Source organism: Hyperolius riggenbachi, chromosome 7 (assembly GCF_040937935.1).
Source record: "Hyperolius riggenbachi isolate aHypRig1 chromosome 7, aHypRig1.pri, whole genome shotgun sequence".
Classification (NCBI taxonomy): domain Eukaryota; kingdom Metazoa; phylum Chordata; class Amphibia; order Anura; family Hyperoliidae; genus Hyperolius; species Hyperolius riggenbachi.
Genome location: NC_090652.1, coordinates 95,011,185 through 95,133,080, shown reverse-complemented (window position 1 = coordinate 95,133,080; position 121,896 = coordinate 95,011,185). Strand labels below are relative to the sequence as shown.

The 121,896-nt window shown below is 44.3% G+C and overlaps 1 protein-coding gene across 3 annotated transcripts; it reads left to right on the top strand.

The window, feature by feature from the left end:
• Positions 1-22,599: 22,599 nt before the first annotated feature.
• Positions 22,600-101,743, top strand: CRAMP1 (cramped chromatin regulator homolog 1). 3 transcript variants are annotated; one of them, XM_068244380.1, is made up of 21 exons: positions 22,600-22,837; positions 25,166-25,464; positions 55,831-56,021; positions 60,080-60,233; positions 60,964-61,047; positions 62,215-62,263; positions 63,726-63,820; positions 64,405-64,528; positions 66,414-66,495; positions 69,808-70,803; positions 71,880-72,057; positions 74,519-74,700; positions 77,100-77,168; positions 82,045-82,126; positions 87,940-88,047; positions 90,838-91,022; positions 91,159-91,215; positions 91,901-92,129; positions 96,958-97,116; positions 99,357-99,502; positions 100,371-101,743. In XM_068244380.1, exons 2-21 carry the CDS (start codon positions 25,167-25,169, stop codon positions 100,536-100,538), a joined length of 3,636 nt encoding a protein of 1,211 aa, XP_068100481.1. In that variant the 5' UTR covers positions 22,600-22,837; position 25,166; the 3' UTR covers positions 100,539-101,743. The 3 variants fall into 3 exon arrangements, with proteins under 3 accessions (XP_068100481.1, XP_068100482.1, XP_068100480.1); XM_068244381.1 differs by lacking the exon at positions 22,600-22,837 and adding an exon at positions 24,323-24,377; XM_068244379.1 differs by lacking the exon at positions 22,600-22,837 and adding an exon at positions 24,577-24,660.
• Positions 101,744-121,896: the final 20,153 nt, after the last annotated feature.

Here is a 121,896-nt window from a genome sequence, read left to right as displayed (position 1 = left end):
CACACTATGAGAAGCTGGAGTACACACTTTGAAAAAGTTTGAAAATGAGAACATCCGTACAGGTAAACAGCTCTGACAGCTCTCTGTGCCGTAGCTTGTATTTGGGCAGCTCAAAATTACAGCAACTGCGCATGTGTGCCAAGTCCATGTAATATATTACGTGATTTCTAGCAACTTTCGGGGATTGTGATACTGTTAATGCGCTGCAGCGATTGGACACAGCAATGGCGCAAGATGCTGCTACTACCCCTCTTCTCACTGTTATGTGGTTGTGCAGTCCTTATCAGCTCGTTCCCCTTCTCTTTATCAATAAATACAAATGAAATCTGTAAATAATATATGCATGCTTCAAATATACAGGAACAACTCTGCCTCCAATACCAAGCTATCGGGAAAAAAATACGTTTCTCTCTCCCTCTTTTTTCCCTCCCTCATACAGGGTTTCCAAGGGCATACTTATAAACCATGGTTCGCTGGTCTCAACCATCCCTAAAAAAGTACAGAGTGGCATGAAACAGGAAAATTGAATACTCACCTTCTGGTAATTTTCCTTTCCTGGAACAGAAGATGGCAGCATACATCTAGGTTAGGCTTCACCCCCTGACCCCGATAGGACAGCTTGCTTATAAATTTAAAACCCGACCCCAGCCATTCTCGTGAAAATAAGTCCTCGAATGGACAGGAGGGTGGGATTCGTATGCTGCCATGCCATCTTCTGTTCCAGGAAAAGAAATTTACCGGAAGGTGAGTATTCAATTTTCCCGTTTCCTGGACAGCGATGGTGGCATACATCTGGGATATAAAAAAAAAAAAAATCACACTACGAGGGAGGGAAATGCAAAACACAAGACAATTTATTTTCCAACTGCAGACAAAACAGCTCTTCCAAAACTTAGCGTAGTCAGAGGCAGGATTAACATGGTAATGTGATAAGAAAGTATGTGGTGATGACCAACTAGAGGCCTTACAAATAGTATCAACTGAAACCCTCGTAAAGGATGTCCAAGAAGCAGCCATCCCCTAGTTGAATGTGCATGAACTTCTTCAGGAACTTCTAGCCCTTTCAATCTGTAACTTTGCTGAATTAACTTGACCGGTCAATTAGCAATTGTTCTAGCCGTCCCTTTTCTAGGACCCTGAATATTCACAAACAGATGATCCGTTGACCTAAAAGAGGCTGTATTATACAAGTAAGCTCTTATGCTTCTACCCACATATACAGGGTGACATTCATGGTCCACTGGAAATGTTGGTAAAGTCAATTCTTGTGAAAAGGGGTAGCGCGACCTTTGGGACATGATGAATCACTGGTCTGATTACCACTCTGTCCGGGTAAAACTGAAGCAAGTTTTGCGAGCATCCCAGGGCTTGCAGGTCTGAAACCCTCTTTGCTGAAGCTATGGTCACCAGGAAGATAGTTTTCAAAGTTATATTCCATAGGGATGCTGATTCAACAGGATGAAATGGAGGCTCTGATAGAACCTGTATTACCACACACAAGTCCCACTGGGGAAAAAAAGGCTTTCTGGGAGGTTTAATTTTTGGAACTCCTTGTATGAACTGTAGTACCAGAGGATTAAAGGCCCATCTTTCATTCGTTAAAGCAGATAAGGCAGATACCTGAACCTTAATTGCCGATAGACTCAACTGCTTGTCAACTGCGGTTTGAAGAAAGTTAAGGATGTGATGAACATTAGGTATAAGCATAGTGAAGCCTTCTGTGATAACGAATGTTGCAAATCTCTCCCATACTCTATGGTATGTTGAATTTGTAGATCTTTTTCTTGCCTTTAACAGAGTAGAAATGACTTCCTCAGATCATCCTAGGGCTCTATATTTTTCCCTTTCAACTTCCATGCCGTCAAACTGAGACTGTTGACATTTGGATACAGTAGGTTCCCCTGAGAGAGCAGATCTGGAATCATTGGAAGATTCCATGGCTCCTCGACACTCAGTTCCAACAGTAGTGTGAACCATGGTCTCCTCGGCCTGTAGGGTAAAATAGCAATGATCATGCATGACTCTGCAGGAACTTCATAATTATTGGAATAGGTACCCGAGATTGAAAGTCCATGGGTGTGACAGGTAGTCTGTCCCTAAGGCTTCTGGATGATGAAGGTGTGAATAGAATCTGGTCACTTTCGAGTTCTTGGCTGATGCAAATAAATCCACCTGTGGGAATCCCCACTTCAGAACAATTTCTTGAAATACCTTCTGGTTCAGTGACCACTCGTGAACACTGGAAAAGTGCCTGCTGAGCTGATCTGCTAGGATGTTCTGTTGCCCAGGCAGATATACTGCTGTCAAATCCAACAAGTTCTTCTGTGCCCATTCCATGATGTGGGTGGTTTCCTGCAAGAGAGACTGACTCCTTGTTCCACATTGGCTCCTGATATAGGAGACAGTTGTCATGTTGTCTGTCTGGAGAAGTACTGATTCCCCTAATATCAAATGACGGAAGTCCCTTAGTGCTAAAAAGGCTGCCCTCAGCTCCAAAAGATTTGAAGGAACTTGTACTTGAGGGACTCTCCATTTCTCCTGGACACAAAATCCCTTGCAGTGGGCTCCCCATCCTTGCAGACTTGCGTCTGTTGTTATCACTATAGGAATCTGCTGTTGAATTTGGTGACATGACTTCAGATGGACTCTGATAGCCCGCCACCACAGTGATTTTCTCACCTTCAGGGGTAGTACGAATTTCTGTAACAAGTTCATCTTGTTCCAGGACCTCAAGAAGAAGATTTGAAACACCCTCTTGTGCCAATGCGCTCATCTCACCATTGATATTGCAGATGAAAAGGTCCCCAGAAGACTCAAACACTGTTTTGCTGATATGGCATGTTGTGCCAGCAATGACTTGACCTTCTGCTGCATTGCAATCACCTTTTGATCTGGGAGGCATACCTTGTAAGATCATAGAAGATCATATCCTGGGACGGAATTAGTTGGCTCTTTCGAAAGTTCACTAACCAACCTAGTCTCTGTAACTCTTCCACCAGAATCTTTTGATGCTGTAGTAAGACTGATTGATCTTCATTGACTAGAAGGATGTCGTCCAGGTAGTGAAATACCCTCAGACCTCTGCATCTCAATGAGGCTATTGCTGGAAGAAGTACCTTTGAAAAAGTTCTTGGGGCAGTCGACAGGCCAAAAGGATGACTCTGGAACTGCCAATGTTGATCTTTGATCGAGAATCTGAGGAACTTCTGAAAACTGTCTTTTATGGGTATGTGTAGATAAGCATCCGATAGATCGACTGGTGTCATCCAATTGTTCACTCTCAGCAACTTTATTATAGTTTGTAGCGACTCCATCCTGAAGTGCCAAATCTTTATGTGCTTGTTTAGAAATGTTAGGTCTAATACTAGCCTCCGTCCTCCAGAAGCTTTCTGAACTACGAATAAGGGTGAGTACATTCCTGAAACCTTTTCTCTTAGGGGAACTGGGACTATTGCTCTTACTTGAACTAATGAGTCCACATAATCCATCAGAACTTGTCCTTTCAGTTTGTTCCTTGGCAACATTGTTTCCAAAAACTTTGACTTTGGTGGAGTCTTCTTGAACTTCCACGAGTTACCTTTTCTCAGTGTTTTGTGAACCCAAGTATCTTCTATTGATTCCACCCGGGACTTTCAGAAGTAGTGCAATCTTTCCCCCACCGGAAACCAACTGGGTGGACGCACCTTCAGAATGACTTCTGATTTTGTCCAGAACCGAGAGTTGACTCAGGCTTTCCTGACTTGAGAAAGGACAATTGTGACCCTTTCCAATTTCTATTGAACTGTTTACCTGGCTTATAGGACTTAGTTTGCTGAAAACCTGAATATTGTTTCTTAACTGTTTGTTGACGAAAGGGCCTAGTTTTTCTGTTTTGTGGCAACAATCCAGATTTTCCTCCAGTCACTTTCGCTATTGCCCCATCCATCTCAGGACCAAATAGATGTTTCCCATCGAATGGAATCTTGCACCAATTATTTCGGGAAGATTGGTCCGCTGACCATGGTTTAAACCAAAGCGTCCTTTTAGCAGTCACATTATGGAGCATTGCTCTGCTGATGATCTGATGGTGTCGATAGCTGCCTCTCCCATTAAATCACTGGTTAATTTCAGCTCATATAATGCTTTTATAATATCCCGTCTGTCAGTGTCAGAATTCAAAGCTGTTTCGATATTATCTATCCACACCTTCACCGCCTTTGCCCAAAAAGTTAATGCCACAGCTGGTCTACAGGCGGCTCCAGCTGCCAGAAAGGCCTTTTTTAAATCGGTATCAACATTTCTGTCTAGAGGGGTACTGAATGAAACCGCATTGTCCATAGGCAGAGTGACATGTCTAGCTAATCTCATTATCGATGCATCTATCACTGGTCACTCCATGACCTTTGCATCTTCTTCGCTTAAGGGATAAAGTTTAGCAAATCGGTTTGCTAGAGATGGCTTTTGCTCCACCTTATTCCATTCTTTATAAAATATATCTTTAATCACTTTCATAAAAGGGAATTTGTTTGGTTGCTTATCCAGGTGAGGATAGTATTTATCTGGTTCCTGTGATGTTCCCTTCTCTGGAATAAGGGCCAAGTCAAAACCCAATGGGGGTAATCCTGCAGAGGTGGAAGCTACCTCTAATTGGCCCTGCGGAATACCAGAAGGAGCCTGAGCAGCCGCCAACTTGTCAAATGATTCTTGCAACGCCTGCTGGATAAATGTCATCACTTGCTGACTGTCTGTTTCTTTTTCTCTCCCAAGTTCCATAAAGCAGGCCTCGCATACCATTTTATCTGCCATTGCCGGTTGACCACATGACCAGCAGCATGATCTTTCTGGCTGGGAATATCTTTGCTCTCTGCTTGGTCCAGGAGGAGATCTTTGTCTCTCATAAGGACTATCAGAACGTCTTCCCGATCTGTGTCTGCGAGGTCTGTATTCTGGAGAATAATTTCTACCAGGAGCTCTCCTGTCTCTAGAATGGTGCCTGTGCCTTGGAGACCTACTTCTACGTGAGCTATAATGTCTGCTTGAGTAATATCTCCTAGGAGATCTGCTCCTACTGGGAGAACGTCTCTTAGAATGGCGCCTTTGATGCTGTGTCTTAAGAACGAGTGATTTAATAATCACTCATTACCTCTCCTGTATACTTGAGGGTTGTATAGCCGAATCCTCCTTCTTTAAAGAGACTCTGTAACCTCAAAAAGATCCCCTGGGGGGGGTACTCACCTCGGGATCCTAATGAGGCTTCCCACGCCGTCCTCTGTCCCACGGGGGTCTCGCTGCAGCCCTCCGAACAGCCGGCGACAGGCCCGACTGTAAAATCAATATTCACCTTTGCTGGCTCCAGCGGGGGTGCTGTGGCTGCTTTCCGCTCCGAACTACACAGAAATACCCGATCTCAGTCGGGTCCGCTCTACTGCGCAGGCGCCGGAAACTTGCACCTGCGCAGTAGAGCAGACCCAACGGCGATCGGGTATTTCCGTGTAGTTCGGAGGCGACAGCCGTCAGAGCGCCTGCGCAGGAGCCGGGAAGGTAAATAATGACGTCATCTTGTACGGAGGGCTGCAGCGAGACCCCCGTGGGACAGAGGACGGCGTGGGAAGCCTCATTAGGATCCGGAGGCTTCCCCCACCCGAGGTGAGTACCCCCCAGGGGATCTCTTGATGTTACAGATCCTCTTTAAGGCAAATAAAACAAAGTACATCAGAAAAAGGCAAAAGGTTTAAAATATATTACCTGTCTTGAAGTACCTATCAAATACCTTGCTGTTTACAGAAACTCCTTATCCGAGCGATCCTCCTGCCGGGCAAATCCACCAAGCAGCCTGGGCATAGGAAACAGCGGTACCGCAGCAAGCCTACTGCACCCGCACTAGCGTCCTGCAGGCAACTCATCCGGGAATGACGTCCTTGCTCCACTCTAAATGGACGCCGAGATCTCCTGATGTCACACGACCAGACCCGGAAGGCAAAAGGAAGAGGAGAGCGGAAGACGGTAGCAACTAATGTCTGAATGGACGCCGGCAGTAACCGGCTCACAGCACAAAGGGAGTGGCAATAAGGGTACCCCCCTTCGCATATTTAAGCCCCATTTAGAGGCCGCAATGCCTGCCACTTAACGGGAGAGGCTGAAGCCGTCTAAACTGCCCAAGACAACATCCACACAAGAAGGAAAAAAACGGCAGATTTGGAAAATAAAACGGTTAAAAAAAAGCAATCATGTCCATACGAGGACAGAAAAAGGAGAAGGGGGGGGGGTTAAATTTATAAGCAAGCTGTTCTATCGGGATCAGGGGGCAGTGCCTAACCCAGATTTATGCCGCCATCTCTGTCCAGGAAAGAGAGGTGTAAGCAGAACAATAGCCCTGGCCTGCACTTCGACGAGATGCTTACTGAACGAATGCGCAGCCCTGCGATTACTGGCTTGACTGCAGGCCTGGGATTCCTAGACGGAATGGTAGCCCTAGAATGACTGGAGACGAGGCAGCTAATTTGGGCACCATGCCTGGTAATTTGGGTGCTGCCAACTACTGCAATTATTTATTATTATTATTATTATTATTTATTGTATTTATAAAGCGCCAACATATTACGCAGCGCTGGACACAATTGCAGATATAGCAGTGCCCAGCGTACAATTTGGATTTATATCCTCATATTTGACCTCATATTCTCTTGTCTCAGTTCTATCACTGATTTTACTAATGTTCCACCCCCTCCCTCTGATCATAACTTTCTAAATTTTTCTCTCTCCTCTTTTCCTACTACACTGGCACAAACAAACACACTCCCATATAAGCAGAAACTACCACAACCTAGACATGCAATCTGTCTCTGATGCCCTGGCACCTCTCCTCACATCATCCTCCACTGACCCATACACGGCAACTACACACTACCACTGCTCAATCACACAAGTCATGGATGCCGTCACACCTCTTACCAATGTCTGTCCTCATCGTGTCAGTCACTAACCCTGGCTGACCAAAGCTACCAAACAGTTGAAAAGGTTCTATAGAGCAGCTGAACGGCATTGGAGAAAATACAACACAAATGAGGACTTCATTTCATACTAAAAATGCTCTCTCATCCGCAAAAGTCATATTTTTCTTCTTCCATATCCTTCCAATCCCATAATCCATAGCGCTTGTTCAGCAGTTCAGCACTTTTAACTTTCTTCTCTGCCCCCCCCCCCCCCCCCCCCCCCCCTTCTCCTCCTTCTTCATGCTTATCAGCTGAAGAAATTGCAGCATGCTTCACTGATAAAATTGACAAAATCCAATCCATAGTGGTTTTTCCATACAGCCATCTAATTCCATTCACACCTCACTTCTTGCTCTCTATCCACTGTCTCTCCACTCTGAACATTCTCTTTCCTCTCTAATCTCTAAATCTCATTTTACCAGGTGTTCTTTGTATCATATTCCCTCCCATCTCATTCCGCAACTATCCTCATCCTTCATACCTGTACTAACTGTGCTATTCAACCTATCACTCTCTACTGGCATCCTTCCATCCTCCAGACAACCCTGGGATGGCCAGTCCTACTATGACTGAGACAACCCTGGGATGGCCAGTCCTACTATGACTGGAGGAACAGACAACCCTGGGATGACTGGAAGGATGGCCAGCCCTGACATAACTAAAGGGGGGGTGGCGGGGCAGACAGCGCTGGGATGGCCAGTCCTACTATGACTGGAGGAACAGACAACCCTGGGATGACTGGAGGGATGGCCAGCCCTGACATAACTAAGGGGGGGGGGGCAGACAACCCCGAGATGGTCAGTCCTGATATGACTGGAGGAACAGACAACCCTGGGATGACTGGAGGGATGGCCAGCCCTGACTTAACTAAGGGGGGGAAGGGGGGGGACAGACAACGCTGGGATGACTGGAGGGATGGCCAGCCCTGACTTAACTAAGGGGGGGGAAGGGGGGGGGGGACAGACAACGCTGGGATGACTGGAGGGATGACCAACCCTAGCATGACTGGGGGGTCTTCCTGATTAGTGATTGGGTGAGTTAACCCTCTGCTTGCTACTCTGCAAGGAGGGAGAGAGATTAAGAAAAAAGGAATACGGTCCGCAGCTGGTGGCCCAGGCTACTTAAACTTTGCCCAGTCCTGGACTATACTGTGAATTTTTTCTGCCCGCGCCGTATAATATACTGGGTGGTGCAGGCACCCAAATTTCAAAGTATAGCCCAATTTATAATGGCACCTATGGAGACACCCTAACATTATCATGATTGCTTTGAGTGGCAGTTATCATTTAAGGTTAGACATGGAGGGGTTGTTTTTAAGGATTAGGCGTGGGGGGGTGGTGGTTAAGATTAGGTGTGGGGGGGGGGGGGTTTAAGGGTTAGGCAAGGGGGGATAGGGGGCAGTTAAGGAAAGACATGGGGGGTTAAGGGTCATGAGTGGGTGTGGGGCGCTTAATTTTAAGCATCGGGAAGGGAGAAACCTGTGTGAGAATAATGTTAGGTTGAGTTGTAGTAAAATATCAGTATTATTTACTGATATTTTACTACGGTAATTTACACGTTTACAATGTAGAATATATGGAAATGTTACTGATATTATACTGGCCAAAATCGGAACCTCATGGCGCTTTTTCAGACACGCCAATTTTGTCCTGACCCACTTCACTTTTACTTTAAAATAACGAACTGTACTGGCATGGGAACAGAAGAGCAGCTCAACGCCTGTTTGGCGCTATTTAAGAGTAGGACTGTAGAAAATGTTTTATTGCATCAGTTTATTTTCACTTTAGTCTTGCCTTTACCTCACAGTACTAGACATGCCTCCCAACCGTCCCGGTTTTGCCGAGACTGCTGGGAGTGACTGTCCCGTGCCCAGCGGCATTCCCCTCCTGTCTCACAATCTGCAGAGTGGCAGCAAAAGGATGCAGAGCTAATAGCAGCAGAGTGATCACAGCTACATTCAGATACATGACAACCCGGGTGCTCTGCATTTGAACTGTACAGAAAAAATATTTTGAAAACGATAAACTGTCAGAGACCATCGTCGATGCAGGTGGCGCATCAGGCCTTTGAATGGAGGGATAGCGGTTTCTTGCCACTATAGGCTTCCATAGGAAACGTGTCCGTTTGTCCAGAAAAATCATGCAGGTCAGGACTTTGTGTACCACTGACCTCAACAGATCAAACAAATCCATCCTTTAGATTGTAAGCTCGCAAGTAAGCTTGATGTTGCAACTGTTGCTTCTTTGCTGTTTTTGTGTTGAGTGAGTGTGAATGAGCGTTCAGGGCACAGCTAGTGGTTAACAGGAGAACTACACTTGTTTTTTTTCTTCTGCAGACCATCCTAGGGAAATACTTCTGAGATCATACAGAGAAGAAGGCTGTGAGAAAATGCCAGATCAGTTGGCAAATTATAATTAAGGCCAGGTTTTACAGGATGTTTTCTTAAACACCAGGAGAAATACATACTTTGAAACAGGCATGAAGAAGCGTGCACTATCCAAGAGTAATCTACGGTTTTACTCCATTCACAAATGTGACAGTATAATCCACAGCACATAAAAGGTGCTTTGACTCCACTTAAATGGGGAGTGAGAGAGATGGGTGAGGGGGCACAGGTGCACCGTTGTTTGGCCACATGGAGTCCAGGCTTCGGAAAACAGGGCAGGGCAGTCTAAGTGCAAAAAGGGTCTGCCCCTCTGTCCACCTCCATTACCTTAGAAATCTAAACTATGAACAAGAAAGGAAAAATATGTAAATATACAGCAGGTCTCATAAAAGTCACTGTGAACGCTATGATAGCAGTCACAGTTACCTAAACAAATTGACTAGTATAACGACCCACTGAAATCTACACCCTCCACAGAGCCAAAGAATGCTTTGGGCCAATCCTAAATATGCTGACTTGAAGGGGGCGTGTCAAGAGCATGGATTACCCAAACATGTGGAGGAGGACCTAGGAGGAAGCAAAATAGAATGGAACAATATGGAGTGAGCAGGTGTGCACAACTTTAAAGCAGCAAGCAGAAAATTGAAAAATGTAGAACCTAAAATCAAGCTCGCAGAGCACCAATAACGTCTGATCTCATTAGGTCACACCTAGCTCACTCCATATTGTTCCATTGTATTTTGCTTCCTCCTCTGTCCTCTCTCATAACTGTTATGCTGGTGAGAAACGTTGACCTTCCACTGGGGTGTTGCCAAAGTGTGTCTAAGTGACTACGGGTCTTCACCAGAGTCTTACGCAAGGCATTATGACTACAAAAATTAAATCTTCACGCTGATGAGCTTTTGGTCCATAAGTATGCCATCCTGTAGCAGGCACTCCAGGAAGCAGGGGGACTGCAGTGAGATTCTAAAGGGTCCTTTGCAGGATCCCACAGCAGCCTTTGACTGTGGGTTTAATCATCTTTGCTAGTGCTACAAAACAAAGTCATAAGCCTTACCATTCCCTTCTTACAACAGAAGGTATTTACGATTATTCAGGTTGGAGTGAGCATATGAGGTGTCCCATAATGCATCACTGCTGAATATGCAAAATGTCCCTTTGTTGTTCATGAAAGCTAAACCTACCTCCAGAACCACTGGAATGCAATGAAGGAATCCACACCCAAAGACATCCTGGGTTTCCTTTGCCCCCTTTTCCATCTTCTTCTCTTAACCCCACCTTTCTTTTATCCTCACTATTTTTGTCCTCTACCCCCCACCCTGTCTCTTATGACCCCCATCTTGGGCCTCTAGCTGAATCCCTCCTTAATGGTGTTTATTATACCCAGGTCCACCTGTCTCCAGGTCTTGCTGGTGTCTTTTATATTAAATTTCAGAGCAATAGGTAAATATAATATTACAGTGATTACCCATCATTCACCTATGTTCACTAAAATCATGGTGTTCTCAGAAGTTAGGTTGGCAACCATAAATGGACTCAGAATCTCTACTGGTGTTTTTCTAGCAATTATTAGCATTATATATTAGACATCAGTGCAAAGGAGGGCATTTGGTTGCGTTTCCTCTACACATCATTTTACTGTGGCACAATTTAGCATGTTGTGGTTACTCTGACTCTCTAAATTGTTATGCCAAAAACACCTTTTTGGTATTCTACCATTTAACATAAATAAAGATTTCACATAAGAGTGTTTTTCTCGGGCATTAAAATGCAGAGTTTAAAGAGGAATTTAAATCAGAATTGAACTTCATCCCAATCAGTAGCCTATACCCCTTTTCATCAAGAAATCTTTACCTTTTGCTCAAATAGATCATCACATGGACTACTGTGTGGCTGATATTGTTGTGAAACCCTTCCCACAGTGTGATGTCATGCCCATGGCCCTGACAGATTCATGTCTGTGAACTTTGTTGCATTGTAGGTAATAACAGCTTTTTTTCAACTGCAAAGTGTAACGATTGTGGAACTTTCTCCGTGATCAGCGCACAACGCGTGCGCTGATACGGCGGAAATCCTCCACAAGCGTATATTTGCAGGCACCCAGCAAAAGGTGCTACGCACCTGTAGAGGGAAATTCCTGTCGGCAGATGGCGCTGGGGAGTGCAGAGGAACCAATCCTCTGTACCTCCACAAATGCCAGACAGGAATTGTACGAAGCGCAGAATGCAATCGAAAGAGAGGCGATTGCGAATGAGAACGAGCAAAGGGACAGGTTGTATGTGTGTGCGCCAATCCAGTCGCCACCCCGCGACCGCGCACACACAACAGCAGATATGAAATAGGAACGCAATCGCGAGAGGTGCGATCGCCAGACGTGACACAAGGCAGATCAGAATAGAATACGAGGGTAGCAAAGGCACAGCAAATAATACAATGAGAAGATGCGGAAAATAACAAATGCTAGCTAACCGCGAACACCGCACTCATTCGCAACAGTGCACGCGGTTATGCGCGGTCTCCAGCATGTGATAAGCACAATAGAGACAAGCACGCCTAACTAATCATCGATAGACAAACATGAAACAGAGGACGCGAACGCTTGCTTAACGGTTACCTCACCGAGCCTCCAGCAAGCGGTCGTAGCAGACAAGACAGACACACGAAAACAGGGACAAGCGAGAGATAGGATCCACAGCACTAGCGAGAAGCGAGGGCGATCCAGGTACAGAGTAGCAGAACAGAAGGATCCACAGCACTAGCGAAAAGTGGCTAGCGCGATCCCAGGAGACAGAACAGAAGGATCCACAGCGCTAGTGAAAAGTGGCTAGCGCGATCCCAGGAGACAGAACAGAAGGATCCACAGCGCTAGCGAAAAGTGGCTAGCGCGATCCCAGGAGACAGAACAGAAGGATCCACAGCGCTAGCGAAAAGTGGCTAGCACGATCCCAGGAGACAGAACAGAAGGATCCACAGCGCTAGCGAAAAGTGGCTAGCGCGATCCAAAGAGACAGAACAGAAGGATCCACAGCGCTAGCGAAAAGTGGCTAGCGCGATCCAAAGAGACAGAACAGAAGAGATAGCTGGTAGCAACCGCTGCACCAGCTATACTCTAAGAACAGAGATCAGAACCATTTCCTGTCGACCACCGTTGGGACAGGACAATGGCAACAGAACAAACAAACAGATAAACAATCCTAACTGCACTAGGGAAAACCTGCCTAGCGCAGATTCAGGAATTACTCTAAGCTGATCTTCAAACAGAGAGTAAGGCTGACACCCCACCAGGAGTGTTACATAGGACGAAATCCTTATGAACAGCAATGCATTGTGGGACACACGTAGTACTTATAGTACACACCTCCAATGAATGTGGCCAGGCAATTTGCATGACAACGTATGCAAATTCCTCAGCAAGCACAAGCTGCAAAACTGACAGAAGCTCTTCTTTCCAGAGTCCTGCAGCATGCAAACCTACACAATGGCCTCGATTCATAAAGCATTGCCGCATGCGGATATGCTGAAAACGGCTTACTTTACCGACCACACAGCAAAATCTGTATTCATAAAGGCTTTTTCCGCATGAAAAGCCGACATTCGCGAGCAGAGTGATAAATCACCGCCTTGAGCGGTGATTATCATAACAAAAGTAACAAGTAGTCAATTCATAAAGATTAGAGGTAGCGGTATGCGGACGGGTATTACCGCTACCTCTGATGTGGCGAGAAGCGTGCGGAATACATTGCAGTGAATGGGACAGACCTCCCAAGCAGCTGCAGAGAGAACACTGCACGGAGGGACTCCGCCTGCTTCTCCTGTTTCCGCATGTCTCCCGACAGCCTAACGCCTGCCTACAGCGGAATATCTCCGCACGCCTGTCACAACTAGCAACATTTTTATGAATTAACACCCTGAAGGCTGAAATACCGACAGCGGTGTTTCCCCGCTCGACGTTACCTTACCGACAGTACTTTTATGAATCGAGGCCAATGGTCAAAAGGCTGCCTGCCTGCACAGGCAGCTGAGCAAATCATCACACAAAGCAAGCAGCATCTCCCTCTGTGCAAATATATATATTTTCAAAAAGAAAAAAACAAAATCAACCTTTTAGCCAATCACATTGTTAGTGGGTGTCTTTATCAGGCATGGTCCGAAGAGCCCATTTCCGTTTCCGGGACAATTCTGCATACCGTCATACCGAAGTTCCGCATACCGGCACATTCCGGCGGTATTCCGTGGTATTCCGCATGTATTTTCCGTAATTTTTATCCAGACTTCCGTAATTTTTGAATGATTGTGTCTATGTTGTCTATTATCAATAAAGTTGTTGTATATTATGGAAACGTGATTGAAAAGTGTACTTTCGTAAATTTCAGCCTTTTTTTTACGGAAATGCTGTTTTTTTATATGCGCACTGTTTGGGGGGTGGCGCCCAGGCGGAATTTCGCGTCCATAAGCTTGTTGTCATGATTGGTCAACTCATTCTGCATCTCCTGATTGGTCAATTCATTCCGATTTTGCCGGAACTCCGCATTATTCCACATTGCGGTTTGACGTTTCCGGATTCCGCTGAACCATGCGGAAACCTCAATTCCGGCGGAATTTCGGTATTTTAGCTTCCGCGGAATTCGGAAGCTCATGCCTGGTCTTTATAGATAATGGCAGTTGCTGCCGTCTATTTTTTTCTTTTCTTGCATGCCAGCAGTAAAGATGATGACTCACAGACTTACTGTGGATCAAACAACATGAACGAATTGCATGGTGAATGTCAATCATTTCTTGATCTATCTTGTAACTTTTCACTTTTGCAATATATTGATTAAGTTGAGCACTTGAGAAAGGTCCAAGAGACCGAAACTTTGTGCTTTATACAGTGGCAGTCCTTGGATAAATTGGCCTTCTTTGGGCGACATCCAGGTGGAGACCCAGTCCCTTCTTTTGTTGAACTGATAATGCACATTTGGTGGATCAGTTAAGTTCCTGGTACTGCATAAATTAGGGTTACAACGCTGGGAAGCTCTTTGTTTATTGATTTATTTATTTCTTCCTACTATTATTTTTTGGTAAAGTTCCTATTTCAATGCTGGGCCTAACAAATCATTTTCCTAAATGATGTAAATATGGTATTTTACAGTATAATTGAGCTGTGATTTTACAGTCATATGGATTTACCTCAAACATAAGGCATCTGGAGTGGCTGCCTCCCAACTTTAATCCATTAATCAGCGTCCTTTTTTCGTCCTTCCTCCAGGAACATGCAAGCAATCCTTGGTGGTAATTTCCAGACCTGTCTGGCTAGTGAGTATTCTTTGTTCAAAAACTCTCGGGTGTTTCAGGTCAGTACAACTAATGAGCATCTTCTTTTGGTAGCATTGTGTCAGGTGAGAGCCTTGCTCGTTGTCAGGGTAACATGAAGCAAAGTGGCTTCATGCAGGACTTTGAAGCCTAACAGGGTTGAGGGAAGAAAGAAAAGGCTGCTGGATTAGATGATTGGTTGTGGGGATCAGAGGATTATCATTACTATCATCCTTTATATATACAGTATATTTATAAGGAACAACCATATCACATTTCTCCAACTTGTACAACAAATGGCGGGGGGGGGGGGGGGGGGGGGGTGGATCAGATGATAAACTTGCATACATGACAATTACAAACTAGGATATGGTGAGAAAAGGATACTGGCCATTTGTGCTTACAATCTAAGAAGTTGGGAAAAGATCAGTTTAATAATATTCAATAAAGGTCCCGGGGAAGCTGGTCAGAGTTGATGGGAAGATGGATGGAGCCAAATACAGGGCAATCTTGGAAGAAAACCTCTTGGAGTCTGCAAAAGACTTGAGACTGGAGCGGAGGTTCACCTTCCAGCAGGACAACAACCCTAAACATATAGCCAGGGCAACAATGGAATGGTTTAAAACAAAACATATCTATGTGTTAGAATGGCCCAGTCAAAGTCCAGATCTAAATCCAATCGAGAATCTGTGGCAAGATCTGAAAACTGCTGTTCACAAACACTGTCCATCTAATCTGACTGAGCTGGAGCTGTTTTGCAAAGAAGAATGGGCAAGGATTTCAGTCTCTAGAAGTGCAAAGCTGGTAGAGACATACCCTAAAAGACTGGCAGCTGTAATTGCAGCAAAAGGTGGTTCTACAAAGTATTGACTGAGGGGGGCGAATAATTACGCACACCCCACTTTGCAGTTATTGATTTGTAAAAAATGTTTAGAATCATGTACGATTTTCGTTCCACTTCTCACATGTACACCACTTTGTATTGGTCTTTCACGTGGAATTCCAATAAAATTGATTCATGTTTGTGGCAGTAATGTGACACAATGTGGAAAAGTTCAAGGGGGCCGAATACTTTTGCAACCCACTGTATATTGCCATCTTCTGCAATACTTTACAGAGTACATAGTCATGTCACTTACTGTCCTCTGAGGAGCTCATAGTCTAATCCTGCCACAGTCATAGTATAGTGTACTACTATATTTTTATTATGTATTTATATAGCACTGCCATCTTCTGCAGCACTTTACAGAGTACATAGTCATATCACTAACAGTCCTCTGAGGCGCTAACAGTCTAATTCTGCCATAGTATAATGTCCTACCATATTTTTATTATGTATTTATACAGCACTGTCGTCATCCTCTGCAGCACTTTACCGAGTATATAGACATGTCACTGACTATCCCCAGAGGAGCTTGCAATCGAATCCTACCATCAGTGGCATAGCTAGAGGTCATGGGGCCCCATAGCAAAACTTTCATGGGGTCCACAGATGTAGGCACTCTTAAGCAATGCCACCTGCCCCTATGAACTATATGGGCAATTTACATTATCATGCAATCAAAACTGCTCATAGTTCATGGGCATCGAGTCAAAGTTAGAGGGTGGAGAAACACAAAAAAATAAACGGTGAATACATTAAGTGCCCACTTGGGCCCCCTATGCTCCAGGGCCCCATAGCGGCTGCAATAGCTGCTATGGCTATTGCTACGCCCCTGCCTACCATAGTGATAGTCTAATGTCCCTACCATATTATTATTATGTACTGTATTTATATAGCACTGACAGCTTCTTCAGCACTTTACAGAGTACAAAGTCATGTTACGGACTGTCCTCAGAGGAGCTCACAGTCTAATACTTACCACAATTTTGTGGGAGAAAACGCTGGCTAATGAGTATTTATGGTGAGAACACTTCCTACTTACTTATTTGAGGGTCACTTTACTCATATTTGGGTAGGAAACCCTGGCCCACTCACTTCGGGTTGCACTTTTACTGGGAGATTTTCATTAGCCACGTCCACCACTTGTTGTGGCCACCTCCATTTTTGCAGTGGCCCACATCCAATGTCTTTGGGGGTGTCATAGGTCTGAAGTGCCTAGGGCAGCATAAACCCTAAATACAGGCCTGATCAGGGCATATTGTAGCTCTCAGCTATAGTAAATGCATTTTGAGTACCCAGTTAGTTCCTGGTAAGCCAGAACCACTAGGATTTTGTAAGGGACCAAAAAGAAAGCCCTGTTACTAAAAAGGTTATGGTAAATATAATTTTGCCTTCTTAAAACAGAAGGTATTTGCCATTATTCTGCTTAATGTGTGCAAGAAAGTTGTCCCATGATAAAAATAATGTACTAATCCTACTCCGTCAGCAAATGTGATGACATTTTCTCTAGAAGTTTCTCGTCTGTAGGATAACAGAGGCGTGTACTATCCTTAGCATACGCTGTAGAAAAAAAAAAAAAACATCTGCAGTTCCAAATAAATCCACTAGATGTGCCCGACATGTTCTCTCTTATCTGCCCAACACAGAAAGAGGGAAGAAAGAACAAAGATACTGTAATGGAATGGTTGCAAACATTGGAAATGGAGACAAAAATGACTTAGGAATAGGATGGTCAGAGGCACAGAGACAACCTGGTCACTGTAATAAAAGATGATCTGCTGTAGCAACAAGACACTTCCAGGCTTTCATATCCAGAGAATAACAATCAGCCAAGGTTTTCCGGAACTGCATGATTCAGTGTACGAGATGAAAGGGTGTAAAAGTTTTATTCATAACTGGGGCTTCCTCTAGCCCCCTCCCAGCAGATCGCTCCCTCGCTGTCCTCCCCCGCCTCCTGGATGCTCTGGTAAATGCCCCGTTGTCTTCGGCCAGTTGGGGCTAGTCGGCGGAGGTGCAGTCCGCCTGTGCGCGCTCCCTCGGCCAGACCCGGGACAAGGTCCTCCAGCACCCAAGGCTGAGACACCAAAGTGCGCCCCTCCATCCCAGCCGTCACACACTGATTTCTCTTAGACTAAGAAGCACCCCAGGGCCCACAACACCTTAATCTCTAGTTATCTGGCTTGTAGTCACTTCCATGTATCTTTTCTTATTTCTTTCTGCTTCAAACATAATTAGGAATGACAGCTGAATGAATTGTGCGCCCCCTCCTACACTGCGCCCTGCTCCAGCCTATGCCTCGGCCTGGCCCTGCCCTCGGCTGGGAGTGTTCTGTGCCTATGCAGTAGCATTGTGCAGGCGCAGAATGCTCCCAGCAACGGGAGCGCTATGGGGTCCCGCATGTGCAGTACACCCAACTGGCGAAGCTAACGGAGCATTTACCGGAGCATCCAGGAGGTGGAGGAGGACGGTAGCGAGGGAGGGAGCGATCTGCGTGGAGGGGGCTGGAGGAAGCCCCAGGTATGTGTAAAAAGTTTTATCCCTTTTGTCTCAGGTTTACTTTAAGGACAGTCAAATGCAACCATTTGCTGCTCGGGTACAATCATGAGATGTATGCTGTAGTTATGGTCTATAATCATTGGAAATAGTCTAGACACAAATAAAACCATAAATGGACATAGCAATGCATTGTGTAAAATAAATAATGTGTAAAGCCTCATACACACGCCTGACTAAAGTCAGCTGAGGCGAATGATAATAACCACCTCAGCCAATGGCCATGTGTACAGAGGTCACCAATTAGCGTCAGCTGCTCTGCAAGCAATACGTTCAGTGGATCAACTTGGGCGAGCGGTGGCCAAATTCTTTGAAGATGCCGCGAAGGGTGTATCTAGAGGGGAGCAGCCCTGAGATAGCAAGGGGGCCTAGAGCTGTAGGGAGCCTCCAGCTACTATCCTTCCCTTCCTCCGATACATGGGACTATATCACAGATCAGGCATTTTTGTGGCTATACTTGTTATGTGTGTGAAGATCCTGATGGTCACTTTTCTTTTATGGACCTTATAATATGAGCCAAAAGGCTGTGAAGGGCACCATGGGAAGGCAAGAGAAGAGGTGTGAAGATTGGGGGCGAGGGGGGGGGGGGCATCAAAGTTTCGCTAGGGGGACCCCATGAATTGTAGTTACACCACTGCACTACACCCCCCCACCCCAACATAGCAACAGAACATGTCAGCTACACAGCTGACATGCATCTGTTCAGGTCGGCCCAGCAATGTCACCCAAGGGGATGGTGTCCTGATCCCCAACGGGCAACAATAGTTGTTTGGTGTGTACAAACCTTAACACAGATGCATACTAAGAAACTTCTCATTCAAGGGCCCGAGGCAACACCACATCAAAGCCCGTACCTTCAGGTGCAGGGCAACTTATTTCCAGTACAAGCTGTCCACCGCCTCTTCCATTCCTCTAGTTCAGCTCATGTTTACTAAACAGGTTTTGTTTTTTTGGTTTCTGACTTTCAGTAACATTGGGAGATTAATCCTCTGGTTGCAATTTACCTCTCAACAGTACACAAAAGGCTGCGTCTGCATGACCATGAAAATTCAAGCTACTATTGAGTGACCAAAAGGCAGTCATTTTAAAAGCAACCTAAACTGAGAAGGATATGGACTTTTCCTTTAAAAAAAATACCAGCTGCCTGACTCTAATGCTGATCCCGTGTCTCTATTACTTTTAGCTACAGCCCCTCAACAAGCATGCAGATCAGGTGCTCTGACTGGATTAGCTGTATGCTTGTTTCAGATGTGTGATTCAGCCACTACTGCAGCCAAAGATCACCAAGACTGGTATTTAACATCTATACCCCTCTCAGTTTAGGTTCCCTTTAACTTACCTGGGGCTTCTTCCAGCCCCTGTAACCCTTTATCTCCCTCGCTCTACTCCTGGTACACTGCATCTGCATTCCGCGGCTGTGCCCCTCTGAAAGCTGTCTGACTGAGCCCTGTTATGGGATATTGCGCTTGCACGGCCCCAACCTTGATCGTGTTCTGCACAAGCACAGTTCATAAAACTTGCAACTGCACATGTGCAGAACGTTTCTGGCCATGGGAGCACGATCAAGGCCAGGGCTGCGCTAGCTGTGACCAAGCATTGTTGAGAGCGCAAAACGGATGTTAGCTGTTCGGTACCACCACCCCTAAACACCTACCTCCCTGGGCAGAACGTTGTTTTCTCCGCTGTTCACATCAACTTGACAACTGATGGAGTAAATGTAATTTTGGAGCAGGTTGGTGCTATCGTCTTATGCTTGCTGCAACTTCCCATCCAAGTTTAATTGGCCAATTTTACCACTACCATGTAATAGCTTACCTACCCAATCTTTTCATAGTATTCAAAATCTGTTGGCTGTCATACTACAGGGTGGTAAAATTGGCCAATCAAAATTGGATGTGTGTATGCAGCCATATGACTTCACAGTAGAAGTGATGCCGGAAACTGAGAAGGATTGAAGAGTTTAGACATGAATGTCAATCAAGAAAGTGCCACAGCTGATCTACTGCTTAACATCTAGAAAACTAAAGTCATGTCATAAACCATCTGCAAATAGATGGGGGAAAAGTAGTAACAGATCTCATCTTCCTGGGATCGAAGATCTCTGCAGATAATGACTGCAGCCATGAGATTAAGAGTGTGAAGAGATGGGGTATCTTGACACCCTAAAAAAATACAGGAGACAAAATGGGAGCCCAACAGTGCAATATGTTTGAAACTGAAGCTAGCTGTAAGAAAATGTTCTACTCACGAAGGCGGGTTGCAGAGGGGCAACCGACCACAGAAAGCAGGTGGCGAAATGAATTTGACTCCACTCGGGGTGGCCCAAACGGACCAGGATGCGGTCGCTATCCTTGGTAAAACTAACAAGTGTCCACTGTGGTCAAAACCACTTTTGGTCTGTCTGGACCCGTCTAACAGACACTGTTAGGGGGTATAAAAGCACAATTGAGGGAAAGAGGCGCCCTGGTGTTGATAAAACTATTTGAAAACAGATAAAAATTAAGAAAATGAGGTGGCATACCTCAGTAACGAGATCTTTGTGTAAACAAAGAGTTTTTATTAGAACAGGCAATGCGTTTCGCGGATCTGAGCCCGCTTTATTAGGCCAATAACAGTGACAAATGAAAAAAAAAAAAGCCGTCTCATAGGGAGGCTCCCTATGCTGCACGGCTATTTTCCATTTGGCACGGTTATTGGCCTGATGAAGCGGGCTCAGACCTGCGAAACTCGTTGCCTGTGCTAACAACTCTGTTTACACAAAGATCTCGTTACTGAGGTAAGCCACCTCATTTTCTTAATTTTATCTGTTTTGTAATAGATTTATCAACATCAGGGTGCCTCTTTCCCACAATTATGAGATTAAGAGATGCTTGTTAGGAAAGCTATTGCAAATTTGGACAAGATATTAAAAGATAGAGATGTCACTTTACTAATAGAGGTCAGGATAGTTAAAGCTATCGTCTTCTTGGTAGTAACATATGGGCGTGAAGGTTAGACTATAAATAAGGTCATGTGTAAAAAAATGTATGCTTTTGAACTGTGGGTTTGACAGCCACTGAGAGTTCCCTGGACTGCCACATCTAACCAATCAATGCTTAAAAAGAACCCGAGGCGGCATATTGAAATCCTAATAGGACCCAGAGGCATGTCATGTGCACAATGACATGCCTCTGTGTCATTCTATCGTCGCTGCCAGCCCTCCGCAACGTCCCTCGTTAACATGCTCCCTGCCTGCGCTCTGCTTCCCACCTTAAAAGATCACCAGGCTAGCGACAATCTGCTTGTCGCTAGCCTGCTTTATGTGAGGCTTTGTCAATCCGCCTCCTCGATAACAGGCTCCCCCCTCTGCTCTCCGCCAGCTTCCTCCAATAGGAAGCCAAGCTGCGACCTAGCAGATTGTCGCTAGCCTGGCGACCTTTAAGTGGGGAAACAGAGCGCAGGCGGGGGCTGGCAGCGGCGATAGAATGACAGAGGCATGTCATTGTACACATGGCATGCCTCTGGGTCCTATTAAGATTTCAATATGCCGCCTCAGGTTCTCTTTAAAGAAATAATGCCAGAAAGGTTGATACTACCATTAAAACTCAAAAACTTTTGTCACATATTGAGAACACTATCTGCACTGAGTTTGTATATTCTCCTTATGTCTATGTGGGTTACATCTGAGCACTCTATTTTCCTCCCACATCCCCAAATCCTAGATAAGTAAACAGAAGTTTGTGTGTGTGTGTACGTGCCACAATCACTCAAAACGCATTGACCAATTTCAACGAAACTTGGTATACAGACTCCTTATCACGTGTGAAGAAATGTTCTGGGAATCTCACACTCCCCCTGCACACCTGGCGGAACCACAACAGCCAATAAGATTTCACAATGCATGGGAAAAATACAAACTTCACATGGTTACGTTTTAACTCTTCCCTATGCTGCAATAAAGGTAATAATTGTTGCTTTTTCTTTCCCCAGTGAAGAGATTCACCTGCTTGCGATCAAGACAGGATGTCTTGACAGAGACAGCAATACAAAACAAACAAACAAGAAACTTTCCACAGTTGGGTATTTGCTTAATATTGGGGAGCTGGAAATCAGGCAGGAGGAGCTTTGACAGGAGTCTTTGTCTTGGATGACTCGCTGCCCTCGGAAGCCTATAGAAATGCCCTTGATGGCCAGCCCAGCACAGGATAATCATAAGCTTTCCTATAGCGATATGCCCATTGCCCAGTGAATGACAGATCGCTTCCGGCACGCCTATCCCCGTCAAACACACACCAAGCAGCCAGTAGGATCCGCACAGGGAACCAATGTCTCACCCCTGGCTGATTCGCCGCAGAGACGCTGCTTCTCACTGGTTACACTCAGCAGCCAATCCCCGCTCTCGTCCTGTGTCCTGTAACGTCACTATCCCCGCCCTGCGCGCCCATGACTCTCAGCGCTTCTCTGGCGTTGCGTACGTCCATTGGTTGCGTCGGCGTCAGCCACACCCCTCCCGGCATGCAGGCCAGTGGGCGCGTTTGTTTGGGTTGCGAAGGGCGTGGCCTGGTTTGGCAGGCTTGCTTGGCGCGGGTTGTTGTCTGATGCGGACGCGGGTCGGTTCCGGGCTGTAAGGAAGGATTGGGTCGGTGTCCGGAAGCTGTGAGCGGGCGGAATGTACCTTAGATGACTTCCGGAGGAGCTCGGGCAGTATCCGCGCAAGCCTGGGGGCTGTGGAGCTGCAGAGCAGAGGGCGAGCTTCAGGAGGCCGCCCATCAGGTGAGGAAGATTCACCATCCATCGTTCCCACACCTCTATTGCTGTCATTATATTATACAGTATCAGGTGAACTACAACTCCCAGCATGCATCCTTCCCCTCTGTGATGGTCTGCCCTGTGCTGAGACTGCTGCTGTCATAAATCAGGACCACTCTGGAAGTGTTTACCCAGCTGTCATGTCCTGATCACACCTGGCTAACCCTTATATGTCCCAGTGATCAGCTGATGCAAGTCACGTGATTTGTTGTGCAAGGCTTTTGCTGGTGCCCTGATATCTTGCCCACCCAATCATCACGCTTATGTCCTGCATGTTGCATCTCTATGTTGTCTGACCAAATGGCACCTGGCAGGCCATGAGAAGGGAGATGGAATGGGGCCCTAGGCAAGGTAGTAAGCATTGACTCCCTCTAAGGATCATTTAGATAATCTTAAATCAGAAAGAAAAAAAGTTACATCTGGGCCCTAGGCACCTGCTTAAAAGTCTTCTTTAGATCACCCCTTAAATCATTTTCACATAGTGGCAGAAAACAGAAGGCTTGACAACATTGAAAATACACAGTATAAACAGAGGAAACAGAATGGTTGTCAGCAGCTGGTTTCTGTTGTATGGATCTGATACATTGTTTTGAAGTTTATTAAAAACTTTGCATGTAAAGAATGTGGATTTTTTTTATATAAAGCTGTATTTTAAATGTCCTATTACTTATTATTGCTTATCAATATCTGCTATTGGAAAGGCTTTTGGCTTTACGTTTATTAATATTGTATTCTAATTCAATTAACATGACACTTTTTATATCATTTGTGCTATAAATGTATCTCCTAGTTTGCTACACGTTTCTTTATGGAATATTGGCAGCGTTTATATCTTGCTGGTGACTTGCATTGCTGCAGTTCATTGCCTTTGATGTTGGATTTGGATAATAATTATGTATAACTATTATGCATTTCTAGATATAGCTGTGACACGTTAATTCTACACCAATCCAAATGTATATTTATAGAATTGATTTATTTGTATCTGTGGTCTTTATTTGCTGCCTTTTTGGTTGTTCTGATTGGCTTACAATAGTGCAAGGGAGCAATTCTTATAAAGCATTGTTTACATTGTACATTGTGTCTTATTATAACTGGTTTTATTTCTAAACTGTATTGGAGCACTTTGATGTGATCTGTTGTTGATTGATTTCTCTATTTGTGTAATAGAACAACAGTTTTATTTGCTAGACGTCTTTATTATGGATTGGCTGCCTCCATGTTTGATGATTGGGGCGACAGATGCTATATGCTCCTTCTAAACTACGATCTGATTAATAGCAGATATCTGTGCTGTGACTTCCTAGGGTGCTGACATTACTGGGCTTGCAGTTGGTGGTCTCAGATCTTGGGGTGCCATGGAGGTGGGGGGGATCTGTTGACATTTGAAAAATTAATTTCAAATGCTGCAAAGGCTGATGACGTAGCAAGCAAAGTTTAGCTTTCAGACAAATCCCAACGCGCCGTGGGTGACCCTATTTTGGCAACCTCTTGTTAAAGATCTGTACGTTCCTCCGGCGAGATCGATGTGTCGTTGGAAAGCTGAGGGTCTTGGCTTTAGTTTGCGCCTGGTCCCGAGTGGCTGCGACGCTCCGATCCCGAGTTATGGGGTGTTGAGTGAGGGGTGTCCCCCTGCGCCTGGCTGCAGAGAGCGCGTTTAGTGGAATCGAGTCTCCAGCCCCGGCCAGTAAGACACGCAGAGGAGAGGGCGCAGAGCTGGCTGCTCCCTCCTTCGGTATAATGAGCGATCCCGGGCGCACCGAGGCTCGGAGTGACACCGATCCAGGGTGAGGAGGGAGAGGGGCTCTCGGGGGTGCCGGGGACACTAAAATGGGAAGCGATCGGGCGCCCCAAAGTACTTTTATAGCGAGTGAGCTGCGCGAGAGGCGGCTGCTGCTGATCATCATGTCGGGTTCTCTTGTGCTCAGCCAGAGAAACAACAAAACCAGCCCGATCTCCCTCTGCTGCCGCCTTCTCCACACCGCCCCTGAGCCTGGCATCCGCTCCCGGGACCCCTCTACTGCCCAGTCAGGCAGGGTACCTCGTCCCCCCGGCTCCCAGGGGCTCTCAGCCAGCCTTGTGCAGCCGGGACAGGGGAAGAGGATTTGTCACGAACAATGGCGGCCATGTTGTTCTGGAGCTCTTTCTCTGTCTCTCTCCAGAACTTTATTTTTCAGGCTGGAATTGAGGGTGTGAGGGCATTTTTGGGGTGCAGGAGGGCCAGCAGTCCATTCCACTGCTTCTGCTGTTCACTGGCTGCCCGCCTAACCTGTTATTTTGCTTCGTTTTTAGGATGACAGTGAAGCTAAAGACTGGGGAGGAAAGGTTGAAGAAGCCAAATAAGAGATCCCCAGAAGCTGAAGAGGAGGACGAGGCTGCAGGAGAACTGGAAGATCAGGACAAAAAAGGGGGTGACCCCCTCATCCCTGACACCCCCAACCAAGAGGCCAAGGAGGTCACCAGTCCTGAGCAGCCCTCCAAAACCCAGCAGGACCAGCATCATTTTCTGCGCTCCAGCGTCAGACCGCACAGCAAACGGCAGAGGAGAGATTCCTACAGCCATGGGAGAAGCACTACAGCCAAAAGCAAAGGTATACCCCTATCCACACTTTGCCCAAAGCAGTTTTTGGGGGGATTAAGAATTTATGCAGGCCCCCTTTTTACATTTTAAGGGATTTTTCATATGCTGTCTAGTTTTAGTTTTTTTTTTTGTTTTGTTTTTAGATGTGTTGATATGTTTGTGCCATGCTTCCATTTCTTCACTGAAAGTGTAGACTTCTGCTGTCTGTGCCAAATTCTCTCAGAGGTGCAGAATGATGGAGAAATAATCATAATAAATAATATTGCAAGTGTGAGTTTTGCCCTTCTTGGCCAAAATAAAGATTTATTTATTTTTAACTATATTGGACTAAATTTAGACTGTGCATGTGACTTTGCATTGGTTATATTAACACAAATGCTAGAATAGTAGTTTGCAACAATGACATTTGAAACAGAAGTGACATTTTTAACTGCAGAATTAAAATAGTAAAAAAAAAAAAAAAATAGTTCATGCAATGTACGATATTGCATCCAACATGCAATGATCATATTTCAGCATTAATAATAATTTTGCAAGTGTGATTTTGCCCTTTCTGGGTCCTATAATTTTTTTTTTTTTTTAACAAGATGTACTTTGGACTGAAATACATACGTACACTTTCCTGCTTTGTTCCCCTCTCTCCCTGTATATATGTACATTTTGGAATACAACATTTCTGAATAATAGTTTACAACTAAATTTGACATGGTGACATTTTCGCGTATCTAGAATTTACTCAGCTAATCACACATATATTTGTCTATAAAGTGTGTATGCACTGTAATGTAAATTATTTTTACGTTAAATTACAGTATATTAACATTTTTATTTCTTCGCGGTGCGTTTTATAGATTGCTTCAATAACTACGCCTCACTGATTTTCACAATGTAATTTCCCACCAGAGTGTAAAAATAACTGCAATACCTTTTATTATTTTTTTTTTGTGTTTACGAGGAAACCCATGCAAACATGGATGGGGTCAACATACTAACTCCATGCTCATGGTGGACTGAATGGAATCTGAAGCTTGGACACTAGGAGTACAAGCTTTGTAGTCTCTATGCAAAAATTGTATTCTTTGAGTAACAGTGGCTTATGGAAGACTGAAGTGAGAAGAATATGGAGGCTGCTCTATTTTTTTCCATGTAAACAATGCCAGTTACCTGGCAGTCCTGCTGATCTATTTGGCTGTAGTAGTGTCTGAATCACACAAGAAACAAGTGTGCACCTAATTTTGTCAGATCTGACAATATTGCCAGAAACGCCTGACGCATGCTTGTTCAGGGTCTATGGTTAAAAGCATTAGAGGCAGATGTTACGCAGGGCAGCCAGGTAACTGGTATTGTTTAAAAGGAAATAAATATACTCACCTCCATGTGCATTTCACTTTAGTTGTCCTTTAAAACAGGTTATTGGGAATGGTCAGCGAGATGCAAATAACTCTGGGTTGATGCTGAATTATGCAAATATTTGCAGCTTGAACATGGACCAATAGAATTACCACCTCAGTTTCATTTGCCTGGGACATATTCAAGCTGCTTACATTTGCATTCGAAGTTTGCATAATTCTGTATTAACTTGGACTTATTTGCATTTCATTTATCATCCCTACTGGTTATATGTGGCCAGACACGCATATTCTCCATCTGCTTTATTGTTGCTGAACATACATTTGCCAGCATGCTGGTCTTTTTTTTTTTTTTTTTTTTTTAATAGTACATCCGAATCCAGTAATTGTAACCTGTTCAGCACTGTTGCATTGTGTATCTACTCCCCTGTGGACTTCACTTCAGCACTAGGGTCGTAGATACATGTATCAGCTGGCTCCCGCGATTCCCCTCCCCCCACTGTGGCAGAGTACTGATCAGTGAATAGAAACATGTTCCTGTTCACCAGTCATAGTGGCAGTAGGGAATGGTGATTGGCATCAATGACATGCTGATCGTGATTCACAGCTCCTCACTACGTCCTGCGTACTGGTCAGTACACAGGATAGTGTGGGGACATCTAGTGGCCAGAAAGAAAAATACACCTACAAATGTTCAGAAATAAAACAAAATGCACAATTTTAACCCCTTATGTCCCCCTCCTATCGATATTAATTTAAAATAAAAGTATCAACAAAAGAAAAAAAGTTGGTACTTATCCGTTAGCCGGGCACATCTGGCAGGTGGCGCTAATTACTATTCCCCCTCCAGGCCGACATGGATAGTAGGGAAAGATGTAACTCTGGTGGAGTTTTGTCGCCACCTAGAGGATGCGCCCGGCTAACGGATAAGTACCAAAAAGTTACCATAGAGACTCAGCTTTTTTAATATGTATGTCATAAGGGTATATCAATACTACTTTTGCAAATTAGGGATTGTAATTATTGATCTAGTATAAAGAAACAGAAAAAATACACCTTTATTTCCAAATAATATTGTTGCGATACATTGTAGTAGGGATACAATTTAAACATTGTGATAACCAGGACAAATAGGCAAATAAAATGTCGGCACATTTTTATTTTAAAACTATAATGGCTGAAAATTGAGAAGAAATATTTTTTTTGGTACTTATCCGTTAGCCGGGCGCATCCGGCAGGTGGCGCTGTTGATGTTAATTCCAATCATAATTACTTCAGGTCAACCTGTGAATGTAAACCGCCGGATGCGCCCGGCTTAAACAGATCAAGCCGCCGGCTTGCTTCGTGTCTCGCTCTCCTCCCCCTCTTGCCCTCTCTCGTATGAGCCTTGGGGAGGGGACATGCGTGTCCCCCCAGAGTCGTTCGTCGCGGCATTGCGACGAACGACTCTGGGGGGACACGCATGTCCCCTCCCCAGTGTTCTATAGGAGAGAGGGCAAGAGGGGGAGAAGAGCGAGACACGAAGCAAGTCGGCGGCTTGATCTGTTTACGGTTTACATTCACAGGTTGACGTGAAGTAATTATGATTAGAATTAACATCAACAGCGCCACCTGCCGGATGCGCCCGGCTAACGGATAAGTACCTTTTTTTTTCTTATTACTCCCTTTAAAAGCTAAAATAAAATAATTCTTAGCAAAAAGTACCATCCAAAGAAAGCCTTATTTGTGGCGAAAAAACTACAACGATGTATAGATCCTTTCGGCGTCATAAGTGGCGATTATGTTATTGGCGAATTTAGAGGAGCATGAAATGTGAAAATTGCTCTGGTATTTACGAACCTGTGGTGGGGAAGTGGTTAATGCACTTACACACAGCTTTATTGTTGTTGCAGATGACATGTAGGGACATTAACAGCAAATGCACTGTGCTTGCACATTCATTACCAGTCAAAGATTGTTCCTTTCTCAGTGTAATGGCAGTGGATCCACTGTGCTGAAAATGCATGCACCAGTGTGTTGTGCATTGTATTGGCGACACATCTGGTCTGCAACTGATGCGCCACATGCACTGTAAACCGACCTTTAAAGGAGTTATCAGGCAAAGAAAAAAAAATGAGTTTCACTTACCTAGGGCTTCTACCAGCCCCATGCAGCCATCCTGTGCCCTCCTAGTCACTCACTGCTGCTCCAGTCCCCTGCTGCCAGCTAGTTTTGTTTTTGCCGAACTCGGGTCGGTGGGCCGCATTGCGTACATTTTTACACATTTCCGCTGATGCAGGAACAGTAACGCATAAATTTTTACGCGTTGGTGGTTCAGTACGTACATTTTTATGCATTGAACCACTAACGCGTAAAATGTATGTGTTACTGTTCCTGCATCAGCGGAAATGCATAAAAATGTACGCAATGCGGCCCACCGACCCGAGGTCGGCAAAAACAAAACTAGCTGGCGGCGGGGGACTGGAGCAGCAGTGAGTGACTAGGAGGGCACAGGATGGCTGCATGGGGCTGGTAGAAGTCCTAGGTAAGTGAAACCCTGCTGTGTGTGATTTCTTGATTGAAACAGGTGTGGCAGTAATCAGGCCTGGGGGTGACTACAGAAATTGAACTCAGGTGTGATAAACCACAGTTAAGTTATTTTTTAACAAGGGGGGAAATCACTTTTTCACACAGGGCCATGTAGGTTTTGAGTTTTTTTTTTTCTCATTAAATAATTAAAACCATCATAACTGCATTTTGTGTTCAATTATGTTATCTTTGACTAATAGTTAAATGTTTCTGCTCATCAAAAAATGTTAAGTGTGACAAACATGCAAAAGAATAAGAAATCAGGAAGGAGGGCAAATAGTTTTTCACATCACTGTAGCTCATTAGACTTTTCCACCAATTCCAAACTTTCTACAAGCAAAGGAAGTGATAAAGTACTGGTACTTTGTTCATGACTGATTATTGTTTCAGATGATAGAAAAAGTCATAAATGAGTACATTTATCCATTTTCTGTGAATAATGTACTGATATTTCAGGTGAGTTGGCAGCTCTCATGTAGGCAAAAAACAGGCAGCAGGGTATGGGAAATAAGTAACCATGGAACATACTGTGGTAATAGATAAATATTGGTTAACGATGCAGTCAAAGAAAAAAGTCCAGTGTATAGAAAAGTCATGGTAGTAACAATTCTTAATCTTTCTATCTGTTAAAATAATATCCATACAATTTTTATATGTTGTGAAGTTTAGAGGGGTCGCAGCCAGCACGCAGTACACAGACGTATAAAATAAAGTCCATTTATTGTGCAGTAGAAGAAAAACAGCTTCAGTTCAGCAGTAACAAGTGGAAAATAAACAGTCAGCTTACTTCAGCTTTGTAATAGAAAGTCCAGCAGGTTCAAACAAAGTTCAATTTTCATCAGGCCAATACCATACTAACAACAGACCAGGGTATGGTTTGGCTTCCATCAAGTGCTCCAATATTCCTTGTCAGGAGATGCCGTAGCAGACATGCTACTCCTCCAACACCTCTCCTCAGACTGCCTGTGAGGCTGCTTCTTATGCATACATTTGCATCTCATCAATACCATATTAGTGAGGCTCTCAGCCCCACTGACAACCAGGTGTGTACCTAGGTGGGATGGGAAGGCCCGCCCTTCCTTCCCTCCCATTCCAGGAGTCCGGCCCTGAAAAGAAAAAAAACCAAGCAGCAACTGCTTGCTGCCAAAATCCGGACTCCTTTCCTAGGACCACACAATTTTTTAAAGTGACCATAGTCCAAATACTGGGGAGGGAAATGTACCTCCCATCTACTACCCAGCCCCGATGGCCCCTACATATCCCCCCCCCCCCCCCCCCCCCCCCTCTGCCTCAACCCAGAGGAGGTGGAGGCACATAGACCTACTAAACAGTGGACTCTGGAAAGGGCATCAGCGTTCTGGTGCACTTTACCCGGCCTATGTTCCACCACATAGTTGAATTCCTGGAGAGAGAGAAACCACCGGGAGACTCTTGCATTTGTTCCTTTTCATCCAAGCTAGCGGGGCATGGTCAGAGATCAACCTGAACTTCCTACCCAATAAATAGTAGCGCAGGGAGTCCAGGGCCCATTTTATGGCCAAGCATTCCCTCTCCACTACCGCATAGTTTTTCTCAGCGGCCGTCAGTTTCTGACTGAGAAAAACTATGGGATGTTCTTCTCCATCAATCACCTGTGACAGAACCGCCCCCAACCCAACATCTGAGGCATCTGTCTGCACTACGAATTCTCGAGTGAAATCGGGGGCTACCAGGACAGGGTGACTACACAATGCAGATTTCAGCTCCAAAAACGCTTTTTCTGTCTCTGCCGTCCACTGTATCATCACTGACTTCCGGCCCTTGGTCAAGTCAGTTAAGGGAGCTGCTAGGGTAGAAAAATTGGGAATGAACCGTCTGTAGTAGCCCACTATCCCCAAGAAAGCTCGAACCTGTTTCTTACTGAGGGGGCGGGGCCATTCCTGGATTGCCTCAATTTTATTAATTTGGGGTTTTACCAACCCCCTTCCGACAATGTACCCCAAGTATTTTGCTTCCTCCATACCTAGGGCACATTTCTCAGGGTTCACTGTAAACCCTGCCTTCCTTAATGCATCCAGGACTGCTTGAACCTTTGGAAGGTGAGACTCCCAGTTTGAACTAAAAATTACGATGTCGTCTAATTAGACCGACGCATATCTTTGGTGTGGACGCAACAATCTGTCCATGACTCTTTGAAATGTGGCAGGGGCGGTCTGTAACCCAAACGGCATTCTCTTGTACTGAAAATAGCCCTCAGGTGTGGAAAATGCCGTTTTCTCTCTGGCTTCTTTGGCCAAGGGTATTTGCCAATATCCTTTGGTCAGGTCTAACGTGGTTATGTAGCGGGCTGGGCCTAACCTTTCTATCAGTTCATCCACACGTGGCATGGGATAGCCATCAAATTTGGAAATTTCATTTAATTTCTGGAAATCATTACAGAATCGCAAAGTTCCGTTTGGCTTGGGTACCAACACAATCGGGCTTGACCATTCACTCTGCGATTCTTCAATGACGTCCAATTCCAACATGCGTTTTACTTCCTCTGAAACAGCCTTTCTGCGGGCCTCCGGAATGCGATAGGGCCTGACAAACACTTTAGCCCTGGGCTCAGTAATAATGTTGTGTTCAACCATATTAGCGAGTCCAGGCAAATCAGAAAATATCCCCTTGTTTCTCTGGAGAAACTCTTTTACCTGTTGGACCTGTGATTTGGAAAGAGTGGGGGCTACTTTCACATCCTCAATGCTGATTTGGGGTACAACACTCACACCCACCATAACCGGCAGCGGTCTCTCTCTCTTTCCAGGGCTTTAACAGATTGACATGATAAAGTTGATAGGGTTTCCGTCTCCCTGGCTGATGTACCTTATAATTCACTTCCCCCACTTTTTCAATGATCTCGAAGGGACCGTGCCACCTGGCCAAGAATTTACTCTCCACGGTGGGGATCAATACTGCCACTCTATCCCCCACCTGAAACTGCCTGATTTTTGCGGAGCGGTTATATACCCGACTCTGCGCTTCTTGGGCTGCCAGTAAGTGTTTCTTGACAAGGGGCATCATCTTGGCAATGCGTTCTTGCAACTGGGAAACGTGTTCCACCACACTTTTGTGGGGACTGGACTCACTTTCCCATGTTTCTTTTACCAAGTCAAGCAACCCTCGAGGTCTGCGCCCATATACCAGTTCAAATGCTGAAAAACCTGTGGAGGCTTGAGGTACCTCCCGAACAGCAAACATCACCGCAGGCAATAAACAATCCCAATTTTTTCCGTCCCTTTGAACAACTCTTTTTTTAACATAATTTTTAAGGTCTTATTAAACCGTTCAACCAGCCCATCTGTCTGAGGGTGATAAACAGAGGTTCTCATCTGCTTGATCTGGAACAGTTTACACACATCAGCCATAACTTTAGACATAAACGGGGTTCCTTGGTCCGTAAGGATTTCCTTAGGAAAACCCGTCCGAGTGAACATATTAAATAATTCTCGGGCGATAGCTTTGGACGCAGGTTTTCTTAACGGAAAGGCTTCCGGGTAGCGAGTAGCATAGTCGAGTATGACAAGGATATATTGGTGCCCCCTGGCAGACTTTACCAATGGCCCCACTATATCCATGGCAATGCGCTCTAATGGCACCTCGATTATTGGCAAGGGCACCAAAGGGTTTCGAAAACGGTACACTGGCGCGGTTAACTGAGAGGTGGGGCAAGAAGCGCAGTAATTCTTTACTTCGGCCTTTAACCCAGGCCAGTAAAACCTGTCAGTTATCCGTGCCTCCGTTTTCTCGGCACCCAGGTGACCTCCCAATGCTTCATTGTGAGCCAAGTCTAGTACCATCCTCCGAAACTCTTGAGGCACTAGCAGCTGCTCAACAACCTCTTCTCTGACCTTTGCAACCCGATATAACATATCCCCATGAACTGCAAAATGAGGGAATCTCTCCTCTGTCCCAGGTTCCTGGGAAACTCCATTTACAACAGATACCTGCTCTCTAGCATGGGATAACGTTGGATCCCGCATCTGCGCAGTGATGAAAATCCCTTTTGACACATCCAGGTCAGGGAGCATAGATTGGGGGTAAGATTCCTCATCATCCTCGCCCAACATAACCTGTAATGGGGAATCATCCCCCCCCTCAGTAACCTGCTCAGGGTCCCGACAAGGATGGTCAGTCACATTTTCATCCATTTGCAACATTACATCATCCTTTTTCAACAATACATCATCATCTTGCAATAATACATTATCATTTTGCAATAAAGTTTCTGCAACATCTTTGTCCAGACTTGGTGCATCAAGTTCTCTGGTAGGGGGAGGAGGGGCTAAGTTATCAGAATCCTTAAATAACTTCCCTTTTACATTCTCCCATAGTTCCCAAAACAGTGGAAAGTCTTGACCCAATATTACTTGACACATTAGATTTCTTACCACTCCAACGGCGTGAGTAATTGTCCCACAGTCAGTTGAAATCGACACTGGCACCACAGGATAAGTCTTTGTGTCTCCATGAATACACACCACCTTAAGCGGCTTTAGCACAGTGTCAATTGTTCCAATCAGATCAGCTTGCACCATGGTTACCATACTGCCTGAGTCCAGCAAGGCTTTAGCAGGTACCTGGTTCACACTAACGGGGCACACAAAGTTCTCCTGGCACTCTGCCAGGCATACCTCCTGGGCAAAAAAGGACACCCTCCGTAGCACGTTACACTGCATGGGTTCCTCCTGCAGTGGACACTGGGCTCTGGTATGGCCCCAGGCAGAACATCTCCAACACTGGATCGCACCTCCCTTCCGAGGTGTAGCAATAGCAGGTGGCAACCCCTTAGCGGCTGTTGGTAATACTTCCCTATTGCTGGTGATGCTGGTTGCGGGGTTCCGTGAAGCACCCTTTCCAGAGTCAGGGAACCTTGCAACACGGGATAAGATGGGGCCCACCTGGCCCTTTGGAGAGAGTAGATCTTCCACTACGGTATATCTCTCCACCAGCTCCTCCGCTTTTTTGGGGTCTGCATGACTGACCCATTGCTGTAGTCCCACTGGCAGGGCACGCAGAAAACGATCCAGCATGAATCGCTCCACCATCTCAGGCCCGGTAAGTACCTCTGGTTGCAACCACTTTGTCGCCAGTTGGATGAGGTCATACATCTGCGATCTGGCTGGACGATCCATCAGGTATTGCCAGCTGTACACCCTCTGTACCCGGACCGCTGTGGTTACACCTAGTCGGGCCAGGATCTCTGCCTTTAGTCGATCATAGTTGAGGGCATCTGCAGGGTTAAGATCGTAGTAGGCCTTCTGGAGTTCTCCCGTCAGGAACGGTGCAAGGATACCAGCCCATTTGTCTTTCGGCCATCCTTCCCGCTCTGCTGTCCTTTTGAACGTTTTTTAGAAAGGCTTCCACATCATCTGTGAATGTCAGTTTCTGCAGGAAGTGACTGGCTCTCACCATCGCCTGGTTGCTAGGGGCAGCTCCTGCTGTCTCTCTCCCCTGGGCCAGCTTCTGCACCGCCTCAAGCAGTATTTTGGCTTGTGCTTCTGAGGCCTCTCGCAGGGCTTCCGTGGCTTGCTGTTGAGTCACCATACTCGCCTGCTGAGACACCATGCTCTGCAGCTGCACAGTTGCTAAGGCCATTTGTTTCACCAATTCCTCCATCATGCATACACGGAGACTGGCCCTTTAAATGTCACTTTTTAAACTGAACTTTTTCCTACAGTGCTGCGCTGCCCGCATCCGAGCACCAGTTGTGAAGTTTAGAGGGGTCGCAGCCAGCACGCAGTACACAGACGTATAAAATAAAGTCCATTTATTGTGCAGTAGAAGAAAAACAGCTTCAGTTCAGCAGTAACAAGTGGAAAATAAACAGTCAGCTTACTTCAGCTTTGTAACAGACCAGGATATGGTTTGGCTTCCATCAAGTGCTCCAATATTCCTTGTCAGGAGATTCCGTAGCAGACATGCTACTCCTCCAACACCTCTCCTCAGACTGCCTGTGAGGCTGCTTCTTATGCATACATTTGCATCTCATCAATACCATATTAGTGAGGCTCTCAACCCCACTGTCAACCAGGTGTGTACCTAGGTGGGATGGGAAGGCCCGCCCTTCCTTCCCTCCCATCCCAGGAGTCCGACCCTGAAAAGAAAAAAAACCAAGCAGCAACTGCTTGCTGCCAAAATCCGGACTCCTTTCCTAGGACCACACAAGGTTTTAAAGTGACCATAGTCCAAATACCGGGGAAATGTACCTCCCATCTACTGCCCAGCCCCGATGGCCCCTTATATATATATATATATATATATATATATACATATATATATATATATATATATATATATATATATATATATATATATATATATATATATATATATATATATATATATATATATATATATATATATATATATATATATATATATATATATATATATATATTTTGCTCACTTTTATTTACTCACTCTCAATAGGTGATAACCACCAGTTCATCTTACACTTTAAGAGACTCTGAAGCCTCCCTAAATCACTGTTTTTACTTCCCAATGCATTATTGCCCCCTCTGAAACGCTGCATCCCTGTGGCTGAAATCTCAGTTCCCTCCCAAAAATCCTGGGGCAAACATCCACTACTTTCCTGTTCGTGAATTTTGCTGCCCCCGGAGGCAGAGCTTTGCACTGTAGCTCTGCCTCTGCTAGATTCAATCTGTGCGCAAATCGCCGCCTCTCCCTGCCCCTCTTTGTGAAAGAAGCTTGAAAGGGGCGGGCGGAGATCCGCGCAGATTGACAGAGTTAGAGACAGAGCTACAGCCCAAAGCTCTGCATCTAGATTTCGGGGGGATTAATTGAGACTGCAGCTGTGGGGATGTGCGTTTTAGAGTGGCAATCATGCCTAACAGGATTGTGAAATAAAAACAGTGATTTAGGAAGGCTTCAGTCTCTCTTTAAATGTGACACTTAATATTCAGAAAGTTCTCTTTTAAACATTTATATGCCAGGTCTTCACTATACAAAGAATTCTGTGATTGATTTTTGTACAGTATCTTCTTTTCAGTTTGTCTGCAGCTGCTGCAGCAATCTTATTGGAAACCATGACAACCTTACACAGCTTGATGTAAAACTCTTCTGGTACTCTTGAACTCACTGTGTCATTGGTAGAGAAGTCTGCAGGAAGTACAAATTTTATGTGTGACTTCAAGTTTTACAGTAATGATACATTCATTACATGGGAGGAGCTGACCTTGTATATGCTGGTAATGTGTCCAAAGAGTAGAGATGCCAAACTCTCTGTGCCCAGGCACCCTAGATAGGGAATTAGCTTTTTTTTTTTTTCCTTTACAAAATAAAAATGATCTTCTTACCCCCTAGCAGCTGTTATGTCCCTGGCCGCAGCGCCGCTCTCAGCCGCTGGCTCCTGGTTCCGGACGGTGCAGAGGTCGACCTCGCCAGGTCGCACAGGCACAGTAGCGCTTGCACAGGCACAGTAGAGGACGACCTGGCGAGGTCGGCCTCTGCACCGTCAGGGACTGGGAGCCAGCGGCTGAGAGCGGAGCTGTAGCAAAGGACATAGCAGCTGCTAGGGGCTGGAACCTCGGGTAAGTAGATGTGTTTTATTTTTTTTATCAGCGCTGCGTAATATGTTGGCGCTTTATAAATACAATCAATAAATAAATAAAATAATCTCCAAGTCCCTCCCTCTATTCCATACTCAATCACACTTGGTAATCCATAAGGAGCTGGGAGATGGCACCACTTTTGACAGATAACTGACTCTGCCTTTCTCCTGCCTGCTGTTGCTGGAAGATTCCCTCTTTGTGGTCAGCACTGCAAGTTAAGTACTGTACCGCAGAGTGTCATTATCAATTCCTCTTTTCCACAGATTGCTGAACTGCTCGTTTGTCGAGCAATTCAGTCACCCGGCTGCCGACCACTGGCATCATTCGGCTGCATCCAAGCGCGGCAATATCCATGCGCAGATACAACTTTGTGAGGGGCGGCCTGTTCGCAGCCTTTGCCGAGCGCTAGCAAGCGATGTGCCAGCGGACGGGAGCAGCCGACAGGTGGTGAATTCACAGCTCCTCATAGAAAAGAGGCCTTTCGCAGTGGGAGAAGGTGGGATGGGTTATGTGATCTGCTCTGTGCTGTAGGGGAAACTGGTGATTAGTTCAGCTTCTTGCTATTTCTATGGGTCTGGAGGTCTAAAAATGTGGTTTTAGCTGTAATAACAGTATTTTTCAGCAAGCAGTATAAATAGGCCGGAGGGGTTTATAAGGTGGAGATGGGTCTTCAGCCAACCTCCTGGGAGAGTGTAATAGGCTGCAGGAGAAATGGGCTTACTGACACAGGGAACACCTGAACTGAAAATGATATGGGTGGTGCCATATTTATCTCCTTTAAACAATACTAGTTGCCTGGCAGGCTTGCTGGTCTCTTTGGCTGTTGTAGTATCTGGATCATTCACCTGAAACAAGCATGCTGCTAATCCAGTCACACATCTGATCTGCTGCATGCTTGTTCAGGCTCTATGGCTAAATGTATTAGAGGCAGAAGATCAGTTGAGCAGCTAGGCAACTGGTATTGTTTAAAACGAAATCTAAATATGGCAGCCTCCGCAAACCTCTTTGTACAAGAGAACCCGAGGTGGGATTTATGAATCCTATTAGGACACAGAGGCTGGTTCTACATATAATCACCAGCCTCTGTTACTATACTGTCTCCCCCCCAGGCCCCCCTGTGCTCTGCTGTCCCCCATAACTCAAACTGTCGTGCTAGCATCATGCAGCATGTCGCTAGCAGGCTATTTACAATGCAGACTGTCACTCTCCGCCGCTCCCCCGACTCCTCTATAGCACCGCTCCCCACCTGCGTCCCTTCCCTCCCACCTCTGTAAGCTGATTGGAGGGAAGGGACGCAGGCGGGGGGCGGAGATATAGTGGAGGCGGGGGACTGGCAGAGAGTTACAGTCTGCATGTAAACAGCCTGCTAGCGGCACGCTGCGTGTCGCTAGCACGGCGGTTTGATTTATGGGGGACAGCAGAGCACAGGGGGGGAACAGTATAGTAACAGAGGCTGGTGATTATGTGCAGAACCAGCCTCTGTGTGCTAATAGGATTCTTAAAGGAGTTATCAGGCAAACTAGCCCAAATTGACTTTACTCACCTGGGGCTTTCTCCAGCCCCTTGCAGCTGACTGTCCCACGCCGACCGCTCCGCTCCCCGCCGCTGTTCCGGTCTCGCCGCTTGTTATTCAGACCGACCGGTGGCCTTGCTGCGCGAAGCGCTGCTGTCAATCACTGCTATGTGGGCCGCGGCAAACTGCGCAGAGCTATTGCGCCTGTGCAGTTCGCAGCGGCACACGAGGTGATGATTGACAGCTGCATAACGAGCGGCGAGACCAGGAACGCGGCGGGGAGCGGAGCGGTCGGCGTGGGACAGTTGGCTGCAAGGGGCTGGAGAGAGCCCCAGGTGAGTAAAGCCCATTTGGGCTAGTTTGCCTGATAACTCCTTTAATACCCACCTCGGGTTCTCTTTCAGGTGTCCTTTAATACTGCAGGGCAGGGAGTTGGGTGAATAAACATTAAACAAATATTACCTTTTATAAGCTTAATGGTTTATGAAGAGATGGCTAATGTGGAAGATTAAACAGTTAATACAAGATGTAGAAGCTTTAACACAGGGGTGTCAATCTCAAATACAAAGTGGGCCAAAAATGAGCTCTGGGACCAAGTCGTGGGCCAACCTCCATGTCAAGTGGCCAATTCTTTTCCTTATAAAGTTCTCTGGTTTTTTAATAGCTCACCTCCATCCCCTAAACAGTTCCCTGGTGTCTAGTGACCCCCTCCCTTCCCTTTTCGGTTCCCTGGTGTTTAGTGGTTCTCCCTCCCTCCCCTATACAATTCCCTGATACTTAGTGGTCCACCCTCCTTCCCCTATATAGTTTCCTGGTGTCTAGTGGCCCCCTCCTTCCCCCATACCATACATGTCAAACTCCGGCCCACGGGCCAAATCTGGCCCTCAGAGCTATTAAATTTGGCCCCCAAGTGGTTTCCCCACTTTGCATTATGTTTTGCCCACTGTAGACCACCAGAGAAGCTATATTGGAGGTGAAGCCCTAGATCACCAGGAAACCCATATGGGGGAGTAGGGGAAAGCACTAAACACTAGGGAACTGTATAGGGGAGGGAGGGGGGTCCACTAGACAGCAGAGAACTGTATAGGAGGGAGGACCACTAGACACCAGGGAACTTTATAAGGTGGCCAGTAGACATTGAGGTTGGCCGCGACTTGGTCCCAGTGTTCAATTTTGGCCCACTTTGTATTTGACTTTGACACCCCTGCCCTATACAGTTTCCTAGTATCTAGTGCTTTCCCCCTCCCCATATGGGTTCTCTGGTGATCTAGGGCTTACCCTCCAATATAGCTTCTCTGGTGGTCCTAAGTGGGTCAAACATAATGCAGAGTAGGGAAACCACTTGAGGGCCAAATCTGATGGCTCAGAGGGCCAGATTAGGCCCACGGGCCGGAGTTTGGCATGTATGCTTTAACAGAACATATTTCAGGCCTAAGTCTAGTCTGCTTATTATTGTTTGTTTGTTTCTGTTTTGTTGTTCATTTTTGTCTGTGGGTAGCTTTGTGTTGCTTTTGTGTAGCAAAGATGAAGGATATGGCCAGTTTAGTCATCTGATAAATTTGTTAGGCAGTGATTCGCTGTGAATAATTCCTGCGTTTGCACATGATCATTCCTTGCTAATGAGAGCCTTAAAAATCTATCACATGATCAAACTGATCACACAGGAGCATAATTTCTTAAAGGACTTCCACCAAGGCCAACATTTAAAATCTATTTTTTACTCACATAGGGCTTCTTCCAGGCCCTCGCAGCTGTCTGAGTCCCTCACTGCAGCTCCGGTGGTCCCTGCTGGCTGCCCATGATGAAAGCGACCCCGCTGGCGGGTCGTGTCTTCTGCACCTGCCCGTGTATCCACGTCATCTGGCGCATACTGCACCTGTGCACAACTACTGCGCAGACACAGTATGCGTCAGATGACGTGGACGCGCAGTGCAGAAGAGCCAACCCGCCGGAGGGGTTGTGATCATCACTGGTGGCCAGCGGGACAGTGGGGACCACCGGAGCTGCAGCGAGGGGCTCAGACGGCTGTGAGAGGGGATGGAAGAAACCAGGGCTGTGGAGTCGGAGTCGTGGAGTCGGGCAATTTTGGGTGCCTGGAGTTGGAGTCGGGAAAAAAAGCACCGACTCCTAATGAATTTGTAACTGTAATTAAAATAGAAAATATGATAAAATGTTCTATTTCTCAGATAATAGTAATTAAAAATAATGTATATATACAGTAATAGCTGTGCTTAGTCCACAAAAATGAAATAAACCAATCAAAATTAGTTACTTGTGCTGCTTCAATAAAGCAGTCCCCGTATTTTTAAGGTCAGATATACATATCTGATTGTGACTGTATATATGATGTGTACACAGGAATCTCTTATATATACTAAATAACATCTATGCTGTAAGAATAAAGCCTGATGTGTAGCTGTGTCACTAATAGAGATGGTCAACGAGATGGAAATAATTCTGCATTGATGCTGATTTATGCAAATGTATGCACTCCCTTTGCTGATGAAATCAAATAATATGATATGTAATTAAAATTTGGTTTGGTGACTACAAATTAAAGGGTAACTGAGACGGATGAAAAGTAAAGTTTTTACATACCTGGGGCTTCCTCCAGCCCCCTTCAGGCCAATCAGTCCCTCGCTGTCATCCACCACCCGGATCTTCTGCTATGAGTCCTGGTAATTCAGCCAGTCAGCGCTGTCCGGCCGCATGCCGCTCCCACAGCCAGGAACATTCTGCACCTGCGCAATAGTGCTGCACAGGTGTAGTATGCTCCTGGCGGTGGAGTGTGTGCATGCGCACTACGCCCGACTGGCTCAAGTACCTGGACTCATAGCAGAAGATCCAGGTGGTGGAGGAGGACTGCGAGGGACTTATTATCCTGAAGGCGGCTGGAGGAAGCCCCAGGTATGTATAAAACTTTAATTTCATCTGTCTCAGGTTTACTTTGTTACACAGTAGTACTATACTCTACATATGCACTCCCCACAGAGCTGCAGGGAATCCACTGAGAATGCTGTGCACATTGAACACAGAGGTGTTGTCTGTTTACAATCTCCTCATTCCCCTGCAGAGTACCTGCACATCATTCTTACATGTACCCACACTTACATTGCCTAGGGCCTGATAGTTGTTCTTTGTTCCGGTTTGTACCTTTTACAAGTACTCTTACCAAGGACTAGTTTTAGTCTAAAGGGAATAAATATAGTGGTCTACATATCCTTCTCACTTCAGTTGTCTTGTAAAATTCCTAAGCGTTGGCAGTTAAGAGACGAATTTCATGTTACATACTTTTAATCAACAAAATTGTAATATGCAAATTAGAGGAGTCGGAGTCGGTGGAATCCTAAACTGAGGAGTCGGAGTCGGTGGATTTTTGGACCGACTCCACAGCCCTGGAAGAAACCCCAACTGAGTAAAAAATAGATTTTAATGTTGGCCTTGGAAGTCCTTTAAGAACGATGTTGTTTAACTGACTATATAAGGCTTTTTCTTTAAAGTGGACCTGAACTATTGCACAGGACAGAAGGAAAACCTATAACAATGCACCCTGTATGTATTTAGAGAGTTTAGCTTTTCTAATTCACCTTTTTGTAACTAAGCACAAGTTGTAATTTGATCCCTCAGCTTTATTAGCTACATGTCATTGCAGAGAGCTGATTGGTGAACACAGGATGTCAACAATATGTCTGCTTCCATGAAAACAGGAAGTAGACAAACTGAAGATTTATTGCAGGATTTGTATCAGCTGTAACAAAGAAATGTTTTTCTTTAAAGGGTATTATGCTGTTGTGTATCTTAGATTAGAGATGAAGTTCTAAGTTCAGGTCCGCTCCATGTTTGTACAAAAAAAATAAAAATCAATTTTCTAATCCACGCAGATGTGAGAGATTCTGTATAAATATTTTGTATGGCAAAATCTAGCAGGTGGATTCAATTCAAACTGAAAACTAAAATATCAGAATGGGTCTGTGAGGACTTCGAGATAACTATCAGATGGTTAATGTTGAAAGCAATTTAAAACTCTGACAAAATGTTCAACAAAAATGTGTTTTCTACTTTTTATAACCCATACAATTATCATATTTGCTTTGTGCACAAATATTAATATTCATTTAGATATTATAACTTCCCAAAGTTCAGTTCATTTACTTTGAAAGCTGCTGGTGCATTTTCTTTATAACTGTTGTCGTTCTGTTTTAAATGCTGCCAGCAGCTATTTCTGATCTGTTTTTCACTTCAGCACTCCTCATCTGAAGTCCAGCACAGCCAGAGAATGTTTACATAAATGTATCAAGTAAAGAATGTGTAAACAAGATAACATTATAAGCAGTTAGGATGCAGGTTCTCCCTGCAGAAGAGAGTCAGCCCTGTGATGTAACCCTTTGAATGCTGTTTTACTAAAAAAAAAAATTGTGTTAGTATATTATATGCTGTAAATAATCTTTTAGAGCAAAGAAGAAATTCTGGGTTATATTCCTTTGAAGTTGGAGACATTTTTGGGTACCTGAAGTCGAAGTCGGTGGTTTCATAAACTGAGTCATAGGATTTTTGTTCCGGCTCCACAGCTCTGTACACACCATACAATTTTCACTTCAGATCCTATTTCGAAATTGAGAAAATGTTCAGATAAAAAAGTATGCAGCCTACTGATTGCCAGCGACCACTCCCAGGTCAAAATTGATCTGTTTTCTTGACCGGAAGCCAATCAGAATCAAAAATATTGATCGAAATACTGGCGGCTGTTCTGTATGTATATCCTTTTCAATTCATTTTCAGTTCATATCCATTGAGAAATCTGATCAGAATTGGAAAAATGTAAGTGTAATAGCTTAGAGACACTGAAGCGAAAAAAAAAATGATGATATTATGATTTGTATGTGTAGCACAGCTAAGAAATAAAACATTAAGATCAGATACATCAGTGTAATTGTTTCCAGTACAGGAAGAGTTGAGAAACTCCAGTTGTTATCTCTATGCAAACAAGCCATTAAAGGGAAGGTTCGGGGAGGGCTGTAAAAAAATAAAAATCAAAATCCACTTACCTGGGGCTTCCTCCAGCCCGTGGCAGGCAGGAGGTGCCCCCGCCGCCGCTCCGCAGGCTCCCGGTGGCCTCCGGTACCCGACCTGGCCAGGCCGGCTGCCAGGTCGGGCTCTTCTGCGCTCCAAATGCCGGCACTTCTGCGTCCCACGCGGACGCGCTGACGTCATCGGACGTCCGCCGGGCTGTACTGCGCAGGCGCAGAACTACTGCGCCTGCGCAGTACAGCCCGGCGGACGTCCGATGACGTCAGCGCGTCCACGTGGGACGCAGAAGTGCCGGCATTTGGAGCGCAGAAGAGCCCGACCTGGCAGCCGGCCTGGCCAGGTCGGGTCGGCCACCGGAGGCCACCGGGAGCCTGCGGAGCGGCGGCGAGGGCACCTCCTGCCTGCCACGGGCTGGAGGAAGCCCCAGGTAAGTGGATTTTGATTTTTATTTTTTTACAGCCCTCCCCGAACCTTCCCTTTAAGCTCTCCGACTAAGTTAGTCGTGGAGAGGGCTGTTATCTGACTTTTTTATTATCTCAACTGTTCCTGGACTATTTACTTTTCCTCTGCTAGAGGAGAGGTCATTACTTCACAGACTGCTCTGAAAGAATCATTTTGAATGCTGAGTGTTGTGTAATCTGCACATATTATAGAATGATGCAATGTTAGAAAAAACACTATATACCTGAAAATAAAAGTATGAGAATATTTTCTTTGCTGCTAATCTTCTAGTAATTATTCATAGTACACAACCAATTCACTATATCATATTTTTTTTTCGCTTCAGTGTCTCTTTAAGTCTAGGTAAGGTATGATTATCGATCTGATCGCTTGCGTCAATCGCTTATGAAGAGAAAATTGAGGGGTGTGCACCCACCCACTATCAACGTTTAAGTACTGCCTCCAGATATGGATCTCTGCAGTGGCTGTTTATGTGGAAACCCATGAGCTAATGCTTACTGCTGGATAGTGTAATGATTAAAAGCTCTGCCTCTGACACAGGAGTCCTGGGATCGAATCTTGGCTCTGCCTGTTCAGTAAGCCAGCACCTATTCAGTAGGAGACCTTGTTCAGTAAGCCAGCACCTATTCAGTAGGAGACCTTGGGCAAGTCTCCCTAACACTGCTACTGCCTATAGAGCGTGTCCTAGTGGCTGCAGCTCTGGCGCTTTGAGTCCGCCAGGAGAAAAGCGTGATATAAATGTTCTGTGTCTGCTAACTGAATGAAATATTGACACCCATCTTTCAAACCGTTTTACCTGAAAGAATAAATAAAAAGGATAAAAAATAGTTTTTTCTACACAGGGATGGACAAATCCTGGGAGCCAGGGAGGGAAAGGCTCCTTAAAAATTCCAGCGATCACGAAATACTGTGAGACTGTATGTTTATGCTGCTCTTTTTTATTCTGCCTGCGTGCAGAGTGATTTGTTACCTGCATTTCTGCTTTTAATATGACCTGCTGTGTCTAAATAACTAATAAATTACAGTGAGTGCCTAAAGGTGCCCATGTATCTAGCGATATTGCAGCCCAGTCCATCACCTGATTAGATAATTTTATTGAATCTGATGAACATCAGTGCTGCAACAGGCATGCCCAATCAACGAATGCTGAGGAGTCGGAGCAATTTTTGAGTACCTGGTGTTGGTGGTTTCATAAACTGAGGAGTCGTATTATTTTTTCACTTATTCCATAGCCCTTTAAGGGCTGTTGGGAGTCGGAGCACTTTTGGGTATCTGGAGTCAGAGTTGGTGGTTTGAGTTGGGTGATTATTATTTTTTCTTCCACTGACCCCACAGCTTTGCGTTTGACAATCTAAATTGGTTGAATGTATTGATGGTGCAAGCTGGAAAATCTAGATCCAATGTGCGCGATCAGATGCGTGTTGGTAATGGTGTAGGACGACAGCGATGAAGACAGTTAATGCAGAATTAGGGGGCTATATTTTATCCTGAAATCGATTGCCAATCAGCATGTGGTGTATGAGCAGCCTAGCTTTAGAGTGGTCATCTGTTTGTCAGTATAACTGGCTTCTGAAGCATTCCTACTGGCTACTGGATCAGACAGACTGGTTACAGTTGTTACTGAATTCTTTATTAATTTGTCCACCTCTGGTTGTAGACATTCCAAAGCATTGTTCTGCTAGGTACGCCCGATACAATTTTTTCTGGCAGATTTAATACCAGATTGTCTATTTCCAACACGTCCGATCCACTTCTATGTGTGTACCTAGCATTAAAGGACCAGGAAAAAACGAGTATAGTTTCCCAGGCAATGGTGGCGAAAATGGCATTTGTTGAATGTTTTGGGTGGGGCCCCTTCAAAGATGACTTGTGAGGCTGGGAGTGGCTCATTACTAATTTACCCCACCTCTGATGACACACACTTCTGTCTTTGTGTTGGGTAATCTTGGCTCACTGTGCATTTTTGGCCTTAGGGTTGGTTCACACAGACGTTTTGCTGGCATTAAACGCAGCGTTTTAAAAGTAGCGTTTTTAGGGATCTACTGCCCTTCCATGCAAGTGAATGGGAGTGTTTAGTATAAGCTTTTGCAGGCTTTCATGAAAGCCTGGCAGTTGATCCCAGCGTCTAGTCTCCTCTCAAAAGCAACATGCAGCTTCTAGAAGGCGTTTGAAAGCCAGCAAAAGCCACTGAAAGCAAATGAAAGCCCATAAAAGCCCAGCCTTTTGCATATACTTCCTGCAAAAGCCCAGAAAATGCAACGCTCTCCTGAAAGCCATTAAAAGCTAAGCTGTTATGCTGGCATTCTTGGGAAAAAAAAAAAGCACGCCGTTTGAACAAAACGCTAAGGCCTCGTTCACATCATTTAGCGCAGATGTATATGCGATCGGAACGCAACGCGTCCGATCGCACGCCATCTGCGCTACTATGCGCTGCACTGCAGATCCCATTCATTACAATGAATGGGATTTGCGCTGCGATTACCAAAAATGCGTGCAGCACGCGATAGCGCAATCGCGCTGCCACGCAGCGCATATGATGGGAACGGTAGAAGGGCTGTCTATGCCCTTCTACCCTTCTTGCGCGTCGCACACTATACGCGCTGCCAAAATGCGCACGGCAGCGTGTATAGTCTGAACGAGGCCTAAGAGGAAGCTCAGCAAAAGCCCATGTGAACCAGCCCTTATAAACTCTGCTAAAGCTGGTCCATGTGGCAGAAAGATCGATCCCTCTCAGATCAGAACTTGATCAGAGAAGGATCTGTCTGCTCTTATTTAAGGTGCCCATACACACATTTCCCATTTCATTCTTTGTGGACTCCATTCCCCAAAATGTCAGATCGATCGATCGATCTGTAATCAGTGGGAAGATGTTGCCATTGGGGTCTCCATAGTATTACAAGAAACCAGTATTCAATTAGTCCTTATGGGATTCGATGCAAATTGTCAAGGGAAAAGTGCAGTGTCCGTACCAGCGGCATACGTCAATGAAGGTGTCGCGTTATATCCAGAATATTGGGCGCAAACATAATTTTGCCTCTATTTGAATATTCTGTTAATTTTGTTAGCACAAAAGCACCTACCATTTACAGAGCAAATTTAGCAAAAAGGGGGAAAAAATAAATCCATATATTGTAAAGTATGAAGTTGGAGAGAGATCAAGAAATGATGAATATTTGCCATGTTCATACTGTTTAATCCCCAATTCCACTAATCAGCTGACCGGACCAACCGGCCCATAAGACTAACTGTCAGGCACCTCAGGTCACACTGGGGACTGTGATGCATATATTGTTTATATTGGAATGTTGTAACGTAATGTGTACTTGATGCCTTGCTGTCGCTGCTATCTATTTATGTCTCTTTCCATCTATGTCTCTCCCTGAGCTATATGTATTGTGCCAAAAATAATTCCGGGCATGGCCCAGTCATGCTTGGCGAAATAAACGATTCTGATTCTGATCAGAGGCTAAAAGGTTGATCTATATGGTTGCTTGGCAGTTGGAAACATCTGTTATTTCCCACAATGCAACAAGGCTCACTGACAGGAAACGGTCAGGACCTAGGTCCTGATATCACACTGTGGGAGGGGTTTCACCACAATATCAGCCATACAGACCCCCCTGATGATCTAGTTGAGAAAAGGTAAAGATTTCTCATGGTAAAGAGGGTATCAGCTACTGATTGTAATGAAGTTCAATCCTCTGTTACAGTTCCTCTTTAAATATCGATTTTTATTTTTTGTATTGTATTGCAAAAACTTGGCTCAATTTTAAAAGATGAGTTTTTATTGCTTCAGCTTTTCTTGTAGGGCCAGTAATGTCATTATGCCAGATGTAATTTTTGTTGTTGTTCTCCTCTCCCTCACTAGAGGAGGATTTTAGGTGTAGCAGAAATGTGGCTCTTTTTGAATATTATGTTAATTTTGTCACCTGAGTGCTTCCATTTTTGTTTGGCATTGCTAGAACTTGGCTAGATTTCAAAGTGAAAACAACATGAGATGGGATTGTTGTTGTTACAGCTCTTTTTGTAGGGCCAGAAATGTCAATGCTCCAGATGTATATGTTTTTTTCTTGAAGTTGTTTCCCACAATCCTCTCCTGTGAGGAGGTGGTTGCCGGAGCTGATTGTGTGTCTTCACGATGCTAGATTTCAGTCTAAAAATACTCGCTGACTTCATTCTGCAGTCCCACTCTTCTGCTCTGGTACAAGCTAATGGTACACAAGGGAGATGTCCTCCTGGTACCTGATTCTCTGCACTAGGATGCCTCCATCTTATAGCCGCCATGTTATACCTATTCCAGGTATGCTACAAGACTGAACAGGCATTGACATATGCTGATACACAAACGCTGATTGCTATGCCCTTGTTATAGTTGTTCAGGTTTGCTCATGAGGGATTTTGTGTTTCTCGTCATACATAGCTGTGATTTGATGGTGGAGTAGTGGATGACACCGCTCGCCTTGCAGTGCTAGGGTCCCAGGTTCAAATGTCTGCACAGTTCGTACGCTCCCCCGCGTTTGCTTTGGGTACTTCAATTTTCTGCCACATCAACGTACAGATAGGTTAATTGGTCAGCACAGAAATTGGCCTACCACCCGACATGCCCAAAAGACATCTGATCAGAGGGAGATCTGTTCCTGCCACACACACACTGCAAATAGATTTTTTAATAGATTCCTGATTAAAATCTATGAAAATTCTGTGGAACTAATGCAGATACTATGCCCTTCTTCCCCGGGGTCTCAGAGACAGCTGAATGACCCCCCCCCCCCCCCCGGACTCTGTCTACTTAAAAGTACTACCCTGGGGCCCATGTGGAGTACACTCACCTGTCCAGCAGGCGCACTTTCTCCTGTGTCCTGCCGAATCCATCCCTGTGGACACCTGTTCTCTGTGAGACGTTGACCTGTACATACTCATGAGCCAGCTGACTTCTATGTTAATAGTATTCCCCTGGGGTCCCTGCAGTGTATTCGTGGTACTGGAGCGCACTCACCTGTCCAGCTGGAGTGCTTCCTCCTGCGTCTATCTCAGAACTCCGGCTCCTGTTCTCCGTGGCTCAGCGGCATGTTACACAAGTACATACAGTACATGCCATTGGGCCACAAAGAACAGGTGTCTGCAGGGATGGAGATGGAAGGACACAGGAAGAAGCACGCTAGCTGGACAGGTGAGTGTACTCCGCTGTCGTGAGTACTCTGCAGGGGCCCCAGGGTGCAATTAATGGGGTCTGTCAGCTGGCACTGGACCCCTAGTCAAATTCAGTACCCAGTTTTTCCCCTCTGGAAGGCTGTCAATCTACCGAGATCTTTTGTTTGGTGGGATTGCTGATTTTGTTCTTTTTCAAATCTATCAAAATTACAATTGGGCAGCCATGTTAGGTCTGCCTCGATCACATCGATCAAATCTGCCGGGGAAAATGGACTAATGTATGGACACCGTTAGATCACACTGGCCAATATGCAATTAACTTTTTCACCTGAGTTTTCTCCTATGAGATCATTTTTCAGCTCCTGTTTAGACTATTTTTTTCAGCACTTTGCAATTGAAAAACTACCAAAAAGGGTAAAATGTGCTATCAAAATTATTTTAAGTATTTTTCTTGCTTTCTGGTGGTGTAGAAAAAAACATTTTATTGACCAGTTTGAAAATCTCACCTAGGAGAAAACTCAGGAGAAAAAGTGAATTGCATATGGGCCACTGTGTGGTGCAGTTTGCGATTTGGTCTGAGGATGTGCTCATTTGATGAATGGAAAAACTTGCCCTGGAGTACTGCAACTGCAGCGTACAGAAACACAAGAGGCATGTGTGAAATGGTCCATGCAAAAGCATGGAACCATTGTGCATGTCTGTGCTATAGTGCAACTCAATGGACTGTGTGTGTGAAAGGACCCTATATGCACACTTAGGAGGCAGAGTATTGTCAAGAGGCCAGATAGTTCTTGCAGCAGGAGCTGTCCAGCGGACAGTGCTGACTCTCTCAGCTAAGGGAAGTACTGTGTTGCAAATTCACTGATTTCTATTAAAGCACAAGTTCAGGCATAGATTTTTATTTTCAATCTGCATTCAGTAGAGCATTATTTTATATACATTTGCTTGTTTCCTAATAAAATCTGTTTTTCAAAAAACATTTGCTCAAAACTCTTTTTTGCTTTTGCAAACTATAAAAGGAACTTGTTACTGTCTGCAGCAGTTCATAGGCCTTTAGCAAATGACAGCCAGTCACTGTCATTCCCCCTTTTGTCCAAGGAGCTTACAGGTAGAGAGTGATTGTCCACTAATTCCACACCTCCTATTAGAACATAGCCTGCAATGGAAATCAGTCTCTACTGCTTCACGCTGATTGTGACTGAGGGAGTGAGCAGGCAGCTGTAGATTGCTGAGGTAAAAACAAGAAGTGGTGAATTGCTGCTGTGTCTTGTCTAGTTTATTTTTTTTAATTGTGCAAAACTGATAAGGTTTAATTTTTTATAAGTGAAAATTTATAATGTTAAAGCATATTAGAAACTGGCCTGAAAGAGAATCTGCACTCTAGAATTCTTACAATAAAAAGCATACCATTCTATTCATTATGTTCTCCTGGGCCCCTCTGTGCTGTTTCTGCCACTCTCTGCTGCAATCCTGGCTTGTAATTGCCAGTTTTAGGCAGTGTTTACAAACAAACTAACCAGCTTGTGATAGGCTCACATAAGCAGAGTGTGTGAGTCATACAGAGCCTACAGGGGGCCTGGAGAGGGTGTGTATAACTTCTATCCTATCATAGAAGAGCAGCACATCCCTGCCTCAGCCGACAAAGGAAAGAAGATTAGATTATATAACATAGATAATCAGGGCTGTGGAGTCGGTACAAAAATCTTCCGACTCCTCAGTTTCTGAAACCACGACTCTGACTCCGGGTACATACAAATGCGCTGGCCAGCTTCTCTGCTCACCATATACTTTTTTGGCAGTTGGACGGAGCAACTGCCATTCACTAAGTACATTTTGAAAATAAAGAAATCCCTGTGAACCCCCCCCCCTCCCCCCCCCCTTCCCCATGAAGTGATGGGCTAGTCCAAAACCTGTCGGTTCCGTCAGATTTCTACTACCTACTCTAAGTGACAGCAACATAGGAGTCAAGTAATTTATGGCTCATCTTACTCTGGAAGAAACATACTTCTTAATTGTTTAATTTACATATATTTTAAGATTTTTGCGACAGAGGTCTTTTAAGGACTAATTCAGATGAGTGTTACAGGCTGTTACTGGCCACGGTCAGCAAGCAGCTGGTCATGCCATTTGTACTAAGCTAGCACAGCACCATATGGATTTATTCCAGTCTAGGTGGGTGGTTGAGCCGCGTTGCTGCCTCTCAGACACGGCTTTCAGCTGCTATCATGCATACGGGAAGGCAATTGCTGGACAATACAATCACTCTTCTTATAGTGCCGTTCGGTTGTGTGCCCATTCACCTTTTGTGTTATTTTAAAGTGGACCTGAACTCTTGCACAAGACAGAAGGAAAACATAGAGAAATGCACCCTGTATATATTTAGAGTTTAGCCTGTGTAATAACCCCCCCCCCCATATGTCACTAATCACCACCGTAATGTGATCTCTCAGCGGTGTCACCTCAGAAATCTCCTCTGCCACGGCAGAACAGTAAGAAGTTAATGTCTGGTTTCATAGAAGCAGGAAGTAGACACACTGCAGATTTATTTCGAGATTTGTATCAGCTATGACAAAAACTGTTTTACTTTAAAGGCTGTTATGCTGTTGCTTATCTTTTAGAGCAGAGAGGAAGTTCTGAGTTCAGGTCCGCTTTAATGTACATCTTGCACGCCTTACTTTCACCTTTATGACCGCTTTTTGCTCCATTATCTAGTTCTGTTTTTGAATAAGTGCTTAAAGAGGAACTGCAGTAAAAATAATGTTATAAAAAAGTGCTTAATTTTTTACAATAATAATGTATAAATGACTTAGTCAGTGTTTGCTCATTGTAAAATCTTTCCTCTCCCAGATTTACATTCTGACATTTATTACATGGTGACGTTACTGTGGGCAGGTTATGTAGCTGCTGCTAGCTGTTTTGGCTGTTAGAGACAGCTGTAAACAGCTATTTCCTGTCTGTGAACATTGTTACATTGTGGCAGTTTGCCCAGAGTACCGCTGTACTCAGAGCTTCTTGTGGGAGGGGTTTCAGCACAAAATCAGTCATACAGCGCCCCCTGATGGTCTGTTTGTGAAAAGCATTATATTTCTCATGTAAAAGGGGGTATCAGCTACTGATTGGGATAAAGTTCAATTCTAGGTTGGAGTTTCTCTTTAAAGTATACGCTGTGCCAGGCAGACGCCATTCTCCAACGCTTTCTGCCTTGATAGAAAGAAGTGTGGGCATTATAGAATGTAGTCCCTATATGTTGATGGTAAAGGCAAATGCAACTGGGTTCCTCCAAACCGACAGAAAAACTTCAAGTACACTGGAACTGAGAGGGATATGAAGGCTGCTATATGTGTTTCCTGTTAAACAATGCTCATTGCCTGGCTGTGCTGCTGATGCATCTGCCTCTAATACTTTTAGCCATAGACCCTGATTATGCAGGCAGATCAGATGTTTATGACCTGGATAAGCTGTATGCTTGTTCACGGTGTGTGATTCAGACACTACTGCAGCCAAAGATCAGTGGAAATGCTGGGCAACTGATATTGTTTAAAAGGAAACCAATATGGCTGTCTCCATATCCCTATCTGCTCAGGTGTGCTTTAAAATAGTTTATTTTATACTTAAAGAGAAACTCCAGTGAAAATAGTGTAATAAAAAAAAGTGCTTAATTTTTACAATTATGTATAAATGATTTAGTCAGTGTTTTTTCATTGTAAAATCTTTCCTCTCCCTGATTTACATTCTGACATTTATTACATGGTGACATTTTTACTGTGGGCAGGTTATGTAGCTGCTGCTAGCTGTTTTGGCCATTGGAGACAGCTGTAAACGGCTATTTCCTGTCTGTGAACATTGTTACATTGTAACAAACTGCCAAAAGTACTGCAGTCCTCAGCTTCTTGTGGGAGGGGTTTCACCACAATATCAGTCATACAGCGCCCCCTGGTGGTCTGTTTGTGAAAAGCAATAGATTTCTGATGTAAATGGGGGTATCAGCTACTGATTGGGATAAAGTTAAATGGTTGGAGTTTCTCGTTAATGGACACTTTAAATATTAATTGCATGTCCAGTTTAAATTTTTTAGTATCGATGAATTAATTTCCCTTCTTTAACCACTTAAGGACCACACGGTTTTTTATTGATCGGTGCTGCGCGGGCTCTCCAGCCCACAGCACCGATCAGGTAAAAGGCAGGGCGATCAGACCCCCCCCTTTTTTTCCCCACTAGGGGGATGTCCTGCAGGGGGGGTCTGATCGCCGCCGGCTGCCTGTGATTTGCAGGGGGGGCACGCTTCAAAGCCCCCCTCCGCAGCGATATTGTGCGCTCCCTCCCCTTACCTCTCTCTGTCTTCCCCTATGTGAGGCGCAGGACAGATATCCGTCCTGCGCCGGATAGGATAGGCTTCAGCCTATCAAATGACGGCGATCCCCGTCCAATCAGAGGCCGGGGATCGCCGATCTCCGGCAGCGCAGCGCCGTATTGATGTAAACAGCGGGGATTTCTTACCCGCGTGTTTACATTATGTGTGCGAGCCGCGATCGGCGGATCGCACACTGTTCATGGAGACACCCTCCGTGAACTGGCATGGAAAGGCCGCTCGTACGAGCAGGCGTTTCCATGCAAAACCACAAACGACCAGGCGCCGCCTATCAGCGTTAGCTGGACGTTAAGTGGTTAAGCTGGGCAGACAGTGTACAATATTGTAATAGATTAGAAGGCAGGTGAAATATAAACATTAGAACTAATATGTCTATTGGCAAAGGAGAACACCCCCTCCCTTCTCAATCAATGCTTGTTCATTATGTCAATTGAATATCGATCAGAAAATGTAATTCTGTGGAAGATGGAATGGGCTGGAGCTCTCCATAGCTTTGTACTGCAGATGTAAAAGTACGTTAGATTCTGGTCTCCCAGTTTGTCTGCTTCTCTCTTCTTCCATATGATGATCCTTGTTTATGAAGACAGGGAGCTTTCAGTATGGTTAGCTCATGCCCGTTCTTGCTATGTGGTAATGTCTATCGAGAAATGACAGCATTCAGATTGACAGTCATGTCTCAACTCCAGTCACTAACTGTCCATCTGGGTACGTACAATCAAAACCCTACTGTAGTTGTAGTTCATTGTCCCTGCCATAGTCTAAAGGTATTGATGCACATACTCTGTCCACTAAATTTGTGTCATGGGTGACACTGTAGAGCCCCAGTGCTCTAAGACACGTGGCTAGGCAACAGCTGTGATCTGAGTGTTTGGAGGAGGGGCCATGGAACAGCTTTCGCAGGTGAATTGAAGCAGATCCGAGATGGAAAACAAACTATAACATGTAACTTGTCTATATATATCTTATCTAAAGTTTAGATAGTTTACACAGCAAATCTAGCTGCAAACAGCTTCAACAGTTTATGATTATTTATTCCTGTGATACAATGACAGCAGCCATGTTGTTTGTAAACATTACACACAGACAAAGCTGATAGCATCTCCAGCTCTCTGCCTGTGACAAATTCACTCTGCTCTCCCTCCTCCCCTCTGCCTCTGAAATCTCTGGCTAGTAACTTCCTCCTCCTGCCCAGACCAAGGCTCTCTGGAGAAGCTGTGGGCAAGGCTTGTTTAGTTTATAGGGAATTAGAGTATTAAAACAAAAAAAGTATTTGACTTGAGGAATGCCCTATAAACTATATGAAAGGAACACAATTATGCAATGAGTAGAAGTTTATCTTGGATCCACTTTAAGGAGGGGAACAATGGACTCCACCACCAATTGACCTTCTTCATAGAAAGTCCATGTTCCCAAGATACAGAAACGCAGCAGAACTGACATTCTGTGTTAATCAATGGGCTTGCTCACATCTAATGTGTTTTATCTGTTAGCAAAAAAATAAAACTTGAAGCTACGTGTTTATTTTCTCCTACTGTTTGTCTTCAGTGCATTATGTGCTGCTGTGGTCAATGATGTGATACACAAGAACATTTTTAGGATCTAGAAGGAAATTAAAGTACCCAGAGGACACCAAAGCAAACATGGGAGGAAAATATGGACTCCATGTAGATATTGTACCAGACTTTGAAACTGGAACCTAGCACTGCTTATTATCTAAATATTTTTCAGAGACCAAAGCAAAAATCTGCCTGTGAGAAGAGCGCCCCCCCCCCCCCCCCCCCCCCCTCTTATCAGAACCATGTATAAGGTTAGAGGGCAGAAGACTTTTCAATCACAACAGCTTCTTCCCATGGTGGCAGTTAGTAGAAAGGGGGGGGGGGGGAGGCGGGGGTGTGGCTGCCATCTTGGAACACATGGTTGTCACAGTAGCTACAGGGTATAGGAGACACCTGTGGAGGGAAGAAAAGTAGGTCTAGTAATAAGGATTGGTCAATGAGATGCAAATCTGAGTTGCTGTAGGGCTATGCAAATTCATGCAGCTTGAAAATGAACCAATCGAATCCTGCAGAGATAGAATTTGATTGGTCCATTTTTCAGCTGCTTAAATTTACATACAAAATTTGCATAATCCTGCATCAACTCAGGATTATTTGCATCTCCTTGACCATCCCTATCCAGTGACCACCAGCTGTAATCTTCCTGATGAAGTGAATAGCTTGATTTATTTCAAAATTCTTGAAGTTTTACTTTGTTGCCTAATTGAGATTTTCAGTGCTTCCTCCCCTCTGTTTGGGTGTTTATACTGTTCTAGAATTCATTCAGAATTTCTGTTTTTGCTATTCAGGATTGGACAGTGCTACTCCGACCTCACCAAGCTGCTCTGCAGGGGCGGCTCCTAGTACAGCGAAGGCCTCCAACCGCAACGCTGCTCCTTCTGCTGGCGAGAAGGATGAAGGCAACAAGAAGAAAGTGCGGCGGCAGTGGGAGTCCTGGAGCACAGAGGACAAAAACACTTTCTTTGAGGCGCTGTATGAAGTGAGTGTAAATTATGTAGCACGCTCCACAGATCTTTATGGAGGAGCTTTGAGTCTACTGTAACCTTTTCCACAAGCCATTTCCTGTTCCAAATCATGTGATGTCCTTTTTAATACTTCAGTGCATGCATTTTCCTGCTTTCAGTCTATTCCCTTCCTTTTTCCTGGTGCTTCTCATGAAGAAAACCGTAACTTAGAAGTGTAGAAGAGATTCCGCAAGCTGTTTCCAGGATCAATAAATTGACTGTCCCATGCAGAATATGTGCACACAATCTTCATCTAGCGCCGAACGTTTCAGGCCTCGCAGTGTCCCCATTTGTCAAGGTATCTTACACAGAAGAAATTAAGAAAAACATAGGTAGATCATTGGAACTACATTGGCAGCATATCTTCTTTCTTTTTTTTTTTTTATTTGTTTTAAACAAAATACAGGAACCGTTCCCAACACACAGGTGTAGGACCTGAACAAGAACACAAAAAAACAAAGTCAACCAGTTCAGTCCCCTTCCCTCAACCACAGTACCTCCACCCACCCCCAGCATATTCTTCCTTTACGTCTTTCGGGCAAGCATAGTTGAAATCTATGCTCAGTTTTTGTCCTCCTAAGCCTGTTAGGGTGTAGATTTCAACTTCTGCACACCGCTGCAGACTCTTCTTTGGTACGTTGCCGCACAAAGGAAGTTGCAGTGCATGCTGGGTTGTCATTGTTTGGTTCTTTAATACCCCTCAGACTTAACTAATGTAAGAGCCGGTTAGGAGCCGACTTCATTGGAGCTTTGCTATCATAACAACAGCAGGGCAGAGTAAACTGCAGCGGGTGCTTGCAGTGTGACGTCGGTACGCCTGATTTTTGTACCTGCAGTCTTTGGTCTTCAAGTGGCAAAGGCATTTTTAGTCTTAGTTTGCGTACACAGGGATTGTTGTCTGCAGGGATTGGGGCTTGATCCCTCGGGCAACAGTTTGGAGCTGAGTGCTGCACAAACGCATTGCCAGGCTACGGCCTCACAGTACCTTAATTCGGTATGGAGGAGTGAAAACTGCACAGTGCCGTAGAGTGGCATTTTTATGCGATAGTGGTTCAACGCGTAAAATTTTACGCGTTGAACCACTAACACGTAAAAATGTATGTGTTAATGTTCCTGCACCAGCGGGAATGCGTAAAAATGTACGCAATGCGGCCCAAAACTAAACGAACTGACGGAGGGGGACCAGAGCAGCAGTGAGAGAATACGAAGGCACAGGATGCCTGCATGGGGCTGGTAGAAGCCCCAGGTAAGTGAAACTCCTATTTTTTTTTTTTTTGCCTGATTACTCCTTTAAAGTGTAACTGTCGGGCATAATATCAAAAATCAATTCTTTATTTTTATCTGGTAAACCAGTAATAAGAATGCTAACCAGGCAATCCAAAAGTTAAATTCTCTTACTTTTCTTGTTTATAATTGATCATTCCCCAGTTTACCTGACTCTTCTTTGGTACGTTGCCGCACAAAGGAAGGTGCAGTGCATACTGAGTTGTCATTGTTTGGTTCTTTAATACCCCTCAGACTTAACTAATGTACAGAAGCAAAAAAGGACTACCCAGCAACTTCTTTTTTTGCGGCAACATACCAAATAAGAGTCAGGTAAACTGGGGAATGATCATTTATAAACAAGAAAAGTAATAGTGATTTTAACTTTTGGATTGCCTGATTAGCATCCTTATTACTTGTTTACCAGATAAAAATAAAGAATTTATTTTATGTCCGACAGTTACACTTTAAGCACAGAGCTATGTTCATGCTGGGTCCACATACCACTGTACATGGTCCTCTCCTCATCCCACTTTTGTTTGAAATGCTACTAGGTTTCCTCCTGTCACTCGACCATATCCTTCTGTTCCCCGCCCCATTCACTCCCCACAAGGGGCGAGGAAGAGGAGGAAATTGGAGGCCTGAGAAATGCAGAAGTCTTAAGATATGTCTGATGACCTGCATGTATTAGTGATCCCTCCGGCCACTTCTGATGACGCGTCGCCTTGGTGATGCATCTTCAGTTTTCATTAACTAGTAGTTTATAGGAGGAGGCGGAAAAACAGTTGACTAGCACAGCAGGTCGTAGATGTGGAGGATGAGAGAGAGAGAAAAAAAGGAATGGCTGTTGTGAGGTCGTACTTATCTTTCACCCAGAAGAAATTAAAGGACAACTGTAGTGTTAGGGATATGGAGGCTGCCATATTTATTTCCTTTTAAGCAATACTAGTTGCCTAGCTATCCTGCTGATCCTCTGCCTCTAATACTTTTACCCATAGACCCTGAACAAGCATGCAGCAGATCAGGTGTTTCTGACATTTTGTCAGATCTGACAAGATTAGCTGCATGCTTGTTTTTGGTCTGATCCAGACACTACTGCAGCCAAATAGACCAGCAGGATAGCCAGATAACTAGAATTGCTTAAAAGGAAACAAATATGGCATCCTCCATTTCCCTCTCAGTAGTCCTTTAACCACCCTGGCGTTTTGATTATTTGCGGCGCTCGGCCGCGGGTGGGTTTTTTTAACCTTTTTTTTTTTTTTAATTTTGTTTCCATATAGCTAGCCTAGCGCGAGCTACATGATTCCCCCTCCCTGCGGCATCCCTCCCACCCCTCCGATCGCCGTTGGCGATCATACCAAACAGGAAATCCCGCTCTGAATGGGATTTCCTGTTAGGGCTTCCCTCGTCACCATGGCGATGATCGGAATGATGTCAGGGGGAGTCCCGATCCACCCCATAGCGCAGCCTGGCGGTGATTGGCCAGGCTGCGCTGGGGGGGGGGCCTCTTTCACGGCGGGTAGCGGTGGATCGGTGGTGAGCGGCGGCGATCGAACAAAACACGCAGCTAGCAAAGTGCTAGCTGCGTGTTTACAAAAGAAAAATTATAAAAAAAAGACTCACCAGGGGCTGAATTGGGGTAAAGAGGTGCCCTGGTTGAAATAAAAGCTTCTAAAAAACAGCTTAAAAACGAAAAGATAATATGACGTGGCTTACCTCAATAACGAAATCTTTGTCTGTAACAAAAGATTTTTATTTAGCACAGGCAACGCATTTCGCAGATCTGAGCCCACTTCATCAGGCCAATAAAAGTGCCAAATGACTGGGTAGATGCAGCATAGGGACTATCCTTATGCTGTATCTACCCAGTCATTTGGCACTTTTATTGGCCTGATGAAGTGGGCTCAGATCTGCGAAATGCGTTGCCTGTGCTAAATAAAAATCTTTTGTTACAAAGATTTCGTTATTGAGGTAAGCCACCTCATATTATCTTTTCGTTTTTAAGCTGTTTTTTAGAAGCTTTTATTTCAACCAGGGCGCCTCTTTACCCCAATTGTGCTTAGTTCACCCCCACACACTCAGTGTTTGAGGGGTGGTGACAGATCACCTGCGGGTCCACCACAGTGGATGCCTGTCCCTGTTTTTCCAAGGGGAGCGACCACATCCAGGTCCCAGCTGGGACAACCCCGAGTGGAGTCTGGTTCATGGTCTCCACCTGCTTCTTACGGTCGGTTGCCCTTTGCAACCCCCCTTTGTGAGTAGTATTTTTTCAATTCCATTTTTTATTGTATACAGACATACTACACTATTGGGCTCCCGTTTTTGTCTCCTATATTTTTTTCTCTGCAAGGTGCCGAGACACCCCACTGCATTCCTCACCAGGGGCTGAGCAATCCACCGCGGCTGTTATGGACGAGCTGAGCTCGTCCAAACCGCTAAGGTGGTTAAAGAAACCGATTTTGGCACTAGGAAATGGCAAGAGGTGGAAGTTATCAATTGCCTTTACAAGAATGACAATTTATATATGTTTTTTCTATAATTTATAGTACATGGTGTTTCAAGGCACTTTAGCTCTTATAATTTCCACAAAGTATGTATTTTTTATTTTTTGTTTCACTTCAATCAAGTCAACAACATTGGGCATTTCCCATACAGGCGATGCAATGGTTTGTGCCTTTCTTCTTATGTACTCTGAATGCAGTACTGCAGGTTGTTGGGCAGACAGCTTTGGTTAGTTTGTAAAATATTCATCTGAACTTGCTTTCTTTAGCATGGAAAAGACTTTGAAGCCATCCAGAACAACATTGCTCTGAAGTACAAGAAAAAGGCCAAACCAGCCAGCATGGTGAAGAATAAGGAACAAGTCCGTCACTTTTACTACAGGACGTGGCACAAGATCTCCAAGTACATCGACTTCAACAATGGTAAGGCTCTTTTCTTTCTTTCTTTTTTTTTTTTTTTTTTTTTTTTTTTTTTTTTTTTTTTTTTTTAAATCTTTATGGTTATTTAACTGCTATTTTCATTAAAGAACACCTGTAAGGAAAAAAGTGCTCTTGGGGGTACTTACCTTGGCCAGCCAGATCCTTTGCTGGGACCCCAGGACAAAAAAAAAGAACAAATACAGTTTCTGATGCCACTGTGTACAGGTGTAGTAGTGGCTTCCCGCTCAGGCGGAAATAACAGAGCCCGATCGTGTCTGCTGTAACGGGTTTTCCTATTTTTGCCGGAGCCCGCGGAAGGCTGCTACTCCAACTGTGCTCACCATCAAGCAGCTGACAAGGAGATCTCCAGGGGTCCCAGTGCTGGATTCCCTCTGGTGAGGAGGACAGGGGAAGCCTCTTTAGGGTCCAGAGCCCCCCCCCCCCCCCCCCCTTCCTGAGATAAATACCCCCATGGGCACTTTTTTTCACTGCAGGTTCACTTGAAGTTCAATGAAGAAATTGTTGGATCATTGTTTGCCTTTATCTCATGTTTTCCTGAAGATTTTGATGAACAAGTCAATATGGCTGCATATCCTATCCTGTGTTTGGATGACAGTGGGAGCTTGAGCTGAATTGTTAGTCATTCCCTAGTCCTCCATGCTGTCCTTATCCACTGTGACTAATTCAACAGGTGACTAATGTTCTGGCCTATTGTCAATATTTTGCCTTGCAGTGTTTTCTTGTGGTCTTAAGAAGTCGTCGCAGGAGCTGTATGGTCTCATCTGTTATGGGGAACTGCGGAAGAAGATTGGTGGATGTAAGTATAGAGTTAATTCTGCCCCATGTGGTAAGACGAGGCACACTCCAAACATTTCAGAGCAAAGGTAGAAGCTACTACAATGCTTCTACCCAGCTGTGGCTGGATAGTGTTCTGGTTAAGGGCTTTGCCTCTGACACAGGAGACCAGGGTTTAAATCTCGGCTTTTCCTGTTCAGTAAGCCAGCACCTATTCAGCACCTTGGGGAAGACTCCCTAACACTGCTACTAAGCATGCCCTACTGCAGCTCTGGCGCTTTGAGTCCACCAGGCAAAAAGCACGATATAAATGTTCTGTCGTGTCTACCCAAAGCATTGATTGCTGCACTCAAGGGAAATGACTAAAGCACTCCAAGGAATTGAATTCTACTTTGACGTGGAAAAAAAAACCCACAGCTGTACTAGGAGCTTATAGTTATTGTTTGATAGATTAATTTCAACAAAGTAATTAGTTTCAGTTAAAAGGAATTTAAAGTGAACTTGTGCTGTTAAAAGTGGGTGTTCCGCCTCCGTGAGTGTAGCTGCTGCAGAATGAACACCCCAACGGCTTAGCAACAAACATTGAATTTAGCCAAATTTCTCAGTTCACACGCCAACAGCTTGGCAGGGGCATTTGGTGCAATTTACTCAGCTGCATTCAGTGTGTGAAGTAAAGCTGCAGAGAGTCCTGACATCACTGCTGCATCTGAGTGTCCAGCTATGGAACTTTGACAGGAGTCCCCTGTACTCTTTCAATCTGGCCTTCCCATTGGTACAGAGGTTGGCTTATACTTATGCAGACAAGTAGGGAGAGTGGCTGTGCATGCAGAGCCTCACCCACATACATTTATATGATTACTAATACACATCTGATCCAATGCTATGACTGAAGTGCGGTCCTGTGGGTGGATGGGGAGGTTCTGCTGTGGGTTTTTTTCAGGGTCTCTCGCACACACACACACACACACACACACACACTCACTCACTCACTCACTCACTCACTCACTCACTCACTCACTCTCTCACGACTGACCGCAATGATGCTGACAAGAGGTTCCAGCTCTACTCTCTCTAGTTTAGTAGGACACGTGACATCCATATTCAAGGGATCTATAAGCCTGTTAATGTGTAGTAGAATCTTGCCAGTGTGTGAATTCTTTAATTGATTAGATTATTTTCTTTTTTGTAGGCATGGATGATAAGAATGCTACAAAGTTGAATGAGCTGATACAGTTAGGGTGGGTATAACCTGCATCTTGCCACATGATATCTTGTTTATCCATTTGTTCCCAGTGCATTCTCCGACACGGTCTATAAGTTTAGATTTGTCACATGAACTGTTCTTTAGGTGGACATACATTTGATGATTTTTTTCATAAATATCCAACTGATATTGATGAAAGTCAATGCCACAAACAATTTCCGGGCAAAAACGGTTGATTGCGTAGGACGGAAAATTTTGGTCAATCAGTGGCTGATCGGGAGCGACGTTCACCCTCACCTGTCCACTGTGTGGTTCGGGTCTCTTCATTCCCTGCTGGCTACTTCTTCCGGTCTTCGCTTACATGTCCTTCAGGCGACTGTGTAATGTAGAGGCCAAATACTAGCAGCTTCTAGTGGTCATGTAGAGTATGTGCCACAGTGCCCCTAGTTTGACTTCTGTCACATCACACACGTGCCTTCGGGACTCAGCAGTGAAGAAGGAGAAGCTGATGGGGAGAGCAGAGAGAAAGGCTATGTGGCAGACAGGTGAGAGTCCTTGCACCGCACGGCTGGGGGCATAACATGGAGAGCCGACAGGTGCACACAGATTTTCAAAGATTTCTTGCTGAAAGGATCAGATTAGATAGATCCCTCCCTGATCAGATGACTGTAGAGAGATCTGTCTGTGCCGTATAGACCAGTGTATGGCCACCTCTAGAATCTGATGCAGTTATTCTCCTGGTGTAATTTCATAGCAATCAGGTAGATTCCAGTCAGCGTATAGGTCAGAGCAGTAAAGATACAATGTTATTAGTTGCTTGGTATAGAATTTGTTGGTTAAAATGTTTTGGGGGGGGGATAACGACAGCATGGGCAGTGTTTTCCACATAGTATTCCGTAGCAGCCTTGGTATTTTGTCACTGGCCTTATGTGTAATCTTATGGAGCCTACAATTCACTGGCAGACACAGAATTCTGAAGTCACAGGCTGTGGTGGCTATTTCCTTGGACACCTTGACCTAACAGGTGCCAAAACACAAATGAGTTTTAAGAAAGGCACGACAGGATCAGCTTCAGCGAGATCAGTACCTTAACCAGCTTTAGTCAGGCCAGTGCTAAATGCCACCACCAACCAGCAAGGCCAGGCCAGTAGAACTAGCGAGCTGGTGAGGCCGGGCCAGTAGAACTAGCCAGGAAAGCCGGGCAGGTACTCAACAAAAGCAGCCAGCACCACTACAGCAAGACAAAGACAGCCAAAGAATATTAAGCTCCATAAGGCCAGCTGACAAGTCAGTCTTGCAAGCTAGTCCATCATGGAAAAACAATTTCTTAACAGGTGAACATCAGAATCATGGCTCTTCTACACAGTTGCTCATTTTCTTGGTGCACGTGCTAAAAACTGCTTTTTGTTGTGCATTGTCTGTGACAATTGAGTTGACGTATGAACATATCCTTATACTTGCTCTTTGTTTTCTATCTCTTGATAATCTTGTTGCAGAGCCACTACAGTACGGTACAAGGGAAGAAACTTGCGGATTAAAGCCCCCATGTGCCGAGCCTTGAAGAAGCTCTGTGACCCAGAAGGGAAGACAGGTAGTGCAAACAAGTCGGCCCCCGTCCATTGTAATTTGCATATAGTGGATATCTGTCACTCAAAACAATGACTTTGGATCACTACAATCAGGGTTGTGGAGTCGGTACAAAAATCATCCCACTCCTCAGTTTATGAATCCACTGACTCCAGGTACCCAAAATTGCTCTGACTCCAACCCCTCAACTCTGACTCATTAGTCTAATACTTACCAGGGCTGTGGAGTTGGTACAAAAATCATCCAACTCAGACTCCTTAGTTTATGAAACCACCAACTCCTCGACTCCAACTTCGACTCCACAGCCCTGGTTACAATTCATATTGTGCTTTCTGTGCATGTGTCTGTATTTTATCCCTGTCTTTGTCTTAGGCAGTCAGCCATGTTGGATTTTTTTTAACTATATCTGACTGCTCTTGTATTGGCTTTTGGAAGGATGGCACTAAACTGACAGCAAACACCGAGATTGTTTGTATTGTTTTTGGAAAGCTTTCAAAGCATTTTATAAACGCTGAGCAAAATATTCTAATGTTATTCACTATTGTATGAAATTATCATTTAACTTTTTGTGTTGTTTTCGATTTCCAGGTCTGAGTGATGAGGAGGATCAGAAACCAGTCCGACTCCCCCTTAAGGTACCTGTAGAACTGCAGCCAAGAAGCAATCAGGCCTGGGCACGTGTACAGAGCCTGGCACAGAACCCTCGTCTCAGGTAATGTGCTGCCTGCATTACAACATGGAATTGTTGCTGATGGCTGTTTGATGCATTCCTTGCAAAGACAGGAATTTCTGCAGGAACCTGTGGAACTGGGTTATGTGGCCACGTATATATTCAGGGAGACACACCTACTTACTGCCATGTTACCAGTATGAATACAGGACTTCCTCAATCTGCCCCTCTATTATGATGCATGCTGGAGTGGGCAGAAAGTGACAGAGGCAAACCTACTGGTGCTAGCCACACACTTTTGTACAGTGTTTGTACAGTGTTTGTACAGTGTGTGGAGGAAGTGTGCACTACAGGCAGTTGTCACTGCCTACCGAGTCGTCAGGTCTCCCAGTCCCCCGGGATAACTGGAAAACCACATCTAGTGTCCAACACAATGTTCTTCCAGCTGTACAAAGAACTGTATACAGTACATTAGGCCTGCACGATTTTAGGAAAAAATTGAATTGCAATTTTATTTTTCTGTCAAATTGCGATTTTGATTTTTTTTTTTCATGATTTTCTTCAAATCAAGCTTTAGCATTAAATTCACAATGTACAGTAACATTTACAAACATGCATTGACAGAAAATGACATCATACTATAGCTCGCAAGGGCAGGTCTCTCTCCCACTTTTGTGTCTTGGAAATCATAGATTTTATTCATCATGTTACTTTTATCACTGTCATTTCCATTTCTGTATTTTGTATTCTGTATATTTTTTTTGTGTTTTGTCACTAATTATGTATCTTGTGTATCAGTGTACACCATTGTCTGTGTTATGTACCCCATGTTTGTTTCTTACTTTGTACAGCGCCACGGAATATGTTGGCGCTTTATAAATCAATAATAATAATACTATCAAACTGATGTCATTTTCTGTCTTGTTTAAAAATGTTACTGCATTGTGAATTTATCAAAACAAATAGCTATTAATAAATGCAAAGCTGAGTGTACCACAGCAAATCCTGGGCAGTGGAGGTGATCAAAGTTGTTTGCTGGACATGATAGTGGAGAGATAACCAAGATCCTGGGCAATGAGCAAATGTACAGTACACTGTGTGACCACGGGAGACGGTGCAGAACAGGAGTGCCCGATGTGCTGATGCTACTCCTCCCCAAGCAGTGTGCTGGCCGCATTACACTACTTACTACCATTCTTATTCCTTCCAGCTGGGAGGAGGAAGCATGCCACGCGGCCAACACCATTTTATGCAAGGAACGCTTAAAATAGTATGCGTAAAAAACCTGCACGCTAAAAATTGTACACATGAAAAAATCGCCACTTTGACAATTAGGAAATTGTCTTGCTGCAAATCGCGATATCGATTTTAAAACAATATATCGTGCAACCCTACAGTACATGCCTTTAACACTTTAAATATGTGTTTGGGAATAATTGTTATACAGATACTGTTATTGGAAACCGGAGGCGGGGGGGGGGAGCTGAGTTTTACTTACCTGGGCTTTTTCCAGTTATGACATGCGCTTCCGATTTTCGATGCGCATGCGTTTTGCTAATGCCGCATCTGAGGCAGGGCGTAAGCAGGCATTATATGTCGAGAGAGCTGATTTCAGTGCAGAGCTAAAAGGGGAAATGGCATTAACGCCACCCCGGAGTTTCAGCAGGCGCAGGGTGAGTCATCTTTCGGCTTTATCCCGTTTTCTATGTATGCTTGCAGAGGAATTGGAAATTATGAGAGAACCAGCTGACAGTGTGTTCAAGCCTATAGCTGTAGGCCACATGCGTGTGCTGTTGTGATACATAACTACAGGAACATTATCTGACTGGAGTCTGCATTTATCTCACAGATGTATAAATACTGCATGATATATTTCTCCTGTTTGACTATGTACTGATCTGTTCTCACTGTCTCCTCCCATTGTTAGGATGATAGTGGAGTTGCACAGAAAGGTCTCCAGCCTTATAGAATTCCTGAAGCAGAAATGGGCACTGCAGGAGGTCCGAATTGTATCCTTTACTATCGGCTGTTTCAGATAAAATGTGTGCAGTAAAAATGCAAAAGCAAAGGGAATGTCTATTTCTGCCAATTGTACACCAGCTGTTTGGTGGTATTTTATATAAGTTAAAAAAATATGATTAACAGATGGCAATTTTTACAAAGAGGCAATTTCATTGCCTAATGCATGTGTACTAAGACGGCCATCTGGGGATAACTTTTTTGGGGAGAGGGGTTTAGAGTTAGCAGTGCTTTTTAATCGCTCACTGTAATTATTCTAACGTTATCGGAAGCTCTATTCACTTGAATAATGACCTTACCGCATTGGCTTCAGTTATGGCCACAGATTGCCACTTTTTAGAGTGAGCCCTATCATTCCAGCGCAGGAGACTTGGGCGCAGCAGTGAGTAACTTTGGCGTAGTCAGAAGACGGAGCTGAAGTTACTTATAAAACACTATAATTCGGCCTCCAGCTGGGAGCCAAATTTATTCATTCCCCACCATCCATGTCAGCCTGGAGGGGGAATAGTATTTAATAAGGCCGGGACTTGTGCAGCAGCAGCAGGATCAGCCATACACCGGCTGTATCCTGCAGCGATTCCTCTCGTACGCTTTCTAGAGTGGTGAGCTGTTGGGGTGCTGGCAAATGAGTGTGTGAAGAAAACAGCCCGTTCTCCACTCTGCTCTATTGAAGTAAATACTGCTGTTCACTTTTAAGGTGGTCTCCTATTTGTGATCTATAAAGTGGTGATTTACTTGATTGCTCCTTAATAAATATGGTGTGTGTCCCTTTTTATTGCTGATCACTTTTGGCAAAAGTCGTGATCATGGGAAATAGGCAAACTCCTCTGGAGGAAAAAAAAACTGTTGAAATAAACTTACAATAAAAAAATACTTAGCTTCTGCATAATCAACCCATCATTCTGCCTTGGTCCTCATAAACCGCCATCCCTGTAAGAAAATGGTTTCCTACATTTAAAGAAAAAAAAATGGCTCCAACCCCAGATCTGCACTATTACAGGCATTAAATGCTGGTTGAGATCAGATGTACTGGGCTTGCACTCTGGCGTGTTGCAAGTGCAAAGGGGCAGAAACTGGGTAATAAAGAGGCATCAGGTAGAATGGATTGGGCGTGGACATAGCAGGAGGACTGCCTCTTCCTTCTCATCCATACGCAACAGGTGTCCCATTCAAATATTTAAGGATTTAAGCATTGCGAGGCCCCAGGGAGCACAGAGAGGTGAGAAGGTTGCTGTCACAGTACTACCTTTAAACAGAGCTATTTGCTTGCGCAGAACCACTTTGGTAGCAGAGATGTGCACTACATACTTCATATGCACACAGTACTTCTGCAATCTCTATATGTATTGTATTTCTATAAGCCTAGGTGAGAGACATATGGAGGCTGCCATATTTATTCTCTTTTAAGCAATACCAGTTGCCCGGCGGACAGCTGCTCATCTTTCTCGTAAGTAGTTCTTAGATCACATACCTGAAAGAAGCATGCAGCTACTCCAGTTATACTTGCATCAGAGACATTTGATTAGCATGCTTGTTCAGTCTAACCTAACCTAACCAGATAACTGTATTAGAGTCAGTGGAAAAGGATGACAGCCAGGCAACGTGTATTGTTTAAAAGCAAATAAATGTCCGCTTCCATATGTTTCTCACCTCAGGTTTCCTTTGAAGTACACCAGAACTGAGAGGGATGTGGTGCTTGCCATATTTATTTCCTTTTGCCAATCTTTCTGGTTTCAGTATTGTCTGTATCACACACCTGAAATAGGTGTAGCTGATTCAGTCAGAGAACCTGATCTGCTGCTTGTTCAGTGTCGTTGGCTGAAAGAGTCAGAGGCTCAGCAAGGCAGCCAAGCAATGTGCATTCTATTTTGGTTCCTGGATGTAGTTTCTACGTCCAGGAACCATGCGCGCTACCGCACGCTCCAGCGGCCGATCGTGTGCGTGCACGCGCACTCCCGGCCGCGGATTCGGTAGCCAGGAAATCAATGTATCGGGCTATGGTGCCCGATCATTGATCCCTCTCCCCCGCTGAAAAAGCGACAGCTTCTCTCGGAAGCTGCGCCTTTTCTGGCTGTTCCCTTCCCGATGCGTTACTGTAAGCGTATGTTACGCTTAGAGTGACGTCATGTAAACAAACTCATGGCCGCCATCTTGTGGCCAAAAAGTAATACTACACCTGTAAAAAAAAAAAAAAATTAAAATTAACACACATTTACATTATAAATCTATTGTTTACCTCCCACCCTCCCAAAACTACCCAAATAAAATGTTTACTATAAAAAAAAAAAAAACATTACAATAATAAAAAAAAAACATGTAAATATTTACCTAAGGGTCTAAACTTTTTAAATATTAATGTAAAGATGAAATATTTTTATATTTTTTTTTTTATTTTAAACTTGTAAATAGTGATAGATGCAAAACGGAAAAAATGCACCTTTATTTCCAAATAAAATATTGTCGCCATACATTGTGATAGGGACGTAATTTTAACGGTGTAATAACCGGGACATATGGGCAAATACAATACGTGAGTTTTAATTATGGAGGCATGTATTATTTTAAAACTATAATGGCTGAAAACTGAGAAATAATGACTTTTTTCCGGTTTTTCTTATTCTTCCTGTTAAAATGCATTTACAGTAAAGTGGCTCTTAGCAAAATGTACCCCCCAAAGAAAGCCTAATTGGTGGCGGAAAAAACAAGATATAGATCAGTGCATTGTGATAAGTAGTGATAAAGTTATAGGCTAATGAATGGGAGGTGAACATTTCTCACGTGAAAACGACGGAACCTGAATGGGTTAAAAGGAAATGAATGTGTCTACCCCCGTATATGTCTCACCTCGGGTTTCCTTCAAGGCAATACTTTTCATCTTTAATGGTCATGTGACATATCCATCCTTGTTTTCATTTAGGCCTCGTTTCCACAGACAGCTGAACTGTGTGCTCAGCAAGCCGTTATCAGGCAGCAGCACACAGTTGCCAAGCAGCAGCAAGCAGTTGTGAAAGTTTGAGAGGCATTTCACTGCCTATTAACTGTCCATGGAAAAAAGGCCTTAGGCTGCATAGACTGTTGTCTATGGGAAGCACATGGTAGAATGGTGACTTTTATTAACGTTGTTTGTATAAAAAGATAATAATGCTTTTCTGATAACGAATACAACATTATACAAGATAGGCAGCAGTATGTGGGTAAATATGTCTTCATAGCTATGTCTAATACTGTAAGAAAATTGTTGATTGTCAGTCTACCCAAAAATTGAACATGTTATTGACTTTTCCTTTAACGATTTGTGTCAGAAAAAATCCCTGGAGGATCCTCAGCTGGCAGAAGGGGAGGATTCCAAAGAGGACTTCTACCTCTTTCCACCGGAAACTGCACAGTTCTCTCCATTACCAGGAGTGGCCAGGGTGGTCCATTCCAAAGCTTTCTGTACCGTCCATTGGCAAGAGTCTGGCAAATGCAAACAGAACTCAAAGGATGCTCATCTTCTGCCTCCTGCTCAGATCTTAGGCATTCAGACAGGGCAGGGGACAGCGCGGGTACAGCTGAAGTGCCCACGTGGCAGCTCAGATGCTAAACAAGCAAACAAAGTGGAAATGGCCAGCAGTGCTGCCACAGACCAGACTCTGACAGTAGAGAATGAACCCGGGGAGAATGTTTCTTCTGAAGGGGTACCAGATGGTCCAAAGACCCCTGATGAAGCTTCTCCAGAGAACATGGATATTTTAGCCAATGTAGAAGCACCTATTGAGGTGTCTGGCAGTGAACCAGTAATTGGGGATGAACTTTCACTAAACGACCCTTTCCCTCATTACCTGAAGTCTTGCCAGGATCTCATTGTTCCAGAAGGAAGCCCTTCAACAATGAATGTTGTGACAAGCCCCCCCATATCTCCTGGGACAGAGCTGAAAAATTCTGGCCAGGCAGCTTCTCCCAGCCCAGATAAGGTAGAGACTTTGCAGACTGCAAACCTTCAGCAGGATAATTGCACTACACAATCATCAGGAACAGACTCTCAGGTGAAGGAGCAAAGTGGTTCATCCAAAGCTCCAAAAGACAACTCTAACCAGCTTGCTGAGCAAGTGCGCCAAGAGGGCTGGAACCAACGCACTTCCGAGAATTTGACACTAGCCGAGGTCTACCTCATGCTAGGCAAACCTGGCAAGCTACAGCTGGAGTACGAGTGGATCGAGCCTAGCAGTTCTGATGATCCGGAGTACCCACTACGACACAAACAGAGACTTCTTACTTGTCTTTTAAGGCTCATCACTACTGAGCTGAACTCTAAAGCTGTAAGTAATGACTTCCAAAGTGCATTGTATTTTTTCTGAACCACATATACCATAATTATTTAGCCAAGCGCTATTTTATGGTTGCCTGTTAATCAATGGGCTAGTACACACTTAATATGTTCTTTCACGCGCAGAAAAAAAAAATGACATTCTGCATGATGACTCTGCACATTTTGTCAGTTTTCTGTATCAATTACATTAGCTGCTGTGAAAAAAACGTGCGCGTTTTGCTGCATAGAAACACACTTGGTGTGCAGAAAAGGTATGCAGGAAAACGCGCGCAGAAAACTGTCAAGTGTGTTCCCTGCCTGACCATTTCCGCATCGGAGAAACTGACATGTTCATGGAACCTGCCTATGAGAACAGACAGAATCCATTCTCACTAGGCTGGTCACCGCATACGTTCCTGTTTTATTCACCTGTGTTCTGTGTCTTTGGTCATCTCAGGTCCTCCACTTCTTCTTTCACATCACTCGGCTCCACGGCACGGACACTCGCCGGTATATAGATCAGAGTCCCGGTAGAAGCAGTCTCCCATTGAATTGCTCTGACCATCTTGCTTAGCAACACGGAGGATTCTCAATTGGTTCACTGAGACCAATGAGAATCCTCCCTGTTGCTAGTTAGAATTCTCATTGGCCTTTTGCAATCCAATGGGAGCCTGCTTTTTCCAGTACTCTGATCTATATACTGGTGAGCGTGCCATGCAGTGGAGCTGAGCAATGGTTCCAGAAGCAGCTGAGGACTTGAACGATGGGGCACAGTGTATCTGCTTAAGATACTTTGTGAACTTGCCGTTTTGCATCTGGCACAAGTGGGGATCTAGCCGGTGGCCATCCAAAAGCAGGTTATCTACAGTGATTCTATTACACTGTCTCTTTCAATAACTTGTCAGCATTAGTTGCTTTAGACTTCAGAAGCTGCAGGTTTTCTGTTCAGATATGGATATCATTTGAACACTTATAACTAACCTGTTAGCTGGTATTTTAGATGTGCGCTTAGAGGTGAACTTTCATCTATAATCTATGCACTGGTAAACAGTTTATGGCTTGACAAGAACGTTTTCCCCTCCTTAGTCCTTGCAGACTCCAGAAACGGCCTCTGTTGCCACTTCCCCAATGAAGCAGCCCGTCCAGGAACAGACGCTTACCCCACCTGGCAAGGTGATCACTCTGCTTTCCCGGAACCCAGACTGTCTGAGGACGCAGCCTGCACACCTCCACACCACCTTCTCTCCACCTTCTATTACCTCAGGTGATGGCATTGTTTATTACCAGTGTAATAGGTGCTGCTGCTGGTAACGTTCTCTATAGTGTCATATCTGAGGGGAGTGTTTGGAAAGTAAGAGACTTTGGCTTGGTACCTCTACAGCCTAGTTCCCTTCTGTCGAGAGTTGTAATGACAACGCAGGAGATTTGGGTGCAGCTGGCTCCACCATAGGCGGTAATAGGAATTACAGCTATAGCGGCGCACAGTCAGCAACTTTGGCGCTGCCAGAAGATGGAGCTAAAGTTGCTTTTAAAACACTGTATTTCACACTGCAGGGAAAACGCTACATTAATCACAACGCATTGACATGGTAAATGCATCCTTGGTTACTAATAGGGTGCATTTGCACTATCAAACAGAACGCAACTGCAAAACGCGCTCGCCAGACCGCAAATGCAAAATTCTGACCTGCTGCATCTTTCTGCAGCAGCAACGCAAAATGCTGACCACAAACTCAAATCGGACGTAAGACAAGCCTGTGGGAACAGATGTGTCCGTTCCCACTAGGACGAAATTCAGCACCTCCTTTACAGCTCGTCCCGTCTCCGCTGGTCCCGGTTACCAGGAAGCATAAGGCTTCATGTTAGTAAAAAAAAAAAAAAAATGGGAATCCTCCTGCAGCAGAGAAAATTCTCATTGCTTCATGTGGACCAATGAAAATACCCCCCTGTTGTTAGATAGGATTCACATTAACAAATGGATGATGCCCATACATGGTACAATAGTTTTTCATTTTTTTTCCGATTAGATAAATTTGTTCGGTTATCCTGCTAGATCGTAAAAAAATTGCATAGTTATTTTCGAGGTGCCATACACGTTACGTTCAGTTAGGCTGAAAATCCGGGGGAAATGATCGAATATTCCAAAAATTCGAATTGAGAAAAAATATCGAGAGAAAAAATAAGTTATTCGATCGGAAGTGACTTTTTTTTTCAACTGGAATCTTTTTTTCAGCTCGAGCTGTATTTTACCTCATGTTACCTTATGTTGTGACACCCAACATTAACCGTAATGAAAATGTTTTTTTTTTTTTTTTCAGTACAAACATGCCTGTACTCTAGCCATCTTCTACATCTTCTTCATGACATACAGCGTGGCACAGATAATATATCGTACATTGCAACATGCAGCAGACAATCTTAATGGGGATTGTTACAATCATTCACACGAATATGTACACCACTGGCAGACGTGTGCCATAGAGGCCACATAGAAAGTCTCTGAACAGGCACAGAGACATTTCAAAAGGAAAATAAGTGAACACAAAGAAAACCTAAGCTGTCAGAGAGAGAGAGAGAGACAACGCACACAAGCAAAGAAACACAGATCAACCACAAACAGATATACATAAAAAACTTTTAGCAACACACAGCTGACAGAAACAGGGAGTACAAGAGAATCCACATAAAAGAACCAGAGGGGGGAAAACAAAGACATCCACAGGATGGACAGAGATAGAACCAGAAGGGGAAAATAGAGACTACAAGGGAACCCATTGAGAGACACAGGCTAAAAGAAGACAACCAGAGGTGGAGACAGATTCCATAATAAGCCTTTCTATTAAAAATATTTATTTGCTATACCAACACACCATTTTTGGGAAAAAAACAAACACTACAATGATTCCAACAAAGAAATAAGCATTACAACTTTAATCATGCTATTTTTAACAATACAAATAAAGATAAAAAACTTTGAAACATTTCTAACAATTTAACTCTGAGATTTTCATACAATTTAACATACATGATACAATTACAACACACAATCCTCAAAATTTCCCTAGCATGTTCGATCAGATTTTTCTTGAAAATTAATTGTTCTAATTTCTTGATCAAAAAAGAATTAATTCTTTTCAACTTTCATTCGATTTGATCATTTAGATCGAAAAAACTGGAAAATCAAACATTTATTGTATTGTGTATGGGCACCATGACAGGAAGCCGCATGCTTCCTGGTTACCGGGACCAGCAGCGGAAGTACCTTCGGACTGGTAAGCGCTCAGGTGATGACACAAATGCAGTGAATTGAAGCAGTGTGAACGTGGTCAGCGCCTACCGCACCGTTTCAGTATCCGCTGTGTGTGTAGTGTGATCCCGGCTTAATAGATAACCGCAGTCCACCTATAAAATGGGAGAGATGTGCAGGAAATACACAGGATGTGAGGAAATTATTCAGTTTGTAGAATATAGTTGATTGCTATACAAGGTGCTAGAATGATTCCACCTTAAATTAAAATGAATCATGTCCCTGAGTCAGATATTGTCTTCATTGTTCATTGTCTTTTTCTCAGTACTCATGAACCTGGCATTTCTCACATCAACACTGACACATCTGTATTGTTGCTTACATTGTGTATCATCACATTGGCCACATCCAGTATTGGGTAATCCTTTTGAATGGTTTTGACAGTTATATGTTAATGTCAGTCTCTTCCTCCGCGTAGGTTTCAGGAATCTGTCCCGCCCACTTGTCTTCGGGGGTCCCTTAGGATCTGTGACGACAAGCAGCGATGGGGCAGTCTTTGCTGTTCCCACTATGCTGCCTCCTAACAGCCGCCACACCAAGATCTCCTCACCGAACAAAGATCCTGAGGCAACAGGCCGCCAGCAATTAGATGCTATTAGTGTGAGTATTAAAGAAATGATAATGAAAAAAACCCTGTGGTCTGAATATGCAGAGATCTCAATTTAAAGAGACTCCGTAACAAAAATTGCATCCTGTTTTTTATCATCCTACAAGTTCCAAAAGCTATTCTAATGTGTTCTGGCTTACTGCAGCACGTTCTACTATCACCATCTCTGTAATAAATCAACTTATCTCTCTCTTGTCAGACTTGTCAGCCTGTGCCTGGAAGGCTGCCAAGTTCTTCAGTGTTGTGGTTCTGTGATGCATCTCCCCCCTCCAGGCCCCTCTCTGCACACTGCCTGTGTATTATTTAGATTAGGACAGCTTCTCTCTTCTCGCTTATCTTTTAAAAGCTGGATAAATCCTCCTCTGAGCTGCCTGGGCTTTCACATACTGAGGAATTACATACAGGCAGATCTGTCTGCACTCTGCAGGAAGAAACAAGCAGCCTGACACTTCAGTGGATGATAGCTGCAGAGGGAAAGAAACACACAAATGATCTCTTGAGATTCAAAAGGAAGGCTGTATACAGCCTGCTTGTGTATGAATGTATTTTCTATGTGTGGACATGCTGTACATCAACCTACTTCCTGTTTTGGTGGCCATTTTGTTTGTTTAGAAAACAAACTTTTTAAAACTGTTTTTAATCACTTTTAATGCGGCGAGGAGCGGCGAAATTGTGACAGAGGGTAATAGGAGATGTCCCCTAATGCACTGGTATGTTTACTTTTGTGCGATTTTAACAATACAGATTCTCTTTAAAGAGGAAATTAACTCAAAATTTCTTATCTGCTCTAAAAGATTAGCCACAGCAGGATAACCTTTAGGGACCAAAAAAAGAAATCTAATTTACAATTTTTGGAAATCCTAAAAAATGTAGTTTAGAACTTTGGTTTTACTTTGCAGGCAGCAATAAAGGGTTGAAGCCTCAGTGTTTACCTTATGGGGAGAGAGCCATTGAGTTGTTTCTGCAGTCTGTTAACAGCTGCCGATAACTAACTGGGGGGGGGGGGAGGTCTAAGGATCAGACCTCTTCGCCCAGAGAGGTCACACAGGTTTCAGTTCCATTTTTTTTATGCTGTGGCATATGAATAAAAGAGCTAATACTATTTAATATAGACTGTGCCGGATCATCTTGATTCTACCGGATAAGAACTAATTAGACACTTTCATCTGGGTAAACTGAACACAAACACAGCAGTGGATTTCTTCAGCAACTATACAGTATGTGGAATAAAGACTTTGCATTGTTTGCTGTGCCGTAGATCAACCAGGATTGTATTCCAGAAACATGTTGTTTTAAGTATGACTCCAGTATGAACCCTGTTGCCTGGCCTTGTCACAGGGAGAGGAGGTGTATTGATGCTTTTGTGTGGAAAGAGAAAATGGAGATTGTGCATGCACACTGGTATCTGGCTTTGATGGAGAGAATAGGGCTGAAATATGATCTTGTAGTCTGTAGTGCCTGCCTTGACAGAGGGAACAGAATATGGACTCTAATGTCTGGCCTCAGCATAGGGAATGGGGTTGGAGTAAAGGCTCCGATACCTGGGCTTGATAGAGAGAGTGAAACAGAAGTTTAATTGCTGGTTTAACACCTTATGAGGCGGACGAAAGAAAGCAAGACGGTGTGTACTTATATTTAGCCTTGGCAGAAGGGAGTAGGAGCATGAAACCTTGTGTCTGGCCCTGGCAGAGTGGAAGGAAGTAGTGTGATCTCTGGCCCTGGCATAGGGGAAGTTAGTAGTAGTAGTATGAACTGTGATGTCTGGCCCTGGTAGAGGGGAATGTAGGAGTAGTATGAATTGTGATGCCTGGCCCTGGTAAAGGGGAAGGTAGGAGAAGTATGAACTGTGATGGTCTGGTTCTGGTAGAGGGAAAGGTAGGAGTAGTATGAACTGTGATGGTCCGATCCTGGTAGATGGGAAGGTAGGAGTAGTATGAATTGTAATGTCTGGCCTGGAAAGGGAGTAGCAAAGTAGTGGTATGGACCAGAGTTCTTGAACCCACCCCAATGCACACTGCACTAGAGTGTTCGATATTGGACATTGTAGGAGCTGACATTATCATGACCTTATATGTGGGAAATGTGTGATGAACACATTCTGTCCGTGAGCTGCAGACTTTTCTGACAAATACAAAAATCCACCAGCCACTACTAAAATTAGCCAGTGAACACATTTTTGCTGCTTTTGGTTCTGTAGGGTTCATAAGACAGAGCTCCAACATTAGATAAGTGTCCTTAGCTGGGAAGCCTGGAAGAAGGCCGACTGAGATTCAGCAGAACTGAGAACGCTCCCCATCCATTTCACACATATACTGTATATTTTTGCTGCAGGTGGCTACTCATTTTGGGGATCATTCAATTAATTCATTATTTCTTTTTTTTATCCTTTCAGTCTGATTTCTTCTTACCGAAGCCCAAGAAGCAGAGAAGCAGACACCTTCGGAAGCCATTAGTTGTCCAGGTAAGAGTCACCACCTGCAATGCATATATGGAGAAAAACAACTAAAATATAGCACAACAACTTGGCCATTACTAGTTTTACAGGACAAATGAAGCGAGAGAGATATGGAGGCTGTCATATTCATTTTCATTTAAGCAATACGAATTACCTGGCTTAAATTCTATGCCTCTTAGGCCACGTTCACATTATGAAACGTGGATGGCCATGCGTTCGGAACGCAACGCATACGAACGCACGCCATCCGCATTTCTATGCGTTGGGTTGCTGATCCTATTCACTGAAGTGAATGGGTCAGCCACGCATTTCTGCAAAAAATGCACTGGTCCGGAACGCATGCAGTGTGAACATCAGACAGTGCTGTCTATGCACTGTCTGATGTCGTGCGTGTCGGCCTCCTGCACGTGTTCCTGAAACGCGGGTGGGAACACGTGCAGTGTGAACGGGGCCTAATGCTTTTAGCCACAGACCCTGAATAAGTATATGCAGATCAGGTGCTTCTGACATTATTGTCAGATCTGACGAAATCAGCTGCAGCTTTTTTCTGGTGTTATTCAAACACTTCTGCAGCCAAATAGATCAGGGCTGCCAAGCAACTGGAATAGTTTACATGGAAATAAAATCTGGCAGCCTCCATTTTCTTCTCACTACAGTTGTCCTTTAAAGTGAAGCTTATATCGTTGACCTTTTGATCTCCTTGAATCAGGAAGTTGAGGGAAGTCTCCTCGCTGGCCCATAATTTGCACTCCATTTATGAAGTGCTGATAACATCTCCAAGGCAATAAAGAGTGCAGAATGTACCAAAGTTCCTTGGTAATTATAGAATTTGAAATGTTGTGATGCTGTATTATCATGGTTGTAATATTTCCATTCTCCACTCCATTTTTTTTTTTTTCAAGAAAAGGGTTTATTCACGGGTGATATTTCACAACCATGTAACATGAAGAAACTTTGGGCTTAACCTTACACTAAAGGTGGCCATACACTGATAGACTTTGGTGTTCGATCAACAAATAAATTCATTTTTTTAATAGAATCTATTATAAATCTATTGAAATTTTGTAGGTTCTATCAATGCAAACCAGTCAATAGCTCCCAGATAATGATAAAATGGCAGATTGAACACGATAGAAAATTTCTATCGATTATGCAAGAATCGAGTTCATTTCAGTTACATCTCAATCCTTTCATAGTTTCTCACCATGCGTAACATCCACTTGGTGGAGGAGAGAAGAGAGATGGTACTATGGCTCGCCTAAACAGTTTGACTGCATAAATCTGCATAAATCAGATACAGATTCCAGTGTGTGCAGCACTGATCGATCGCCTCTCCATCAACAAACCATTTTATGATCTGGAAAAAAAAAAATGAATCAGTCGGTTGGACATGGTTTGATCAGTATATAACCAGGCTAGCCTAACAGAAAATGCACTTGATAAAGGGCTGATTGCCAGAAACCTCCTATGTGCATTGTACTAGGATACGGTTTAAGAAAAAAACATTTACTGTATAAGGTTGAGTACCAGAGTTTCTTCATGTTGACTGATGTCTGCACCCACAGTGAATATTGCGTTCATTCTGTATAATTTGGGCTATTCTACACACACATTTTGGATTATTCCACTTGCCCCGCCTATTCAAGAGACAGGAAGTACAGAATGCAATTTAAATAACACTGCCTACTCTACAACCTCAGTGCTTTTCCTGTCCCTTGGATAGGTGGATGCAATTTTTCTGGGCTGCCGGGAGGCCTGAGGGGATTCTGCTCACTCTGCAGCGGTAAGCCTGAGTCTGTGTAGCTGCTGTGAGGTGAGCGGGATGTCTCGGGATAGGATCCGGCATGACCGCTATGCGGGTCTCTTCCTGCACTGCTTGCAGTGCCTACAGATGATGGTGCAGATGCTGATGTTTGTTCAGCGTTTTCCACGTGGGTTTCCGGTGGAATTGATGACCCCTGACTTCTACCAGCGAGGGTCAGAACCCGAGAGCTGATGCGGAATGCCGGAATATTGTTTGGCGTTCATAAATGCAACAGGGCTTGATGTTGCTGTGGTGCTTGGCGGCTCTCACCGCTTTCGCCTCCACCATTATGGATGACTCCTTCTCTAAGGACCATAGTAATAAAGCACTGGAACATCCATTATTCATGTTTCTTAGGCCATCCATACACTGGTCAATTGTGGCCTGATATGCCATGCTAATTATCTCCATTATTGGAATTTGATTGGATAGTAATAGATTTACTAACCTACACAGTGAACTTGGTTTTCATAGATTTCAGCAGATATTTGTGAAGCATGGTTAAAACTACAAGCAGTGTTCTGCTATGTACCTTCCGCTCCTGCCCCGCACCCTTACCTGGAGGGCTTCCATCATGGTTGGTAAACCGTATGAAATTGATCAAAAGAGAATAGATTGAGCAAATCTACCAGTTTAACAGAATAATGGATGCATGTATGGCCAGCCTTATTTGCAAAGGAAGCTTGGAATATTTTTATTTTATAATGAATGATATACAACCAGAGAGTGGAGGGGTGCTTCTTGTGATAATGAGTTTACCATCAGTATAAGAACAGTGTTAACAGCTTATACTGCACATATTGGGGTTTACATGCCAGTATCTTTAGAAAGCGGGTGCAATCAATAAAGTAAGTATATTGGACTTCTGATCAGCCAATTTTTTTGTATTTTATGCCTGGTACACGCATGCAATTTCCCATCATATAGATGGGTCGAATCAATAATTTTCATATGTCCGATCTGATTGAGAACGGGATCAATTTTGTGCAGTCTGAAAATCGATCCCATTTTCAATCGGGAGCAGATCAGATATAGTGTGTACCAGGCATTCTTGCTGGATCCTTACAGTTACTTTAAAAAAAAAAGTCTTGACTTTTAAAATGTCAGTTTTTAAGATCTTGTGATAAGTGTTGAGATTTTCAGTTCACTCCTCCTCTTGTAGCACCGTATGGGGAGGGACATGTAAAAAACACAGACTTGAAGACAATGGGACCTTTCTCACAGTAACCAGCAACATCTCAGGAATTTATATAGCGGCAATCAGCGCTGGTCTGTTATAGCAGTAGGTATAGCCACAGGCCAGTTTTGCAGACACTCTTGTGGCCCTGATTTACTGAGGCTCAACAGGAATGGAAAGTCTGTGTGATCTATCAAAGCTGAGTAGTATTCTTTTAAAAATATACCTCTATTATGTGGAAAGTGTTACCAACCCAAATCTGTGAGGTCTCTTATATACTACATGCGATTCCGATTTTTGATGCGAATAAAAAAGTCCTGTGTGCTTCTTTTTTCTGCGTTTTTCTTCTTGTGTTGCTAGCATCCAGTGAAAATCGCAAATATGAATTGGAAATAGGGATTGCGATTTGCAGTGTAAAAGAATCCTGAGATCAAATCACAGCGAGGATTGCTAAAAGCCTATAAAAGTAGTGGTCATGTAATTGCAGTCATATCCAGCTTATGCAGTGCAAGACTGGTCAGATACACCCAGACAGAGTATTTATTACAGACTGTTCTTAAAGTGGATCCGAGGTGAACTTTTACTCATTGCATATTTGTGTTCCTTTCCTATTGTTTATAGGGCATTCCTCAAGCCAAATACTTTTTTGTTTGTTTTTTCAATTCCCTATAAGCTAAAAAAAACACGCCCACAGGTTTTAAGAGAGCCTTGGCAGTAGCAAGGGATCATGGGAGCTCAGTCTGGGCAGGAGGAGAGGGAGGTGTTACTAGCCATTTATTTCAGAGGCAGAGGGGAGGAGGGGGGATTAGGTTTTTTTTCACAGGCTGAGTGCTCAAGATGCAGATAAGCCTGCCTCTGTGTAATGTTTACAAACAACATGGCTGCTGTCATCGTATCACAGGAAGAAATAATCATCTTCTATTAAAGCTGTTTGCAGCTAGATTTGCTGTGTAAACTATCTAAACTTTAGATAAGATACATAGACAAGTTACTTGTTCTAGTTAGATTTTCATCTCGGATCCGCTTTAATGCAGGTGAACAACCACCTGCATTTTGCTCACCTTTTAAGGCTACTTTCACACCGGTGCATTGCGTTAAAACCTGCACATAATGGAATACATGCTGGCTACTTTGATTTGACTTCAAACCTCCTTTTAACAAGAATGACCAAAAGCCTGTACAAAACAAAAGTTTTCCTTTTTAAAACAGAAGGTATTTGTGATTATTCAGATTGGCGTGAGTATATGATATCTCCCATGATGCATCACTGCTGAAAATGCAAATCATCCTTTGTTGTCTCTGTAAGCTAGCCACACCTCCAGAACCGCTGGAATGCAATGATGTGTCTGCTTGTAAATGCATTCTAGCAGTTCTGGAGGTGTGGTTAGCTTACAGGAACAACAAAGGATTATTTGCATATTCAGCACTGATGCATTGTGGGAGACATGCTCACTCCGATCTGAATAACTTCTGTTTTTAGAAGGCAAAACGGTTTTTTTTTTTTTTTTGCGTAACATTTTAGTAAGAGGTCTTTTTGGTCCTTTGTAGCCACTTACAAACTCCTACGGTAGGCGTTCTAGTTCACCATGAGCTTGCTGGGTTGTCTGTCACAAAAGCCTGTAGTTTCCCTTTTTAGCAGTTTGCTGTTGATCACAGCAGTACAGTGTTCATTCACAGCCAAATTTAGACCACAATCCATTCTATTAGCAGATTGTTTCAGCAAATGGCACTTTATCTCTAAAAACTCAAGGCTGTTCTGAGCCTAACTGACACCTAGTTTCATGGCTGCCATGGTAACTGCTATTGTTAAATTGCCCCGATATTGCAGGCGGCACAGAGAAAACTGTTATTTTCCTGCAGCTCCAGGTAGATATTAATTCTGACCTTTTTGTTTTCTCCAGCGGACTCTCCTCCCACGGCCGTCTGGCAGCTCCTTGCCGCATGTCTGTTCCTTCTCAATCCTGTCTAATTCAACAGTAGCAGGTAAAGTGTGTGTGTTTAGGGAAAAAAAATGTTTTTAAATTGTAACTTTGGAAAACATTATTATGATATACATTTAGGTAGCAGACAGCAGCTTATTCACACTTATGATTTATCTGCAAATTTGCATTCTTTTTAAAGGAAACCTGAGACCAATCTAAGGCCCGGTTCACATTAGCGGTGGCTATCCGGAATAGCCGTGCCGGAGCCGCACCGCATTCTGGCCGGACGAAACGGACGCACGGCATAGCAATGTAAGTCTATGCCAGGGTTCACATGTGTCCGTTTCGTCCGGACCGGAGCCGGACCGGATCCGGACTCCGGTGTCCGTTCCAACATGCGCTATTTTTTGGTCCGGCTCCTCCGGCAGCCGTATCCGGGGCGGAGCCGGACTGCACCATCCGGCCAATGGAAACCAATGAGAACCGGAGAGCGCACAACACACTGGCAAAAAATCCGGATGTTCTACCCCACTTCCTATGAGGATTGTTGCGGCGATATTGTATCGGGGACACATGGGCAACCATTTTGGAGTGGAGCAGCACGAGCTGGAGATGTTGGCAGCATGTTGGAGGTGGAGGTGAGTGCTAAACAGCGGAGGGCCTGATTCCACAGGTCCCCCTTCTGCTGACCTCCCAGACCCCAACATTTTTTTTTGTTTTTATACAGGTTGTTATCTCTTTTAAGAATCCGGATCCGGACCGCAACCGTGTTCATACCGCACGGAAACCGTATGCAACCGGACCGGATCCGGACAGGAACCGTACGGTTCAGGTCCGATCCGGCTCCGGTGCGGTCCGGACATCCGGTGCGGTTTTTGCAAAACCGCAAGTGTGAACCGGGCCTTAATTGCGTGATTTATACTTACCTGAGGCTTTCTCCAGCCCCATGTGGACTGCGGGCTCCATCGCCATTCTACCCAGCTGCTCTGCTCTCCCATTCTGACCGCTGTTAGATTGCCCTGTTGCGCTGTTCTGCGCATGCAACGGCTGTGTGCGCGCTCCCGGCCATGGACAAGCAAAGGACATTGCTAATGTGTAATCCATTCTCTTTTTTAAAGGATGGATGCTGTTTTCAGCCTAGCAATGATTTTTTAGTGATCAAGGAGATTTCTTGCTCTATTAGAAGCCATTGAATATCAGTAGGCCCTCAGCTCCCTAGTGTACAACAAATCACCGATCAACGATATAGGACTGGCAAATTTCACAATATTGTTTGCTATATGTGGCTTCTTCCTTGCTAACATTTATGTGCATTAGGGTAGGAGTAACAGGACTTCATGCTGGCTGGTGAGGGGTTTACTGGGGCAATCTTTATCTTGTATTTTTTTGCACTTGACGAATTACTTTACAGGATATTGTTAATGACAGTTGTCTGATCCATGCTTACATTTATGATGATTTGTATGTGTAGTACAGCTAAGAAATAAAGCATTAGGAGCAGAGACATAAGTCATCGTTGTTTCCAGTAGAGGAAGAGCTAAGAAACTCCAGTTGTTATCTATGCAAATTGCAATTGAGCTCCAGGACTTTCAAAGTAGCAGAGACTCTGTGTTCTGAATGCTGTTATCTTAACTGTATTGTTTTTTTCTTTTGCAGAGAACAGTTCAGGACAGGTCAAAAGTTCACTACCTGCTCTGTAAAAAAACATTTAGAATGCTGAGTAGTGTGTAAACTGCAGATATTAGAGAATGATGCAATCTTATAAAAAAGCTGTATAATTGAAAATAAAAATATGAGAATACTAATGTTCTAGTAATTATCCGTACTACACAACCAATTCATTATATCATAATTTTTTTTCACTTCAGTGTCTCTTTAACTAGCAACAAAACCGTTTTGATGAGAGCGACTGCTGAAAGACCACTCTTTGGGGAGAATAGTCAGGAAATAATACTTTAAAACCCATACCCAAATGCTATTCTTCTATTACATGAATGCGTTTAGCAGAGCCTGCAGGCTGATCACCTCTCATTCCCATCTGCCGTGCATAGACATTAGCTGAATGTTCGGCCAAGATGGGTGCTCAAGTTCCTGTGCAGGTCAGCTGACAACCTTCAGGGCGGTGGAATCTTGGCTGTTTGTTCCACTGGCTGTTTGTTGGCATGTGTTATTGTTAAACTCAAAGCAACCTAAACACAAAATCAGCTTATGAGAAAACCAATTGTATTTATAGTCTGAATTCAAAATATGACTTTCCTAGAATCCCACAGTCTTATTCTATGTTTAAACGCTAAAACAAAAGTTTTAAAGTGAACCTTAAGCCAGGAAAAAAAAATGAGTTTTACTCACCTGGGGCTTCTACCAGCCCCCTGCAGCAGTCCTGTGCCCTCGCAGCCACTCACTCATCCTCTGGTCCCCCGCTGTCAGCTAGTTTCGTTTTTGCCGACAGGCCCGTCAGGACTGGCCATGCGTAGCTTTTTCAGCATTCCCGACTGTAATTAGCGCTATTGCGGGCCGCAACGCGTACAAAAATACGCGTTGTCGCATATCTATGCGTGCGTAATGCGGCAACGCGTATTTTTGTACGCGTTGCGGCCCGCAATAGCGCTAATTACAGTCGGGAATGCAGAAAAAGCTACGCATGGCCAGTCCTGACTTGCCTGTCGGCAAAAACGAAACTAGCTGGCAGCGGTGGACCAGAGGATGAGTGAGTGGCTGCGAGGGCACAGGACTGCTGCAGGGGGCTGGTAGAAGCCCCAGGTGAGTAAAACTCATTTTTTTCCCTGGCTTAAGTGTCCCTTTAAGTATTGTCACAGCTGATTATCTTTTACCACTCCCATCCCTGCACTCAGAAGTGTTATTTGATTGGTCCATTATCAAGGTGCATAAATGTGCATACACAATTTGCATAATCCTGCATAAACTCGAAATTATTTGCATCTCATTGACTATCCCTACTTGTGAGTAGCGATTAGTCATATCCCCCCTCAAGTTAGTGTATTTTACATTCCTGAATTCTAAACCCTTACAGTGAGAAAGGAACACCGCCTAATTCAATGTAGGCTTGGGCCTGTACATGCACCTTTATCTCATCATGTGAAGTCAGTTCAGGTACTCTTTAAAGGAGAACTGTAGTGAGAGGTATATGGAAGCTGCCATATTTATTTCCTTTTAAGCAATACCAGTTGCCTGGCTATTCAGCTAATCCTCTGCCTCTAATACTTTCAGCCATAGGCCCTGAACAAGCATGCAGCAGATCAGGTGTTTGACAAATTTAGACAGATATGACAAGATTAGCTGCATGCTGGTTTCTGGTGTGATTCAGACACTTATTTAGGCAAATAGACCATCAGGGCTGCCAGGCAACTGGTATTGCTTAAAAGGAAATAAATATGGCAGCCTCCATATCCCTCTCACTACAGTTCTCCTTTAAAACCAAAAATGGAAATTCATCTATCCCTACAAACCTGCTACCACTACAATACTCCACTGGCAGCATCAGGTTTGCAAATACTCTGCACCTTCCCCTATCATGGCATACATTGGTCAATTGACCAATTTCTGGGTTGAGTCGTGATTGCATAGCAGAAGTGGCTATGCTAATTTTAAACTTTTGTTTTGAGACTTGCTTAGCGGAGCTGAAAGATTTTAGGACAGAAGAAGCAGACTGGAGAGGGCCAGTATACCTCACAGCCAACCCCTGATGGTGCCTGTTGTGTACTTTACGGTCTCAAGCTTACTTTTCATTCTTTAGTTCTTTGTCACTTTAGTACATTTACAGGTGAAAATGTGTTTCATGTTTTGATAATATTGCTTTTATTACTTAGCTGCCTTTATTTTATTTTTATTTTATTTTTTTGCTACTAATTTGCTCCCCCCATGAATCTTGTGATGAAGCTAAACGGAAACCTTAAAGAGACTCTGTAACACCTTACTTGCTTACTCACCTCGGTAGGAGGAAGCCTCTGGATCCTATCGAGGCTTCCCCCGTCCTCCTGTGTCCCACGGCGGTCTCGCTGCAGCCCATAGAATGCACAGCCGACAATTTGTCAGGCTGTGCAATATTTACCTTTTCTGGCTCCAGCCGGGGTACTTTTGTGGCTCTCCGCTCGGAAATAGGTGGAAATAGCCAATGTCTGTTGAGTCTGCTCTACGACTTGCGCCTGCACAGTAGAGCGGATCGACAGGGATTGGCTATTTCCGCCTATCTCCGAATGAAGAGCCGATACTGCGCCTGCGCTGGAGCCAGGAAGGTAAATATTTACATCCCCGCCGTTCGGGGAGCTTTATCACTGCCGCCGTGGGACACAGGAGGACGGGGGAAACCTTGATAGGATCCGGAGCTTCCCCCACCAGAGGTGAGTACCCCCCAGGGGAAGTTTTTTTTAGTTACAGGTTTTCTTTAATTTTAAAGAAAAAAAAATTGCCAGTTACTCACCTGGGGCTTCTTCCAGCCCCCCTGGTCCCTTATTGTCCACCCCCTCCTTTATCGCGCTGCTGTTGCCAGGAGTTTTCTGCACTTGCACAGTAAAAATTGCTACTCTGCATGCGCAGAACACTGCTGTCCACAGGAGAGGGGCACGTCCATTGACTGGCTGAGTTGCCCAGCTTACGGAGGGGACAATCTAGGAACTGTGCAGCATGTAATCATGGCAAGAGAGCAGGAGGATTTCAGGGGGGTGGAAGAAGCCCCAGGTAAGGAATTTTTTTTTTCCCAGTTAAAGTGTACCAGAGAACAACCAACCTGCTTTAAAGGGAAGATTCGCACTGCACATAAAAAAAAAAATGCACTCACCTGGGGCTTCTTTCAGCTCTTGGCAGTCGATCAGTGCCCTCGTAGCAGCTCCTCTCCCGGCGTCCAGTGGTGAAGAAGCCGACCTCTCCAGGCCAGCTTCCGGGTCGGCGTCATGTGCGTTCCACGGCGGGGGGGGGGGGGGGTGTCACGTGGTGTACGTGACGTCATCGGATCTCTACTGCGCAGGCTTCTTCACCGGGAGGGAGAGAAGCTGCTCACAAGGGCACCGATCGACTGCCAGGAGCTGGAAGAAGCCCCAGGTGAGTGCAGTTTTTGTTTTTTATGTGCAGCGTGAACCTTCCCTTTAATTAATACTATATACTAGTAGGGACATGAGTACAGACACTTTCCCTGCTGTCCGTTTCATTCTGATCTGCCCTGTGAGCTTGGAATCCCCCCTATAAAAACCACCAAATGAGCTCTCTGGCCGCTGCTTCATCAGGAATCTCTATAGCAGTGAGAGCAGTCTGCTCAAACCCACCTCCTCTCTGCCTGTGTTCTACCTACCCTATCTGTGCACAGAACCGCATCACAGAGACCAGTGCCTGTGAAGAGAAAAGCAGCTCAGTAAACACAAATGTATCTACCCAGCTAATTAGTGTCCTGGCTTGAGTTACACACTTATTTCTCCCCATCTGAGCTAGGAACATACATGGACACTGCTCTATAATAATGATAGTGACTGCGCACACATCTCAGGCAGCAGCTGTGCTTGTCTTCGGTTTTCCAGGAATAAGTAAAAGTAACTGTGCCTGTGTGTATGTCTAAAAGTTTTTTTCCCTATCCATATATATATATTGTGTGTCCCTGCATACATTATTTGATGGAGAACTTTACACACAGTGACATTGACCCGGAAGCAGATGGCAGCCATCTTGGATTTTAGACAGGATAAAAATGAAAGATTAAGAATGAAATGAGCACAGGAGAACAACAAATATTACAGATATAGCCTGTATTTGGCATACACTTTCGGGGGGGGGGGGGGGGGTGTATGTTTATTTTAAAGGTACCTATTCACTTCGGGTTTCCTTTAAGTTTGCCTTTAATAAACTAATGTGCAACTCTTTTAATTACAGGTAGAGGCTCCTTCCGACCAATCCACTCCACACTTGGCAAAGCTGTCTCTCAGCCAATTGTGCCCAAAGGGCTGCCAGCCTCCACTACCAACTGCAATCCTCTGTCTAGTGAGTACTGGAGAATACTGCTAACATCTCATAAAATACTGCATAGAGATGCAGGCATGAGCTTGTATTGTTCCATTTGAGTGTATAGAGACTTTTTTACTTTTTTGGGTAATATTCCATCACTGTGATGAAGTCTTAAAGAGAGCCCAATATAAGAGACATATGGAGGCTGACATATATATTTCCCTTTGAACAATGCATATCTGCTTGCTGTTCTGTTGCTCCACTGCCCCTAATACATTTAGCCATAGACCCTGAATAAGCATGCAGATCTGATTTCTCTGACAGAAGTCTGACTGGATTAGTTGCATGCTTGTTTCAGGTGTGCGATTCAGACACTACTGATGCATAAAAGATCAGGACGCCAGGCAATTGGTATTGTTTAAAAGGAAATAAATATGGCAGCTTCCATGTGTTTCCCATCTCCCGTGTTTTATATTGCACCCTGATGTATTTATAGATGGTAATTAGATCTCCTCTAATGCCTGGTACACACCATGCAATTTCCCGTCAGATAGACTGTCGAATAGATTATTTCCAACAGGTTCCATCTGACTTCCATTTTTCTGATCGATTTTTGTATAGAAGTGATTGGAAAATAGATCAGTAAAACAATCTGATCTCATTGTCAGTGGTAACCTCAGAGTGAAAATTAAAACATCAACAATGGGAATTTTGTTTGGATCATATTGGAACTATATTCTAATTAAAACGTCCAGAATCTATCATTTTTGTGATCTGAAAACTGGAATGGAGTTGGAAGTGGATAGAAAAATTGCTGCATGTACTACTGGTATATGGGCAGCATTATTTATGCTCTCATGCTGCAACTTCTGCACAGTCTTAGCAACTTGTCAGTTTGTCCACCATTATTTTGAAGGTTACAACTTCAGCATTCACTGGCTGTTGTGAGCAGTCTGTATGCCGTCCCCTGAGCTGCCAAGTGCAGATCCCTGTTTCGGCCACCCAACCTATGAGACAGACCAAATGGACAATACACTTTTATTTTGAAGATGGTCTGTGGAACCTTTAGAATAAGCCAATTTATTCTGTCAGTGTAATATTAATCAACTGTTTACTGCCTGGTAGCTGCTGATCTACAAAGACAGGTGCAAAATAATTGGAATTCGTATCCTTATTTCAGTGTTTAGGTGAACTATGATTGGTTGCCGATTGCCCGTGGAATCCGAGGTGAACTTTTACTCATTGCATAATTGTGTTCCTTTCCTATTGTTTATAGGGCATTCCACAAAAATACTTTTTTTTTTTTTTTTTAATACTATAATTCCCTATAAATTAAATAAACCACGCCCACAGGTTTTCAGAGAGCCTTGGCAGTAGCAAGGGCTCATGGGAGCTCAGTCTGGGCAGGAGGAGGAGGAGGTGTTACTAGCCATTGATTTTAGAGGCAGAGGGGAGGAGGAGGGGGATTAGGTTTTTTGCTGAAGATACAGATAAGCCTGCCTCTGTGTAATGTTTACAAACATGGCCACTGTCATTGTATCACAGGAAGAAATAATAATTTTCTATTAAAGCTGTTTGCAGCTAGATTTGCTGTGTAAACTATCTAAACTTTAGATAAGATATATAAACAAGTTACTTGTTATAGTTAGTTTTTCATCTCGGATCCGCTTTATTGCTAGCTATGACCACTTACCTTGTTTTAGCCAGAATGGGGTCGCCTAGTCTAGCCAGCCTAGCATCACATGGGTGGTTGTGGTGCCTGTCAACAGATACTGGAAGCAAAGGAGCTTGAGCTTCTTCACTTCCCGATATCTCTACGGGGATGGTAGAAAATGGGAGTCAGGTATACAGTATCGGGAAAGGGAGGGGAGGGGGTGTATGGGATGGGGGGGGGGGGGGGCGAGGTTGGTGTTGCATGGAATGTGAGAGGGGGATGTATAGGATGGGGAGTATGAGATATGGTGGTGGGGTTGGTGGTGTATGGGATGCTGTGTGTGTGTGTGTGTGTGTGTGTGTTATGAGATATGTGCGCGAGGTTGGTGGTGTATGGAATGCAAGGTGAGGGGGGGGGGGGGTATGAGATATGTCAGCGAGGTTGGTGGTGTATGGAATGCAAGGTGGGAGGGGGGGGGGGGTAAGAGATATGTCATTGAGGTTGGTGGTGTATGGGGGCGGGGTTGGTGTGTAGGAAGTGAGGGAGGGTTTGGCATGGTTTGATGTTGTGAGGGGAGGGCGGGGGGGTATGGGATACAGAGGTGGGGTTGGTGGTGTATGGGATGCAAGGTGGATGTGGGGGGGGGCATGAGATATGTGAGCGAGGTTGGTGGTGTATGGGATGCAAGGGGTAGGGTGGTGGTATGAAACATGTCAGCGAGGTTGGTGGTGTATGGGGGCGGGGTTGGTGTGTGGGAAGCAAGGGAGGGTTTGGCGTTGTATGGGATGTGAGGGGGGGGGCGGGGGGTATGGGATACAGAGGCGGGGTTGGTGGTGTATGTGATGTGGGGGGAGGGGCAGTTGGCTCACTTCTTACAGAACTTGCAACACTACATTAGTTAGCATAATTATGTGACTAATGCCATTTGAAAAGATGGAATATTTAAATCATCAAAGTTAAATCTTTCAACATTACCTATACTTATCATATATTCAGGCATATCAGTAGACCTTTTGTCACTTTTGCTAAGATGTCCATCTTTGTTCTTTTCCTTTTATTTACCGAGCCTTGTGTACCATCGAATGTACTCACTCCACATATGAGATACCTGGTTTGTTCACAACACAATGTATTTCGGGCCTCCAATAAACCTCCTGTCTTCATCTCTTTAGGTGCCATTGATTTGGCTGCGAAGAGTGCAGGCATTATCCCAGGAACGTCATTGCCAGTACTTGAGACTGACGGCTTGGTGGGGATCGGGCCCTTGCCGACAGATGGTTTGGCCAGCGCTGTGGCAGAGCCCATCATAGATGATACAAGCAGTGACCCTTTACCAGCAGTGACTGTGTGCCCCGAGGTAATCATTCATGCTTTCCTTTATGATCAGTCTTGTCATCTTTTCCTAAAAAGCTTCCTTACTAAACCAGCATTGTTTCCTGTGCTTTGTAACATAACAACGGCATATGTCTTCATCTCTGCATTATGTTTTGTAGGTTCCTTTCATTGCTTTAACTGCACCCCCTGTACAAGAATCAGCTCAGCCATTTCAGGTACTGATCCGTCATTTTTTACATATATGGTGATTGTTGTTTAAGGCTGATTTTACACCTGGCCATTGCGGTGCAATGCTCAGCCCCATCCCCTTACACCAAAACACTAAAAAGCCTTCATTCATATGACCAACAGTGCACCAACAGGGTCATATGCATAGCACCGCCCCCGGAACGCTTCTTGCCCCGTGACATACTCCTTGCTGGACTGGAATTGCATTACTAGGAATCCAGGTTTTCCCTGTTGTATTTCCGTTGTTCAGAGCATGTGCCACACTGCTGCCGCCAACATATTTAAAATCCCTGCGTCGCCTGTTACTTGCGCTTCATCACAACAGAAGTCCGATGGTAGCATAGTGTTGACTTTGCGGGGTTTCGACGGACAATTAGGCACTTCTGATGCGACGCGTTAAGTGTGCTAGGCCCCATAAGAGGGTGGACATTGGGGGGGGGGGGTCATTGTCAGGGGTTTTGTTGCTCGTCCGACTATTGCTCGCCGTTCCCGCCACAACCCGACCGATGGCCTGAAAACCAATTCATGCGACCAATTTCGGCCCGCAATTGGTCGCATCGTCTATCGGACATGTACTTGGCAGCAATGTTTTTCATCCATATGGTCACCTTTACACTGATGCACAATCTGTTAATCTTAATCAATGATCTGAACTTTTTTTTTTTCCCCCAGCCAACGACTATGCTGTCCATACCTCACATTACCCAGAGTCCTTTGCAGAATGGCCCTCCAGAACCGTCCAATTGCACAACAAGCAGCTCCTGTTTGTCACCCCCAAATGTCTCTGCTCTGTTGGATATCTCCTTGCCTGGCCCTCCTGACGATGTTCTCTCGCAAGGGGAACCAGTAACGCACATCAGTGATTCCATTATCGAGATAGCCATAAGCTCTGGGCAGTATGGTGAGTTCACAATGTATTTCGTAACAGCAAAAATATAAAGGCTAAATCAATCATAGAGCTCAGAACTGCAATATCCACTTACAAATTTCTCATGTTTTATGTTAAAGGACACCCGAAGTGAGTGGGATATGTGGAGGCTGCCATATTTCTTTCTTTTTAAACAATGCAAATTGCCTTGCTGTGCTGCTGATCCTCTGCATCTAATACTTTTTGCCATAGACCCTGAAGAAGCATGCAGATCAGATGTTCAGATGTTTGTCTGGATTTGCAGCATGCTCGTTTCAGAGGGTGTGATTCAGACGCTATTGATGCATGGAAGATCAGCAGGAGAACTGGCTTTTATTAAAAGGAAATAAATATGGCAGCCTCCATATCTCTCTCACTTCCAGTGTCCTTTAACCACTTGAGGACCGCATGCCATTTTTCACAAAAAGGGCCACTGCAGCTTTAAGGTCTTGCTGCAGGGCTGCACAACTCAGCACACAAGTGATCCCCTCCCACCCCAGTTTTTCTAGCCACCAACATAGCTTTCTGTTGGTGGGGTCTGATCGCTCCCCCAGTGTTTTTTTGTTGTTGTTGTGTTTTTCTAATAAATTTGATTTTTTTTAATCGCCCCCTCCCTCCCCCCACCAGCCAATCACTGTGATCGGCTGTCATAGGCTTCAGCCACCCCTGAGCCAATGGAGGGGACAGTGCTGCCTTAGATCGCAGCGCTGTACAGGTCTATTAGACGGATGTTTCGCCGTCTAACAGTCTCCGAACGGCGATCGCCGCTGGGAGGCTAATGGAGCTCCGCTCCGCCATTCACGTGGAGATGTGCGCGCATCAGTGCACGCAATCTCCTGCAGTCCCCGCCCCAAAGACCTTACGCCAATCGGCGTTAGGCGGTCCTGGGGCTGCCACCGCGTCCATGCCCATCGGTGTGACGTGGTTGGCAAGAGGTTAAGGCTCATTTCCATGGGCAGTTGAACTGTGTGCACAGTAAGCGGTTACCAGGCAGCTGCGAGCAGTTGTGAGAGTTTGAAAGGCTTTTCACTGTGTATCAACTGCTCTGGAAAAGAGGCCTTAAAGGGGAACTTTAACCAAGGATTGAATTTCATTCCAGTTCATACTCCCTTTCCCCCCAAAAAAGTTACCTTTTCTTGAACAGATCATCAGGGGGGAAATCTGTATGGCTGATATTGTGAAAACCCTCCCACAGAGTGATGTCATGACCAAGGTTTGTGAACCTCATTGCATTGTGGTAAATAACAGCTTTTCCCAACTGCCAAGCATACAATATCTCCCTCTGTGCATAGAACTCTCAGTAACGAACATTCCACACAGATAACCTGAGATGTCGCCACTTGTGATAAATTCCAGAATGTAAATCAGGGAGACAAAAGCTTTTACAATGGACAAACACTGGCTAAATAATCTAATATTGTAAATAGTAAGCAAGGATATGTTATTTTCACTACAGTTCCTCTTTAAGGGCTGCAGTGTCATTTGTGCCTGTACTCCTCTCTCCGCTATGTCCCATTTCCATAGAGGGTTATTTGATATAATTGCTCCATGATTCTTTCATATTATTGTTTGTAATAATAAGGGTGACCATTTTGTTGAATGGGAATACCAGTCTTACAGTAGTGGCTGACTATGCAACTCATGATAGGCTGTCACTTTAGTAGGGAGGTGTGATTTTAGTAGTCAGAGCAGATGAACTGGACCACATGGGTCGCCTCACTGGTTCTTTTGTGAGCATTATCTTCTGTTTAAAATAACTTTTTCAGCACTGTGCAATTGAAAAACTACCAAAATGTAGGTGAAATAGTACTGCCAAAATTCTTCTGAGTTTTTTCTTTCTTGCTGGTGGCTTAAAGAGGAACTGTAACGGCAAAACGTCCCCTGGGGGGTACTCACCTCGGGTGGGGGAAGCCTCAGGATCCTAATGAGGCTTCCCACGCCGTCCTGCGTCCCTCGGGGGTCTCGCTGCAGCCCTCCGTACAGCCGTGCCGTAATATTTACCTTCCTGGCTCCTGCGCAGGCGCTCTGACGGCCGTCGGCTCCGAAGTAGGCGGAAATACCCGATCGCCGTCGGGTCCGCTCTACTGCGCAGGCACAAGTCTCCGGCGCCTGCGCAGTAGAGCGGACCCGACGGAGATCGGTTATTTCCGTCTATTTCCGAGCCAAATGCAGCCACAGCGCCCCCGCTGGAGCCAGCAAATGTAAATATTGAAATTACAGTCGGGCCTGTCGCCGGCTGTTCAAAGGGCTGCAGCGAGACCCCCGTGGGACGCAGGACGGCGTGGGAAGCCTCATTAGGATCCGGAGGCTTCCCCCACCCGAGGTGAGTACCCCCCAGGGGATCTTTTTTAAAGTTACAGAGTCTCTTTAAAGAGCACCCGAGCCAAAGCTTGGGTACAACATCAGATGCTTAGATAGAGGGAAGCCTCAGAGTCCTATTGAGGCTTTCCTTGGTGGTCTACTTTCCCCCCGACACTGAGCATGGTCCCCCTCCCGAAGATTAGCGACAATGCATTGTCATTAATCCTATAAGGGCCACGCGGCTCATTTTCCGCATTCATGGTCGCGCAATAGCCGACTGAGCCTGTGCAGGCGTTTACGAGCTTATAATGGGCGGCCATGATTGCGGAAGAGGCGTGGCAGCGACAAGGAGGGTGTCTGCACTCAGCTTCAGGGACACTGCAGACCACCGAGGGAAGCCTCAAAAGGATCCTGAGGCTTCCCTTACTACAGGGTAAATATTTAATATGAACCCAAGCTTTGGCTCGGGTTCACTTTAACCTCCCTGGCGGTACAATAAATCCGCCAGGGGGCAGCGCAGCACTTTTTTTTTTTTTTTTAAAGCATGTAGCTAGCCTAGCGCTAGCTACATGCTTCCCCCCTCCCTCCGCTATCCCTCCCACCCCTCCGATCGCCGCCAGCGCTTTTACCCTGTGGGGAATCCTGTTCTGAACGGGATTCCCTGTATGGGCTTCCTCATCACCATGGCGACGATCGCGATGACGCGCCAGCGGCCATTCCGATCCACCCCTCAGCACCAGCACTGCCTGGCACTGATTGGCCAGGCTGCGAAAGGGGTCTGAGGGGGGGGGGGGCCGGCACGGATAGCGGCGAATCGACGGGTAGCGGCGGCGATCGTCATGCACACGCAGCTAGCAAAGTGCTAGCTGCGTGTAGCAAAAAAAAAATTATGTAAATCGGCCCAGCAAGGCCTGAGCGGCACCCTCCGGCGGCTTACCCCGTGTCCAGCACGGTGTTACCGCTAAGGAGGTTAAAGGTGGCATGTGTGGCAGCATTTATACTTACCTGGGGCTTCCTCCAGCCCCATGTACTTTGTTGGCTCCCTTACTGTGCTCAAGGCAGCTTCGTTCGTTTACAATATTTGCTGATAACAGGCGCCAGTCATGCTACACTGCGAATGTGCGGCCCCATGGCGCCTGTGCAGAAAGCTCCCAGCGACATGGAGGGCATGTATGGCCAGGCCTTGCATGCGCAGTGCAGCCCAACTAACGTGACTGGAGCCTTTTACCATTGAGGATTATAAACAAACAGCCGCCCGGTAGGACAGCTACGGGGGCAATGAAGTACATGGGGATGGACGAAGCCCCAGGTAAGTTTAAAGAGACACTGAAGCGAAAAAAAAATTATGATATTATGATTTGTATGTGTAGTACAGCTAAGAAAAAAAACATTAAGATCAGATACATCAGTCTAGTTGTTTCCAGTACAGGAAGAGTTGAGAAACTCCAGTTGTTATCTCTATGCAAAAAAGCTATTAAGCTCTCCGACTAACTTATGCTGGGAATACACGGTTCGTTTTTGCCTTCGTTTAAACCTTCGTTTCGATTGTGCCTTTTGTCCTTTTCGATCCCGAAATAATCGGTCATACGGTTAATATCACCACCCACGGTTTCGTTTTTTTTTTTCGATTCTGATGGTTTCGTTTTTCCAATGATCGAAGGCTGCAAAGAAACGAAACGAAAATCCCTTTTTACAGGGACGGACTAGCATAAACGAATATATAATCGATCTGAACAGCCATCAAGCCTACCAATGGCTCGATTAGATGGATAAAGAGAGATAATATCAAACATGTTCGATCACTAGTCGTTCGTTTTTGGGGTCTATTAATCGAAACTATAATGAGATTATGACTATTTTCACATACGTTTTCAACACTCGATTCGTTTACCGAACGAATCGAAGGTTTAAACGAAGGCAAAAACGAACCGTGTATTCCCAGCATTAGTCGTGGAGAGGGCTGTTATCTGACTTTTATTATCTCAACTGTAATTGAACTGTTTACTTTTCCTCTGCTAGAGGAGAGTTCATTACTTCACAGACTGCTCTGAAAGACTCATTTTGAATGCTGAGTGTTGTGTAATGTGCACATATTAGAGAATGATGCAATGTTAGAAAAAACACTATATACCTGAAAATAAAAATATGAGAATATTTTCTTTGCTGCTAATCTTCTAGTAATTATTCATAGTACACAACCAATTCATTACATCATATATTTTTTTTTCGCTTCAGTGTCTCTTTAAATGCTGCCATATGTGCAGTCTCCGTTATAATTTAAAAGGCATTTTATTGAAAAGGTGCAAAAATATCACCTTGGAAAAACTTGAATAAGGTTAAATGCTAATTATTGAGGAGAGCTGTAGTAACCAACAAAAATATCTGGTCAATATTGCCTCCTGAAAAGTATCAGAGGATGACTAACCAGTTTAAAAGGCTTTACTTGGAGGAGAACAGCCCAGTAAACATACAATAGCTGTTTGTAATGCTTTTGTTTTTAACACTAACTTTATTTTTAAAGGTGAAGCTGTGCCTTTGTCACCAGCCAAACTAGGCGAGAACTCCAAGAGTCTTCCTTCCCCATCTTCCAGTCCTCAGCAGAGCTGGATCGCCTCCCCCAGCCATGACCCTCAGTGGTACCCCAACGACTCCACTGACTCCTCACTCAGCAGCTTGTTCTGTGAGTACATAAACGCTGTGCCATGTGATCATTCAGCAAACTGGGCTGCCTGTGTTGGGAGGGGCCTGCTTCATAAGAGGACATATTAAGTGCTGGGAGGCTGTGCAGACAGGAATGGGGTTAAGTGCTGGGTAGGTGAGTTTATGGACTCTCTCAACATCTGTCACCTTTATTACAGTGTAACAGAAATAGGACAGTGTTATATTCCAAGTGACCAGGCTAAACTATATCGTCTAAGCCTACAATTTTGAGGCACTGATTGTGGTATTGGTGTTCTCTCTCTCCTACAGTCTGACCCTTGTTTTCCTAGCCAGTCGCAGCAGTGCCTTCATAGATTCACCTTTATCTCTTGTCTAAAGAAATCTTACCTGCGAGTCTGATGAAAGCTTAGGGATGCCCATGCTTTGCTCAATTTCCTGCATCGATATACGGCCAATTCGATGGCCACCCTATCTATAGTTTTGATCGATCCACCATGCTGAGAAATCTTGATCAAAAGGGATTGAGTGGGTGCACAGTGGTAACTGCATGCGTTTTTCCCAAGTGACCCGGTTTATGTGAAAGTCATCTCCCCTTCCTGACCCGTGGTGAATGTTGCAGGCTCATCTGTCATGCTGGTGACTCCTCACCTCCTCCTGTGACCCGCGTCTTTCTCTGTTTGTCACATGGTGACACCGCTACATGTACTTGCATAGCTATGTGCGATGGTGTAACATGGTAAAGGCGTCCCTGTGGCAATTCGAAAAGACTTTGGTCAGGAGGCGTGACACTTGAGCCTGCAGCACGGGCCTGGGAGGAGAACACCACCACAAGGTGGGGAGGCCTGGCAAGCAGTGGCGCTAGTATAGTTTCCAATAGATTTCATTCTGAAATCTATTGAAAATCTGTCTGCAGTGTGTGGGCAGGCATTAGATCCCTCTCTGAACGAATTTGGTCAGAGAAGGGTCTATCTGATGGTCGGTCTGGTGGCAGATGAAGAGTTGTATGGATACCTTAAAGGTGTCAGCTATAGATAAGTGGAATGTCTTGTATGATGGAGAGGGGAGGAGGGAAGATAAAGTGGTGTATAATAGAGCAGCTTGTGGTGGTTGGATTGAGTGCAAATATAGTGTGCTCATTAGTTGGGGTTGCTAAGAGATCATAAACCATATCTCCACATGACATGGAACGCCTGTACCATGGACCTCGATCATCTTGACTGACTCTTCTTCGGTCATGTTTGCATGTGGTTTAGACTTTAATTACCTAGATTATTTATAAAATCTTATTCACAAGATGATTGTGTACACAACCAATGGGGAGGGTGAGAAGATGCTCAAAGGAAGCTATGGTTGTGAGGACACTCCCAGAATGTAACTATGTAAACACAGTAGAGTTTCGTGTGCAGAGGTTCTCCTCTGATACTCTGAATGTTGTCTTAAGCAATCAGCCAAGGTGAAAAATCCTCAGTCAGTAGACATCCTATTTCCCCCCCCCCCTGCCAGAGGACTTGGTGTACCCGAGACGAACCAAGGAGCAAAAACGGATACTTACCTAATGAGAAGGAAGCTTTTGGATCCTGCAGAGCAGAGTTCCCCAACCCTGTCCTCAAGGCCCACCTACAGTACATGATTTGCAGGAAACCACACACAATCACAGGTGGGGTAATTAGTGTTGCGGACAGGGTTGGGTTGCGTCATCTTCCGGTCCACCTTTACCTTGCTCCTTTTCATGGTATGAGTGCAGCCAGCCGTACAGCGCAGTAAGCTAGAGCCACTCTGTTCTACTGGGCAGATGCTGCACCCCGTTGCGTGAAGAGGAACTCCCAGAGGGTCCCAGCGAGCAGCGGTAGGGGCGAGTAGGACACTTGGGCCGCTGCAGGATCGGAAGGCTTCCCTTTTCCCATATAAGTATCTGGTTTTTGACCTGAGGTTCTCCTTAGGTTAGCTTTAAAAGACTGTTGGGCAGGAAGCCCAATTAGTATTTCTGTACACATATGGTGTTCATAAACTGTCACCTGAAGTGTTCACAAAAGATTTCAGGTGACATTTATACATGATATATTCATAGCGTAAGTTAAGCTGTGCTTTGAGAACATGCAGTGTGGATTTTGTGAAGCATGATATGGTGCTTTAGATATTTCGTTGCTTTAGAGAAAGGAGTGGTTAGCGATGCACAACGGGGAAACGCATGTACAAGAAGGTGGAATTACTTGCTTGACAATCTTTTTAGTCACCCCAATTCTTGTGTTGCTCCCACAGCAAGCTTCATTTCTCCGGACAAGAGTAAGAAGGCTGCGCCGGTGGCCACAGGAAACGCCAGCGGCACGTCACTGCTGGGCCCGAGCTTGCTGGATGGAAGTTCCAGAGACTCTTTTGTCTCCCGTTCCCTTTCAGATGTTGTTGAGGTTTGTACGCTGGTTGTGTTTCTTTACGTTCATGAAAAACCTGCAAAATACAGTATTTAGTTTGTAAAGCATAGACGAAGCAAGACAAAGTACAATGATCTTGTGTGCCCTAACAAGTCCCTCGTTTTTGTAGGCTAGGAGTTTATAAAGGTGGACTTCTCTCCTCTGCTGTGAATACTGTTTGTTTTTGTAGAACCTGTGTATTTACTTCTGTCACATCTATATTGTATACCACACATGTATGTTACCTTATGTTTCTTCAGTCCCACTGATGACAAAATGTAACTCAATAATATACTTGCTCTGTGACCTAAAATTACATTGCGAGCAAGGCATAATATTTAAATTGTCACTCTGTTAGTATTTCTGTTTTTTATGACCCATTTAATAACTTGTAAAGTCTTTGGCACTGCCTCGTAAGCTACAGTTGTTCAGCAGTCAGTCCCACGTTTTTGCAAGTGCACACAAGCCTATTCTGCTGATTCCAGTTTTTACTGCATTTCCTCTACACATGCAGCTCCTGAACTGAGAGGAATATGGAGGCTGACCTGTTTATTTCCTTTTAAGTAATGCACATTGCCTGGCTGTCCTGTTATCCTCTGTGTCTAATGCTTTTAGCCATAGACCCCGAACAAGCATGCAGATCAGATGTTTCTGACAGAAGTCAGACTCTCTAAGTTGCTTGCTTGTTTTAGGGCAAAAAAATTTGCAGAACTGCCAGGCAACTGATATTTTTTAAAAGAAAAGAAGTATGGCAGCCTCCATATCCCACTCACTTTAGGTGTACTTTAATATCGTTGTATCTTTGCACATCAAAGCCTCGCAAGGTAATCATGAACGGTTTTGAACGTTGTTTCATTGATTGCAGGTTGGAGACTCACAGCTGGCCTGCCTGATGAACGAAAACAGTATAGATTATATATCTCGCTTCAACGACTTGGCCCAGGAGCTTTCTGCCACAGACGCTGCACGTCGTGAACATCCATTTGAGGTTGGAGCTTCTGGGAATGAGCAGCCTATCCAGGACCTGTCCTAATGTTGTTGTCCTCACCACATACAAGGAGAATGCAACCTAAACATCCTCCGGTCCTCTAAGAATAAGGAACTCTCACACCAGTCGGTTGTATTGGACCCTTACAGTCCTGTACAGCTCATTGGCTCTAGTTATTAAGCGTTGTTTTATAATGCAGTATTTACAGTTCACGGGACTCGGTCACGGCGCGTGACGGTTTTGTTTTGTCATCTGTGATGGCAGTTGTAGATGTAAGTAAGCTGAGTGCACATTAAGCTCTGAAACCGTTTGATTACCATCGTGTCTGTGTACGTTACGGTAACCAAACTCCTGCAGTGACGGCATAAGATGCCGCTGTGTACATAGGATCTGGTGTCCCTAGTGCTTCCCACTGGCATGCTGTGGAACACCAGTCTGGTGAAACTCGTGGAGAAATCCCAACACACAATGCATTATTCTTCAGAAGAAAAAGCCATAACAAATTGACTTCATCCATTAGTAGATGGGCTTGGTGCAAAATATGCAATTTTTTTTTCGTGTCTCGTACTATGGACTGTTTTTTTTTGTTTCACTGAAGAGAAACGTGGAGAAATAAGTGATCTTCCCACTGAACTTTGGATGGTCAACCTCCCCGGTTCCTGAGAAATTGAAATGCACTTGAAACAATCGTCTGTCTTCACACATGATTGGAAAGAGGTTTCTGGTTTTGGTGGAAAGCTCTGAGGTTTATAGCTCTACTAAACTCAGAAAGGAAAACAAAAGCGGAGGTGGTGCTGACTGTTGTAACACTGCCCTGCAACTCTTGCTACTCACCAATGCTTTTTATTCTACAAATTGTCTCTTTCCCCTGCCCAGGGTTTTTTTCCCACTCTCAGTTTTCACTAGTCTTAGTGCTTCTTCACTAACACTAGGTGGCGCCTGCCATGCAATGCTTTTTTACAGGGAGCTCAGACCAACTTAAAGGGGAACTGAAGTAAAGTATACGGAGGCTGCCATATTTATTTCCTTTTAATCAGTACCAGTTGCCTGGCAGCCCTGCTGGTCTATTTCTCTGCAGTAGTATCTAAATAACACCAGAAACAAGCATGCAGCTAGTCTTGTCAGAATTGACTTTAAAGTCTGAAACACCTGATCTGCTGCATGCTTGTTCAGGGGCTACGGCTAATAGTATTAGAGGCAGAGGATCAGCAGGGCTGCCAGGCAACTGGTATTGCTTAAAAGGAAATAAACATGGCAGCCTCCATATACCTCTCTCTTCAGTTCCCCTTTAAAGGTATTGTCTGGAAAAAAAAAAGTGTTTCACTTACCTGGGGCTTCTACCAGCCCCATGCAGCCATCCTGTGCCCTCGTAGTCACTCACTACTGTTCCAGTCCCCCTCCGCCAGCTTGTTTTGTTTTTGCTGACCTCTGGGTCGGCGGGCCGCATTGCATACATTTTTATGCATTCCCACTGGTGCAGGAATATTAACACATAAGTTTTTATGTGTTACTGGTTCAACACGTAAAGATTTACGTGTTGAAACAGTAACACGTAAAAACGTATGTGTTAATGTTCCTGCACCAGCGGGAATGTGTAAAAATGTACGCAATGCGGCTCCCGACCTCCGAGGTCGGCAAAAACTAAACTAGCTGCCAGCGGGGGACTGGAGCAGCAGTGAGTGACTTTGAGGGCACAGGATGGCTGCATGGGGCTGGTAGAAGCCCCAGGTAAGTGAAACTCATTTTTTATTTTTTTTCTGCCTGATAACTCCTTTAAAGGATCCCCAAGGTGACATGATGAGATAGACATGTGTATGTACAGTGCCAAGCACACAAATAACTATGCTGTATTCCTTTTTTTTTTTACCTGCCTGAAAGAGTGAGGGCCCGTTTCCACTATCGCGAATCCGCATGCGTTGCCCGCATGCGGATTCGCACAGTCAGTACAAGTGGATGGGACTGTTTCCACTTGTGCGTTTCCCCGCACGTTTTTCTGTGCAGGAAAAATCTGCAGGGTAGGGGCCTCAGAATTCGCCTGCGTGTGGAATGCAGGCGAATCGCACACAATGTATTTAATAGGGAAATCGCATGCGTTTTCCCCATGCGTTTTTTGCCGCGATTTCGCATAGGTGCCCATGTTAATTCACACAGGCAGTGACATGGTTAAAATCGCATCACCCTAACCTATGCGAAATCGCATGCGAAATCGCGGCAAAAAACGCATGCGGAATCGCACCCGCATGCGATTTTGCCTGCAGTGATTCGCCGGCGATTCCGCAACGCTATAGTGGAAACGGGCCCTCAAACATCAGGTATGTAAGTGGCAGTTCCTGTCTGAGTCAGGACTAGGTCAGACTACAGTGTGACCCTCACTGATAATAAATTACTGTGACCCTCACTGATAAATTACAACTATAAAACACTTTCCTAGCAGAGAATGGCTTCTGAGAGCAGGAAACAGAAAAAGGGTCAATAGTTCATAGATTTTAACTCTGGCATACTTCAATGAATGTGTCATTGAGATAAAACAGTAAAAAATTAAAAAGTAGATTTAAATATAAAATACTGTGGAGTATCTTAAAGTCATTTTTAGGAGGAGGATAGATAGAATTGTTTATTTCATTAGTTTATTTTCACCTCGGTTGTCCTTTAACCTACTTGGCGGTTATCCCGAGCTAGGGTCGGGGCGGAAAACCGCAGCTAAGAGCGGTGACCCCGACCTCTGCTCGGGGTAACAGCCGGAGGCTGAATGCAGAGCAATGCGCGCAGCGGAAGCGTTTCTCATACCTCCTGGGGATCCCAACGGCGGCTGCCATTTTTCTCCCTCTCCTCCGGGGCTCTGCTTCCTACTGGGGAGATCGCCGGCTGTCGTCATCACGACAGCCGGCAATTTCACCTTAGAGTTTCAGCGCCACCCGGAGGATGGAGGCATAACTGCAGCGCTGGAGCCAGGGAGGTGAGTGATTGCTGGGCTGCTGCAGAGCTCCCTGCCAGCATGACTTTTTTCCAGGTTTTAGTGTCTGAAATGTTGCAAAAAAAATTGCACCGCTTTTAGACTCTAAAATCCGTAAATAATCAGAACGCCAAGGGGGTTAAAAAGAAAACGGAGGTTTGGTACTAGCCAAATAAGGGAAGCATATGGCAGTGTGGAGGAGGGCTCATATACCACTACCTAAGGCACAGAGGTTTAGGACAATGTTGAAAAGTCGACTCTGGCCCTGCTATTATGTTTTTTGTTTTTTTTTATTGTTTTGTTTTGTTTTTAAAGGGGGGTTGATAGAAACTGGTTCTCAAGGTTTTTCTATGTGAAGGAGAAAACAAAATGGCTGCCAGTATTTGTAGTTCCACGTCTAAGTGTGGGAACAATAGGAATTCATACACTACTTCTGCACTTGTCTGCTTCAGACCCTGGTCACCTTCATCTGAAGATATTTACCACTACATTTGGTTATTGAGCAAGGCACCTCGTCATGGTTTGCAGTCTCTTCATAGTAATTCCATGAATACTGTACCTTGCATATTCAGATTCCAGTTCCACATTTATAAATCACTAAAATCACATTGTTCTCTTTAAGCCCAATCTTAGCTAAAATACATTTTCATTTTACTTGTAGATAGTGTAGGAAGTTGTGGCAAGCTCTTACTGCTGTCTGTCTCCCCTCTGCAGAGAGTTTATTGATGACAAAGCCTCTAACTTGAAGTCTTGCTCTGAAAGAAAGGGTTTTGGGGTTTTTATTTTCATTCTCATGAATTGTTCAATAAATGTAACAATTGAATAACCTCATCGCATCCAGTCAGCACAGGCAAATGAATAATGCAGAACATGGCCAGTAAAGTGCACAATAGATGCACAGATATGTAAATGAAAGACTGGAGCTGCTAAACAACTATTGGTAGAATAAAAGTTATGGGTGGAGTTTAGTTAAAGGGTAACTGAACTGTAGCTTAGCAGTAATTTTCTCTGAAATGGTCTCAAATGAGGGCCTGGATTGCTCATTCAGTTATACTATATTATTAATTTGTTATTAGTTATTAGTTTGTTGTTGAGTGCACAATGCTGTGCCGGGCCATCCTTTCCAGTAAGCGGACCAACTGCACATCTCGGCAGAGCCTTGACATTTAATGAAGGACCTCTCTTCTTTGCACATAAGTTACATCCAGGCACTGTACAGACATGACATCCTGGTCACCTGACCAAGTCATTGGGCGATGATTGTACTTCAGTATATAGTCACCCATGCTATGGAGCTTATCCTGCAGCAAGTACAGTGATTGCTGGTCCGACAGAAAGATGGCAGTTGTATCATGCTGATCACCACCATCTACTATGTGATATCTGTAGCAAGCTTTACATTCACTGCCTGCTGCCCAGTCATTCTGTGGTCTTCCCTTTCTGTATAGTATGGTGTTAAATTTCACAGCTGAATGCTAAGCAAAAAGCCTCCTGCTCATTGTTTTTCCAGTGAGGGTGCATATTTTTTATGCTTATGCCACTGAATCATCTATCTATTACACTGTAATCTACAGATTAATGTGAAGGTCACAGTTTTGTAGCTAAACCAACCACTATACTGACTACTTGCCCACTCTTCATATAATAAACAACTGTAATACTACAGGCGCGACATCACTAAAATGCAGTGAACTTCATAGAATAGAGCATAAAGCGATATCACTCAGTGGAATTTATAAGTAGAAATTGCAAGCTTTATTCAATGCTACAAAAAAATAGGTGCAACCCACCATATTAAAAAACAAACAAACAAAAAAAAAAACTGTTAAAACCATGCAAAGTAACAGTAACTTGTAACCATGCAAAGTAACAGTAACTTGTAACCATGCAAAGTAACAGTAACTTGTAACCATGCAAAGTAACAGTAACTTGAACCATGTCCGGCAGGCAGTTCAGCCTATATATTATAGAGGGCTAGAGACATGCATAGTGAGTGGCAATTGTTATGACTGTGGAAAGGGCCCAGTGTTGCAAATAAAAGAACCCTGTACTGAATCCAGCTTTGCGAGCTCTTAGCTTGCCTATGGGAATCTGGACATCATAGTTAACCACAGTGTAGATTTATTAAAGTAAATTTTTGCTGAACTCACTTTAAATGGACTTTGGAAAGAGATTTGTCATTCTTAAAGGAGAACTCCATTAAATGAAAACATCCTCAATTTTTGTGATATCACAAATTTGAAATATCTTTTTCTCTTGCTGCCATTTTCCCTAAAAGATCACTATAAACAGCCTTGTTGCCTCTACAAACACTGTACTATGGTGTGGGTTTAAAGGAAAAGTCAGGGGTGCTTGTACATCTCTAGCTGTGGTAGCAATCATAAGAGATTGTGTGTGTCTAGTTGGAACCCATCCATTCTTCTACCTCTGCAGCTTCCTCTGATCTCCTGAGCTGTCAAGAAAGCAGTCGGCCTCTACTTATTGTCTAGGAAAAGTCTGAGGCATATTAAAACTTGCAGCTAAGTTTCAAGTGAACCTTAAATGAAAATACACTGGTGTAGATAAACTATTGTATTTATCCTCCTACTCCTAAAATATATTTTTTTCTGTATCCCACAGTTGTGTTATGTTTAAAAAAAAAAAAGAAAAAGTTTGGTATCTGCTCAATTACACAGTCTGAACAACTCTCAGAGCCAAAATTATATTATTATTGAGCTTTTTTTTTTATCTTTGCCCTGGAGTGAGAAGCTGTTCTCCCACAGGAAAGAGTTTAGTGGCTGTAATTCTTTATCATTGAGGGAGAGAAATTGTCAGTTGCATACTTGAATGGTTAACACTTTCAGGCAGAACTAGAAAAAACTAACACAGCCTAGTTTTTTGCTTGGCACTGTACATACAGGTTTGTCACATGTCACTTGAGGTAAACTTTAAGCGAAACCCTTTTTTTAAAAAGAGAACCCAAGGTGGGTTTTAATAATCCTATTATCACACAGAGGCTGGGTCTGCATATAATGCCCAGCGTCTGTTGCTATACTGTTTCCCCCCAGCCTTCCTGCGCTCTGCTGTCTCCCATAAATCACACAGCCGTGCTAGCGGCACGCAGCGTGTTTATAGCCGACTGCAGACTGTCACTCTTGGCGCTTCCCTGCCTCCTCTATATCGCCGCTCCCTGCCTGCGTCCCTTCCCTCCAATCAGCAGGGTGGGAAGGGACGCAGGCGGGGAGCGGCGACATAGGAGGTGGGGGATTGAAAGCCTGGTGGAACAAAGGACCCTGGAGCCACAAGACTCCTGTGAATAAAAAAAAAATACAAAATGAGGCACGGCACTATTTATATTACATTCTGGGTCCCTGTAAATAACACAAGAAAATCCCTCTATTACTGAATCTCTATAATAAAACTTAACGTTTAATGGATTATATTAAAAATGATCTGGCTGAAAATATCTTACAGAACTTGCAAATATTGCTGGACCTACTCTGTCAGTGTATATGGATCGCTATACTGCCATCCCAGGTCCTATCACAATATAGATAAGGTTAAATTACACAACCCACACCAAACAACCCGACATGTTTCACTTCTAGATGAAGCTTTTTCAAGGGAAAGTGCTTAAAAAGTGCTCATAGTGATAAGGTGCAAAGATAACATTTTAAAAACAAGTATCAAGATATAGCCTGTCGGCTCATAACATAGTAGCAGCCAGGCTGCTACTATGCTGCTACTGGGATGGCAGTATAGCGATCCATATACACTGACAGAGTAGGTCCAGCAATATTTGCAAGTTCTGTAAGATATTTTCAGCCAGATCATTTTTAATATAATCCATTAAACGTTAAGTTTTATTATAGAGATTCAGTAATAGAGGGATTTTCTTGTGTTATTTACTTGAATTCAGGGTTTGTTCAATTCTGGGTCCCTGTTCAGGTACCACTGAAAAAATCTGAATTACGATTCTTAATTTTAGTTACTCGGTTTCACGGATCTTGATGGAGTTCTCTGAGGTTTCACTGTGGTGTATATGAAATGCTGGCAGCCATTTTGTAGGCCGTATTGGTCCCTGGAAAAGCCTGAATAAGTTACAAAGCTGTATCCTAAAATGTGTGAATATGGCTGTGGGCAGACTGCAACTCCTCATACTATCTGAACCCAGCATGCATTAGGTGCTGTACCTTGGCAGGGCATGCTGGGATTTGTATTTCTTCCATATCCTGCCCATAAGGTAGCCATAGACTTGATACTTTATTCTATGCATACTCCCTAGAATATATTATCAAATACATAGTTTTGAGTCCACCATGGGACTCGTTATCAAGGCATAATAAGTAAATGCTGCTCTCTGGGGAACCGTGCAAGTCACTCATGCGATTAAACCAACTTTATATCCATTCACTTATTATGCCTTGATCAATAGACTGTCATGTGTATTGAAGGGAACTCCCATGACTGTGTGATATGATGATCTGTGATGTCTGTACAGGTGTCCGCCTATACTTGGGGCTTCCCATTCAGCCACTGTAAAATTTGTAGCTGACCAATGTTGTACTTCTGTGAACTGCAGTGAAGCATTTGCTGGTAATCCTCCCCTCTCTACAGAGCAGAATGGGCTGCTTGTCAAAGAGCTGTGTAACTCGCCTAAAGCAATCGCAAAAGGACATCACTGGCAACATGTCTCCCAGGTCTGTATGTAACTTAGCCTCCTTGGCGGTATGATTATTTCCAGATTTTAGGGTCTAAAAGTGTTGCAATTTTTTTCACAAGCTTTTAGATCCTAAAAGCTGGAATAAGTTATTCCACTAGATAGATCTGCAGATTACTCACCTCCCCGGGATCCACTACTATAATTCTACCTCTGTCCTCCGGGTGGCGCTCTAAATCTATTATGGGATCACCATCTGTCGTCATGTGACAAAACGGCGATCTCACCCAAGGGATCGAGAACCTCCGAGGACCAGGAGAAGAATGGCTGCCAGCATCTGGATCCCAAGGGAGGTGTTAGAAACGCCATGGTGCTTCTCCATACCTCCCAGTGGCTACCCCGAGTCAGGCTCGGGATTACTGCTCCGGCTTTTTTTTTTATCCACCCCGAGCCTGACTCGAGATTATTGCCAAGGAGGTTAAGTCCTCACATGGTAGACTAGCAAGCAGCTACAGTCAGCCTACCTTCTGCTGACTAACACACAGACACTGCAGAGCAATGCCATTATCACGGTTCAGTCATATAGGCCCACATTCTGCTGACAAGCTTTGACTAAAGGTGGTGCTGATGCAATAGTGAATGGAATTTCATCAGTTGCCACTTAAGGATGTTGCCATAGGAACGCTGTGCTCTCCTGATGCTCAGCCAAAATAATCTCTGTGAATCTGGTTTTTACTTCTGTGATAAAGATCTTTATAGATGGCCGATAGCAGTCATTGCAACTATCTGAAGTATCATGCCTATGGGTACCAATACAATATAGATTAACTGTAAGATGTTGCCTGATTTTTGAAAAGAAAAGTTTTTATTTGTTATTGTCTGAGATAATTCACTTTGAAAATTGCTGGGAAAAGAAGTCCTAAACTTGTACTCAGATTTCCATTTGAATGTTGAGTTCTTTGTAATATAAATATAATGCGTTAACCTATATAAATTTATATATAAATATATAAAAATATGTGTACAGTGTATGTATAAAAGTCTCACAACCGTCTTCAACCTCTGGATGAAAAGAACGGGTTCAATGCTGTTTGTTTTTGTACCATATTGTACATTTAAGTTATTTACCCTAAAAGAGCCTTTGTGGTGACAAGGGCTTGATTTGTGTTGGGGAGGGCTATTTAATAAAGTGGTTGCTATTTAACTCTGCTCTGTTATATTACGCGCAAAAAAGGGGAGGGGTATAAACTTCCAATTTGGGGTGGGGTTGGTTGGGAGGGGGGATCGGGCTGAATTTGTAAAACCTGTTATTGTTTTCTTATTGTGCATAAATACTAATACTTGGACTATATGGGTCTGTGATTGCATTTTTTTCCACAATGTGTAGCAATCAGGGCATTGGCTAGCCATCATCTGATTGCTGTGGGCAAATCTCATTAGTAGGACAGGAATTGTCTCAGAGTATCTGGTCATGTCGTGAAGAGCCATAAGGATTTCTGTAGGGGGCCAGAAGGAACCAAAAAGTCCCGCTACTGAAAAACCTGTGCCAAGTTCAGTTTTCTCTTCCAACTGCTGACCATGCATTGGTCGATGTGGCCAACAGATAGATCCCTCTCAGATCATTATCTGATCAAATCCCTCCACATACTACTCAGATTTTTAACAGACTTCAGCATGAAATCAATTGAAAATCTGTGCTTTTTATTCCCTGTGAAGAGGATAAGGTGGTCATACATCACACGTTGGCCACCAGATCAACCATCAGTTCGATTCTCTCTTGATCAGTTCTAATCAGAGAGAGATGTATTGACCATCCAGAAACTTTAGATGGATTTCCACCTCATTCTCTCCCCCCCCCCCCCCCCCCCATGTAGTATGTAGAATGTATGCCTTTTTTCTCACTGTAAACGTGCATATTACCCTGTAAATGCACTGCATGCATATCCTGACAAAAAGTGCCGTACCGCAATCACCGTGATAGCCTCATAATAATGTCATTACGCTACGTTGTGATTCGAGGATTTTGTCCTTTGCAACGCAATGGACTTCAAGCAAATCTGAAGCTAAATTAAACTTATGAGATCCTGACTTGTAGGTGTAGTATAGCTAAGAAATAGAACATTAATAGCAAAGAAAAATCCTCCTGTTGTTTTTCAGTACAGGAAGAGTTAACTTCAGTTGCTTATGCATAAGAGCGTCTCTGAGCTCTTCGACTCACTGGATCCAATACAGTCCTATGCTAGGTACACACGATACAATTTTCTGGCAGATTTACCCCCCAGATAATTTTTTTCAGATGTCAGATTGCGATCTGAATTTTGATCGGAAAATCGATCGATATTCAGATCGGACATGTTAGGAGAAATTGACCTGGCAGGTAAATCTGCCAGAAAATGGTATTGTGTGTACCTAGCATTAAACAGCCAAGAAACAGTGAGAGACAGCTTGAGATAAGGTTTTACTCCAGGAAAGTTTAAAGGGTCATTATTTCTGCTGGTGAAGTGTGGTTTCTAAACTGCAAATATGACAGCCACGCCCCCTGAGGAAGCCGGCGAAACTGTCGGGAGCGCTTCCCTCTCACACATGGGACGCCACGCCGCCCCGACCTAGCAGCGGACTCCATCTGGCGTGTTGCATCCGCCAACGCACTGCCCAGCCTAGCTAACTGGGCATTGATGCGTACAGCCGACTGCCTACCATCTCACTCTACTCAGGCATCTGACGGACAGCCTTGGACATCCATCACATATGGTGACAACAATCCACAACTTCTTCCGATAAGATCCGGTGTGGTGAGATCATGCTAACAATACAATGAAGCTTTGAACTGATGTTTGATTATTGCGGGGCTCACTGCTTACCTGCCTACATATGCTGTTATCCACTGTGGCTTTTTTGCATGAAGCAGCTTTCTCTGCATGAAGCATTTTTTTATCTGCATGTGATTTAAAGGATAACTGTAGTGAGAGGTATATGGAGGCTGCCATATTTATTTCCTTTTAAGCAATACCAGTTGCCTGGCTATTCAGCTAATCCTCTGCCTCTAATACTTTCAGCCATAGGCCCTGAACAAGCATGCAGCAGATCAGGTGTTTCTGACAAATTTAGACAGATATGACAAGATTAGCTGCATGCTTGTTTCTGGTGTGATTCAGACACTTCTTTAGGCAAATAGACCATCAGGGCTGCCAGGCAACTGGTATTGCTTAAAAGGAAATAAATATGGCAGCCTCCATATCCCTCTCACTACAGTTCTCCTTTAACAAAACCCTATGCTCAGATTAACATTCTGCTGAGGAGCCGCATCCTGTGGAATTTTTAAAAGGCGGTTTGTCCCCCTCAAGGATTTTCAACCCCCTCCTTTTGGACGTTATATGTGGAATAGTTTCCCTTCTGCTACATACAAGGCTTCCCTACACAGCATGCATACGGCCGTGGTGTGCTTGTAGATGTGTTTGTGAGTGGGTTGTGTTTGGTCGTGACGGGGTGGCCATCCCATGTTGTTTTTAAGCACTTCTCTGTATACTAGTTCAATAAAGTTTTGATATATCTTTTATATCCTCAAGTTGATGTACTTAGTTTTTATGTATATTGGAAAATGCATTAGCAAGGACACGTATGCCCCACAACTGTGAATCACTTTCACCTAGAAATTGTATTATGACAGAATAATGCAGTGTTCATAAGTTTTTGGGGTTTTTGCGCTTCAGGTTTGCTTTAATGTGGAAGGAGCCATGTGAAGGAAAGATAAATACTTATATTTAATATAGAGGGAAGATACTTCTATTTATATAGAAGGAAAGATAAGTACTTACATTTACAGGTAATGCACTTACCCCAGCCAACAGTCTATATAGCCCCGTGAATCTCCTTTTGAGATTTCTGTGATTAGGCGTTCTACCTCCTTGGTAATGTGCCATGCTTGTGGGGTGTTGTGGTGTATTGAGATACTGCACTAAATAATTGATGCAGCAAGTTCTGCTTCCTTTATATAGATTACTACTTGTAGAAGGCCATAGAGCACACCTGCAGCTGTGCAAAGAAGGTGAGGGAGGGAAGGCAGCTATTTTGAAACCTGAATGAGAAGCAATGGATGAATGTCTTTTATGTCTTTCATAATATTTTCTCCATATCTTATGGAATCGAAACCTATATTAGGATACACTGAGCCCGCCTGGGTGACTATAAACCAAGGGGGCCTTTACCTGCTTACAGCTGGAGCTTTTGTCAGATTTATTGTGTGCTTACGGTAGACTGCTGTATATCAGAACCTAGAAGAGGGCTGAATAGCAGTGACACAGCGGCAGGGGCAAAACCTACATGCTTTGTGGGCTCTGCCTCCATGAAAAATGAAAGTTTAAACTTAGGGTGGCACATGCTCTGTCTGCTCCTGCCTGGCAGTGTGCAACACTTCTGAAGTGAGAGCTAATTTCGGGGCAGAGCTGTGTCAATGATTTGGGTGCCACTATAGGCCATAATGTAAATTACTGCTACAGCTCAGTGACTTATGTAGGTGTTGCCGATTGCCGGAGCCCAAATTAGGAATTTTTTTTTTAATTTAGCTGCCGGCAGTAGCAGGTGCCCGAATTACGTGTCCCCTCCGAGTTGCTACAACTCCGAGTGGGAATAGCATTGACACCCCAGAATTTCAGCAGGCACAGGGTGAGCTGTCTTCCGGCTTCGTCCTGCACCAAAATTTGGCCAAGCCAATTTTAAATGTACCCCTTCTGAAGTACACATGCACAGAATGCTCCCAGCCATGGCTGCCATACGCAGCTGGACCAAGAGCACAGAGTGGACTGAGCATGTGCCACTCTGCTTTTGGTTCCATTGGCTTCAGTTGGGAGCCACAAATCGGAAGTGCCCCATCCAATTTGGGCCCTTAGGATCTCATACTGCACACACTGGCTTACACTTATTTAATTTGATTTAGCAGCACCCTCTAACGGTGTTCCCCAACCCTGTCCTCAAGGACCACCAACAGCGCATGTTTTGTGGAACTCCAGAGGTAGTTAATTAGCTCTGCTGCAACACTAATTACCTCACCTGTGTATGTTTGTGGTTTCCTGCAAAACATGTACTGTTGGTGGGCCTTGAGGACAGGGTTGGGGAATTCTGCTCTAACATTAGTTGCTAGAGTCTGACATAAATTAAGAGATCCCTCTTTGCTCTAGTTCATGCTGCAAAGCAGTAGAGATGTCCCCTCTGTAACGATATGTGTCAGCAAGTAACAGAGTTCTGATTATTAGGTGATCTGCAGTATCACCTATAATGCAGATATATACCTGATTATATGGTGATCTGCAGAATCACCAATAATACAAGTATACCAGCAGCTAATGTGATAGCAAGGATAGTGCTTGGTGCAACAGTAGTACTGATAGATTTAGCTATACCTCACCAGAGGAGCTGGTGGGTACTAACAGTACAGAGCCCCTCACCAAAGTCAAGGGCCCTCTGGTGAGAGTAGAGTGGTCAGACTAATCGAGTTGGCAACAGACAGACAGATGCAGTACAAAATCGGAAGGCAGAGACAAGAAGGTTAAACAGGCAGAGTCGGCAGCAAGATCAGATGGGCAGAAGTACAGAATCATTGAGAGTAAGAATAGTCAGAACGAGCAAGTCATACACAGATAATAAACAGTATTCCGATTATAATTATAGCTATCAAACAAACAAATCCTATCACTTTGTGAAATCCCAGACAAACCCGTCCTCGGGCGTGCTAGACGCCCGAGGCACGGGTAGCGAGGCGGGCAGGGGCACGGAGGCAGCTGCGGTGACGGCGCTGTTCGCCGCAGTTGCCCCACTAATTGTTGCAGTACCCCCCTTGAGGCGTGGACTCTGGACACGCCCTACATGGTTTCTCAGGATGTAATCTATGAAATTCCTGTCTCAACTCCTCAGCATGCATACGATGACCCGGAACCCAAGATCTCTCCTCAGGCCCATACCCCTTCCAATGAACCAGATACTGAACTGAGTTGCGTACCCAGCGTGAATCCAAGTTCTGTTCAATCTCATACTCTGGCTCTCCGTCAATCACCACAGAGGGGGGGGAGAGGAATCCACATGCACAGCCAGCGTGAATAAAGACACATGAAAAGACTTTACACCTTTCATACAAGATGGCAGCAAAATTACATACGTGACATCATTAATCTTTTTGGACACGGAGTATGGGCCTATAAATCTGGGACTCAACTTAGCTGAAGGTTGCTTTAGGGCCAAATGCCGGGTTGAAACCCAAACCATGTCTCCAGGTACAAATTCCCATTCCACTGACCGTCTTTTATCAGCCTGCTTCTTCTGGGTGAAAAAGGCCTTTTCCAGATTTCTTTTAACCATAGTCCAGATCTCCATAAGGGATTCCTGCCAATCTTCCATCACAGGAAGAGGAGAGGACACCACTGGTAACGGGGAGAACTTAGGAGATCTCCCCGAGACCACCTGAAAGGGAGAGAAGCCTGACGAGGCACTTTTAAGATTGTTATGTGCGAATTCCGCATACGGCAAGAATTTCGCCCATTCCAACTGAGTATCAGCTACATAGCACCTAGGGAATTGTTCTAGTGATTGACCCTTTCGGTTTGTCCATTGGTCTGTGGGTGATAGCCGGATGAGAATGACAGGTTCATTCCCAGATGATGACAAAAGGCTCTCCAAAATTTGGACACAAATTGGACTCCCCTATCTTACACCACATTTTCTGGTATCCCATGCAACCAAAAAATGTGTTGGATGAAGAGATCTGCTAGTTCTTGGGCTGAGGGGAGTCCGTCCAGCGGAATAAAATGAGCAATCTCTGACGAACTCTTTACAGTCCGAGACCAGGGACGGCCACCAGGCGCATCTAGCAAGTAAATCCTGCGTTCTAGCCACCCCAGGGTGCCCTGCATATTTATGTGCATGGAACAATTGTAAAAGCTGCAGGCGATAATGAAGGGGTACAAACAGGACCCCATCTGGTTTCCCCTCGGGAATGTTCTGTTGGTAGGGACCCAATGTAGACAACCAATCCTCCCATGTCTCTGTAACTGCTAAGACAACTTTCTCGGGCAGGATGTTCTCAGGGGTTGGTGGCTGTACTGTCTCGGGCTCAAAACATCTAGACAGGGCATCTGCCTTGATGTTTTTACTTCCTGGCTTGTAGGTAATAATGAATCTGAATCTTGAGAAAAATAAAGACCAGCGAGCCTGTCGGGGGCTAAGTCTCTTGGCCCCCTCAATATATTCCAAATTCTTGTGGTCAGTATAGACCGTAATCGTATGTTCTGCCCCTTCGAGCCAATGACGCCATTCCTCAAACGCCAGTTTGATGGCTAACCACTTTCGGTTTCTAATATCATAATTTCTCTCGGCGGGAGAAATCTTCCGAGAGAAAAATGCACACGGATGTAGTCTGCCCTGAAGACCGGAGTGTTGAGACAGTACAGCTCCAACCCCAATCTCTGATGCTTCCACCTCTACAATAAAGGGATAAGTGACATCCACATGCTGCAAAATGGGGGCGGAACAAAACAATTTTTCAATGATGAAAAGGCAGACTGCGCTTTGGCTGACCAATTATAAGTGTCTGCCCCCTTCTTGGTAAGTTCCGTGAGAGGTGACACCACAGAAGAAAATCCCTTGATACATTTTCTATAATAATTGGCAAAGCCAAGAAACCTCTGAAGTGCCTTCAGCCCGAAAGGATGTGGCCACTCCAGCACAGCCGATACTTTTTTGGGGTCCATGGAGAGTCCGGCGGTAGAAATGACATATCCCGAAAAGGGAACCTCAGACTCTTCAAAGAGGCATTTCTCTAATTGTGCATATAAAGAATTCTGCCTAAGTTTTCTTAAAACAAACTTTACATGCTCCCTGTGTTCAGTCAAGTTGGGTGAGAAAATAAGTATGTCGTCCAGGTATATTAGGATGAACCGCCCTAGGACTTCTCTGAAGACCTCATTCATCAACTCCTGGAAGACGGCGGGAGCGTTACACAATCCGAAGGGCATGAGTAAATACTCATAATGCCCTTCGGGCGTGTTGAACGCCGTCTTCCATTCGTCACCCTCCCTTATGCGTACCAGGTTGTATGCCCCTCTTAGGTCAAGTTTAGAGAAGATACATGCATCAGTAACCTGGGAAAACAAGTCATCAATTAAAGGGAGTGGGTAACAATTCTTTATGGTAATCTTGTTTAATTCTCTGTAATCAATACATGGCCGAAGCCCACGGTCTTTTTTTTTTTTTGTACAAAAAAGAACCCTGCTCCGGCCGGAGACTTCGAAGGACGGATGAACCCCTTGGCCAAGTTTTCCTTAATGTAATCCTGTATAGCAAGTTTTTCAGGACCAGAAAGGTTATATAAATGACTTCTAGGGGGCATACAACCTGGTCTTAACTCAATGGGACAGTCAAAACTTCTATGCGGAGGAAGTGTGTCTGCCGCTTTAGGACAAAAGACGTCAGTGAATTCAGAATATGGTGTGGGCAATCCTTCCATGTGAACCTTGGTGATGCAAACAGCAACTTTCTCCATGCAATGATGATGGCAAAAGGAGGACCAGCTTAATAACTGCCCGGAACTCCAGTCAATCTGAAGGGAGTGCTTTTGCAGCCATGGCATACCAAGGATCACTGTGGAAGTGGCCATTTTGAGCACAAAAAATTGTATTTGCTCCTTATGAAGTACCCCCACCTGACATAACAATACAGGAGTCTGGGACAGAGGTTGTTTCCCCTGAAGTGGAGAGTCATCTACTGCAGTAACAAAAAGCTATCTGTTCAAAGAAACAAGGAGAAGTCCTAACCTCATAGCGAAATTATAATCTATAAAATTGGCTGCTGAGCCCGAGTCTATAAATGCCTGGGTAGACAGAATTCGATCTTCCCAGGTAATAGAACACGGGAGAAGTAAATGATTCTCATTTAGAGGTAACACAGGCTCGCCCAGGGTAGTACCTCTAGCTACACCTAGGCGGCAGAGTTTTCCGCTTTCTTGGGGCAATTCTGTACTAAGTGGCCCTTATACTGTGCGGAGGCACAGTATAAGCAGAGCCTCTCTGTTCGTCTCAGATTTTTCTCTACCTCTGACAGTTTGGAATGTCCGATTTGCATTGGCTCATCCTGAGGAGGAGAAGGAGACGGAGAAGGAGAGATGATAGGGACAAATCTCCCAGAGAATCTACCTCCAGTTTGCCTTTTAACTGCCAATGAGATTGCATCGTCAATAGTTTTAGGTGGATGACTTAACATAATATCAGCAACAGCGTCAGATAATCCCGTTAAAAAACAATCCAATAGGGCAAACTGTCCCCATCTAGCTGACACAGCCCACCTTCTAAATTCTGCCATGTAAGTCTTAACGGTGTTATGCCCCTGTCTGAGGGTTTTGAGTTTCCTCTCAGCAGTAACTGCTATATCGGGATCGTCGTATATAATCGCCATGGCCTTAAAAAAATCCTGAACTGATGCCAAAGCCTCATGACCACTAGGGAGACTGTAAGCCCACGTCTGCAAATCCCCAGATAATACAAATTTAATAAAAGTCACTCTCTGATTCTCAGATCCTGATGACGTAGGTCGTAACTCAAAATACGAAAGGCAGCAATTTCTGAAATTTTGAAAATCAGACCTGTGCCCTGAAAACTTCAGGGAAAGGTACCCTGGGCTCCAAAACAACAGGGGATGGCACTGGTGCATTAGGTGCTTGAAGAGTACACACCACCTTAGACAACTGGTTGATCTGTGTCTGTTGGGCGTTGACCGTGTTGGTTAAATCGGTAATGGCCGTGGTCAAAAGTTTGTGATTGCACAGTGTCTCCATAGACATTTTTTAGTCTGCTGTTCTGTAACGATATGTGTCAGCAAGTAACAGAGTTCTGATTATTAGGTGATCTGCAGTATCACCTATAATGCAGATATATACCTGTTAATATGGTGATCTGCAGAATCACCAATAATACAAGTATACCAGCAGCTAATGTGATAGCAAGGATAGTGCTTGGTGCAACAGTAGTACTGATAGATTTAGCTATACCTCACCAGAGGAGCTGGTGGGTACTAACAGTACAGAGCCCCTCACCAAAGTCAAGGGCCCTCTGGTGAGAGTAGAGTGGTCAGACTAATCGAGTTGGCAACAGACAGACAGATGCAGTACAAAATCGGAAGGCAGAGACAAGAAGGTTAAACAGGCAGAGTCGGCACCAAGATTAGATGGGCAGAAGTACAGAATCACTGAGAGTAAGAATAGTCAGAACGAGCAAGAGTCATACACAGATAATAAACAGTATTCCAATTATAATTATAGCTATCAAACAAATCCTATCACTTTGTGAAATCCCCGGTTTCCTCCCGATTCAAAGCACACCGGATCTAAATAAGGTCTGACACGAAGTATTCGCAACAGCAGACAAGCTAGAAGTGAATCCTCCGAGCTTAAGACCCCGAGGAGACCCTGAGGCACGCCCCCCTGCGCCCGGCCAATCAGGAGCAGCGGGCGCATGGTGTGACGTCAGCCGACCCTCCGGTCACCTGAGCCGCCTCTTAGCTGAATAAAGGTCGTAACGGTGCGCGCGCGTACGCGTCAATGCAACCTTATGGGTGACAGACAAACCCGTCCTCGGCGTGCTAGACGCCCGAGACATGGGTAGCGAGGTGGGCAGGGGCACGGAGGCAGCTGCGGTGACTGTGCTGTTCGCCACAGCTGCCCCACTAATTGTTACACCCTCCCTATAGAGCAGTCAAAACATTGTTAGGTAAGGGGTGATAAAACGTATCTCTAAATAAACATAGATTAATTGATATTGTTGCACAAGTTCACATTAAAGACCAAGCCACAGCTGCATTCTTCAAACACCAGGTCTGGATTTATGGTAATGTGTCCAGAACTCCAGACAGAAAATAATAATTTAGCCATTTAAGTTGACAAAATGGTTTCTTACTGAAAAATAAACGGTAAAAGCCATCTTAAATAAACCAGATGTTGAAACATCTGGTATGGAGGCATAGTGGATAGCACTCTGGCCTTGTAACAGTAGGTCCCTGCTTTGAATCCCAGCCAGGGGACTATCTGCACAGCGTTTGTATGTTCTCCTCGTGTGTGCATGGGTATTCTCTGGGCACTACGGTTTCCTCCCATATACCAAAAACATACGCATAAGATAAAATGACTCTGAACCAAGTGACTTTTAAAAAAAATAAATAAACACATTATGTAATTGCAAATGAATATTACATACTTACCTCACCATCCGTTCCTTTCAGAAGCTCACCATATTCTTCTAACAATGATTCCTTCCAGGTCTGACTAGATCTAGTCACACTTGTCGCTCTTGAAGCTGAGAGCCTTAGGGCTCTTTTACACTTAATACGTTGCTATGTGTTTTTTTTCCCCCTCCACAGCAGTGCATTGTGACAAATCTTTAGGTTTTTCAGCGTATTGTGTGAAAGAGGCCATAAGGAAACATGGACACTGGACTGCGCATCAGTTGTCCTTTTTAGCTACAACTGACAGCAGCTGATCTAATGAAAAAGGGGCCCCATGAGGCCTTTTACACTGTATCGGTTTCTGTGTCCAGGTTTCCCTATGGCTCAAACGATATTACTGGTTAATAGTGATGGGTGAACATCACAAATGATTGTTCACAATTGCTTTCACAAATGTAGTGTATGTTTGTTTGGACTTTTATTTTCCAGTTCAGGTTTTCTTTAATTGGCTTTCTTATGGCCTTGCACCACTATGGACATATGACTATGGAAGGGATTAGATTGTGAGCTCCCCTGAGGGAACTAGTGTTATCACTATACACTGCTGTGGAAGATGTCAAATTGTAATAGAACTCCTTATATGAAAGAAAAGAATGCCATGAGACATACAGCAGAGATCCCTTTCACTTTATTCGTTATTAGTTTGGGATGCCCATACTGGATATCAGACAATACAGTAAGAAATAAGAAAAACTAAAATCATTCAAAGGCTCCTACACATTATACAGTAGGTGACGGTTATATGGTTTGTGGATGTTACCTCTGTGGTGATGTTGTTCAAGGGAAGATTGTATATTATTTATATCCTGGATATCCTGTTTTGAATCCTGTTGACTTACACTGGAGAGATATTTTGTCCTAAAGTTGTTCAAATATGTATTGAGTCAACAATACAACTGCAAATTCACAATATTTTTGTTTTCCGTTTATTTGAAAGGGGACAAAATGCCATCAACAAGTTATTTTAAAAAAATGCAGTTTTGTTTTTTCCCCAACAATAAAGGAACATAACTGCTGTAACGATCTCCACATGCAGGTCATTAACGTGATTACACAGAAACAGGAGATCACTTTGCTGTACCATGGAGCAAAGATCCCGTAATATAAATTTGACAGCAAGTATACAGGAGCACAGATTACACAATAAACTGTGTGTACAGTTATGTATAAATACAAACAGCAGGCAAGCGAGAAGTCACAGGCAAAGTCAATACCAGGGAGTTAGATAATCAGGAACAGGGAACAAGGACTGATAGCCAGAATCACTGATGGTGATGATGGTCATGTCTAGGAGAACTTTGCTGGGATCACATCCTTTAGCACGTTACATATCTATCACATGATCCTGAGTTATTCTAGGCATGATAATCACTAATTATATGGTAGAAAAAGAAAGCCCTTAAAGAATAGAACCTCTCACAGCAAATTTTGGAAAAATACAATAAGAATCTTTATTCAACATTAAGTATAATAATAATCACAATATTGATGATTCAATAAAGAATAAAACCATTTAAAAAACAAACAAATGTTCCAACGTGATCCCTGCTGCATGTGAAACTATCACTCTATTGTATAATGACACAATGCTGCTGTCAGATATAACACCCCACAGTAGGCTCAATATTGAGCCCAGGAGAACCCGGGTTCAGTACACAACCTATTGTGATGCAAGACCGATAAACAACACTTGTGCAATAAATCTTAAAGGAAAACTTAAGTCAGAAAAAAAAAATGACATTTACTCACCCGGGGCATCCCTCAGCCCCCCGAAGCTGGATGGTGCCCTCGCAGCCCCGCTCCGATCGTCCTGTCCCCGCCGGCGGCTACTTCCGGGTTCAGCGCCGACAGGCTGGGAACGCGGCTGATTTTCCGCGTTCCCAGCTGCTATATCACCCTCTATGCTGCTATAGCGTATATATATATATATATATATATATATATATATATATACGCTATAGCAGCATAGAGGGGTGATATAGCGGCTGGGAACGCGGAAAATCAGCCACATTCCCAGCCTGTTGGCGGCTGTCGCCGAACCCGGAAGTAGCCGCCGGCGGGGACAGGACGATCGGAGCGGGGCTGCGAGGGCACCATTCAGCTTCGGGGGGCTGAGGGATGCCCGGGTGAGTAAATGTCATTTTTTTTTCTGACTTAAGTTTCCCTTTAAAGAAAAACACATGAATAAATATCGTACAGTGGTTTTCAAAAGTATTCGGCCCCCTTGAAGTTTTCCACATTTTGTCATAATACTGCCACAAACAATCAATTTTATTGGAATTCCACTTAAAAGACCAATACAAAGTGGTGTACATGTGAGAAGTGGAACGAAAATCATACATGGTTCCAAACATTGTTTACAAATAAATAACTGCAAAGTGGGGTGTGCGTAATTATTCAGCCCCCTGAGTCAATACTTTGTAGAACCACCTTTTGCTGCAATTACAGCTGCCAGTCTTTTAGGGTATGTCACTACCAGCTTTGCACATCTAGAGACTGAAATCCTTGCCCATTCTTCTTTGCAAAACAGCTCCAGCTCAGTCAGATTAGATGGA

Bases quoted from the DNA above. Each gene is read 5' to 3' on its own strand.
- CRAMP1 (XM_068244379.1), top strand. From the start codon at position 24,614: ATGAGCGATCCCGGGCGCACCGAGGCTCGGAGTGACACCGATCCAGG. The intron at 61,048-62,214 runs GTAAGTATAGAG...TCTTTTTTGTAG, and splicing joins GCGGAAGAAGATTGGTGGAT to GCATGGATGATAAGAATGCT. The intron at 91,216-91,900 runs GTACTGATCCGT...TTTTTCCCCCAG, and splicing joins AATCAGCTCAGCCATTTCAG to CCAACGACTATGCTGTCCAT.